We start from the raw sequence: 144,179 nt of genomic DNA, 5'->3' as shown, positions 1-144,179 counted from the left end.
TTCTCATTCTATATTTCTACAAGGTTTTATTAATTTCCCCCCAAAAAAACAACATAATCACACAACACACACAAAACATAAAAAAAATCTTTTTGGAAAGTAACTTGGACCCAGGTATCTCTCTTTTCATGGACTTCAATTATATTCAGGCTCATCTTACATATCATTACTTATTTTATTTACCATTCTAAGTCTTCTATATTAACTTCTCCACATATTTCACTCTTCTTAATTCTATCTTAATTAATCATCTTAATTTGAGTCATTATATTTATATCTTTTGTCCATTCTCTATTATACCTTTGTCTCATTCCTTTTAAAAGAAAGAAATTTCTCCTGAAATCACTAATCAGAGTATGATGCCTTTCTACCTCCCCACTAAATTAATCAAATTAATCTTTAAACTACCCAATCCGATTTTGCTTGGTACATTCTAACTGAATAATACATCTAAAACAATTAAATACATAGTTAAGCAATAGATTTAAATATTAAAAACAAAATACTATAATGAAAGTTTTATAATAACATCAATACCATAATCTTAATAAACTCTTTAATTAAAGTTTAATATTCTAAATCTCCCCTCATATTATATTTTCAAACCAATCATTATTAACATTCCAACATTTTAATCTCTTATCAACTCTCAAGCCATTTAAATTTTCTATTTCTGATACAATACTACAATATCATCTTATGTACCTTGCAAAATCTTTTTGAAGAAATTATACTTATCCTTTATCCCTAAAAAATTTCTTTTTTCTCATTTAATTTCAAAACTTTGTAGCTTTTCTCCACCTTTTCCCTTTCTTTCTTCCCCCAACAAACCTTTCTAGCCCCCTTCTTCTAGCCTCTGCCTTACTGGCTTCCCTTCTCTGTCGTATTCCTCTTCCCTTTTGTTTACCATCCTTATATTGATTTTGCACCTTGTTTTTCCCTTTCTCAAATGTTTTTTAAATCTTAAGTCCTTTATTTCTCTTCTTTTTCCTCTTCCTTCCCTCTTGGTCGAGTTCTGAGATTTATTAAAGATGGCTTCCTCTCTTTGTTCTTCTTCTGCTGTCTTCATCTGTTGCAATGTTTGTTGATAATTAATAAGCGCCATTTCTAAAAAAAAGAAAGGCTTCTTTCAAACCATCTTTACCATTTTGTTTTGCTTGCTCATAATCTTTTCTCAGTTCCTCGATAGAAGAAGCCATTATAAATCTTTTCTTTTCTTTTCTCTTACAACAGCCAAAATATTCCAAAGGAAAAATAAGACAATCCCAAAAGTTCTCAGTCAGTCCAAACCAAGACAGAGTTCCCACCCTCTCCTCCTGGGGTAGTATCAATTAAAGAAAAAGAAAGTCCAAATCTGTTTCTTAAAATCTTATTGCAATATATTTTAGTCTTTCAATCCTTAAGGCATCTCCTCCAACAAGGTCTTAGCATACAAATTTTTTTTTTTTTAGTCCTCTCTTTTCCCACTCACCGCTTAGAGCCAGTTTTCACCTAAAAAAAATAGGTTTCTTAATGTTCACTTTTTATTCCGTAAAAAAAGAGGGTAAGCTATCCCTTCAGCACCATTAAACTGCCGCTTTTTTCCTCTTCTCGAAGGTATCATTCAGAAAGTCATACTTTTCAGGAATTTTGTTAAATATGTCTTAGAGTCCTAGGAACCAAGAAAGACTTTCTCCTCTCAAGCACTTTCTCCACTTCCTCCTGTGCATTCTTACCCGGCTGCCAGCTTCTTTGTGGCGGCCATTACGGACCGCCGCTGCACCGTCCTGGGAAAAGGGGGTTCTGCCGGCCGGGGAGGGGGTCTGCAACACTCCCAAACCCTTCTCCGGATCCCCCCTACCTTCAGCTGCCCCTGCAGGGCAGCCTAGGTCCGTACCCGTCTGGGTCGGAGCCCCAAAACGGCTACGCGGCAGGGATTGCGCAGCTTCGCAAATCCCTGCCGCTCGCGAAGCCGACAAACCGGAAGAGTGTGTGTGGTGGCTCTTGATGCACTGACTCCAGCCTCAGTCCACTCCTTCTGAAAGTCCCCAACACTTTTGATTGGCCTTTTCCTGACATTCCTCTCCAGGCTGCGGCCATCCCTGCTGCTTGTGCACCTTTTTCTTCCACACTTTTCCCTTCCACATAACTTTCTATTAATGTGCTTTGATACAGCACTTTGGGAACATCCAACTTTTTTTGCAATTACCTTTTGAGGCTTTCCCTCCTTATGGAGGGTGTCAATGATGGTTTTCTGCACAACTGTCAGGTCAGCAGTCTTTCCCATGATTGTGATTCCTACTGAACCAGACTGAGAGACCATTTAAAGGCTCAGGAACCCTTTGCAGGTGTTGTGGCTTAATTAGCTGATTAGAGTGGGACATTTTGAGTCTAGAATATTGAACCTTTTCACAATATTCTAATTTTCTGAGATTGTGGATTTGGGGTTTTCATGAGCTGTAAGCCATAATCATCTCAATTTTGACACATCATGGCTTGAACTATCTTGCTTTGCATGTAATGAGTCTATCTCATATATTAGTTTCACCTTTTAAGTTGCATTCCTGAAATAAATGAACTTTTGCATGATATTCTAATTTTTTGAGTTTCACTTGTGTATTCATTTAATGATCAATAAGGTGTGTATATTCTTTGGACATATTTCACAATATGGTACTTTGAAAAGTAATCCACAATTTAAAAAATTTAAAATCTTAATTAAGAGACAGAGAAGGAATGTCTTAGAGGGATAATTATTAACATTTTCATTAGTTCATTATTTATCATGATGTAAGCAATCCAAGTTTAACTCAAAAAATTATATATTATTTCATATCTGCTTTAAAAGCCAGAGCTAGATATGCTCTTTATCTGTAAAGATTTTGGACTGCACAAACCTCCCAAACCAGGATGAACTGAGCATGAAATGATGATATGCTGGAGATGGTGTATGACTATGAGACTTGTAGGCTTGGTATATTCTGTCTATTAACCTATCCAATGCACAATGGTTGAAAAAATAAATGGGGAAGAGCTTATTACATTTGACCCATTGACCAGATTAGAGGCATGGTTCATCTGGTCAAGGAATTAATATATTTTGCCTTTGTGGACTATGATAATAAATACTGTTCTGCCACCAGTACTGAAGCAAGAGAAAATGGCCAATTGGACTCTTCAGATAGAACTAATTTCATGTTACTTTATACCTACAAATGTTTAATTATAGCATTCCTGTCCTGGTATCTGATAATGCTTATATTACCAACAAGAGTAGAGCAATAGATGTGGGCCCCAAAAGCCTTTCTATGTTTCCCAGTGGTCTTCTAAATTTTTAATTAGGAGATAGGTACAACCTTCTGCCACAAATTCATTTGTAAAGAAAGAAACAAAGAAATACTGGGACCAGATTTCTATTCCAATTCAGAAGACTCTTGAAATAAATATAAAATTAAAATCAGAAATTTTCTCTTTTAGGTTTGATGGACAAAGTAGTTGAAAGAAAATTTGGGGCTTTATTATTATATATGTTGACAGCAGCCAGAATTGTATATGCACAAAGATGGAAAGACACGTTAATTCCCACAATGAAAAAGTAGATGGTAAAGGTTGGTGGTAAAGGCGTTATGGTGGGACTGTTTTAATTAAAGAGAAAATTTTGTTTAGTTTTGTTTCTACTTGGGAACTTCTTCTGGACATTTTGTTTAAAACTAAAAAAATGAAATGTTGATTTTAAATTTTGATAATTAGAATGATTTTGTTATTATAAAAATGGCTTGAAATGTTATGAAGCAGCTTGGGATTTATTCTTATTTTTTTACTGCACTGAAAAAAGTCAGAAGTCTCCACTTTTTTCTCTCTGCACTTCTTTCTTTTAGTTTACTAACTTGTCTTTTCTGTATTTTTATCTTATACTGAAACTTAATTTTTAAAACGTTATAAAAAGAAAGAGAGAAAAGGGGGGAGTCATATCACATGTTGTACATATAGAAAAAAGTCCACAGTAAAATGCTATAATTCCTTTTTCTTTTCTTTTTTTTTCTTTTTGTATACAAAAATCAGATTCAGTAACATAACATTACAGTGTAGGGAATTTTGATTCAAGTGCCAGTAGAAATCCCATCTTCTTTGACAACTAGTATGATAGAGTAGTGAACATGTTGGATAAGACAATAGGATCCATGTTCAAGCCCATCTTCAGTCATGGAAGTTCACTAAATGACAGGAATTCTCAACCAACTTGCCCTATAAGATTGGTGGAGAAGAGGAATGGAGGAAAATATTTTACTTATGGGTCCTGAAAGCTTCTGGAAAAAAATGTGGTACGTAAGTCTAATAAATGGCAACCATCTTTTCCAGTGCTCAGTCTTGGTCTGTACTGAATGGTCATTGAGCATGTTCACTCCTCAACTTTAGGAAGGATTTTGTCCCTTTCTTTTTCTCTGCTTTGTTCTTTATTTTTCCATTTCTGTTTCTTCCATTGAGTAGATTCTCCTGACGATACACGTTCCTCCCTTCTTTGCATGAGCAATGCTATTTTAGTCACCCAGGTATTCAGACAGATGGTAAATACACTGTAAGTTTATAAGATGCTGCACGTCAGTCCGAACAAAAGTATTCCGTAACGGCAGAATATTTTCCACTAGATCATAGATGGGTAACCTATTTATCCATGACAGCTATATGGGAAGTTACTTTGGGAATTGAGGGTGTAATATGGGCATTTAACTCTCATCCTCTCCCTCTCTGATTCTTTCCCACCAAGCTACCCACTGTTTTTTTTTTCTAGTTGTCATATGAGAGAACCAGATTAGCAAAACTAAATTCAATAATCCTGCCCCATTGGATGCTATTAATGGGTTACTAGGAAGAGTATTTTGAGCTATCCACCTTCATCCGAAAGGCATGCCAAAAACGTGTTCCTGTGCCAGAAAACAAATGATTTGGAAGCACGATCTGATACACATCTAAAATTTCATCTTCCAATGATTTTCTCTGGCTATTCAGAATGATAGAATGCATTGCAATGGACATTTGATGTTCTTTTTGGTACATTCATATCCCTGAAATCAGCCTACATCCCACCCATGAGAGAGGAAAATAATTGAGGTTGTGCTGGTACAATTCCTAGCATCCAAGTGTCTCATTAGCATGAAAAATTGGCAAAGGGTTAATAATACCACTTTAAAAGCCACCCCTCATCTCTGCTTTACCAAAAAACACCGTTAACCTTTCTTCTGTGATTAGAACTTGAGGATCACTTGATTCCACTTCTCAATCTGTGTAGCTTCTTTTAAAGATCAAGTATGTGATTCAATCAGCCTGAAACAGTCTAAATCACCAAATCATTTCCAAAACTTTCAAAGCTTGATTTTGGTGCTTCATAGAGATTCTGTGTCATGTATTTAGTCTAAATCAGCCTGCTTAAAATCTTTAATGAGAATTTAGTTGAACATGATGCAAAACCCTAGGATCTAAGGATCCTCCAAGAAAATATTTCTTGTCACAAAACAGTTAATTCATGCCAAAATATTGGATTATGCAAGTGACTTAAACGTATTTCACTATTTTTTTTCCCCAGCTTTTAGACTATTTTCCCATACACTGAGCAATGCATAAATATCCAGCTACTATAACACCTTCAAAACTTCTTCTTTTGTCCTGGCAGGATTCATAATGGCAGCCATTTGCTTTTCAAACAAGCTCCAAGAAGGAAAACACATTAAAACGGTCACAATGAAGCTGCTGGAGTAATATTGTTAGCATTGGAATATCAAAGAACTTTGCAAGCAGCAAGGATTTATTATCATGTGAAAACATTCAAATGTTAATGATACAAAACTGCACTAGGATACTCTCCCTTTGATTAGATGCCATGCATCAATCTGACACCCTTAATACTTTTCAGTTAAACTGAGAAATGAAATCAATCTTAAATTACATTGCACAGTATGCCTGCTGCTTAATTTAGAAATAAAATTATTTCCTTATAAATCTTACGATTATCAGCTAGGCAAGTGTAAATAGCCTAAAGGAAAGTTTCTCTGGAGGACTGTACTTTTCGAGTTTGCTTTCTCTAGAAACCCCATGAGTTTAGACAGGATTGTAGAATATGGCTACAACTGAATTAAATGTTCAAGATCTTGTCTCCCTCTTTCCATATACCACCTAGCAACATACTGTACAATATGTAGCATGAGATAACTTAAACATGAATGAAGGCAAATGTATGTGTCCCAAGATAATGTTGCAGGATCCAATCTGGGTCAGTCACTGGGACCGACTTAAGCTGGAGCCCAATCTCAGGGAACTTGTCTTTACTGGAATTTAGAGAGAGAAGTTCCCAGAGGATGGGCTCCACTGTGAGTCCAAAAGCTCGGAAGACTAAAACTCTAGTCCCAGTGACTAACACAGATTATATATATATTTTTCTGACATTACTTATTTTATTGGTCATTATGACAAAAAATGGAGGACTCTCTGCATATTTTGCATTAGTAGGTATGAATGGAGAGAGAGAAAAAATGAGAAAATTGGCTGTGACTTTGATGATGTCGATGCACCTGTGTTGCTGTTACTTATTGGCTGGAATTACATCAAGATGTTCCTCTCCCCTTTGGCAATTCTACCTACAGAACCTTTACATATCCATGCTGGAGCAACATAGTCAGAATGGGTTTATATCCATTGTCCATACATCTCAGTTCCAAGACATCCAAGAACAACAAAACAAGCAGTGTGAAGTGAGCTTCATTCCTTCAGTATATAGACATATACAGAAAGGGATAGAGTTGCATCATGATACTAATTTCATTGTTTGTTGACTCTACTTTCCTCCCTCCTCCCCCAATTTGGATACCATGCCTTAATTGACACTCCCCTGAATATGATTACCTGACAAATCTTTGGCTTCTGGAATTAGCATGTATAGGTCACTTTTGGATCTGCCATCCTATTTCAAGTGTTATAATTGCCATAATTCGTATGGAGAACCTCTGGCCTGCTATGTTGACCAAGTCAGATCATAGAGTCTTCAATAAACTCCTTCCACAATCAAATCCATTCTATAAGTTATCTCTGCCATCAAACAAAATTGTTCTAAGTTTGCTTTCTGTTTCTTATAGCTTATAAGTGATAAATATGGAGAAACTATTCTTTTATCCCTGGATAGCAATTTTAAGAATAATTAGGCCATCTTCCCAACTTTAATACTTTAAAAAATAAGAAAAAAATGAATGATAATTAAGTCTCTTGCCCCCACCTGCAAAACAGGAAGTGACATTGTGACAATTAAAAAAGGTTGCCCAGAGAGCAATTAAGACAGTCCATCACTGACTTAATTTTTTTGGTAACGATACAGATGAAATCTACAAGGGGAATGCTACTTGCTAAGTGAGATTTGCATATTGCAAAGATTATAGGAGAATCTTGACTGTAAAAAAGGAGAGGGCTGGATAATATTTAATATTTATAGCAAAAAATGTCCATTCATTTCTGCTTTGAGATCACTAGGGAAAAATAAATGGCTCAGCAGTGGTAAATGATTCTAATATGGAAGCATCTATTATCTGCAGAGTCCCCATCTAGATATTGGGAAGAAGGGAGCAGCATATGCTTTAAATGTACTAAAGTGAGCTTAAAGATTGGCCCATGACCAACTTCAATTAGTTGGAGCAATAACCCAAATGGGTAACTGTCATTCTTCATCATCTTCCTAAACATTTGTTACATAGTTAATCAAATGCCACACACTGTGCTGATTCATATAAAATCCTAATATAATTCAAGAACCTATCTATGAACTAATAAATCACAGCTCCAAATTGAAGGTTAAAAAAGGAATTCCAGGGCCTGCAGGTATATATGCTGTCTGTCTGTCTGTCTTCTGTCTGTCTGTCTGTCTGTCTCTGTCTGTCTGTCTGTCTGTCTAGCTAGCTAGCTGTCATCTGTCTATCATCTATCATCTACCTATTCCAAGAAGATTTGAAAATAATTTATTTCTGAAATATTGTAGTGATCTTAGAAATATACACTCTTGCCCTAGCATTTTTTTCTTTTGTCCCAATGGTCATACTGTTGTGAATCAATAAAAGTGAATAACCTAAATGCAAATTAGGGGTTGAAAACCTGCACACTTGATTGGTCCTTATACAACAACTTGGGATTGGGCCAGAACTAGTCCCTGATTGGCCACTTTTGGGACTATTTTTATTGGTTAGTAGTTTGAACTTGTTGCACATTTTCATTGGTTAATAAGGCAGCAGCTAACCCTATAAAAGGGTTACTGCTGCCCATAGCGTTGCTCTGTTATGTTCTATTACTTTATTAAAGAGTTGAAGTCACTGGTCAGATGTCTGGTCTCCGTTACTCTCCATACTTAACAGTGGCGCGAAGGTGGGATCCGGAGACCGAAGAGCTGACTAACCTACAGAGCAACTAACAGAGCACGTGGTCGAACACGCACCATCAACGGCAACATGGCCAGCGGTGCCGCACCACCCGCTCCATTCAACCCAGAAACCGAAGACTGGGAGGCCTACATGGATCGGTTCCAGATGTTTCTGGAGACCAACAATTTGAAAGATGCGACAACCGGCAAAAAAGAGCTATCTTTCTAACTCATTGTGGGCCAACCGTGTTTAAAATGGCAAAGTCGCTTGCCAAGCCAGTAGAGGTAAAAGAAATGGACTGGGACGTCCTCGAGCCGTTACTACGGGCTCACTATGCGCCCACCGTGCCAACCCTAGTAAAAAGACACGAATATTACCAGAGGGACCAACGGAAGGGCGAAAGCCTCGCCAATTACATCGCGGACCTCCGGAACCTAGGAGGCCTCTGCGGGTTCGCAGACTTAGAAGAAGCCCTCCGGGACCGCCTGGTTCTGGGCCTAGAAGACGGCGCGATACAGAGCAAAATTATGGCTAAGGGGGACATCAGCCTCACCGATGCCCTTAAAGAAGCCTCGGCAGCGGAGGCGACCAAGAAGTCGGCAGCCCAAATGCGCCGCACCAACGCACCGCTACGTAAACTCACCACTGATACCTCGCCTCGCTCGGAGAGACACCTGGTATCAACTCACCACGAAGACCTAGAGTCCCCGTCCGACAGCGATGAGGAAGAGGTCAACCGACTTCGAACGGAGAGAGACCAGTCCACACAACACTCATTGCGACCGTGTGCCGGCTGTGGAGCCAATCACCCACGATCCGGCTGCAAATTCCTCGACGCACTCTGCCGCCATTGCGGAGACGAGGTCATCGCAAAGGTTTGCAGAAGCAAACAGAACTCCAAACCCCGACAGGCCGAATACCAGTCTTCAGGATTCTTCGGCACACACCGAGAAAAATTGAACCACTCCTACAGAAACAAACCGTCCACCACTTCCACCAGGCGTGAAGAAACCCGGCGGGAAGAGACCCACCAAACAATCACCATAGGCCACGCTACATTCCTTGATGCCGGGAAAATCCGAGTAAAGGTCGCCATCGAAAACAAACCTTGCGTGATGGAGGTAGACTCGGATCTTCCTTCGATGGTATCGTGGAAAACGCTCCAACAGCTCATTCCCACGATCCGCCGCCAAGACCTTAACCCTCAAAGGGTTATACTCAAAGACTATCAGGGTAACAGAATTCCCGTTGTCAGGTCCCGCAAATTCCAGGTCTCATTCAAAGACCGCACTGTCGCACTACCACTAACGGTCGTGGATCGAGACAGGCCTAGTCTTCTAGGCCTTCAATGGTTCAGGCCGCCGGGATCACTGTAGCCGGAGTCCACAAGGCCGAGAGCGTCGATCGGGAGGAAGCACTCGTGCAAGAATTCCAAGACGTTTTCGTGAACGGACTAGGCAAGTATAAGGGGACCCCAATCTCGCTTAACTTGAACCCTGAAATAGCACCCATCCGCCTTAAGCGCGTCGGTGCCGTTCGCCTTTGAAGCCTAAAATCGACGAACAACTCGATAAACTAATAGCGCAGGGCGTACTGGAACCCACCGACCACGCCCGTTGGGAAGCCCCGATAGTGACGCCTATCAAGCCTGATGGGTCCCTAAGAATTTGCGGAGACTACCGGCCACATTAAACCACGCACTGCAGCAAAGTGCTTATCCAGTACCGGTAGTGCAACATTTACTCCATTCCCTGGGCGGCGGAAAGTTTTCGCCAAACTAGATCTAGCCCAGGCGTATCAACAATTGCCTGTAGACCCAACCACAGCCGAGGCGCAAACGATCGTAACACATAGGGGCACATTTAAATGTAACCGGCTCCAATTCGGTAAGTCGCCCTGGAATCTTCCAGAGTTTAATGGAAAGGTTGTTACAAGGGATAAAAGGCGTTGTCCCCTATTTTGACGATGTACTCATCGCCGCACCTAACAAAGACATCCTAGAAAAACAACTCAGAGAGGTTTTACAAAGATTCCAAAATGCAGGCCTCCGAGTAAAAAAGATAAATGCCAGTTATGTACCGAAAAGTAGAATTTTTGGGATATCTCCTGGACAGCCAAGGAATTCATCCCATCGAAGACAAATTACGAGCAATTAAAAAGGCACCCACTCCAAGGAACAAGGCAGACCTACAGGCGTTCCTTGGACTTATCAATTTCTATAATGTGTTTTTACCCCACAAAGCAACAGTAGCTGAACCATTGCATAGACTATTAGACAAAAAAGCAACATGGGTTTGGGGCAACGGGAACAACATGCTTTCCAACAAGTAAAGAAATTGCTAACTTCTGATTCAGTACTTATGCAGTACAACGAGACTCTGCCGCTCACTATCACATGTGATGCATCACCTTTTGGGGTTGGGGCAATTCTGGCCCACGTGTTACCAAACGGAGCGGAGGCCCCCATCGCGTTTTTTCGCGAACCTTAGCTAAAGCTGAACGAAATAATAGTCAGCTGGACAAAGAAGCTTTAGCTATTGTGGCTGCAGTTAAAAGATTTCATGAATATGTTTATGGTCGTGCGTTTACAATAATCACTGATCATAAACCGCTACTGGGGATCATTGCGGGTAATAAACCAACCCGGATATATTGTCCCCCAGAATGACCCGTTGGTCTGAATTCCTGGTGGCCTACAACTACACCTTGCAACACCGCCCGGGAAATCGATTCTCCACGCCGATGCATTGAGCAGAACACCGCTCCCAGACGCTGTTGTGGATCCAGCCCCAACCCTCTCAACACTACAGATCAAAGCTCTACATGCACCACCCTTGACGGCTAGAGACATTGCTTTTGAAACGAAACGTGACCCAGTTCTGCAACACATACTACGCTGGGTTGAACGGGGGTGGCCGACAGACCAAATAGCACCTGAATGGGCGCCCTTCAAAGCCCGCCAAACCGAGCTGTTTTCCCAAAAAGGCTGTATCTTGTGGGGCGATCGAGTCGTAATCCCTGGCAAATTGCAACAGACTGTTTTGGCGGTATTGCATGAGGGACATCCGGTATTGTGCGGATGAAATCACTCGCACGCAGCTATGCTTGGTGGCCGGGAATCGACAAAAGAATTGAGACCTGGGTCGCTACGTGCCAACGCGTTGCCAGGACGTCAGCAACGCCTCACCTAAAGCAAGCCCAACCGAATGGGAAACGCCGAGGGGACCGTGGTCCCGTATTCATATTGACTTTGCGGGGCCTACCAAAGGTCACACTTTCCTGATTACTGTCGACGCCTATTCTAACTGGCTCGAGATTCATCGAATGCACACAACCACAACAGACTCAGTTATTAATAAATTAAACAGACTATTTGCCACACACGGGTTTCCGGACGTGTTGGTCTCGGACAACGCCCACAGTTCACTGCATTGCCCTTGAACAATATCTTGCTGATTGGGGCATCCGCCATGTGTTAAGCCTGGATTCCCCAACGGTGTTAAGGAAAACAAACTAAACAGAATGTACAGCGAAGTCAGATAGGAAGACAGGTAAATGTGTGAGATAAGTTTTCTCGTTAACACGCAGTAAAAATACAGATACGCTTGTGCTATCAAAAGTATAGTTTATTCCATTTAAGAATTATAGCATAGTCATTATAAACAGTCCATTAGTCAAATACTAAATTCAGTCAAGTCTTGTCGAGGATACTCTAATTGCAAAGTCTGTGTGGAATAGCCAGTGTCAGTACACATATAATAAATCTGTCCAAAACTTATCTTCTCTCCGTTGAGAAATATCTTCAAAGTAATCCAACACTTCTTCTCCTCCCCATCCAGCAAGAATGCAGTCTTCAATAAGCCAGCCAGTAAGAGCCAGAGAGTGCCTTGCTGCTTATATAGTACTTTTACAGCTGCACCCTTAATTACATTCCTTTAGCTTAAAGTCATATACACTTTATCTGACAAACCATGATTCATCATTTTATTATCTTTACCCAAAACAGTTAGGGTAAAACAATGTTATCCCTAACACCATGGCTAACCTCGCCCGTGCACCCTGCGGCGAATGGACGTGCAGAACGCATGGTACAATTTGTAAAAAGACCCTTCACAAATGGAATTTGGCAACATCGACGAGAAAATCAATCGAATTCTCTTGTTGCAGCACATCACGCCCCACAGCGTGACCAACAAAACACCCGCTGAACTTCATATGGGGCGGAAAATACGATCGCATCTTGACCGGCTCCACCCGCGCCGCACCGGAAAAACCTTTCGGCTCCAGCAGCAAATGCCGGGAATTTAAGGTAGGCGATTTAATCTTTGCCAAAAACTTTTCCGGCGACCGTTATGGATACCCGCAACCGTTACCCACCTCACGGGCCTAGATCTTACCGCCTGCTAACAGATGATGGGAGGGTGTGGAAACGCCACATAGACCAGCTCCGATCGAGATTACCACCCAGCGGCCATGACTTCCCGGTTCACCAACTCAAGGGGAGGAAGTATTGAGGGAATTGACTTTGATACAACTAATAGCAGGTCAACAGGAGCCCTACAGCCCAGCGAAGCACCGGAACGTGAAGCGGGGAGGAGTTGACGTTTTCAGGAACTTTAATACGGGGAAAACGAACTGCAAAACCCGAAGAAACACGGAGTAGCAGAGACAACCACAGTGAATGCAGCACGGAATCGCCGTGCAGCGAAATAGAATTTAACAAAGGTCATCCAAACGCTCCACCGAACCGGACATTAGACAAAACCCGTGGAGCCTCGAAATCATCCAGGCAGACCAAACGGACTGCCTATCTTGAGGATTTTATTACAGCTCCCCTCAAACGGAACCCAAGGGGAGGGGTGTTGTGAATCAATAAAAGTGAATAACCTAAATGCAAATTAGGGGTTGAAAACCTGCACACTTGATTGGTCCTTATACAGTAACTTGGGATTGGGCCAGAACTAGTCCCTGATTGGCCACTTTGGGACTATTCTTATTGGTTAGTAGTTTGAACTTGTTGCACATTTTCATTGGTTAATAAGGCAGCAGCTAACCCTATAAAAGGGTTACTGCTGCCCATAGCGTTGCTCTGTTATGTTCTATTACTTTATTAAAGAGTTGAAGTCACTGGTCAGATGTCTGGTCTCCGTTACTCTCCATACTTAACACATACATTATCCAATATGATAATCTTGTGTTCCTGACCAATATGCTCCATTAAAGATGTCTTAACAATATCGTAAGAGACCAAGGATTAAAAAAGAAAAAGTGGAAACAAACAAGGCTGCCTACATCCCATGGACGGAGTTTCACTTGTTTGCAAGGCCCAGTTTCTGGCATCCCACGGACCAGTACAAGTTCGTAAACCGGTAAACTGGGGACCCCTGTCATATACCAATGATACATCATTTTATAAAACTTATTTCTTAAATTATAACATAATATGAATTTTAATCCTTTTAACCATGTTCTTTCTCATTGATGTACATCGTAACCAAAATTCTTAGCACATTTTATCCTGAATTCTTAACATGTTCTTCCATTTCAAGACTCAGCAAAAGTTTATACATTTTAGCAATTACATGTTCATGATCTGTATATAATTTCATTTCAAATTTCATTTTATGTTGTTCAATTTCAGTTATCATCAATTTCAATTACATTTTTTCTTTTAATCGTGCCTAGTAAAATTATTAGAAACTAAATCCCTCTGCAGTCAATTGATCTCTTGACTTTAACTTAAGTTCTGCATTTGTTCCTGCTCTAACAAATGTTGATATATTAACTATTTTCTTTCCCTGTTGTTTATTTTTTATAAAATGCTTCTTGTGCTGAAATAAATAACGGCGTTTCCTGGTGCAGCCTGGGTTTATATCTATTTCATATTCTTAATATGGCACTTCTAGCATAGTGATTTTTAAAATCTTCAACCTGGGTTCGAAACCCTGGCACAGCATGATGAGGTGAGCTCCTGTTACTTGCCCCAGCTCCCACCCACCTGGAAGTTCAAAAGCATGCAAATGCAACAAGATAAATAGGTACCACTTTGGTGGGAAGGTAACAGCGTTCTGTGCACTTGGCATATAGCCATGCTGGCCCTATGATCATGGAAGTGTTATTTATTGGGCAATGCTGGCTCCCTTGACTAAGAAATGGAGATGAGCTCTGCCCCCTAGAGCTGGACAAGGGAAATCTTTATCTTTACATTAATTTTATCATATCATAAAAACCATGCCATTCAAATCTCAGGTCATTCCCTTCTAGATTTCTTTTATTTGTCAACATCACCCATTCTTTCATTCAAATCAAAAGCAGGTTTCAAAGTACAATTTAAAATCAGGTAATCTTAATCCTCCTCTTTTGTTTGTATCCTGGAGAATTTTATATTTAATCCTTATTTTTTTTCTTTGTCATATAAATCTAGATACATCTTTTGCCATTGTTTAAAAGGTGCGTCATTTGTAAAATAGGCATTGTTTAAAACAAAGAATCATTCTAGATAGTACAATCACTATACCTCAGAAAATCTGCCCAACAATGATAATTTTATCTTTTCCCATCTTAGTGCATACTAATTTAATTCTAAACCTTTAAATATTTACTTTTAAGTTACATACAATTCTTATTATATTTAAGCTATTTAAATTGCATTTTAATACGCAGATATTTTGAGAGCAATTTGGTGTAGTGGTTGAGGCATCAGACTAGAAACCAGAAGATCTAGTCCCATCTTAAGCACAAAGCGAGTGGGGTGGTCTTGGGCCAGTCATTCACTCTCAGCCCTAGGAAGGAGGCAATGGCAAACCATTGCTGAGAAATCTTGAAAAGATAATTGCAGAAATTTGTCCAAGAAGTATCTGAGAATCAAAGACAAGTGAGCAAATAGCCAAAAAGATTTTTTTTTAATTTTCTAAATCTGAAAACAATTTTGAACAATTACTTCTTTTTGGTCTACCATATTCTTTTATATCTGCAAATTTTTTGCTCTTGTCCATTAACATCTATATTTTTTTAATAAGGCTTTTCAGAATTAAAGCCAAATCATCTGCAAATGTCCTTTGGTTATATACTTTTTAAAAATCTTCACCCCAGCAATTCTCTCATCCTGTCTTACATCTCTATTCAAAATTTCAAGAGCTACGATGAATAATAATAGTGAAAGCAGGCATTGTCCCATTTGTATATATCACTAGGTTTTATCAATTCTCCAAGGACTAATATTTCTCAATAAATGAAATATATTTTTCCATTCAACATACAAGCTTCAGTTAAAATATTTCAATATTAATGTATTCTTTGGTTTTTGAAATAAAAAGAATTAAAATTAAATTCTGAAACATTGTGTTGCTACTTGGAGCAGATGTCGACTGCCATCTGCTGTTAACCTTGAAAACCTCTACATGTCCAGCCAGCTCCAATAAAGTTTTTTCAGCCTAATAAAATGCAGGATGGAATATCAATCAATGCAGGAATATCATGTGATGTCAGATTTCAGGTGGAAGATAGGCTGAATGTTCTGTCATTCCCACTGCCATCATGTAAATTAGGACATCTAAAAGACATATTTAGTTCTTATGTGTACATAATCATTCATTTCATACAAAAAGTAAAGTCTGTCACAAGTCAAGCTCAATTTCTGATAACTCCATGGATATAACTGTTGCCTGAGTCTTTCTCTTGTGGGTATTTGTTTCTTATTCTTCTTTTCTTCAAAATTAATGTATGTATGTATGTATGAACATAGAATGGATTCTATCTCAAAAAATCCATTCTCAGCCTGGGAATTACTATTCAAATTATCTATCATTTAAATCAGGAAAGTTGTGTAACCCACTTCCATAAGTTTAGTTGGCTATCAAGCAGAAACTACATGAATTATCATTCAGGGATTCACAGTTATGTTTAGAATGTGACATAATTGAAGAAATGATGCTAAGCAAGTTTTATGAAAAAAGCAGGACAGTCTAAAGGCATGCAGAATCTCATATAAATGCACTAACATTAGAATAATTAGAAAACCAGAGTCCTGTATCAGCGGGCTTTCCCCTGGTGTGAATGTTCTCATATCTACTTTTAGTTATACAGTGGTACCTTGGAACTCAACTGCTTTGAAACTCATCAAATTTGGTATGCAATGCTTTTTTACAGACACAAAATTGTCTGGTATTCATTGTTGTTTCATACTCAATACACAAACTAGAACTTGTCGCTGGTAGCTGCCATGTGACTTGCTACGTTATTCTTTATGGGTAAAATTTGTTTGGTACTCATTATTTTTGGTACTCATCATGCCTCCAGGAAACAATTCATGATAAGTACCAATGTACCAATATATTGTATTTTTAAAAATATTTTGTATTGTCTTATTTTTTAAAAAAATCATGGATGTTTTAACTTGAACTTTTTAAGTAATAATTTTGGTTGCAACAAAATAGGTTTAATAAGCAAATACACTCCATCCTAACTTAGACCCTTATAGGAAGAGCCACTTCTTCCATGGCTCCTGCTCTTTAGAATTTCTCCCTACCTGAGGTGAAGTCTGCTGGCCTTCTGGAAGGTTATTAAAACCTGTCTCTGCCAGTTAGTCTGGGGTCTTGACAGGGGCATTCGTTGGAGGTGATTGGTGGATTAACTGGGAAGAGGCTGCTCCAGTCCTGATCTGATCTTTTATCCCTCTTGTCTTTGTATTTTATGTTTTAAATATTTTCTGTACTAATGATTTTAATTGCAAACCACCCAGTGTCACTTTGCAGAGTGAATTGGGGAGCATATAAATAAAATAAATCAATAAAACAAATCTATCAGTAAAATCCATTACAGTCAGAGACAAAATGACCCAGATTAGAGACTACTTGCAAAAAGATTTAGGCTTGATGCATAGTTCTACCTGTAGCCCTTTTACTGTGTTAAATTTAAATAGTTTGTGGAAAGGGAACTTCATGAGGACAGTGGTGACACCCAAGCAGGAAAAGCCCAAAGGGAACATCAGGCCAGCCATAAAACAAACTTGCATAGGAAAAGAGATTTAATAAAAGGTATTGAAAGAAGCCCCCTAGACAAAAGCCAAGTAATTAAGAAAACTAGGGAAACAATAAAAAGAAATCCCTTACAAACAACAGGTCATGCCAAATCAGCAAAACAAATAGAAAAAAACACGAAATAAATTCCATAGCAGACAGGAGATTGCCACAAAACAAATATAAGAAAACATTAGGACGAAACTGATAATCCAATCAAACCACCCCGCGGAGTTTACCCTCCGGCGGGAATGAAGACAACCACTGACAGGATTTAAAACATTAAGAAATACAAACACAAGCACTCACACACAAAAGGAGAAAAAAAGTATAAAAATCAGGGGCTTATCATACAAAGCTAGCTAGCCCCAGGAACGCAGACTTCTTGCTATCTCTCGCCTTCCTGAAAAAATAAAAAGACCCAGCTTTCAAGCAGTTGTCTGTATCCTTGCACCGGAGCTCTCCCAGCAGGAAAATCGAATCCTCAGAAGAAAGGCATTTTGCCAGCCTTTCAACAAGTTTTAATAAGTTTTTATGTTACCGGTACTTTAATGTTTAATGGGGAGCCTACCCAGAGTTCTTTGTAAGACGAGAAGCTATATAAATGTTTTAAATAAATAAACATAGAAAAGGGAGAATATTCGTAGCTGCTAATTTGAGTAGGTGGAAGCTTGAATGTGTCTATCTTTACAATCAAGTTCTTTTACAGGTTGAGGAGGGAAGAAACTGATGTGCAACTCTGATTCCCATACAAAAAAATTGATCCGATAATGAGTCTTGTGGTTTGCATCTTACTGAATCCAGAATCTTCATAACATTTTTGAATAAGGAAGAACAGCTGTGTCAACATCAGTAATCTCTCATCTTTTCCCTAAAAAAAGAGATCAATAAAATACAGAGCTTGGGAGGGGGGGAGAGACAAGAAATGACACAGTGCTACTTCAAAGAAAAGTATTTAAATGTATAAGCCAACATTTCAACACCATTACAGTTCTGATTAGCATACAAAACAATTAAAATAAAACAATTTACATGAAGTACGAAAAAGAACCACCAATACTTTACAGTTCAGATAAGCTATAAGATGGGGTCTATCTCCCATTCTAGCCTAAAGCCTGAGAAGAGCCAGGTCTTAAGGACTTGACTAAATAAAGTCAAGTTGGAGCATGTAAGTCTCTGGAGGAATCTCATTCCAGTGGACAAACACCAGAAAAACACCAGAAAAAACACCAGAAAAAACATCAGTTCCATCACGCTGGCATTGCTTAATGGATCCTTATCCCAGAGCCTGTTTATCATGAACAGAAATGACAGAAGGCAGGCAAGTATTAGCCAAGCCCTAATACACATTATATTTACTGAAGCCCACAGGATTTGGGTTGTTGTATCATTAAACAATCTTTGTTGCTACAGTAAGTTTTTGTAAGAAAGCCAAACATGTTCCTACATCAGTTTTACTAAGCAAAAATGGGAAACAAATAATGAGTCAGGAGCAGAGTTCAAAATTTGTAGAGCCAAAATATCCTCCCACTGGCATAAGTATCTTGTCTGAATTCCAAAAGCAGAAGTATCTAAAATACAAATGGGATGAGAACTCAGACCTTTTACAGCTCAATCAAGCTTTTGAGTTTATCTTTCAAAACCACCAAACCCCTGGCCAACATTCTTATAATTGCGTCTCGAGGGAAATCTTTACGAAGGAAAGTTCATGAAGCCTCTGGTGTAATATAGGCATACCGTATTTGCCGGCATATAAGATGACTTTTTTGCCCTGAAAAACATGCCTCCAAGTGGGGGGGTCGTCTTATACGCCGGCAAATACGGTATATCCACTGCCGGCTTTCGGATGCTTGTGGGACGCAGCGAAGGCGCCTCTGGCTTCCCGGATCCCCCGCGTCGCTTCCGCCAAGAGCCTCCCCGCGTCTCTGAATCAGGTTCGAATCCGCCGCCTCGCTCCGCCCGAGGCTGCAGCGACTGGGGGGAGCGAGAGCGTGGGTCGCTCCTGTCGCCCCAGGCAGGGCCATGTGAAGGCTGCCCGCCTTCCTGCTCCTCCCACGGCCCCTGGCACTCCGCCCTGCCGCTGCAGCCCCGGGGATTTCTGGAGGGCGTTTCCGGTGACCCCGCCGGGATCATTTGGCTGACCTAGCGGACGCATTGCAAGAGGACTCTGTTGCGGGAAAGCCCGAGGGACTCCGCCGGGAAGGGCCAGGGTTCTGGAGTAACGCCTGCCTACTCCGAGACACGCTCCTTTAGACAGTCCATCTAAGAGAGTTCAAACATCCTTCACTCCCAACACAGAATAACATACACACGGTGTAAATATTGGATGATTAGTTAATTATCCACATTTTAAATAAATGTAATTGTTGTGTCCCATATTTTGTATTTCATTTTCTATACTTCTACATTTAGTTGTATATTTTGTTTATACATGATAGAGGTCTAAGGGGCTGCCACAGGGAGGAGGGGGTCAAGCTATTTTCTAAAGCGCCTGTAGGCCAGACAAGGAATAAGGGATGGAAACTGAACAAGGAGAGATTTAACCTGGAAATAAGGAGAAACTTTTTGACAGTGAGAACAATCAACCAATGGAACAGCTTTCTCTCGGAAGTTGTGGGAGTACCATCACTTGAGACCTTCAAGAAGAGATTGGACTGCCATTTGTCAGAAATGATGTAGGGTCTCCCACTTGGGAGGGGGTGGGTGGGTTGGACTAGATGACCTACAAGGTCCCTTCCAACTCTGAATATCTGTTATCTGTTTACTTTTTTTAATTTAAATGAAATTTACCCTGGATGTTTGAATTGGTCATAGAGTTTTACTCAATTTTTTTACTCAATTTAGTTTTACTGCTGTAAAGCAGAGTAAGTATGTTGCTTACAGTGTCTTAGTGGTAAATGATAGACAGACACATGTAAATACGGATTTATATGTATAATATCAAAATAACTACCGTATTTGCCGGCATATAAGACGACTTTTTTGCCCTGAAAAACATGCCTCCAAGTCTTATACCGCGAGTATATAACAAACTATATTTTGAGTGGAAATGTTGGGGGGTCGTCTTATACGCCCAGTCGTCTTATACGCTGGCAAATACGGTATATCTGATTGCTGCCTCCCATATACACGACATATGGATGGAAGGACATACGGTAGACACGTAAATAAGGTTTAATTGATGATTTGCCAATTTTGAAATGCTAAGCAAATTTGAACCTAACTAGGATTTGGACAGAAAGTCACCAGAGATGTGTTTACCGGGTTAGAGTCAGAAGTTTAAAAAAAAATAATAATTCAGAAAACATTAATAAAGGAGAGTATTTGTAGCTCAGGGTTGACATAAAGGGTCTTTGGGTGCTCTCTGAGCTTGCTTGTTTTCTTGCAGACGTTTCATTACCCAAACCAGGTAACATCATCGGCGCTGATGATGTTACCTGTTTTGCGTAATGAAACGCCTGCAAAAAAAAAAAAAAAAAAACAAGCAAGCTCAGAGAGGAGATTGAATTAGAGGACCATTCAATGCAGAAGGCAATAGCAAATCCCTTTCCGAGGACCCAGCTACGAACGTCGTAGGTATAGAGACCGACTTGAGCAGAAAACGTGGATTCGGCACACGTCGCCCTTTCGATCTGGCCCTAATCGCACCTCCTTCTATTCCCTCCCCTCGCCCGATTTCGCAATCATAAGAATTCCGTGACGTAATACACGAAGAGCGAAATGCATTGTGGGCGTTATACTAGGAATCCATTCCACTTCTGCGCAGCCGCACTTCCGTCTGGCGTTTTCGCCGCTTTCTTCACTGACGGCCTGTCGCAAAACTGGGGCATTTCTTCCGGCCGTGCTCCCTCCCTCCCGGTCATTTCGTCACTCGCTCGTCGGTCGCTCCTCCGCTTTTCACTTGCCGTTAAGCCAAAGCGAGCGGCTGCTTTTCCCTCAGGGCCCTTTTGTCCCCCCCCCTCTCTTTCCCCCTCCCCTCCGCCCCGAAATGCCCCCGAAGAAACCGCCCCCGGCAGCGGCGGCGGGGAATAAAAAAGCGGATCAGAAGAAGAAGGAGAAGATAATTGAGGTGAGTCCTCTTCAGCGTTGCTCCCGGTGGTTTCTCCCTCCCTCCCTGCCTGTGGCAAAGGAAACGGGGCTTCTCTTCTCCCCGACATGCCAATTTTCCGCCTGGAGGAGTATAAATGGAGGGTTGGGACCCAAAGGGCCTTGCCGCCTCCTTGGGTTTTTATATCACTTTTAGTAGGGGGAAAAAAGGTGTAGAGGAAGTTGCCCCCTTTTTTGTGCGCGTTTGGCCTTGCTTAGACAACCCTTGAGAGGAGGCAGTTTTAGAAAGCTGACAGTGTACAAGTAGCCTCGACTTACGGCCACAGTTGACCCCAGGATGTATGTTGCTAAGTGATAAATTTGTTCGGTGAATTTTGTCCCATTTTACGGCTTTTCTTACTACGGTTGTTAAGTGAATCACAGCAGATTAGAATTTAACATTGCTAAAAGACGTTTTGCATGCGAATCTCCATCTTCAAAGCACCTTTATTTTAGATATGTTGGACTCTCTCATTTTAAGTAACATTTCAACCACTCTGAGCAAACTGCTGTGGCAGCAACCTTAACGCATGCTATTCTTGGTCACTGCAGCAGATGAACTGTACCTCGACTTAGGACCACAATTGAGCCCAGAATGTATGTTGCTAACTGAGAAATTTGTTAAGTGAGTTTTGCCCCATTTTATGGCTTTTCTTGCCACAGTTGTTAAACGAGTCACTGCAGTTGTTAAGTGACTAACACGGTTGTTAAAGTGAATCTGGCTTCCCCATTGAATTTGCTTGTCAGAAGGCCACATAAGGGGATCACGTGACTCTGGGACACAGCAACCATCATAAATATGTCCAGCATCTGAGTTTTGTTCACATGACCATGGGGATCATGTCGTAAGTGTGAAAAATGGTCATAAGTCACTTTTTTCAGTGCTGTTGTAACTTTGATTGGTCACTAAATGAATTGTGAGTTAAGGACTACCTGTATATGTTGAAACTGAAATTAGAGCCTAACATCTTTATTGTCATGCCATTAGCTAGTGAGGTGTCAAGACTTTTGTGGGTTCTATTAAGATCAAGAAAGTGTATGTAGGTAACTTTAACAGTATATTTAGAGAAATGCAACAGACTTTATATTACTCATTAAAGAAACTTTTAGAGGCCTTGTTTTCTTATCTCAGTCTTAGTTTGAAGCTGGGATGATGATGATGGGGGGAAAAGATATGTAAAGAAGCCAAGACATCTGTTGACATTTGTAACTGATGCTGGAATTAATTTTTGACTGTATGAAAATGTTCCTAATTGTAGGTAGCTTTCTCAGAATCATTCTATATCCGGCTATTATTATGGATTTATTACCCATATATCTCATATTTTGTTCTAAGTACTAAAAAGGATGACATATATGGTAATCTCTCCTAATTTAATTCTTATAATGACAGTCCTGTGTGGCCAGTGTGGCTGAGAGAGAGAAGGAATGGTGCAAAGTTGCCCAGTGAACTTTGTGAGTGAATATTTGAGCCAAGGCGTCTCTGGTTCTCCATATTGGCTGGCTGAAATTACAGTGATTTATGAAAAACGGTGGTTTACAAGCCCCAGTGAAACCTTTCATTGAAGTTACAAACCAAAAAATAATAATTAAAAAAAAAGATTTTTTTACATGCAGAGGCTAAAAATTTCAACTGTTAATAGGAAGAATTATTGAGCACAGCTGGAGTGCTGCTACAAACACATGGATGTAATTTCAAGGAATTAACACCATCAATTAAAGTAACAGGCTTAAAGTTCTGTTTTGTACCAATATACAACAGAATGTACATTGGAGTTGGCTATAAAAGTATATTAATTAAGCCTATGTGGAGTAACAGTTTTCCTTCCATGAATAGATTTGTACTATGGGGGTTCACGGGATTCTTTCTCAGAGTTAATGCAATTTATTTCTGTGAAGTAATTTGCATTGGATTTATAAATAGTTGGGACCAGTGCTGCAGGATATGCACTGAAGCAACCTTCCCTGGAAGATTTTTGGCAGGTGCCTAAGAGGCTCCAGGCCTTATGGCTCTATTGCTCAGTGCACAGAGTTCCGCTCAGACCACCTCAATCCAGAAATACTTTGGTGAATGGTGAAGGTCTACAGTCTTCTCCTGTAGAACTTGTGCTGGAGCAGTTTGCTTTGAAGGGGCTGCAGAGCAGCTTCTACAGAAGCTTTGGCTAAGTCTTTGAAACAAGACATCTTTTTAAAGCTTTGGGCAGTCTTTATATAACAATCGCATGAAGCTAAATTTATTTTGAACTATTTTATGAGTTACACTGCTAATTTATGATGTTATGAGAGGGAATAATGTATCGGGCCTCTACAACAGTTCAGATCATCTTGAATCTTGGGATAAAACTGATAGGATTGGATTTTGTGCAAAAACAAATTCTGTTAATGTTTGCTGGAATAGTAATCAAGGATATCACTGTTCATCCACAAGACCAATATTCTATTATAGCCTACCAAAATGAATACATTAATAAATATTTTTAGACTTGGGGTTATTAATATAGGCTATTAAAACAACCGATGGACATGGATATATTAAATTATGTGTAAGTGAATGATACTTAACTAATAAAAATATCTCAGGTCCATTTTTCAAATAATTTAAAATCTAAAATGGATACAGTGAAACTACTGAGGACAAGAAGTGGAGGCATGAGAAGTATATAGGATTATTTAAATTATGTATCCTTTGTTTTAGTTTAAGTAAGGTTTGAAAGAGACTAGTTTTACAGGACTCAAGAAAGAAAAGGTTAGCTGTGACTATTATCTCTAAGAGAGAGTAGTAGAGCAAGGGTAATACTGTGAAAAGGAATGAAACATTGGAAGAAAGTGTGGTTTGATTCTGTAATATTTAAAATCATAATTGGGCTTTGTGGGAATAATTTACACATTGCTGTAATTCTTTAGATATTATAAAAACACTCTTGAATCACTTTATATCTGATAAAATAATTTCCTACTTTGAAGATGGTAGTGCTGGACATGAAAGACAAATGGTCATGCTGCTAATTTGTTAAAACTGATGTACAATTTCAAATTAATTTGCTAAGGAGAAAGCGTTCCTCTTACTCAAATTTTAATTAGTCTCCAGTGAAATCTAAGGTATCATTTTTGCTTTTGTCTCTCCTGTTAAGTTCTTTATAAGATATTATACAAAATATTGCAAAATTTATAAACTTCAGAATAAGGCAAAGATAAGGTAATTAGACTACACAGTGCTATCAATATAATATCAATTGAGCTCATTTTTAAAAAACAAAGATTTAATTGAACTCATTTTTAAAAAAGAGAGAGGTTTATCTTACTATCTTCTAACAGGCTTTGAGAAGTTTGAATAACTTGCTAAAAATAGAAATTGGATAACTTTGTTGTTGTCAAAGAAAGGTAACACAATTTCAAGATTTGTTGAAGCATTTGGAGTGAAAAATACATTGTGGGATTTAACTGGTTAGAGGTATTCAGAGCTATATTTAAGGCTGTTTGTATATTATGAGGGGAAAATAAAAATGCTTAAAAGCTTCCACCCTAATTATGTTCAAATAAATAATTGTATAATGGTCCATCTACTTTAATAGCCTGATATTGTTGTTGATAGAATTTTAGAATATATGCACACAGTTCTATTTCATATATTTACTTTTTAGCTTCCTTTATATGCAGAATATTTTACTTCAGTTCTACTGTCACCTAAGCATGTTTATCATAATCATGAGTCCACAGGCTTTGAGAAATTAAAATCTTTCTGTTAGTTAAATAACCAATTTAAAATCTCCAAATTTTATTTATAATCCAAGACCAAATACAATAACAACTGTATATGGATACAATCACCAGACATTGTGTCTGGGAAGAAACGTAATATATATTGCAAGAAATTGGACTGATGGATAAGGAAGAAATAAGTTTGCATATTTCCTTTTGATTGGCATTTCTCATAAAAATGATGTTTTATTATTCAAGAGGACATACGCTTGAATGTTAATTATATTCTAATAAAGCAAAAATGTTTTTAATTAGTTCTTTTAGTTCTTACTAAGGATAAATTTCAAAAACTGGTTTGCTTTATATAAATTTTGTATAATATAATGCTAACACTCATACAAATATTTCAAATTTAGGATAAAACATTTGGCTTAAAGAACAAGAAAGGAGCAAAACAACAAAAGTTTATCAAGGCAGTGACCCACCAAGTTAAATTTGGTCAACAAAACCCACGGCAGGTAAGTAAATATTTTCTAGGCTTTCCTCTTTTCCCTTTGATTTGATTGCTTTTTTATTATATCTATGGTTGTAGCCAGCTATGGGTAGTATAATTATATACTAAATTAAAAACTAAAACATAACTTATGTATATTAATGATGAAATGCTTTACTAGGCTGCTCAAGTAGATGCTGACAAAAAATTAAAGAAAGATGATAAGAAGAAAGAATTGCAAGAACTGAATGAACTTTTCAAACCTGTAGTTGCAGCCCAAAAAATAAGTAAAGGTAATTTTCTTAATAGATCTACATTTTTTAATGTTGCATTTCAGGTTTATTTGTTTAATGTGAAAAAATTACTAAACTCTGTGCAAAATTTACAGGAGCAGATCCAAAATCAGTAGTCTGTGCCTTCTTCAAGCAAGGGCAGTGCACAAAAGGAGACAAGTGCAAATTCTCTCATGACTTGACTTTAGAAAGGAAGTGTGAAAAGAGAAGTGTCTACATTGATGCACGAGATGAGGAGCTTGAAAAAGGTAGGTTAGAGTTTGATATTTCCTTTTGTTTATATTACCCCTTACATCCTAAATATTCATAAACATACAGACGAAATCTTTCTCTTTGTCCTGGTGTGTAGTGGAGAGGTTGTTAATGATGATTAAAGGCACTTTCTTAAAACATTTCTTTTCATGAAACATTTTGCTGTTCTGTCTAGACACAATGGATAACTGGGATGAAAAAAAGCTGGAAGAGGTAGTGAACAAGAAGCATGGGGAGGCTGAAAAGAAAAAACCTAAAACACAAATCGTATGTATTTTTGGTTCTTAGTTAAATAACTTGTACTAGTTTATTTATGTAGATTTTATATATGATTTCATTGTGTATTCTCTCCGTCTAGGAGAGAAAGCTGCTGATAAAATGAACTGAAATACTCACTGTATGATATGGAAGGCTAGTGTAATAATAGCTGAAGCTTTTCAAAACTTCCATGATTCAAAAGTATAGTTTGTTTTCACCTGGACAAATTAACCTTAGTAATAGCATATGAACATAATACATTGCAGGGAAATATGGAATCCATAGAATAAGAACTATTTCAGGCATATAATTATTTTGCCATAGATTATTTAATGTTTTCTGGATGTAATTCCAACTTTGTTTTTACTACTTCTATTTTATTTTAGACATGAAAGGCATGAAGGTGGGCTTGAGATTTATATAGAGAAAACAAATCCTATTTCAAGGAATGTGTCAGTATAAAGGAATAATTTTGGAAATATAGGTACTGTATAAACTACCTTTTCCCAGTCATAAAGAGCTACTTCAGATGTATTCAGGATTATATAGTTACTAAGTAACTATGATAATGCTAATATGAATAGAGAATGAGATAACAAATGTAATATCATCTGAAGGGATTCGTGTCAAATAGAAAAATAACTAAGAGCATTTTAACTAAAACAATTACATGGGGGAGAGAATGAATGTGGACACATTATTCTGTGCAAATAAAGCAAACATTGCCATATTACCTTCTCAAGCTGTTTTGATATTGTTCCAGGTGAATTTATATGTTTGCATTTTGTCCCCAGGAATAAGAAGCATTCTGTGGTGGGTATAAAATAGAAAACAGAGTTTGATACTAAATGTTTAATGCAGGTGTGCAAGTATTTCCTCGATGCTATTGAAAACAATAAATACGGCTGGTTTTGGGTCTGTCCCGGTGGAGGTGACAATTGTATGTACCGCCATGCACTTCCTCCTGGTTTTGTGCTCAAAAAGGACAAAAAGAAAGAAGAAAAAGAAGAAGAAATTTCTTTAGAAGATCTAATAGAAAAAGAGGTAATGTAGCCACTTACCCTAAAAGAGAGTGGGGGATGGAATGCAGTTATTTGGACAATGAGAGTATCCCATTAATTGAATATAGCTAAGGATGTTAAATTTAAAGATATTATCAAATTGAAATGATAACTTTTTAATTATTGGGAAAGATTTATAGAGCTACAGTATTCTATTAGCTTACTTTAAAAATTAAGCTTTTTAATTTCTACATTAGACATTATGAAAATAAATACTAGTATTTGCCTCCAGGGGGCACCTATTTATCTTAACTGAATATCTTTATGATAATGAATTTGTCTTGTATCTGTCATTGGATAGTAATAAGTAATATGAAATTAATATAGATGGAGGTTTTTTTAACCTTAATTTTAATTTATATTTTATATTTCCAACTCCTTGTAGATTCTGGAATGCACAATTTAAAAACATAAAATCCTGTCTTTGGTTCCAAATAAGCTAGGAATTCAAAGGATCTAAGCCATATATACTCACAGATTATCTTGCTGAAGAGATTTATGATAGATTTTAATGTACTAGGGAGAGAGAAAGGAGAAGGGGAAAGAAGTCTTTTAAGATCCCGCTAAGTGATTACTTTTTATTTTGCAGCGTTCTGCCTTAGGACCAAATGTTACTAAAATTACTTTAGAGTCTTTTCTTGCATGGAAGAAAAGAAAAAGACAAGAAAAAATCGATAAGGCTGAGCAAGATATGGAAAGAAGGAAAGCGGACTTTAAAGCTGGTAAAGCATTGGTGGTATGTTCTGCTTTTTTATATAGCAAAATTAAGCCATAGTATTATTAATGCACGTTGTTTTGAGATTCATCTGTAATTGTTACATTTCTGCTTAATGTTGGTCCTTTTCTCCATGGCTAGATCAGCGGGCGTGAAGTGTTTGAGTTCCGTCCAGAACTAGTTGATGCAGATGATGAAGAAGCAGATGACACCCATTATATTCAAGGGACAGGAGAAGATGAGGTAAAGCAGCTGCAAGAGCAATGAGTATTTGAGAAAAAAAGCTCTCCACAATTCAAGAATCCTGTAGTTAAATGCACATACTAAATTTCTCCATCAGTACTTGTTTTAAGGTTGAAGTCCAGTGCACAAGCAATTGAACATAAACATTATTAAATACGGGGATGATTAACTTTGAAATATTTTTTTTGTTATAAGAAACAATAATTAGAAAGCCTAATTATGTGAAACCATATTTCTTCCACTTCAGGTTGATGAACTTGTCCGTGTAAATGATATCGACTTGAATCTTTATGTTCCAAAAGATGTGGATGAGACTGGAATTACTGTAGCTAGTCTGGAACGATTTAGCACATATGCTTCCACTGAGAAAGATGGTAAGACATTTAAGAACCTGTTTTATGCTAATTGGGAAGATTTTGGTAATTTTTAGATTCTGAATATTATCCTATATTTAATAGTGAATCCCAAAATATGACTCCTATTGCATGTGTGATTTGTTTTGATAATTGAGTTCTTCAGACAGAATACTTTGTAAATCCTAATAATCTTATAAAATATTCTTTATTTAAATTACATCTTTAATCTCCCAACTGTTTTCCACTAAAAATAAAAAATAGTGTTTGAAATGGCAGAAAATAAAATACGAGTTAACTGACAAAATTATAATAAACAGCTATCTGAAATTCATTTGAGAAAAAAAGTAGTGCATTCAATAATAATTTTTTTATATTTTTATATTTTATATTTATATTTTTTAAATAATTAAAAATACTTGCAGAATAAAAGAAGCTGGAGATGGCTCGGTCTCCCTAGATTCCAATCTTAGACACCAATTAAATGGCATTATTTTAAAATAACAAATTGAAATATGCAATCCTATTTAAAGAACATATGCACGGAAAAATATAAATACAAGATTTTTTTTTCAAAAAATGCATAATGTTTCTTAAGTTATCCTGAACAACATAAAAATGGGTGCAAAAACATAACATTGTTTCCAAGTGGAAGAGTCAAAACCTTCTTGAAAATAAAGCTAAAGTTCTAAATGCCTGCACAGAAGGAATGTTTTGCATCATTTGAAATATATACAATTGTCTAGAAGGTGAAGTAGTGAACTCCTGATTTCTGAAAAGTTTATTTTTAAGTATAATGCTTTGATAGTTTTACCTGTAGTTCCTTAGCTTTGATACATTTTTCAGGTACATCAGTCTTGATTAATAATATTAAATATGATGCGTAAATAGAGACAAGTTGTGTAGTGAGATCAAGGAAGTGACCTAGAAATTTTGAGACCTTGAATTTGAATCCCGTCTTACACAGCCAGTTTGGGGACATTGGGACAGTCGCAATCTCTCAGCCTAGGAAGCAAACAAGGGGAAACCATTGCCAAAATTTAGCCAAGGAAATTGCAGGGACTATTTTGGGCAGTGGCCAGAGGTTTACAGGGACTGAAAGACACATACATACACAAATGATAATAAGAATTATTTTATTTTTCAGACAACAAGTTAAGTGAAGCTTCAGGGGGTGGACTTGAAAATGGAGAGCAAAGTGATTTAGATCCTGACAGTGACATGGAAGACAACCCAGAAAATGGTGTAATTGATGCTGTACCTGTTGATGAAAATCTGTTTACTGGCGAGGACTTGGAAGAACTAGAAGAAGAACTAAACACACTTGATTTAGAAGAATGAACAAATCCAACATTGTCTCCATCTGGTTTATCTAAAATTCTTAAACGGAGTGTTCTTGGTTCCTCATGTGATTCTGGAAAGAACATTAAACAGAAATATTTCAGCATTTTTTCTGATTCAGTCTTAACCAGTTTCATAATAAACTATTCATGTAATACACCGAAAAGATTCTTTTAATATACAGGGATATTGAAATGAAATCTCAAAAGTAGAAGACTAGCTAATTTTCCACAGAATATAAAGTTGAATGTTGCTGTCAGGTCCTTAAAGAGATCAAAGCACAACTGCATCTAAGTTAAGTGTGCTTGAACGATTTAAGTTTAAGATATATATATATTGTATAATGATAACAGATTGAAGTGGCTGTTCTCTGTGCTGAAATTGATCAGAAATTTTAAAGCAAACATGCTCATGATGGAGACTCAAAGTGACACTCTAGTATGGGGCTCTGTTTTCCATATTAAACATAACTGACTGACAAAATTGTAAAATAAAGGCTATATGATTGAAAATATCGATCCCAGTATACATGCATGTTTTGCAGGCAACGGTAGACTTGAACAAAAGCAGTTTTGCAGATGGATGCCATTTATGCTATAATCTTGAGGTAGTGATTCTGAATGCAAATGCATATCCTTTCCTTTTGTTGATTAACCAAACCAAAAATCCAGAATGAGCCATGATTTCCACATTCTTGTATCGATATCTACTGTAAATTTTGTGATAGTTTAGATTTCTGCTTTGAGTCACTTGTCTTAGTGGGGGATTCTAGCATTCTTTCTTATCTAGAAGTAAAGTAAAAACAAGTTGCATATAATTGAAAAATGAGTTTCTGTATTATAGTGGCATTTTAGATAAAATGTATGAGCCAGGTGGATTAACATTAAATATTTGCTTTGCATTTTTTATCACATTCAGAAGCTATCCTAACATTTTATTGCAAAGCAATGATGTTAGAAGGGCTGTCTGATGTGAACTTTGATGTGTCTTAGAAATTGGGCTTTTGTATTCATTTCAAAAGTGTCTCTTGTGTCTAGCTTGAAATCAACAGCCTATGTACAAATCCAAAAACTTATTATTTGGAAAGAGGATTATGAACATTGGGAATTAAAAGTAATTTCACTGCTTTATCTAGCTGGTAAAAGGCAACTCCTTGCCCCATATCTAGAGAAGTGTGTACTATCTTTTTTTATTGTAAGTTGATATTTGAATGTAAAATAGAAGGTTGTAGACTAGTAAATGAAATCTTCCTGGAATTCTACTGGCTTCCAACTGGATTAAGGAAGGAAACAAAGCTAATATAATGTATAGTGAAGTGGCTCTTCAAGATTGCCATTATTTTTATACTTCATGTATAAATTATACATAAATGAAAATCCAGTTTCTTTGTCAATCCTTTTCTCTTTCCAGCCCTTTTTTAGATTGTTTCTCTCTCTCTCTTTTTTTTTTTTGCTTTAACTTCCCAACTCTGTAGAGACTTATGGATTTAAGCTTATGTTTGTTTTTTAAGTACCACAACATATCATAGCATACTTGTTTGCAAAGGGAATATTAATATAATTGGACATCTTAATATTGCTCCTTTAAAAAAAGTCTTCATAACAAAAGTAAACATTCAATAAGCCTATTAATGTTATTTATAGAGAATGAATTGCGAAGGCTGTATTTATTTTTCCAGTGTTGTTCATTTTTACTACATCACACAAACTAATGAAATATAAATACATTGATTTTTTTTCTGAAAGTGATTTAATTTTTTGACTAATAGATAAAGATGCTTTTTTCAGGAATCTAAATATTCAGTTCTGTTTCTGCATATAGTAACTTATTAAGAAGCAGGCTTTCATAGATTACTAAACAGTGATTGCCTCTAAAATTTCGGAAGGAATATATCAAAATTGGTAAATCACAGTATCTTGCTAAATTTGATAATGTCCTAAATCTGAAAAATAAGCTCTTGAATTAAGGATAAGAGAATTCTGGGTTGTAGCTAAAATCACGTCATATTTGTTGTTTTCATGAACAAAACTCTTCCAATGAACCTTAGGATTCCTTGAAATATTGCTTGACAAGTGTTTAATAGAACTATTAAAACTTCTATTGAAATAGATCTAGATTATCAAGATAGAAACTATGTAAATGGTTTAGTGAAGTGGTTTATATTTCTAGTAAAGGAATTTACTGGAATTGACCAAGCAATTTGGTATGTTTATTACTATGAGATGGTCCTGCGGCAATGACATATGTCTTAAATTAAGAGTACCTTTCAGAGTCACATAGCCTGAAACAGAGTATAATAAAAAGAGGCTATAGTTTTGGAAGGCTCCAAGTAATTCTTCTGAATCATTTTTGAATCATGCACAAATACTACAAATACTTCTGGTGCACTCGGAGAACCTTGATTTGGATATGATTTGTTGACTTGTTTATAATTAGTTTTTGTGGCATTTCCATGTGATTTCAAAAGAGGTTTTCAAATCCTAACTTTTAAGGTCAACACAGAATTGGAATTCCATCAATAAAACTTTCCTTACTACAGCAACCTTCAGTTTCTATAAAATTATGTGGATTTGATGTTTCACCAGGATTGGCTTACAGCAATATAGGAGACAGATGGACGGGTTAAACTGGAAAAGGTTGAAAAGTTCTTCAAAAGTCAAAACAATTTTGGAAAGGTAAGTGTATACACCCTTTATACATTTTGTATGATGTCAACGTTGTAAATAATGTATTGCCTGATATAATTATTTTAGAATGCTAGAAGAAATATTAGTAAGCTCATGTTTATTATTCAAGGTGACTGAAAATGTGTCCCTGAAAATGCAAAACATCTTCACTTTAATTATTGCTTATTAGTCATTACACTGGAATCTAAGAAATCTAAGTCTGAGGATTTATCCCATAGATATTTGTTGCTGTTGTAACAAATGTAAATAAATAATGGGACACTGGAATATGTGGCTTTGGATATTGAATACCTCCCCTACTTCCATGTTATTTAAAAAAATTAGAAGGAGGAAACTTAGTGTTGCTCTTTTGTAGGGCTTCATTCCCCACTGCAAGGTTTCAAAATCTAAGCATGCTAATTGGTATCTTTTTTTTTTTTTTTTAAAAAAAGCAAGTTTCATGCTCAGTGAAAAATCTTAATACAAGCCTATGGGCCTATTACTGTCTACTTAAGGAAGCAATGCTCGTCCCCTTGCTTCCCAAATACTACTTTGTGATTGGTAGGACTTTTGTTAAAACAATTTAGAACAGCTGCAAACATTTCATTAGAAACTTCTAATTATTATGGGCATTCCATTATGTAAATCTACAATATTTGAGGTATGTTGTGCTATTCTATGTATAAAGATACATGAAATCCAGGTCAATTGTAGCTTTCAAGTCATTAGCTTCACTTTCACAGTGAACTGTATTGAACAAGACTTCATTATAAAAATAATGTTTCAGAAGGGAGTTCTGAATTCATAGGAAGCTGACTTGTATCAAATCAGAGCATAATTCAAATTTGTTTAATATAAGCTAACTATTTGCCAGCAGCCCTCCAGGATTTACAAACAGGTATATTTCCTATCCATAATGCCATAGTGGACATTTAAAGCTGCTTTAAAAAAAACCCAAAAATGGATTCAAAATGGATGCCAATAAATTCATCATAATACATTATTTGAATGTAGCAAATGGATTGAACCAGGGATTTTAGCATATGATCCATGATCTGCTTAGAAAGGGCTTTATTTTACCCACTTTTACCAAATTGGTATGCAGTAATTGTGGAAGGGAGGGAAAATAAAGAAGAAATTGAAAATAGTGAAGTCTGTATGTGCTACTATGTATGCAAATTAGATTTAAATATATGGCACATTGGAGAATTTCTAAGGTATTGATTGCAGTGATGTAGCATGTCCAAACTCAGACAGAAGGTTTATTGATCATTTTGGATGCAAACCTAGAATAGATTTTAACAGGGATATTATAGTTTGAATAAATATTTTTTGCTCTAATATGTAATATATTTATTTTGATGCCTTTTTGTATGAGAATACATAGAAAAAGAAGTCTTAATCTATGATATTAAAATGACTGGTAACTTGAGAATTTGCAAATCTGGATAAGCATTATATGTGTATTATGAATCTGTCACTATATTCTCCTAGTTTCAGAAAAACCAAAAACTTATTTGTAAGATAAATTGTTATGCAGGAATACAGTAAGCCACATTCTGCAAAATATATTAATTTGATAACTCTCCTGATAAAACAGCATTAATGATGGAAAGACCACCTATGGGATATTCTTAGGCATGTTAGGTAGCTTTTTTGACAAAAAAAAATTGAAATCTACTTCAGGTTAAAAGTGAAGCCAACTCACATATCATTTTCTATTCATGTGAAAGTCCACATTTGGACTTGATCTCAGAGTTATCTATACTTTTTCATATTGATTATACTGTATTAACTGCTTTCTTCAGGAAAAACTAAAAATAGCAAATGGGAGTATTTAATTCAGGTTCATTACTGAATCATATGCATACACATTAATGAAGATTTTTTTCTGTAAATAATCAAAGGTTCTGTATAACAAATATGTTAAGCATCTGTCAGTGTTTTCCCCTCCTAACACGCTGGCTATTAATTTATATTACTTTACATACTATTTTTAGACAATTGCAGGAAAACACCTAAATGTATCTTGTAGACATTTGGACATTTCCTGAGGGAAAATAAGCTTAAGAGTCATGAGTTCTGATACAGATCTAACACAGCAGAGTCACTGTTCCATTTAGAAGACGATGGAATTGCATGTGAGTCTGATTTCTGATTCTTGTCTTTGGTGAAATTTTGATGAATCATTTATTCCTGTAATTAGAAGGAAAGAAAGCAGGCAATACACAATTGTTTCTTCTCAGTCCAGTAAATGAATATGAATCAAAGCAGGTGTCGCAATGCAAGACAGAGCAGAAATGTGTGGTGCTTAGATTGATGTTGTTATAGAAGGGGCTATATTTGAATGATTTGCAGAAACCACAATCCTCTTCTCCCTCGAGCCGCTCGGAGCATCCAGAGACTGGGATGTGCTTCCGAGTCCTCTTCTTGCAGGCTGAGCTTTAGATGAGGAAACGCTCCGCCCCTCACGTGACATCGCGGAGCGCCTCCCCAGTCTTTTGCTCAGCCTCAAGAGTCAGGCTGTGTGTTAGAGAGCTCCTTGGCTGATCGCAGATTTCCTTCCTATTTCACTTTCTGATAAGGTTTGCCTTCTTTCTCCTCCTGCGCAAAGGGTCTGGACTTAAGGGAAAATTTTCCCTCGTCCCTGAGAGGGCATGCGGGCTCGCAGCGCTTAGCGCTACCCCCATCCTTATCAGATCGCATCGCTGCTCTCCGCGTTGCCTCGTGGCACGCGTTGTTTTTCTTTCATTTACTGCTGGATTCCCCCCCACCCCAAACGCCGACCGGGAGGGTTATTGCCCCTAAGGCCCTAGGCGTGCCGAGCTGACCGGCAAAGCCCTCCTTTTCCGTCCCGAAGGCGTCCCCGACGGTTCAGCTCATGTCGCCATTTTGGCTCCGCCCGTGGTCGGGCGCCTTTTTTTCTGATTCTAGCTGCGGTGAATTAGAGCCCCAGGCCTTGGGTCAGAGCTTTGCTGCCCATTTCTTTCTACCTGGCTCGCTCTTTATTTTAGTTGGCCTCCCGCAGTCCGCTTCGAGGCGAAGTTGCAGCCCCCTCCGGTTTTGTTTTCCCTTGTCTGGAGGCCTGCTGCCAGAGGCCCCCTCTCTTCTACCATAGGCCTCAGGCGTTTATTTGACTGATCCGGCCTGTACTGAGATACCAGTTACTGTTACTGTTCGAGAATAAAAGGAATATATTTGCAAAATAATAATAATAATAATTTCTGTTTTTTTGTACAGTAATAATTTTTTTCATAGATATATAGACACTCACGGATAACCTGTATATATATTGCGTAAAAAAAAAAAAAAAAGAGAAAAAGATAAAAAGAACAAACAAAAAGAAATCAAAGGAATTACAAATAGAGTATCTATTTTTTCCTGTACATACTATATTATTCAGATACCTCACTGTTATCTCTGTACACTACAAATTCCAAAAAGGGGAGAGGGCCAGCTTCATCTTCACCCGGCCTCATCCAGGCCTATTCTGGGCGAGCCAACCGCCTTTGCTAGTATTGTACCCAACATGGCAGACGACAATCCATCTAAACGTCCTTCTTGAAGGCTAAAGCAAAGTCCCACTACTTGCGCAGGCAGGACAAGGAACCTAAGGGCTCCAGACAGGACAAGAACCTTCCAAGGTCGCACAACGTGACGCCTTGAGGCGCCACAAAGCGTTAGAAAAAGAGTTCGACCGGCGTTCAAGGGAGTCCCGCTCGGAGACGCCTATACCTCCTCCTCCAACCCCTTCTACCTCTGCTCTACCTCTCCCTCAGACCCTTCTTCCCTACCTAGGCGCAGTTCGCCCAGGGTCTTCCGACCCCCGGACCTCCGACCAGACGGACCCCGAAGCCACCTTACACCCACAGCCGCTGGTCTGCGCCAGGATGAACCCTCTACCTCCGAGGTTCCACCTCACATCAAGGCTTGGATGGAATCAGCCATCCGCCAGGGCATAGCAGAGGCACTACAACACGTGTCCAGATCAGGTTTCTCTCCGCGAGCCTCTGAACACGATTCGTTATCACTCAGATCCTTCCACAACCGGTCCCCCCAACTGATCAGGTACTCTCTCAGAGGGATAGCCCTCCACCGGTTGGGGCCCAGATGGAGGAGGAAGGGACTTTGGGGATTTCAGGGAGGAGGAAGAGGATTCCCGGATGGGATCCTCCCGCTATAGTGAACCCCTCTTAGAGGCTGACATCATGGAGGGGGAGATGTCGGAGGACGAGGGTCCTTCCTCGACCAACCCACCTTTGGGGGCTGTTCAAACCACATATGTTCAAGTCCCTCCTCCTTAAGGCCAAGAATGTATCTGGCCTTCTTCCCCAGTCCCCTGCTGAACCCCCCAGTCCAAGAGGGCCCAGAAGACTCCATTTTCACCCAACCAGTGGTGGAAGCCGAGGTCATCCCATCCCCTCCCATCTTCGTAGATCTGGGTTGCAAAGCAACTTACCTCCTCAGGGACACCTCCTGCTCCATCTAGCCAAGACAAGAGATTCTTCAATCTCGATGCGGCTCTGTCTAACCTTCTGAATATCCCGGAGGTTGATGACCCCATTGTGGGTCTAGCTTCTTCCTCTTCCCCTAGTGAGGCCCTAGAGGCCTTAAAGCCTGAGGACAGGCGGGCGGAGCTGGCGCTGCGTAGGGCCCACCTATCTGACGCCTGGGCCATTAAATCGGCTACGGCCGCCTCATTTTTCACCAGGTCTTCCATCCGCTGGCTACGTCAGCTCAAGGACCACATCCCTGCTTCCAATCTGAGAGCTCACCAGGATATAGCGGTTAGTGGCTGCAGCCGAGTTCTCGGCTGACGCCACTTACCAGTCGGTAAAATTTTCTTCCAGAGCCATCACGTCATGACGTTTCGGCTCGCCGCATGCTATGGCTCAAACACTGGCAGACGGACGTAAAGAATAAGGTCAAGCTGGCCACTGCTCCCATTACGGAGACAAACTGTTTGGCCCAGCTTTGGAACCACTGCTGGTCGAGGGCCGCAGTAAGAGAAAGTATTTGCCCTCCCTTTTTCGAAGATCGGAGACCAGGGGCCCCCAGCCCTTTCGGAGGAGCTTCCCCGCCCTTCTACCAGCCCCCTTCCCGCCCAGATACCCTAGACCTCCTTCCTTCCGGTCCCAGGACCGCTCGGACCCGGTGACAGAACCAGACGCGGTGGCGGCTACAAGAGACCATTCCGGGGATCGGGAGGAAGGCCCACCGTAGAAGGTAGATCCTCTTCCTCCTCCCCATTGGCGGCCGCCTCAGCCACTTCGCCGCCCAATGGGACATATCCACCTCCGATGCATGGGTTAGGGACACAATCAGGTTTGGTCTCGCCCTGGAGTTCAGGTCCCCCCTGATTGTTTTATCCCATCCCCCTCCTCAAGGGATCCCTCCAACGGGCTCTAATGGATGCAGCCATCCATCATCTTCTTGACATCCAGGCCATTCAACCTGTCCCTCCGGCCCAGAAGGGAAAGGGTTTTTACTCCCATCTCTTTGTGGTGCCCAAACACTCTGGGGGTTGGAGAGCCATCCTAGACTTGAAACGGCTCAACCGTCACCTCATCCAGCGTAGATTCAAGATGCACACCTTGCAATCAATTCTCTTAGGCACCAGGCGGGGAGACTGGTTATCTTCCATAGATCTGTCGGAGGCATACCTCCACATTCCAATCAGGCCTCCCATTACAAATTCCTCAGGTTCTGCCATAATAACCTTCATTATCAATACGTGGCCCTACCCTTCGGGTCTGGCTTCGCCCCCGGACCTTCACCAAGGTCCTGGCGGCCCTGGCGGCCCATCTCAGGACCGTTCCCGTCCGCTCCACTGCTACTTGACGATATTCTTATTCTCTCCCCGTCCAAATCCCAGGCAGTCAGGGATACCAGGGTCACCCTCTCCGCCCACGGGCACACGGTTTTCTAGTCAATTGGCAAAAGAGCCAACTTACCCTTCTACTCGAATTAACCACTTGGGGGCCATAATTGATTCGGTGTCACAGAGAGTTTCCTCTCTCCGGAGAGGTTCCTTAGCATTCAAGCCCTGGTCAATCAGATCAGGCGTTCAAGGAGGGTGGCCTTGTTGGACCTCTCTAAATTGTTGGGCAAAATGGTATCATGCATCTCCATTATTCCCTGGGCTCGCTCTACACAGCAGATCCCTCCAATGGTTCCTGCTCCCGCTCCAACGATCCGGAAGAAGCAACTCGAGGGTCAAGGTCAGGGTCCCTCCAAAGGTCCTCACGTCTCTTCTCTGGTGGACCAATCCCGCCATCAACAGAGGCCACCTATTCGCGGAACCTCAACGACTCACCGTCACTCGGACGCAAGCCTATCCGGTTGGGGCGCCATCTCGACTCGATCTCTGCACAGGGCAAATGGTGGCTGACCGAGCAGGGGTGCAGCATCAATTGGCTAGAGCTTCACGCCGTCCTTCTGGCCCTGCGCAGCTTTCCTCAGATCCGCAATCATCACGTTCGTGCTCACGGACAACGTCACGGCCAAGGCCCATATCAACAAGCAAGGGGCACCCAGTCCATCCAGCTAATGAGGGAAGCCGAGCGCCTTTGCCGCTGGGCAGAATCCAACCTCCTATCTTTAAAAGCCGAACACATCTCCGGAGTAGACAATACTCAGGCGGACTGGCTGAGCAGGGCCACTGTGGACCAGGCGGAATGGCGTGCCCATCCATCCTTTTCGAGGAAGCGTCCAGAATATTCGGCCTTCCGGTGGTGGACCTCTTCGCTTCCCCCCGACCAACACTCAGCTTCCACGGTTCTTCTCCCGGTATCCGTCTCACAGGTCGGAGAATCACAATGCTCATGCGCTGCCCATGGCCCCAGGGCTCCTATATGCCTTCCCTCCGCTCCCGTTAGTTCCCAGAGTAGTTCAAAAACTCATTCAGGAGAGGGGCAGAACTTCTCCTGGTGGCTCCCTATTGGCCCAGGCGACCGTGGTTTGCAGATCTCCGCATCTTATCAGTAGCGCCCCCATGGAGGATCCCCCGGACAAGGTCTCCTCTCTCAGGGGCCCTTCTGCATCCGGAGCCTCAATGGCTCCAGTTAGCCGCCTGGAGGTTGAGCGGATCCGTCTGACTTCTGAGAATCTTTCAACTCAAGTCATCGACACTATTTTACGCCAGGCGCCCTTCCACCACACGAATTTATGATGCCACTTGGAAAGGGTTCTGCAAGTGGTGTAGCGGGTCTCAGGTTAATCCCCTCTCTCCTCGGTGGCACAGATCCTGGAATTTCTTCAGGAGGGTCTTCGCAAGGCTCGCACCTAACACCCTGAGACGGCAAGTTTCTGCTCTCTCAACCGTGGTCTCCTGTGATAACTACGGTTCCCTTTCTCACCACCCCAGGGTTAGATCTTTCCTTGGGCGCCACCAACCTGTGCCCTCCTACCGTTCACAGGTTCCCCACATGGGACCTCAACAAGGTCCTCGCTTTCTTCACACGTCCCCGTTCGAGCCTTTGAGGGAGTCATCCCTGCAGTTTCTCACCTTCAAGGTAGTTTTCTAGTAGCTATTACTTCTGCTCGCCGAGTTTCGGAATTAGCAGCTCTGTCAGTCAGAAGCGATCTATGCGTGTTCCACGCAGACCGGGTGGTCCTTCGTCCTGACCCTACCTTTCTACCCAAAGTTAACTCTCCCTTCCATAGGTCACAGGAACTGATTTTACCAAATTTCTGCCCCAGGCCCTCCAGGGGCAGGGAGGTCCTCTGGCACACCCTAGATGTTAGAAGGGCCTTGCGTATTTATATTAAGCGCACTCAATCCATGCGAAGGTCGGAATCCCTCTTCCTATCCTTTCAACCCAGGTCAATGGGGCTTAAGGTTTCCCCTTCCACCATCAGTCGCTGGATCAGGGCTACTATTGCGAGGTGCTACCTTTCCCATTCTCTGCCCGCTCCGGTGGGATAACCGCCCATTCCACCAGAAGTGCAGCCACCTCGGCGGCCTGGGCCACACAAGCCCCCATCGCTGACATTTGTCGGGCAGCCACCTGGACCTCTCCGTCCCCGTTTATCAGACATTATAAAATAGATACGTACGCCTCAGCGGAGGCCTCTTTTGGCCGACGGGTCTTACAGAGGGTCATCAGTGATCCGGAGGGGGCCTTTGGGCCAGACGGAGTCCCACCCGTGGACAGCCCAGCTTTGGTATGTCCCAGTCTCTGGATGCTCCGAGCGGCTCGAGGAGAATGGGCGTTGGTTCTTACCTGATACGCCCCTTCGGCGAGCCGCAAGGAGCATCCAGCCCCACCCTAATTTCTCCGTCTGGTGGGGGCTCTTTCTTCAGCCAAGGAGCCAATAGTAGATTAGAAAGAATCAATAACCTCTCTTCTCGTTATCGCAAAAACTGGGAGGCGCCCGCGATGTCACGTGAGGGGCGGATGCGTTTCCTCATCTAAAGCTCAGCCTGCAAGAAGAGGACTCGGAAGCACATCCCAGTCTCTGGATGCTCCTTGCGGCTCGCCGAGAAGGGGCGTATCAGGTAAGAACCAACGCCCATTTTCCTGTACTGTTCAGAAATGCCACAACCCATCTACACTATATGGGCCTTTTCATTCTTGTGCCTAATTGCAGCATGAACATGCCCAGGTGACATCTTTTTTTCTGCCACACCCTCATTATCTTGCCTTCATATTGTTCCCAATCCATATCTGGAATAGCAGTTTTTTCATGGGCATAATCTGACATATCACTAGCCATTCCGGGAGGGTCACAGTCAGATGATCCTAAGGAGGAAGCAGCCCCTTAGGCTTATTAAGAGCATGCTTTCCTGTTTGGTCTTTGGGCACTGTTTTGTTGGAGCCATTCTACTTTAAGTGTTGGAGAAGTTTGGATCTTTCAAGTCAGATGTGAGAGATTGAAGAGACTGAAAGAAAGTGGTAGGAGATCTGGACATAAACAATCAACAGATGGCAGAGTTTGTTAGTGGCTTTTCCAAGAAGTAGCAGCTTTAGAAGAAATTCTAAACTTTCTAATAAGAGTTTACCTTAATGAACTCAGTAGTAAAACTGAGATAAACTAGTTTCTAAGATTTGATGTGTTTCCAATCTTTGCATTAAAACTTTTTAAATCAAAATCTGTGGTTCTTGCTTTGATGATTCCCTGATGAAAGGGACTCGAGATTGGGCTGACTCATACTGTAAGAATGCTGAGTTGATCCTTGGTTCAGAAATCCAGGTCATTTGGAGCAGCAGCTGACCAGTGATTGGGAGGTGTACCTGATGGTGAGCCTCTTTTCTATGTGTTTTATCACTGTTGCTTTAGTCTAGAACATGGGTGTCAAAACTCGCTATGTCATGTTGATGTCAGGTGATGTATTGCAACGGTTTTTGCCTTTGTGGAGCTGGAGTTGGCATGACTTGCCCGTGACACATCCGGCCTGCAGGCCTCCAAATTTGACACCTCTGCTCTAGACTTTTTAACATGGATTTACTGTCTTCTGGTAGAGTGTTAAATCCCTGATCAAAAGAGCATCATCTGATAATTCAGACTATTTGAATGCACCCACAAACAAGTTTTGATAGATAGCTTAAATCTGCTAGCCTGGTCATCTGTCAAAGCTCTCATTGAGTGATTGTAGCCCTCATCTTACCTAGTCCTTGTTGAGTGATTGTAGGTGGTTTGCCTGCTGGCTGATAATGCTTGGTAGGAGAGGAGGGAAAGCCTTGATGAAATACATTGGGTATGGGGTTTAATTTCCTGCACAGGTTCCTAAAGACTTGGATTAGCAATCCTATCACCAAAATATACTTAGACAGGCTTGGAGTGACCATCACTAGTGTTTTTGCCTGCTCCCTTTCTTTGCCTTTACTGGGTCTTGAATAATAGGGAATTATTGAGTTCATTTTCAGTACTAACTAAGCAGTCCTTGTCAGCTCTACTGATCTGATACTGCTCATAATTTAAACTACTGGAGAAAAATGTCTTCTACAGAAGTATGATTAGTCACAATTAAATATCCTGCCAAAGAAATGACATTCAACATAAAGGTTGGCAGATAATTCTGCCACTTCCATTTTTTTCCTTTTAAGGGCAGCTTGGCTGAGCATAATGGAAATGCTAATTTACAGCTATTTGGATGCCCACATATATTTCGGGGAAATAAAAATGGTTGTCCACCCAACTGGAGGGTTTCCCCCACAAATCATAATTTAAGGAGGGGTGGACATCCCAGAGGGAAACATCTAGGAATGCTTGTATGCTCACAGGCAAAACTTTGAGACTATATCGATACTTCGGGGGAGGAGGAGCGTTAATTCCCAACTTTTAGGACATGAAACTGAATTTGTATCTATTTGCCTTATGTTATCTCCACAACAACTTTGTGAGGTGCATTGTGTTGAGAGTGGCTGGCCCAAAGGCACCCAGTCAGCTTTCATGCCTAAAAGGGCTAGAATTTAGTCTTCGGTTTCTGGTCCCGCACCTTAACAACAGAAACTGGTTTTGTTTCTCAGTACTGGAACCAGTACTTTGTTTCCAAATTGTTTCCAATCTATTCTCTCATTTAAATGTACCTGCTGGTCTTCAGAAGAAACAAACAGCTATGGTCTATAGTTAATACATTTTCATCTGTTACTTAAACATGAAATCATCTAATAAACACATTTGAGGTTTCCGCCAATCTTGCTTCCTACTCTTTTATACTGCTTTCTCTTTTTCCTCCCACATATTAAAAACAGAAATGGCATTATTAAAAAAAATAAAGAGAAAATGGCAGTAACCACCAAGAGTTCTTGTCAGGGTTTTTAATGTATTTCAACAGTATTGAAACGTCAGTTTATACAGTAGTATAAAGAGTCATGTAATGATTATGTGCCATCAGTGGTGTTGACTCTTATCAACCATGTAGATTTTCTTCATGTTTTGTCGCTAATCTGGTTGATCAGGTCTTCTAATGTTGCACTCATTGCCAGTGTAATTTATAAGTATAAACACATCATGGCATCTGAAATTCTTTTCCAAGGCCTTCAGGACTGCTCTGCTTTATTAAATGCTAGTCTGCAACATATTTCTTGACTGCTTGTTCCTTTATTGATAATTGATCCTAAAAGCCAGAAGCTATCTACCATGTTGATATCTTCATTGACAATTTTAAGGATGGTTGTTCTACCGATTGCCATATATATGAGGACAATTACATGTTCCTGCTACAACTGTTCCTAACTATAAAAGCAACACCACTTCTGTGGTATCTTCTGAGTGAAAATATCAAATCCTAACTCATGTGAATTCATTGATGCCTTAAGTGACTGATGGACCCATTGGAGTTCCAACGGGAATTGGAAATTGTTCTTTAAGTGTTGCTATACAACCCTACTGAGGCCTTGGCTACTGCATAGAATAAGGGTTAGGGTTAGGCAACAGAGACCTTGGATAATGTTGTGCCTATGCAACCTGTCTTGGCCTATCTCCCTTGACATTCCCTGTGGTTTAGAGAAGTTGAGGGAGTGAGAATGATCAAGAGATGTCTAGACCATCACTGGAAGAAGACTGGGCTAATCTGATCAATTACCAGTTGCAGCTGCTATTAAGCCTACCTCGTGTCCAGTAAGAGTGACAAAACATCAAATAGCTCTGTTTAGAATTATCCAATCTTTTCTGGATAAAGGGACTTTGAAGTTCACCTTCAGGGTTATGCTGAGAAATTTTCTGTATACCTGGTGAATAAAATTGCTTGGATCTTTTCTCAGTTGGAGACCAAGCCTGCAAGTCCTTTGGAGATGCCTGGGGAATAGATAACTGGGAACAGTTTGATCTGGTTGGACCATAGAAAGTAGACAGGATCCTCAGGACTAAGCATGTTCAATTATAATTTAGATCCATGCCACCTGGGAGGTGATGTAGATAAGTCTTAGTAATGATTAATTCATCCTTGAGATGGGATATTTCGAGCACCATTTAAAGAGATCCTGGTGCACCCTCCTCTCAAGCCACTGCTAGATGTTTCCATCCAGTCTCCCATCTTCCCATTTTAAGCAAAGTGGTTGCACTGCAGCTTCAGAGGATCCTTGATAAGGTTTATCTGGACCCTTTCTCCCATGAGCTGTTCAGAACATCCAGAAATGGGAGGTGCTTCAGTCTCTTCTGGAAACACTGGGCTTAAAACTCCGGGATGCTCCTCCTCCTCCACGGGACACCTCCCCAGCGTCCCCCAGTTTTAGCTCAGCCTTCGTGGTAAGAGGTTATGCACTCCCTGACTGGAACGGTTTTCTGATTCAGCTAGTCAAAATTCAGGTTTGCTCTTGGGTTAATTCGGCTTGTAAATTTTCCCCCAATTAATTTGGCAATTTCAAGGCTTGTGGCTCTATTAGGTCATCCCCCCGATCAGTTTGAGAGCAGTTCTTTGTGGCCGCTTCAGGCAATTACCTTATCTAATCTCCCGATCGTCTTATCTCTGCGATCTTGGCGGAGCGCTCGCAGCCGCGGCTCACTTCTTGCCGTTTCGACTGACAGGATCATTTATCTGACAATTTAGAGAGTCAGTAGCAGTGGCTTGTTAAACTGCTCAGGCAATTAACATCGGAGATTCTGCCTTCCCGCCCTTTTCAACGGATGGCTTCAAGTTCGTGCCTAAATATCACAGGCGCCATTCCCCGCTGGTTTCCCTTCTTGGGGACCGGGGCAGGTATCTTCCCACTCCACTTCCCTGGCATTATTTCTCTTTTATCTTGCTGGCGTTGGATAGGCAGGCTAGTCCTTAAACAGGATTTTTTTTTCTTTTTGCAATTGCTTTTGGATCATTACATTGGAGTGAAGCCACAAGTGCCATTTCAAACAGCGGGACGTTTTTGATAGGAAAGGACCCATCCAGGCCCTGTTTAGCTGGTTTCCCTTGTTGGGGACCAGGGATCCAGAATATTTCTTGCTTGGAGCGCTTGGGGGTTTCCCTTGTTGGGGACCCTTAGATACTGTTTCCCATATACACACTTTTACATGTAGATATAGGCACGTGTATACACACACACACACACACACACACACACACACACAAACACACACTTACACTCCTGGAGAAGCGTTCTACTTTCAACTACAGGGGTAGGCATCAGCCCTAAGTACAAATAATAACAACAGCAACAACAATAATAATTAAAAAAAAATTAAAGATAGAAGCACAAGAATCAGTCCTCCACAATGGAAGGTGACGTCTTCCGCTCCAAGACAAATAAGTCCCGAGATAAGTCAGTGGGCCCCCAAAAAGGCCTCTAAGGCGGCAGATAAGGATGCCCATAGACGGCACCAAGACTTGGAAAGGCAGTTGCAGAAATTGGCCAGGGAGGCAGACAAGATGGCTATGACAAAACAATCGGATCAGGGTCCAAGTACATTGTTGGGGCCCTTGGACTTATCCACCCAGCCCACACAGGCTATTTCTGGACAGCCTCCCATAGGCATATCTCCTCCAGTGAGCACTGCCCGGCGAATCCCAGAGGCAACCTTCACCCCTACGGCCACCAGTTTAAGACAGGAGGAGGGATTACCTGAGACTATTCCCATCAAAATGAGGCAATGGATGGAGATGGCCATACAAAAGGGCATTGTGGCTGGAGTTCAGCAATCCATCCGGACCAGACACTTTTCGGCTACTTTGGAAGCGGGATCCCTGTCTGCTCAATCCTTTGCGCATATGGGGCATCATCAAACTCAGGTATTCCCCAATATTCCTGACATACCAGTCCAAGGTCTTCGGGAGGAGGTGGCATTAGATGACCAGGATGTTCCCATGGAGGTGGGGTCAATCCATCAGATGGACTTGGGGTTGTCAGAGGCTGACCCACTAGAACGAGGAATGTCGGGTGACGAAGGTCTCCTTTTCTGGCCTTTTTCATCCGCACCCCTTTAAATCTTTACTGTTCAAAGAACACCGCTAAACTAGGCACATCAAGCCCTCATCCATTGTCAACAGGGTCTCAGGACGAATCCGAGGATCTAATATTCTCACAACCGGCTAATGAGGCAGAAAATATTCCTGTCCCTCGTATGTTTGCTGAGTTTCAGCAGCATCCTACCCAGCCCCAACAGGGTATGATAAACGATATTATAATTTGGCACCAGAGTTTTCAAATTTTCTCAAAACGCCAGAGGTGGATGAGCCCATTGTGGCACTGGCTTCTTCTTCAACCTTTCCCAATGAGGCCAAGAAAGCCTTGAGACCGGAGGAAAAGAGAGCAGAGTTGGCACTCAGTAGGGCGCATGTTTCTGACACCTGGGCCATTAGTGCAGCTACAGCTGCGTCCTTTTTTACATGGTCCTCCCTATGATGGCTCTTCCACTTGAGGGATATATTGCCGGCATCAAATGTCAGAGCCCACCAGGACATTGCTAAGATTATTGCAGTGGCAGAATTCTCCGCCGACGCCACATTTAATGCAGTCAAATTCTCGTCTAGAGCCATAGCATCTCACATATCAGCACGGAGACTGCTATGGCTCAGACATTGGCAGGCAGATACCAAGCATAAATGCAAGCTGGCATCAGCCCCAATATCGGGGGATAAATTATTTGGCAGTGTCTTGGAGCCCCTGCTTATTGAGAATAGAAACAAGAAAAAAGTGCTTCCCCCTCTTTTTTGGAGGTCTGAAAACAGAACGCCCCAGTCGTTTCGAAGGGGCTCCTCTCAGCCCTACTATCAAGGCCCGTACATTCCCAGATCGCAGAGAACTACAGGCCCAGTTTTAGACAGGATAGGTCGGAATCTTATGATAGAGGTCAGCGGGGAGGCCAAAACAGAAGAAACCCCAGAGGTACTGGAGGCCAATTTTTTCGTCGCCCCAAGTGAGTCCTTGACAGCAGCTCCCATTGGAGGGCGGCTAAAATTGTTTGCTGATCAATGGGACAGCTCCACCTCTATTGCGTGGGTCAGGGACTCTATTAGGTTTGGTTTGGTGCTAGAGTTTCAATCCTCCCCCCCGAATTTTTTCATTAGGAGCCCTAGGTCCACGGACCCCATTAAGAGAGCGTTGATGCAGGAGGCTATCAATCATCTTCTGCATATTCGGGCCATTAGTGAGGTCCCATCTCAACAACAGGGTCAAGGCTGTTACTTTCTATTGTTTGTGGTCCCAAAGAGTTCGGGGGGCTGGAGGGCAATTCTGGACCTCAAACGTCTGAACAGATCATTGGTTTATCGAAAATTGGACTACTCTCCAGTCCATTCTGCTCAGCATCAGAGAGAACGATGTCCTGACCTCTGATCAAATCTATTCATTTACAATGTTATTTGGATGATATTTTAATTTTGTCATCTTCCACACATCAAGCAAATCTGGATACCAAGATTACTCTGGAGACCCTTCAAGGTCACGGCTTTTACATAAATTGGGATAAAAGCCATTTGATCCCTTCAACTAGGTTAGTTCATTTAGGGGCAGTGATAGATACCGTGGAGGGCAAGGTTTTTCTCTCTCAGGACAGGTTGAATAGTATCCAGTCTTTGGCCAGAGAGCCCAGAGCCTTAAAGAGGGTTTCCCTGGCAGTTCTGTCTCAACTGTTAGGGAAACTGATTTCTTGTATTTCCATTGTGCCTTGGGCTTGATTCCATTCTAGAGATCTGCAATGGTTCCTGCTACCTTTCCAGCGATCCAGAAGAGCCACTTCCAACGTCCGGATAAAGGTACCGCACAATGTTCTCCGATCGCTCCGCTGGTGGTCGGAAAACACGATAAACAAGGGGTGTCCTTTCAAGGAAACTTGCAGGGCAATGATCACAACCGATGCCAGCCTGGTAGGATGGGGAGCTCACTTCCAATCCCACACTGCACAGGGAAGTTGGACTATTTCTGAACAATCACAACGCATCAACCTGTTGGAGCTGCGAGCAGTTCATCTGGCGTTATGCAGTTTTCTACCCCTTTTCCAATCACGCCACGTTCTGGTCTTGACAGACAATATCACAACCAAGGCCCACGTAAACAGACAGGGGGGTATCCACTCCAAACTTCTGATGCTGGAGACGGCCAGGTTGCTCAAGTGGGCCGAGGCCAATCTGTTTTTGCTCAAGGCAGAGCAACATAGCAGGGGCCTTAAACACACAAGCGGACTGGCTCAGCAGGGCCACGATAGATCAGACAGAGTGGCTCCTACACCCGTCTTTCTTCCAGGAAGCAGTGCGGAGGTTTGGGCAACCAGTGATCGATCTATTTGCCTCTCCCCTCAACGCCCAATTGCCCCGGTATATTTCAAGATACCCGACTCAGGGGGCGGAGGCTGTCAATGCCCTGCGATATCAGTGGCCTCCCGGACTTCTATATGCGTTTCCTCCACTCCCTGTAATACCCAGGTTGATCCAGAAGTTATTGGAGGAACGAGCAGAATTGCTCACCCCTTACTGGCCCAGGTGAACAAGGTTCGCGGACTTACAGGACCTGTTGAGAGAACAACCTTGCAAAATTCCACCATCAAGGGTTTCCCTCTCGCAAGGGCCAGTACTTCACCCAGACCCACAATGGCTCAGCCTAGCCGTATGGAGGTTGAGCGGAGCCGTTTAAGGACCCAACAGATTTCAGAGGATGCCATTGCCACCATACAAGCATCCAGACAGTCCTCAACAAATCGTATATACGAGGCCACGTGGTCCGCTTTCTGTCGCTGGTGCCAGGGGTCTAAGATCGACCCAACCGCCCCATCAATAGGAAAATTATTGGACTTTTTACAGGAGGGGTTGACCAAGGGCCTATCTCCAAATACTTTATGCAGACAGGTGGCGGCCTTAGCCTCGGTGATATCCTGGGGTGACCTTTGTTCCATAGCGCACCGTCCACATGTCCGCAGCTTTCTTAAGGGTGCTGCAAACTTATGACCTCCTGTAATTCACTGCTATCCCACTTGGGAGCTCAACAAGGTTAACTGCACTTACAACTGGCCCGTTCGAGCCTTTAAGAACCGCTAGTCTCAAATTCCTGACATATAAGGTGGTCTTCTTAATTGCGATCACATCAGCAAAGAGGATTTCTGAATTGGCAGCATTGTCGATGAGAAAGGACCTGTGCGTGTTTCATGCGGACAGAGTGGTTCTCAGATTGGATCCATCGTTCACCCCTAAAGTAAATTCAGTTTTCCACAGAGCGCAGGAGTTGGTGCTTCCAAATTTTTGTCCGAAACCATCTCATAGACTGGAGCATCAATGGCATCGACTTGACGTTTGAAGGGCGTTAAGCATCTATCTAGACCTCACGGCAGCATTTCAAAAATCTGAGGCTCTATTCCTATCCTTCAACCCATCCACTTTAGGACACAAGGTGTCGTTGACGACCATTGGTAGAGGATTGAGAGCCAGCATAGCTAAAAGTTACGAATGCCAGTCCATCTCAGTTCCTAAGGGCATTACAGCCCACTTGACAAGGAGTGTGGCAACATCAGCAGCATGGGCCACACGGGCTTCCATAGACGAAATTTGCAGAGCGGCAACTTGGGCTTCACCGTCGCCCTTTGTCAGAAATTATAAAATTGATGTCTATGCCTCAGCGGACACTTCATTTGGCAGAAGAGTCCTGCAGAGGGTCGAGTTTAGGAGTGGATTTCGATCCAGACAGAGTCCCTCCCTAAGGACAGGCCAAGCTTTGGTATGTCCCACTTCTGGATGCTCTGAACAGCTCATGGGAGAAAAAGGCATTGGTACTTACCTGATACACCCGTTCTCTGTGAGCTGTGAAGAGCATCCAGCCCCACCCATTTCTTTCCGTCTGGTGGGGTTCCGTTCCGGTCAGGGATCTAGATTAGGTGATGAGTTCAAGACTTTGGCACTCAGTCTTCGCAAAACTGGGAGATGCTGGGGAGGTGTCCCGTGGAGGAGGAGCGTCCTGGAGTTTTAAGCCCAGCCTTTCCAGAAGAGACTGAAGCATCTCCCACTTTTGGATGCTCTTCACAGCTCACAGAGAATGGTCGTATCAGGTAAGTACCAACGCACGCCCTTTCCAGTCAGGTTTACGTCTCAGATAAGGGACAGAAAAAGCATCAGTCATGCTTTTGGATATTACTTCTGGTGGCCTCTGTCGAGTGGGAAACAGAACAAAGAACAAATATAAGTATCTCAGCACATTTTATTGTCAGGAAGGAGATTTCAACCATATTGACTCATTTTTTAGCCTTAGAGCAAATTGCACTAAAAATGTGATTTTACAACTATGGTTCTTTGATATAAAATTGGTTGCTTACAAGAGCTGTATTTAACCACATTGTTTTTCTCTGTCCAGACTGAAACAGGTATTACTAATATTTTGTTAGTCACTTACCTGTCAAATTTAGGTAATCACTCCCCAAACTCAGGGAGCATAACTAGTGTTAATTTAGACACAGGAGCAAAGGACTAGAAATAAATCGTGTCCTGTTTGTCTAGACAGGTATGTGCAATTTCCCTCAATTTGAGCGACACACCAGGCTTGGCATGTTTTGGCAGGGACTATATTCTAAAAATGACTATGGAAGGAATGGAAGGGGTGCTTTACACATCTGGTGCTTTATACATCTTTAAAGGCTGAAGGCAACATGTTTGCTTCTTATCCACCATCACCCAAACTCACTAAATGAAATAACATACTGTAGCCAAAAACCTCTGGTTTCTCACAATGTAGGGGTTTTTTAGGAATAGCAAGAGAAGGTTGGTGAACTGCATAAACTCCAACCAATCCCGAATTTTTTCACTCCAGGCTTGGGATCACTCTTTGTTAAGACACAAATTCTCATCAATGTGTATAGTGGCAAAAATAAAGGGATCCCTGACCCCAATAGGGTAATTCAGGTGACTGCCAGTAATATCTACCAATTCCTTCGCCAAAAGCCTATTTAGCATTTACTTTTTTAGAAACAAAACCTCTTCACTTAGGTTATGTCCCATTAGGATACACCAGCAGTGTTTGCCATACTTAAATGTAGTAACTTTTAAGACCTGATTCAAACAATTCACTAAGCTATTATGAAAGATTTGGGACTTATGGTTAGAGATCAGTTTTGGTAGTTTCAAATGCAGAAAAAATATAAAATATGAGGAAAAAATAAACTCTTCTGAGATTTTCAACAGATTTCTTATTACTGTGATTATTTTCACACATTGTGTCAAGTCAAAATGTCTTCACCTGGTTATTTAACCTATGAACCCCACTAAATGTAATTTGGTCAATAAAAACATGATTTAAACAAGTGATTGCTTAGCATGAGCAGGGAATATAGACTAAGAGTTTTAAAATATTAGGCTGGACAGACATACCCACACATGAATGGCTGGCTCAAACCCAAACAGATGGCTAGAATATTTTTAATGTGTAAGGAGTCCATACGGTAACAGTTCTATTAATTCTTTTCCAGGATAATGGTGACTAAATTGGGTGGGAAATGAGTAGGCAGTGGTTTCACTGACTCAGCAAACAACTGCTTCAATGAAATCAGCTGCTTGTGACAAGTATCAATAGATAAGTAACATAGGGGAAATAATGTTTGGAAAGAAAACCCAATAAGAAAAAAACAAATTTCTCTGGGAGAGTTGAAGAAGTCTAATCTTCAGTACTTAAAATCTTTTCAAATCTAGTATCTTTCTGTTCAGAAGAGACACAGTGTTGAACAAATTGTACAAATAAGCAGCTGCTTGACAAAGAACTACAGTAGTTCAAACTGAAAGTAAACTCAAAACACAGCCTTCTCACAAAGTCTTATGCAGATTTAAGCAGATGCAAGACCATTTAACAACATTGTTGGCCAGAGATTTTTCTTTTAGGCTTAATGGAAACAAATAAATGGAAACAACTTATGGAACTTTGCTTTTATGTATAATAGAAGTAAGACTTTTATACGAACAGAGAAGGATCTACAAATACTTATAATGGAAGAATGGATAATGAAGTTGATGGAATTGGCATAGATGGCGAAGTTGACAGTTTTAATAAGGAAAAAACCTTGAATAATTTTATGTCTACTGGGAAACCATTTTAGAGTTTGATTTAGGAGTATATGAGACTATAGAAATAATATAGACAAATGTTAACCTTTGTGTAAGAGTCTGATGTATTTTTATTAATATCTACCTAAGAAAGTCAAGAGTTGTTTTTTCTTGTTTTTTTCTTTTTACACCTCTAATTTCTTTCTTTCTTGATCTTTTTTCTTTCATAAAAAATTCTTTCTTGTCAGTTTATATTTTAATCTTGTTTTTGAAGATCAAAAAAGTGTAAAAGAAGATTACTGTGGCATAGATCTCAATTAACTGATTCAAATTTTTTAAACATTTTATTTTTCATTCTGTTGCAAGCATGTAATTCCTCCTTTTCTAAATTTACTGTCATCTGGGACACCTTTTCCTGAAGCTACTGAACATGCTCCAGTGTGCATACATACCCTTAAATAAAAGGACTCCTAGTAGCCAACACTTCTGCGATTTCCTAGCATTGAATCTGCTGCAAGGATGACAGCATTTGCTTTTATTCAAATTCCTAATATCGCCACAAGAGCTGAAAAAAAAAATTCAGCTGCCATTGCTTTGCACAGGAAAACCCACTCTTAATTTTAGGATTTTCTAAGTACATAACATTTTCTTATATTTACAAAAGCAATATACATACATACTTCACTTAGTAGTCTAGTGATTTAGTCTCCTTCCCCCTATTTTCTGCACAACCCTATGAGGTGAATTGGGCTGAGGGAGAGTGACTGGCTCAAGGTCACTCAGCTGGCTTTCATGATGCCAGGCATAGGGCCATCTAGCCATTGTTAGCACACGTCTAGCAAAGGAAGCCAAGCACTCCACTCAGTAATTGGGTTCCAACAATACATTGCATTGATTGCTAGGAGTATTTTTTCTAGAATTCAACAGAAATCAACACTTGCTTTCCTGTGATTCAATTTCTTTATTCCTTGTTCTGAACTCTGAAATGAGAAACAAAAAAAATGATATGTTTTCTTTATGAAAACTTCTAAGTAATTTGAAGAATACTGTCATATGTCCCCAACCCCCAGTCCATGGACTGGCACTCGTCCACGGCATGCCAGCAACCAGTCCGCACAAACAAGTCCCATTTGCAGGATTCAGGCAGCATGCGAAACCATGCCCACTCCAGTCCACAGAAAAACCTCTCTCCATAGAACTAGTCCCTGGTGCCCAAAAGGTTGGGGACTGCTGCCCCAAGTCATATTTTTCCAGATTAAACAATGCTCATCTCTCTCTGCCTTTCTTCACATGACTCTAGTTCTCTAATCACTATTCTTGCCCTTCTCTAAACCTTTCCAATTTCTCTGAATCTTCTTAAAAGTGTAGTGCACAATACTTCAGATGGAGTGTATCCAAAGGAGGATAAAGTGATTTGGAAAGAGGCCATCTATGTCAAAATTGAACAGCCCTCTTTCAACAGACTTATGACATAATCTATCTCCAATCTACACACAATCAACAGTTCCAAGAAGGCTCCACACCAATTTGCACCACTCAGGTGATCCTGATGACACAGATAAACCTCCAGATGACCTCAATGACTCTAAAAGAATGCAAATGACCAGCTGTCTGCAAGGAGTATAAATCCTTCCATTCTCCACCATCTAGTCAGAGCTGAAGAAGCTTCTTGGATGAGAAGGAAAACTTCTTCAAAGAAAAACCAGGAAGTCCAGTTGCCTCTTGGAAAAAAAAAAAAAAAAAGCACCTTTGGAACAACCCTGACCTGGATGACTGAGAATCTCCATAGATTATTTGGAAAGCATACTTTTGTTGATGCAGCCTAAAATTGCATCTTCCTTTTGTTTTTTTTGCAACCCCATCACACTACTGATTTATATTGTTTGAAAACTCAACTGAGTACCCATCACTCAAGTGCTGAAAAGCATCAATAATTTCATTTGTTATATTCTCTTGTTCCTCTGAGGAGCTCAGAGCTCTCCCCCTCACTTTACCTTTACCACTGATAGTTGTCATGGTGCTAAAGGAGTTTATAGTTAATCCAATAAAATCACATAAGTAACTTGATGTGTGAACTAGCCAGTGACTAGCTCAAAGATTTATAGGGCTAAATAATAATCTGCAATAGCAAAATCCCACCCCAGACCATTTCACTACAAACCCTATTTCCAAACACTGTATTCCTGTATTGTATCTCCAAAATTACTTTACTGGGTATTATTGGAAGTACAATCCAAAACATATAGAAGATGCCAAGTTGGGTAAGTGTATTTAAATTGAAATGGTCCTATTGAAATGAAACTTATGGCCAAGTACTAAATAAGTTAATTGGGAGGTATATAGTCTAGACTAGAGGTCAAGCAAAGCATTCTCAGCAAGTAGAAAATCCCTGGCATTTCCAATTAAAATAATTTTATGTAATTGATAGGGGAAAAAAAGACCTTTGCATATTTTATCCAAACTGTTGAAATAGGCAATATTGAAAGGAATGACTGGCCTGCGCTACAGCAGTTTCCCATGTTGAGTGAGAAGTAAATTCCATTGAACTGCATTGGATTTATTTAAGTTAGTTCTCAGGAAAGTATGATTAAAACAATCCCTATGTTCTCACTTATCCCAAAGATAGGAAGCACATGAAACGGTAGTTGCATGGCCTTGGATTGGAGATAGTAGGATGGCCTTTCTGACTCTTGGTACATATTATCACATTTCCTAGCAAACAATGTGTGAAAGAGTGCTTTGTTAATAATTGTATTTTCAGTTTCAACTGACTTCAGCAAATATAAAAAGAACCTCATCAAACTACAAGAATAATTTGCTGTGGAGATTCATGCACAACAGGGAGCTCATCAGAATAAAACTAATTACCAAAAAGTCTAAGCACCTGGAAAAAACACTTTTGGGGCTCCATAGACGTCTAAGCAACTTTCTTCTTTAAAAAAAAAAAAAACAACGATACCTTTTTGGCCCCACTTACTGGCCTCTTTAAATATTTAAGCCACCGAGAAAGTGTCTCCACTCTTATGACTCACCCTTTCATTGTAGACGTTTGGCGGGGGGGGGTCCCAGCCCTGAATAATTTACCAAAGATCTGGATTTAAACCCGACTTGTCGGGTGGCGAAAAGGAACTCCCCACGTTGAACGGTAGGAAGGCAGAAGTGACTATATATCTTTGCGAATTTTGCAATTCGCGTTCCCGCGTATGCCTTTGCGCACGTAGAGGTCGCATGAAAGGGCAGGGTTGGAGAAATAAGCAAACCCCTGGAGAAGACTCCTTGTCCCCAAGGCGCTTCCTAGGACGACGAGACGTCCACCAACTATCCCCACCGGTGGCCTGGCTGATGATCGAGCGCACAATGTCCCCTCACCTCCACCCGCACCCCCCCACCACCACCTTTACGCCGACCACCCTGGGACTCTACATCACAGCCAATTCGGCATGTCCGCTTTCCAGGCCCGCGCCTGCCTAGATCGCGCTCATAATCTTGCTCTTCCAAGGTCCTGCAACGCTCCATCCACCCCCACCACCCCCGAATTATTAATAGCATTGTTTAAAAGCGCGCAGCTCTTCGGCCAAGCCATCCTGGAGACTTGCTTCACACCAACGTCAAAGCCTAGTCCAAGAGCACCTATTCCCGGAGTGTATATATCGTATTTTTTTTTTTAAAAGCACCTCAGAGTGACCCCAGCCAGCTCTCCCCTCCCCCTCACCCCACCCCTGTCCGGCACCAGCGGGCGCCCGTCCCCTTTCGGCGGCCGCGACGCCTCTCGTTCCTTCGCTTTCTTTTCCCCTCCTCCTCCTCCTCCTCCTCTCTTTGGGAAAAAAAAAACAACGAAGGGGGCGGATCGAGCGCGCTAGGCTGGCGGTTGCTGATTTCTCCGCCCACGTCCTCGTACCCGTCCGGGGGAAAACAGGGAAGAAAACAAAAAAGGAAGTGCTTGAACCCGGCTGGCTGGGAGTATTTTGCAGTCTGTCTGAGGACGCCTTCTTGTGGGTTTCCACCCCTCCCCTCCAACGCCACTGCTCGGCATTGCCACGGCCACTTTTCTCCTCCACTGCTGTGGGCATCGGATAGACGGAGGGGGGGGGCCGGCAATCAAATCGGGGAAAATCTCTCTCTCTCTCTCTCTCTCTCACACACACACACACACACACACACACACCCTCCCTCCCTCCCTGTGGCATCAGCTGGGCATTCCTGGGCTCACCATGGTCGCGCTCTATCTGTTATTCTTCGCCGGTCGCCTTGTAGCGCCGGGGTACGCCTTCAACCTGGACGCGGAGAGCCCGACTGTATACGCGGGCTCCGACGGCAGTTACTTCGGCTTCGCGGTGGATTTCTTCGCCCCCGACCGTTCTTCGTAAGTCTCTTTCTTGCCAGGCGCGTCCTTCCAAAGCGCCGCTGCAAACGCTAAAATATCTCCGCCGGTTCCCAGAGCTCGTTCTTTTTAGTATATTATATAGAGTCAGACGGTGGGCGCCAGAAAACTTTTGGGTGAAATCCCAAGGAAAGTTGTTCTGAGGAACTAAACTGGGTCCGCTTCGGTCCTTCTTTTGAGCGCGGCTGCCCTTGGATAGGATCCACCTTTGAAAAGAATTGCCGGGCAATTTAGGTTAGCAAAATCGGCAAGAGAGATATAGATTTTTTACGATTTGCCATTATGACCCCCATTGACCCAAAATGTATGTCATTGCATGAGAAATAGGTTAAGGTGGATTTGCTCCATGTTACGACTTTTCTCGCCACATTTGTTAAGTGAATCGGTTCAGTTTTTAAACATTAATCACATGGTCGTTAAGTGAATCGGGCTTCCCCATGGACTTTCCTTTTCAGAAGGGCTCAAAAGAGGATCACATGATTCAAGGGTGCTGCAAGGGTCATAATTGGGAGTCAGTTTCAAACATCTGAATGTAAATCACATGACCATGGGGATGCTGGGACGGTCGTAAGTGTGAAAAATGCTCATAAGCGCTTTTTTTCAACAGCACTTTTTTTCAGTGCTGTTGTAACTTTGAATGGTCAGTAGATGAATTGTTGTAAGTCGAGCACTACCTGGATTCCCCTGAAATCAAGTGCCTTCCTTGCCAAACCAGATTAACCTTTCCTTACCTTTCATTAAGATCCTTGCCTACATTTTGAGTGGAACTGTATTTCAGCCTTAAGGATGAGCACTGCTCTGTTTGGGATGGAGGCTAAAGTACTGTAATCCCACTGATTTCAATTGAGTTTTCTCCCAGGTAAATGGTATGGGGATGCAGCCTTCCCTTCCCCTTATTGGAGAAGCACAAATAAAAGGATTTGGTAAAATCCAAATACTCTTCTTTGTAGATTGAAATCTTCTTATCCAGTTGGTAGAACAAACAGTCTTTGTAGTTGAAAAAGATAGCTGTGCTTCGGTGAAGAGTGATTGGATGCTGTAAAACTCGTAGAAGAAAAGTAGAGTAGCTCATGTTTTGCTCTACTGCCTTTAGGACTTACATTCAAAAGCTCTTTTTCTTCATAATAATTTGTATACAATTTACTGTATGCTTTGAGATGTGACAACAAACCCTAAAGGACCAGATGCTTAGTTTTGAAAAAGAAAACAAGAATGTGGGTATCTGAGGCTAGGACAGGGTTGCAATTCCTGTAGATTGGATGATTCACCTACTTATATTGATGAAATAATAATACATTTTGTGCTTCATTGTAAACTGAAAACAAGCAATAAGCTCTTAAACAAGGAAAAATAAAAAGGCCTTTGAAAATAAAAAAGAATACTTCATGAATAGAACTGGTTTTCAGTAATGCTTCTTTGAACAGCTGACCTTTGACAGGAATCATGTAAATTCTGTATACATATATCAAAAAACCTATTTCAGTTTATAAAGCTGGTGTCTCCCTGAACATTGTTTTCACTCAAAGCACTGTCATCCAGTAAATTCTAATTTATTTGACAGTGCTTCATTTTGATTATGGCAAAAGGTTCAAAGTGATGGGGAAGTAGAGAAGAGGATGTCCCAGGAATAAATGAGATATTTTCCTTAGGCTTCTGTTTCCATAATTACTGCTAACTTCTTGTGCCCCTTGGAGTATTCTTTTGATTTGAATAGAACTTTCTTTCTAGTTCAGTGTTTGAAGTGGAGACTTTAACTCTGAGTAATACTTTGAGTGTAATTATGTTTATGTGTGCAATGACTCCACTTACTGGTGTGGTCATACAATATGATTTGCTGTCCAATATCCCCTCCAAAGTATCCTAGGAGTAACTTTTAGCCTAGAGCTGCATTTCTAAGAGTTTTGCCTGGTTGTTGAGTCCAAATACAGTCTTTGAGTCAGCAAAGAACAAAACAAAACACAGCAGCAGCCCAACAATGATTGTCTCCATTGCTGAGTACCTGTGCTCATGCAGTCACCTGATTTCTCTCCAAGGCAATAAGTGACAATGCCTATACCTTAAAGCTTCTCTAGGATCTTGACAGAATAAGAAGAAGCTACTATTTATACAGCTGAAGACCTTACTCATGGGTTGGGAATGGGATGTATGCATCCTCATAGAGATAGGGCAGAAAAAAAATATGTTACCAATCGTGTTTGTGCCATTATTAGATGGAAGTGGGGAAAAGTCCTAAGTGTAATATTATATTTAAATCTTACTGATCCTAGGGGATTTTCCTTTGTTTTATATGTTTTCAGAAAATACCGTTGAGCATTAAAAAGGAAAACACTGAAATACATAAATGTCCCTGTCTATGGAGACTCTCAGTCATCCAAAGCCCAAAGTTGCTTTTTCCCCAAAAGGCAACTGACTTTCTTGGGATTTTCTTTGATTGATAAAAGCAAAATTTTATTGCCTCTCAATAACTGGGCCTCTGTCCAAACATGCATTGATACCAGAAATAGGTCCAGACATATTAAGCTGTGATTCATAGAATCAAACACAAGTAGTCTGGCTCATCAAGCAATAAACCATAAACAGTTGGTTGATAAACCAAAATGGCTTGGTTCAGACAACCCAGTGAACTACTATGTTGCTGGTCTTTTATTAAGTATTATTATACCTTTATTCAGGTAGCATACCAGAAGAAATAATAAATGTATTAGGGAACTAAGCTCACCCCATTAAAAAACCTTTCCCAAGTTGTTTTAAGTTAGCCTATCACCACCTTAAAATACTCTCATATTGCCAGTTTTTAATGTTCAATCTCTTTAAGGAAACTGAGCCAAAATATTCTGCTCCCTAAGATATAGGAAAGCGCTGTCCCCATATACATAATTTAAAAGATCTGGAGGCTGACTATTTGGTGCTGACCAAAAAATACCTCCCCTTTATATCTGGATAAATAGTGAGGGCCCTGAAAGAGAAATACTAGCTAGCTACCATTTCTGTGGTAATGTTACTGAGCCTGATGAGATGACTTTTGTCACAGATCCAATGGGCTTATTTATGTAAAGTGGGGTCAAAGGAAGGTATCAGCTTTTTCCTCCAGAAGCAGAAAATGTCTGACCCAGCTCTTGTTCCTGGGAAATATAATTATAAATGAAGTAAATAACCAGTGCCTTCACTGGTTCAGAGGTGCTCTCAGATGAGCTGTCCAATCAATTTCACTGGTCATGTTGGAATGTCTTTGCTTCTTTCCCAATCCCAATGGAGTCTAGAGAGCTCAAAAGCTTGTGTGTTGTTTGTGACCTTTTGGCTTGTTCTAACAAAGGCATGCCTAACCAAAAAAAAAAAAAATAATCTCTGAAGGTTTTGCTGTTTCATTTCAGGGTAATATTTTTGCCATTTTAAAAAAATTTGGTAGCCAAATTCACTGAGGTAATCTGGTCAATATTTTCTCCCTAACTTTTGACATGATACCTTTAAACAAAGGGATTCTGTGCATGGTGATTATTGTAGATTATTGTAGAAACACTGTATTGTGCAAGGATTTAAAACAACCCAAAAAGCATGAGCCAATTCTTCAGTAAAATCTATAAAAGCCATCATCCCCATTGTGTGGATATGGGGCCATATCTATATATCACACAGATTCATATTTCTGTGAGATGGGAAGCATATAAACGAACAAATGAACAAATAAAATATCTAGCCCTTGAATGCACTTTCTTTGGTCTCAGAAATTGTATTTTGAAATCAAAAGACTAGAATTCCTTATTATTTGCAGCAGGAAATGGAAAAGATAAGTGTGTAAATGTCCACATAAGTTAGCCAAACCTTTAAAAAAACATTGAAAAATCCATAAAACTATAGAAAATGATAGCTGGAAATTTCTGCCTCCATCCAGTAGTGATGTGACATCATGTTGATTGTTACAACATTTGGCCTCTTAAACATTAAGTACTGTAATTTATCCCCTAACTATTAAATAGCTAACTGCTTCTGCTCTATTCTGATTGTTTCTCATTTTATTTATCAAAGTAGTTTTACTACTGACTACCCAAGAATTCCTGGCAGCATAACTACAATATATGTAAAATATATAGAAATATGATGATCTGGAATGTTATATACCGTGTTTCTCCAACAATACGCCCTCCACCAATAGGAAGACCCAGCATGTTTTCTAGGCATAAAATCAAATTAAGCCCCTCCCCCCCAAATTTAGGCCTAGTTTAAAACATGCAAAATGGGGGGAAGGGTGGGGGGACTTGCTGTTAGGAGCGCCCCGCGGGCAGCAATTCCTCGCCACCAGTTGCTCCTAATGGGTGATCATGGCGAAGCACAGAGAGCTCCCTACTCCCACCAAACACCTTTGCTGCAGACCCAAGACCTTTGGCACCTGCTGCTGTTGCTTTCCCTTCTGCCCATTCTGCCGCCACGTTTGGAGCTGCCACTTCCGTGTTTGGAGCTGCCACCATGTTTGGAGTGCCGCCGCCATTTGGAGCACCGCCGCCACGTTTGGAGCTGCCGCTTCCGTGTTTGGAGCTGCCGCCATGTTTGGAGTGCCACCGCCACGTTTGGAGCTGCCGCCGTGTTTGGAGTGCCACCGCCACGTTTGGAGCTGCCGCTTCCGTGTTTGGAGCTGCCGCCATGTTTGGAGTGCCGCCACCATTTGGAGCACCGCTGCCACGTTTGGAGCTGCCGCTTCTGTGTTTGGAGCTGCCGCCGTGTTTGGAGTGCCGCCGCCATTCGGAGCACCGCCCCACGTTTGGAGCTGCTGCTTCCGTGTTTGGAGCTGCTGCCATGTTTGGAGTGCCGCCGCCACGTTTGGAGCTGCCGCTCCGTGTTTGGAGCTGCCGCCGTATTTGGAGTGCTCCAAATGCAGAAGCGGCAGCTCCAAACATGGCGGCGGTGCTCCAAGTGGTGGCGGCACTCCAAACACGGCAGCTCCAAACACGGAAGCGGCAGCTCCAAACATGGCGGCGGCACTCCAAACACGGTGGCAGCTCCAAACACGGAAGCGGCAGCTCCAAACGTGGCGGCGGTGCTCCAAATGGCGGCGACACTCCAAATGGCAGCGGCACTCCAAACACGGAAGCGGCAGCTCCAAACATGGCGGCGGAATGGGCAGAAGGGAAAGCAACAGCGGCAGGTGCCAAAGGTCTTGGGTCTGCAGCAAAGGTGTTTGGTGGGAGTAGGGAGCTCTCTGCGCTTAGCCATGATCACCCGTTAGGAGCGGCTGGTGGCGAGGCTGCCCGTGGGGCGCTCTAGATGCGGATGAAAGGGGGGGAATTAAGTCACCCCCAAAAAGACGGCCTAGCCGTTTTTTCGGGGCTCAAAAAAAAAAAAAAGGCCCGGCCTTATTTTATGAGAAACACGGTAATTAAATAAGTATTTACTTATAGTTATATGAAAATCCTTGTTTCATTTTTCTGAAACATATTTATTTGAAATGGCTTACAAAGCATCACAGTGCATAATTAAATTGTTTAAAATAAACTGCAACTATATAATAAACCTAGTGAAAACATTATTTCGGTATAATATATCTCATTAAAGTCAATTAAGGCTATAGTCCTCTTTGAGGTGAATCTCAGTTACTATATTCAAGATTATAAACCAGTAATGGATTACACCTTAATCTAAACATGACTAAATACAATGGATTTATCTTCTCAGTTTTTCATTGGTTTATGTTAGAAAATTGTGTATACAGGTAGTCCTCAACTTGTAACACTCCATATAGTGATTGTTCGAAGTTACAGAGGCATTGAAAAAGTGACTTATGACCATTTTTCACATAACCATTGCAACATCCCCCATGGTCGTGTGTTCAAAATTCAGATGTTTGGCAACTCTTTCATATTTATGATGGTTGCAGTGTCCCAAGTTCATGTGATCGACTTTCTGACAAGCAAAGTCAATGGGGAAACCAGATTCACTTAACAACCATGTTACTAACTTAACAATTGCAGTGATTCACTTACCAAGTGTGACAAGAAAGTTTGTAAAACAGGCATAATTTACTTAACAAACATCTTACTTAGCAACAGAAATTTTGGGTTCAATGGTGGTTGTAAGTCAAAGCTACCTGTACATTTATGTATATTCCAATATTAACATTCTCTGGATAGTATACTATTCATTTATGTTTTTATTCCTTATAAAAACCTCAAAAATACAAATATAAACATTATAGCATAGATTGGGCTTTATTTATCTTGAGTGCTTTTTAGATGTTTTAATCATGTCTCTATCGCAACTACTATTTTTGTTATATGTGTATGAGGAAAGTTACTTTTTGTGTATTTTAATGCTCTTATACTGACCACTGTGTACATTGTTATACCTTATTTGTTCCCCATCCAAAAGTTATGGTCTTGTTCGATACATACAGTTCCTGCTGTTGTAATCCTGTTTTCATATATCTGTAATTCAATGAACTTTCACATGAATGAACATATATAGGATTGTACTCTTAGAATACACCCATATATTTCCATTTCATTTAATCGATTTAGAAACTTGGTATAACGTTTGCTTATTCTATAAACTATAGTAAATTAGACTTAATTCTGTTTGATGCCAGTAACAATTTTGGCAAGTTTAAGGATTGGGGTTTTGGATCTTGTTCAGGTTCCTTTGTCTATCCTAGTATGAAGACTTATACAAATGTTCTCACTGTATAAATTTGAACTTGTGTTCAAAGGAAATGAACAAAAGAAAGAAAATGGTCCAGATCTTCTTTTAGCATATTTTTTTGAGTAAGATAAAGATAATATAATTTTTTTACTCTGAGGCTGATTTATATAAGAAACTTTGCCATTTTATTCTTTCACATTATTTTATGCACACTTTTATATAATATTACATGTATTTCACAGGTACATTTTTAAGGGTTTACTGTTAATACCTGCACTTAATAGTTCATGTTTTCACTGGAAAATATGGGATTGTATATACAATGTTGATCGTAAATTTACATTACGGGATAATCTTAGTTTTGAAACAGCTAGTGTAGAGGCATGACTGAGCCAGTAATATGGAAATAAATAAAACAGTATGGAACACTAAACCTCTCATACTACCTCTTCAAGAAACTTTTCTGCCCCTGGGGTGGGACCTTCATATTACCTGCTCCCATCATTGCTTTCAAGAAGGCACCTTACCTGGCATTTCCCCCTAAACCCAGTGTATAAGAGAAATAAGATTCCCCAAACCTGGGCTGCCAGACTGGCAGTTGAAATGGTCTAACAGCAAAACATTAATTCCTATAACACCATTTCTTAGGCCTATAACATCAAGGGATGCAGCAAGTGAAATCAGCCATTCTTCCATCTTTATGAGAGCGATCACACCAGAGATAAATAAAATTAAATCTTAAAAAAGATAAATGTAATAACTCCTTTTATCTTTAATGAAAATGCAAGCAACAACTGTTAAGAGTAAAAGATAGAGCTGCCCCAATAAAGCTTTAAAGTAAAATTAAAGATATTTTTGTAAGTAATTTAAATACAATTGACATTAATAGTCTTCTTTTAATAATGGAGGCAACCTGCTAGCATAAAAGTGAAGATCTCAATAGTGCATGTTTTAAAATATACCATAAAGCTTTTTTTTTTTTTTAAAAAAAAAATCTAGGTCAAGTCCCTGCAATTTTGGGGGCAAGATTTCAGAAGCGGTTTGCCTTTTCGTCTTTTTAGGGCTAAAAGAAAGTAACCGACTCAAAATTGCCCATTTGGCTGATGTCTAAGACAGGACTAGAACTTATGGTTTCCTGGTTTCTAGTCTGAAGCCTTAAGCACTACGCCATACTCAATCATGCCATAAAGTATGCATGAACATATTGTAAAGAGATGCAACAAACTTATGATTAATAAAGAAGAAAGCACATAAAATAACTTGTACCATGATAGCTCTGAGCAAATTCCATGAAACAATTTTCCAGGACTTAACAGTAAAAGGAATTTAATGGAATTCCACAAAATCTTAGTTGTTTGGTTATTAACTTCTGGACCCCCCATCCTGCATCAGCATAGACATGGGTTACATGAAAGCCATTGCAAACACAAAAAATCTTTTTCTGGAAACTTCATTTAAATGATATGTGTGGGAAGTGCTTATTTGGAGCCATCTCATGATGTGCACTTCTGATTTAATGTTGTTCAAACAGGATTTTATTTACATTAAAATTCCTTTTTAGTTTAGTCCTGTAAAGTGTCAGAGTTGTGTGTAATAAATGTAATCCTACTTGTAGTTTGTATACATAGTTGTAGGATTGCTAACTGTGCAGTTTTAAATGTTATGTAATACATTTGATTTGAATTGGCCTTTAATTGAATGAAATAGAATATACTAAGAACTTATGTAAATAATTGCTGAAGCATTCTCAGTTCTTTTACTATCTTTGAAAAATCCTGGGAAATAGGTGAACTTTTCACAACTACAGAAAACTTAAGTTTTAAAATGTACTGATGAGTAAATATCATAGATTTGTGAAAAAATAAATAGTGCCATATTAAATTATTTTTTAAAATGTATTTATGGTTTATGGCAATTCTGTAACAATTTATCTACTGAAAAGTGAAGTATGCATTATATTTTGGACAACATGTTTATGATTAACTTTAATGGCTGGGTCAGCTTTTAGGTGAGTTTTTATGGGTAGCAGTAGCTTTTCTGCCACATTAAGAAAGGATTGCCTGACTAATTTTAGAGTTAAAATTTCTTTAGGATTTCATGTAAAGTCATTTTATCAAAATCAAACATGTTTAATAAGGTGTTCTTTTTCTGAAAATACAAGGTCACTGGAGAAAAAGCAGCACCAGTTGCTGTGTTTAGCAGTGGAATTGTAAATTTTGATAGCATGTTGAGAGGCTTTTCATTTTCTTGATTTTGATTTACTGAAGACTTTTGCATAGATGTTGGGAGAGAGCTTCAGTTTAGCAGGCCTTATGGTGGTGGACATGTGACAAACTATTGTTTACCAAACCTTAGTGGGCTGGGTTTCATATATAATACTATGCCTTAAATAATAGCTTATGAAATCACAGTAACTAGATTGAGATATAAACCAATGAAACCTCATTATATAACAGTATATGATTTATTTGCATGATCCTGGTTTCACCAGGGTTGGGGTAAAATTTCTTTTTCCCTTATCTCATGCTGTTGTTCAACATTTTATCCTGTCCTTAACATGTATAAGATGAACGTGGCTCACCAGCATGGTTTAATAATATATAAACAAGGGCTTGTGAGAATTTTTGTTTTTTCCATTTTGCATTTGAGACAGCAAAGCCAGGGGAGTGGCCAATACCTGGCACATCGTTGTAGAATACTTTTGGCTTGGCAGATTGCAAATTATGTTGGCTTAGTTTTAATCAACACACATAACCATATTTGTACCAATTCTGTAGTGTACCAATACCTTTGCTGTATCCGTGACCCATTTTTTTTAAATTTGATGAACCATTCACAATTTTTTAGAAGACCTCTGCAATTTTTGCATAATTTTGTTTCAGTCTGCTGGCTGGATTGTATTGCTTCCCTGTATTATTAGAAGATCTCACTTTAACTGTATTGCTTAGATTAATTATGCTCCAGACACATCAAATCTCTTAGAACTCTTTCTTCTATAATTACTTTTAATAGTAAAAGTTACTTTTTAGGTACGTCCTTCCTGGATCTTGAGGCCAGGAAGTGAAGTCTTGTTCAAATAACTCGTAGCCATTTGAAAAGACCTATTAAAACATTGGACAGATTTTATATGCTGAGACCAAGCAATTTATATCAGCAAAAAGAGTTTTTGAAAGATGATCAGAGAGTAATAGTGGATAAGTTGAAAATTCAATAGGCAAACCATTTATTCATGTTTAACATCTGGAGTTGAGATTTCAAAGAGCAGTGCCGGCATTGGATTACACAGTTTTTTTGCATTTTCTTCAACACGGTTTATGCAGTGGAATTGACTGGTGGATTTTGTCTTGCGGTTCACTCCTACAGTGACAGCAAAGCTTTATTGTCTGAGGCATCGCAGCCACTGCTCATTGCTTTATGATAACAACATGGTTGTTTGGATTGAAAGAAGTTCTTTAGTTATGAAATATTTGGCAGTAGCCCAAGCACTTAGTTTCATTTACTTTTACTTGCTATGGGCATTTTCTTTGGCTTTTAGCCTTTGCTGATTAATTAGTGAAAGTTACAGAGAGATGAGAATAATAATACTAAAACAAGATGTGGCTTGTTTTGGCTTTTTCCAGCATTAGGAATTCTGTGTTGATGTTGCTTAAAAATTATGGGACAATAGGTAGGCTAGGAACAGCTAAGTATCTGAAGATTGTCCGTGATCTCCAGCCATTCATCATGCAGAACATTTAGGATAGCTCTCAAGCTCATTAAAGTCAGCAAAGGCTGGTCCTTCCTATAAGTCTAACCATCATCCTGCAAGAGATTGCTTCGACTGAAAATTGCAATTTAAATCCACTGTACTCTTTTTTTAATGGTTAGATGAGTTACACTGTACCACGAGAATAAATAATGGAAGCAAATATGGTTCAGGATTTTATTTATGCAAATACTGGATTTATACAGCAGCCCATCTCAAATTCATGATTTTTATCTTCCTTTAGTTTTTGCTGGTGCTTTGTAACACCCTCTTCCCACATTCAGTCAGCATTTCATAACACCAGACAATATGAAGTCTGTACTATATCGTCCCACTCCCAACTGACACAGTCTTTCCTAAAATACATGGGAGATACTTAAAATATATGAAGTTCACCAGGACATTATCCCTTTTCATATCTGATCATGTTACAAATCATAATTAACAACTTTGTTTTCTTTTCTTTTCTTTTTAAGGAATTGGTTTGTCTTCAGCGGGTAGCTCATAATATTCCCTCAGTGATACCAGCAAATTCTCCCATGAGCTGTTCAGAGCATCCAGAAGTGGGAGGTGCTTCAGTCTCTTCTGGAAAGGCTGGGCTTAAAACTTTGGGACGCTCCTCCTCCTCCACGGGACACCTCCTCAGCGTCCCCCAGTTTTAGCTCAGCCTTCGTGGTAAGAGGTTGTGCACTCCCTGACTGGAACGGTTTCTGATTCAGCTAGTCAAGATTCAGGTTTGCTCTTGGGTTAATTCGGCTTGCAAATTCCCCCCTATTAATCTGGCGATTTCAAGGCTTGTGGCTCTATTAGGTTATCACCCCGATCAGTTGAGAGCAGCTCTTTGTAACTGGCGGAGCCTGCCACTTCTCAGGCAGCCTGAGACAGCCGCTTCAGGCAATTAGCCTATCTAATTCCCCGATTGTCTTATCTTTGCGATCTTGCCGGAACGCTCGCAGCCGCGGCTCACTTCTCCTTACAGGATCATTTGTCTGACTTTTTGGAGAGTCAGCAGCAGCGGCTCGTTAAACTGCTCAGGCATTTAACATCAGAGTTTCTGCCTTCCCGCCTTTTTAAATGGCTGGCTTCAAGTTCACGCCTAAATATCACAGGCGCCATTCCCCGCTGGTTTCCCTTCTTGGGGACTGGGGCAAGTGCTTTCCCATTCCACTTTCCTGGGATTATTTCTCTCTTAGCCTGCTGGCGTTGGATAAGCAGGCTAGTCCTTAAACAGGAATTGCTTTTGGATCGTTACATTGGAGCGAAGCCTCAAGTGCCATTTCAAACCGCGGGACGTTTTTGATAGGAAAGGATCCATCCAGGACCTGTATAGCTGATTTCCCTTGTTGGGGACCAGGGGTCCAGAATATTTCTTGCTTGGAGCGATTGGGGGTTTCCCTTGTTGGGAACCCTTAGATACTGTTTCCCATATACACAGTTTTACATGTAGATATAGGCAGGTATATGTGTGTATATGTATGTATACACACACACACACACACACACATATATATATATATATATATATATATATATAGACTTACACTCCTGGAGAAGCGTTCTACTTTCAACCACAGCGGTAGGCATCAGCCCTATGTACAAATAATAATAATAACAACAATAATAATAACAATAACAAAACAATAATAATAATAATAATAATAATAATAATGATAATAATAATAATAATAATAATAATTTTTTAAAAAATTAAAGTTAGAGGCATGAGAATCAGTCCTCCACAATGGAAGGTGACAACGTCTTCCGCTCCAAGACAAATAAGTCCCGAGATAAGTCAGTGGGCCCCCAAAAGGCCTCTAAGGCGGCGGATAAGGATGCCCATAGACGGCACCAAGCCTTGGAAAGGCAGTTGCAGAAACGGGCCAGGGAGGTGGACAAGATGGCTATGACACAACAATTGGATCAGGTCCCAAGTACATTGTTGGGGCCCTTGGACTTATCCACCCAGTCCAGACAGGCTATTTCTGGACAGCCTCCCATAGGCATATCTCCTCCAGTGAGCACTGCCCGGCGAATCCCAGAGGCAACCTTCACCCCTACGGCCGCCGGTTTAGGACAGGAGGAGGGATTACCTGAGACTATTCCCATCGAAATGAGGCAATGGATGGAGATGGCCATACAAAAGGGCATTGCAGCTGGAGTTCAGCAATCCATCCGGACCAGATACTTTTCGGCTACTTCGGAAGCGGGATACCTGTCTGTTCGCTCGTTTGCACATATGGGACAACATCAAACTCAGGTATTCCCCAATATTCCTGACATACCAGTCCAGGGTCTTCGGGAGGAGGTGGAATTAGATGACCATGATGTTCCCATGGAGGTGGGGTCGATCCATCAGATGGACTTGGGGTTGTCAGAGAACGAGGAATGTCGGGTGACGAAGGCCTCATTCTGGACCAACCTACCTTTTCTGGCCTTTTTCGTCCGCACCCCTTTAAATCTTTACTGTTCAAAGCAAAGAACAGGCACATTGAAGTAGGCACATCAAGCCCTCATCCATTGTCAACAGGGTCTCAGGACGAATCCGAGGATCTAATATTCTCACAACCGGCTAATGAGGCAGAAAATATTCCTGTCCCTCGTATGTTTGCTGAATTAGTACAAAATCAGTGGGCATCAGCAGCATCCTACCCAGCCCCAACAGGGTATGATAAACGATATTATAATTTGGCACCAGAGTTTTCAAATTTTCTCAAAACACCGGAGGTGGATGAGCCCATTGTGGCACTGGCCTCTTCTTCAACCTTTCCCAACGAGGCCGAGGAAGCCCTGAGACCGGAGGAAAAGAGAGCAGAGTTGGCACTCCGTAGGGCGCATGTTTCTGATGCCTGGGCCATTTGGGCAGCTACAGCTGCGTCCTTTTTTACATGGTCCTCCCTACGATAGCTCTTCCACTTGAGGGATATATTGCCCGTGTCAAATGTCAGAGCCCACCAGGACATAGCTAAGATTATTGCAGTGGCAGAATTCTCCGCCGACGCCACATTTAATGCAGTCAAATTCTCGTCTAGAGCCATAGCATCTCACGTATCAGCACGGAGACTGCTATAGCTCAGACATTGGCAGGTGGATACCAAGCATAAATGCAAGCTGGAATCAGCCCCAATATCGGAGGATAAATTATTTGGCAGTGTCTTGGAGCCCCTGCTTATTGAGAATAGAAACAACAAAAAAGTGCTTCCCCCTCTTTTTGGAGGTCTGAAAACAGAACACCCCAGTCGTTTTGAAGGGGTTCCTTTCGGCCCTACTATCAAGGCCCATACGTTCCCAGATCGCAAAGAACCTCAGGCTACAGACCCAGTTTTAGACAGGATAGGTCGGAATCTTCCGACAGAGGTCAGCGGGGAGGCCAAAACAGAAGAAACCCCAGAGGTACCGGAGGCCGATTTTTTCGTCGCTCCAAGTGAGTCCTTGACAGCAGCTCCCATTGGAGGGTGGCTAAAATTGTTTGCTGATCAATGGGACAGCTCCACCTCTGATGCGTGGGTCAGGGACTCTGTTAGGTTTGGTTTGGCACTAGAGTTTCAATCCTCCCCCCCGAAGTTTTTCATTAGGAGCCCTAGGTCCACAGACCCCATTAAGAGAGCGTTGATGCAGGAGGTTATCAATCATCTGCATATTTGGGCCATTAGAGAGGTTCCATCTGAACAATGGGGTCAAGGCTGTTACTCTCTATTGTTTGTGGTCCCAAAGAGTTCGGGGGACTGGAGGGCAATTCTGCACCTCAAACGTCTGAACAGATCATTGGTTTATCGAAAATTCAAGATGACTACTCTCCAGTCCATTCTGCTCAGCATCAGAGAGAACGATGTCCTGACCTCTATAGATCTGACAGAGGCTTATCTACATATACCAATTAGACCTGCTCACTACAAATATCTTAGATTTTGCTATTGTGATCAGCACTACGAATATATCGCCCTACCATTCGGTCTGGCTTCGGCCCCTAGGACTTTTACCAAGGTCCTAGCGGCGTTGGCTGCCTCCCTCAGGATCAAATCTATTCGTTTACAATGTTATCTGGATGATATTTTAATTTTGTCATCTTCCAGACATCAAGCAAATTTGGATACCAAGATTACTCTGGAGACCCTTCAAGGTCACGGCTTTTCCATAAATTGGGATAAAAGCCATTTGATCCCTTCAACTAGGTTAGTTCATTTAGGGGCAGTGATAGATACCGTGGAGGGCAGGGTTTTTCTCTCTCAGGACAGGCTGAATAGTATCCAGTCTGGCCAGAGAGATCAGAGCCTTAAAGAGGGTTTCCCTGGCAGTTCTGTCTCAACTGTTAGGGAAACTGATTTCTTGTATTTCCATTGTGCCTTGGGCTCGATTCCATTCTAGAGATCTGCAATGGTTCCTGCTACCTTTCCAGCGATCCGGAAGAGCCACTTCCAACGTCCGGATAAAGGTACCGCACAATGTTCTCCGATCACTCCGCTGGCGGTTGGAAAACATGATAAACAAGGGGTGTCCTTTCAAGGAACCTTGCAGGGCAACAATCACAACCAATGCCAGCCTGGTAGGATGGGGAGCTCACTTCCAATCCCACACATAGCAGGGGCCTTAAACACACAAGCGGACTGGCTCAGCAGGGCCTCGATAGATCAGGCAGAGTGGCGCCTACACCCGTCTGTCTTCCAGGAAGCAGTGCGGAGGTTTGGGCAACCGGTGATCAATCTATTTGTCTTCTCCTCAACGCCCAATTGCCCCGGTATATTTCAAGGTACTCGACATGGGGTGGAGGCCGTCAACGCTCTGCGTCCCGGACTTCTATATGCGTTTCCTCCACTCCCTGTAATACCCAGGTTGATCCAGAAGTTATTGGAGGAACGAACGGAACTGATATTGGTCGGCCCTTACCGGCCCAGGTGAACATAGTTCGCAGACTTACAGGATCTGTTGAGAGAACAACCTTGGAAAATTCCACCGTCGAGAGTTTCCCTCTCGCAAGGGCCGGTACTTCACCCGGACCCACAATAGCTCAGCCTAGCCATATGGAGGTTGAGCGGAACCGTTTAAGGACCCAAACAGATTTCAGAGGATGCCATTGCCACCATACAAGCATCCAGACGGTCCTCTACAAATCGTATATACAAGGCCACGTGGTCCGCTTTCTGTCGCTGGTGCCGGGGGCCTAAGATCGATCCAACTGCCCCATCAATAGGACAATTATTGGACTTTTTACAGGAGGGGTTGACCAAGGGCCTATCTCCAAATACTTTATGCAGACAGGTGGCGACCTTAGCCTCGGTGATATCCTGGGGTGACCTTCATTCCATAGCGCACCGTCCACATGTCCGCAGCTTTCTTAAGGGTGCTGCAAACTTACGACCTCCTGTAATTCACCGCTATCCCACTTGGGAGCTCAACAAGGTGTTAACCGCACTTACAACTGGCCCGTTCGAGCCTTTAAGAACCGCTAGTCTCAAATTCCTGACATATAAGGTGGTCTTCTTAATTGCGATCACATCAGCAAGGAGGATTTCTGAATTGGCAGCATTGTCGATGAGAAAGGACCTGTTTGTGTTTCATGCGGACAGAGTGGTTCTCAGATTGGATCCATCGTTCACCCCTAAAGTAAATTCAGTCTTCCACAGAGCGCAGGAGTTGGTGCTTCCAAATTTTTGTCCGAAACCATCTCATAGACTGGAGCATCAATGGTATCGACTTGGCGTTTGAAGGGCGTTAAGCATCTATCTAGACCGCACGGCGGCATTTTGAAAATCTGAGGCTCTATTCCTATCCTTCAACCCATCCACTTTAGGACACAAGGTGTCGTTGACGACCATTGGTAGATGGTTGAGAGCCAGCATAGCTAAAAGTTACGAATGCCAGTCCATCTCAGTTCCTAAGGGCATTACAGCCCACTCAACAAGGAGTGCGGCAACATCAGCAGCATGGGCCACATGGGCTTCCATAGACGAAATTTGCAGAGCGGCAACTTGGGCTTCACCATCTCTCTTTGTCAGAAATTATAAAATTGATGTCTACACCTCAGTGGACGCTTCATTTGGCAGAAGAGTCCTGCAGAGGGTCCATAGAATTTAAGAGTGGATTTCGATCCAGATGGAGTCCCTCCCTAAGGACAGGCCAAGCTTTGGTATGTCCCACTTCTGGATGCTCTGAACAGCTCATGGGAGAAAGGGCATTGGTACTTACCTGATACACCCGTTCTCTGTGAGCTGTGAAGAGCATCCAGCCCCACCCATTTCTTTCCATCTGGTGGGGTTCCGTTCCAGTCAGGGATCTAGATTAGGTGATGAGTCCCGGACTTTGGCACTCAGTCTTCGCAAAACTGGGGGACGCTGAGGAGGTGTCCCATGGAGGAGGAGGAGCGTCCCGGAGTTTTAAGCCCAGCCTTTCCAGAAGAGACTGAAGCACCTCCCACTTCTGGATGCTCTTCACAGCTCACAGAGAACAGGCGTATCAGGTAAGTACCAACGCCCTTTTTCAACCAAGACATTTTAAAAATGCAGTAATCAAGATTTAAGATAAGGCAGCAATCCAAAGAAGCAAGATGCACATATCACTGAAATTCTTCTGCTAGTTGCACACATAGAAGCCAAGTTTTCAGTTTTTTATATTCATCATTTTTAGGACATTGTTTCTTAAAGTATGATCCTACGACCCTGGAGATTTCCCAAGACTCTCTTGCTGTTCCTCAAAATCAAAATTACGTTGCACCCTATGTTGAGAAATAATGCAATATTAAAATCCTATCAAACAATAGTGAGAAATGGTAGCAGCAGCCAATGCATTAGTTTTAATTTATAATATGAAAAATATAATGCATAAGCTCTTTGGGGGTTCTACAGTGGAAAGTAGTCCTGAGACAAAAACATTTAAGAAACACTAATTTATAATATCATTATTCCAAGTTTACAGAAGAAGAAACTTAGCTTTTCAAAAACTCTTTAAAAATTCATTCTGAAATAGTGAGGAATAGACATATATTTAAACCTACTCTGTGTTCCTAAGGAATGAATAAACATGCCTTAAAGTAAAATATAGTAAAGAAAAAAATAGTACTATTGAGCATTTGGTAGCAGCATAGATGTGGATGCAATTTTCAAAAACAGTAACAGAAATTATATCCGTGAAATATCTTTCTCAGATTCTTGAAAAAAGGCAAGAAAAAAGAACCCTTATTCTTGTTGGATATATAGTCCTCTTATATTGATATACACACAATCTCTTAATTTATCCCACAGCATCAGCATGCAGCCGTCCAGTCCATACATTAAGAGTCCTAAATATTAAAATTATATATGAGTTAATGGCTGGAATATTTCTATGGAATATTGTGGACAATAGCATTGTGAATTAAGGAAAATATACCTAATGTTTTACAATATTTGAGAGGGGAAATACCAGATAAGCTTTACATTAGCATAAAGAGCATGGTTTAAGCTAATAGTTGCTAGTAATTTTATTTTTGTTCAAGTTTAAGTGTAATTTTCTGGATGGGCTAGACAACTTTAATATGTCAAATTCAATAAAATTTAGTTTTCATGAGGCTACAAAACTACTTAAGATAATACCAGTAGCTTACTCAAGTATGTCTGATGGAAATATTTTGTTTTTCCAAATGGCCTAACAAGGTAAAATTCTCCTTGGTGCCTCTTTTCTTTCACAGTCTTGTAGCTCAATTTTATTTTATTAAATTGCTGTCTTCAGGAACATAGAGCCAATTTGAGCTGCTAATATTTCCTAGCTAGCCTGGCTAGTACTAAGACTTTTGGGAATTAATTTCTATTTGTTTGGAAGACATATAAGTACTGAATAAGTCACAACTGAGCCAAAAGTTATAGCAGAAAGATCAATCACTTAGGATTTTAATGTATCATGTAAAAGGAAGAGGGGCTTTATACTATACCTGTTTATACTTACATCTCAACCTTTAGCATGTGGTCAATAAACAAAGCAGACATACCTCCCAGATCCTAGCCATTTATTACTTAGTAAGGTATTAAGGTCAGATGCAGTTAATTAGGTATTCTAGCATTCCAGTTTAAAGGTTTAAATCTGCATTCCAGTTTAAATCTGCATACTTTTTTTTAAAAAAAAAATTGCATGTAGCATCTGAAATGGTTGACAAGTATTCTTTGTCCTATGCATTGGATATTTAAAGCCTACAATTCTCGTTTCATCTTTTGTTCTCTTTTTGGGGGGTGATGTATTTCACAGGTAGGGGGAAGGCGTAGTATAAATGGCAAGCTTATGTTTTCCAACAACTACTAATTCCTACTTCTTGATGTCATACTTATGGTGGCATGGAAAGTCTTTTGGGGTAAAAGTGAAGTTCTAGTATATCCAAAATCCTCAGGAGAAGAAAATAAAAGCAGGAGGCTAAAAAGCCAATCAGAGCCTCCTTCCCTGCCCATGAGGGTCCCAATCAAACGAATATCACAAGCCTTTTCCCAAGAAAATCAAGGAAAATAGTGATATGTAATTTATCTGAGCATCTAGTTTAACCCTCGGTCAAGCAGCAAAACAGGATACTTAACAAATCTCTATTGGGCTGGGTTTTCAGATGCAGCTGGTGAATTACAGTGACATGCTAGAAATACATCAACTGGAGGTGAAGTCATGCAGGCAGCAGATCTGCTTAAATGGAGGAAAATAGGTAGTCAGAAATGCTAAGTCCTTCTTTATTTCCTCTTATAAAATGTTCTTTAGTGTTTTGGCCTTTTCATTACATTTGCTTTCCTCCTCTTTTTACTATTATTATTGCATTTACATGAGGTACCTATTAGGCAGGGATGTCAAACTCATGTCACGGCGGCGTCATGTGATGTATCGGGACTTTCCCCCCCTTTGCTAAACCAGGTGTGTGGCCAGCGCATGATGCATCCGGCCTGTGGGCCGGGAGGTTAACAGCCCTATACTAATTCATACCTCAGATTAGCCTACTTCAAGTTAAAATATTCAGATTTCTCATTCATTGTTTCTCCCTGCAGGATGTTTCTCCTTGTGGGTGCTCCAAAGGCCAACACTACTCAGCCTGAAATTGTAGAAGGAGGCCAGGTGCTGAAGTGTAACTGGAATTCCAATCAAAACTGTCAGCCAATCATATTTGATGCTAGAGGTACTCTTTAATCTTTAAAGATATGTTTTTATCCATTGAGATCTGAATAAATTGCAGAGATGAAAGCAATGTATCACTCGTTAAATATTTGGTACTGATGAGAAACACTTCAAACAAGATTCGTTGTTATGACCATTTAATGGCATTGACATCAAATAATGGCATCTTTGCTGGCTAGAGGCTTCACTTTGAAACTGAAGAATACTGTGGCATATTTTGTTTGAAAACACACAGAGATTAGATTTTTGTGATAGGCAGCCAAGAGGCTGTGGACTGCACAAGGCCATGAATCTGTTGGGTGGCATCTAGACCTGGTCTGATCATTCTTGCATTCCTCTGATCTAGGATATTTTCTGGCAGCCATTAAAGAATCCTATAATCCCAGAAGATAGAATTTCTCTTAGAAGAAATAAAGGGAATGTGTGTTATGTAAAGAAACAAGTTCAGGCCTGTGATGAAAAATTACACCGTATATAAGCCATGTTAAAAGAGATCTCCAAACCCAACTACTTATTATAACTCTTATGAACTGATGTTTCCTGTCTGCTTGGGCTAAAGTTTCTGACAATAAATATATAACATGTATAAGACATGTTCACTAATTATGCATTGAATATTTAAAGACATGTATAATTTTATGTGCTTGTGTGGGAACATTTCATGTCCCTATGTGGGAAAATAACAGCATAACCCAGTGCATTCAGTTGCCACTATCTTATTTATGATAAATTGTCCTTTGGTTTGCATTAGTTTTCATGTGCTTTACAAAAATTAAATATAGATATTCAGAATAAAAAGAAAGAGTAATAAACAGAAAACAGACATAAGACGAAATAACTATGCTTACAATGTCTAAGAGAAGCAGGTAAGGGATTTAGCCTAATTTAGAAACCAAGGATACTTGTACTAGGTGTTACTCCCTGAATGTCCAAACCCTGTAGTTGGAAGGACCAGCTAGGTCACTATGTCCAATACTGTGCTCAAGGCAGCAATCAGAGAAAAAGCATCCTTAAAAGAGGGCCTTGTAGTTTTTATTTGGATACAGCCAGTTTAAGGTGACGATCCCTCTGAATGATTGGTTCCACTTTTCTTACTGTTTGGAAGATTTTTCTATCTGTCAATCAGAATCTGACTTCTTGGAATTGTTCCACAGCACTTATATAATGAAATCTCCAAATTCTCTTAACCCTCCCTACCAACCTTATGTTAGGCAGTTTTCAGAGTCCCCCACCACTTAGAAATGGGTATGAATAGAGAAAGACTCATATCGAGTTCAGGAAAAGGTACAAGGATATTTCTGCTTCTCCTTAAAGAATCTAAGCTAGACTTCCCCCGCCCCCCCTACAAATAAAGATCTGTTTTTACTTATTTTTGTTCAAATGGTTGTTCTGTTTTGGATACAGTGTTTTCCAAGCCTTCCAAGCAAAAATATTTTTAACTGGAAAAGGAAGAAATCCTAACCCCTAGTTACTGAGTCAGAGAGATTAATGTTTTTAATGCTCAAATCCTTCATGAGCAGAAAAGGGGAGGGTGAGAATGTACTTTTCCTCCAATTCTAGTGCTGATGTTGCTTGTTGGAAAAGGAGCAGTGCAAATTTGGAGCAAAATGTCCTGCTGTAAATGGTTACCAACCAACAGCATCTTTGGGAAGGGATCAAAATCTATAAAAATGTGGGCACAATATCACAATCAAAGTCCTGTCCTTTTTTGTATGTGCAGCAACACTGTCACACCTTCTGTCTTGCAGATTTTAACACATAAGGATACACACCCTGTGAGACCCATGTTACAAAGATATATAATATTGTATCTTATTCCTGACTTAAATTAACACAAATACAGCATAATTATGGAATGCTGAAGGAATAAGATCAGGGGTGTCAAACTCATGGCCTGTTGGTCGGACGCATCCAGGAGTGGGATGCTACTGGTTTGGCCCGGTTCTATAGAACCGGTAGCTCTGAAAAATTCGGTGTCTGCTGCTCTGTTTGGCCACCCGCTGGGGCTCTTGGATGTCCTTTATTTCCTGCTTTTTCAACCTCAGCTGCTTTGCGTAGCACAGCTGAGGTTGAAAAAGCAGGAAAGACGAGTTTGAAATGCTGCGCACCTGCATGCAGCGCTTATCAGCTATCTGGGAGGCACAGCTGAGGCTTTTGGAAATGATCTACACATGCGCCTAAAATATATTCTCACCAGAGGTGGGATTCTATCTGCTGGAGAATCGGCAAATCGTGCCACTGGCTGGCTCCTCCCACTCCTTACCTGGCATGTGCGCCATCAAACTTGCCTGCTAAATTGCTATTTTTCCTCCCCCGACCATCAGCTGCTGTGCCGGGAGATTTAGATTAGCTAGAAAGCTGGAAATTGTTGAATTTCTTGCTTTCTAGCTAATCTAAAAGCAGAGTTGAACCTTCCTTAGGACTGAAGTTTCTGTTTTTCAGGTAGCTGATTGCAGAAAGATAGATCTCTGAATGAATCTGTGATTCTGTGAGCAACTCAATCTGCCTGCCTGCTTTGCCTGATTTTGGGTAAAAGTTGCTCTTTTTTAATAAAAAATTCAATATTTACATACATAGTGTGTTGTGAGTTAATTTTGTGAGTTTGCTTGCTCCCAAATTTTATGAGTTTGCTTGCTCCCAAATTTTATGTGACAGACTCAGGTAGCTGATTGCGGAAAGATAGATCTCTGAATGAATCTGTGATTCTGTGAGCAACTTAATCTGCCTGCCTGCTTTGCTTGATTTTGGGTAAAAGTTGCTCTTTTTTATAAAAAATTTAATATTTACATAAATATTTATAATATTTACATACAAGCCATGCCCAGCCAGTCACATGACCACCAAGACACACCCACAAATTAGGACACACCCACAAACTAGGCCACACAGAACCGGTTGTTAAGAAAGTTGAATCCTACCCCGGATGCATCATGTGCTGGCCACCCCCACCCCCAGTTTAAAAAGTCATGATTGACGCTAAACCACATGGCAAGGTCAGAACAAAAATTCACTTTGTTTAGCATTAATTTTAAAATAAATAATACATAAAACAACAACATTATGACTGCTCCCTGTGTATAGAATAAAGTTCTCTTCCTACATAAAACAGAACACTTCTAGGTGGTCTGCAGCCTTGGAATCTTTGGTTCTGTAGCTCTTCTTTTCTGGATTCCGTCATTCAGCCCATCCTCATGCTTTCTTCCACCTTTTCCAAATCTGTATCTGTCCACAAATATTGGGATTGACTATTTGGAGGTTACCTGGTTGGATAAGGTTGCTTTATTTCAGGATCAGGAAACATTTGAGGGGCCATGTACTTCAATTCAACTTTCAGGTGAAGCAGTGATAATACTACAAGAACAGTGATACTACTTTTTGGCTTTTGGGATAGGTTAAAGATTATTGAAGGTAAGATGCTCTTATTTCCGTATGAATCCCTCCAAATTCAGCATCATGATTGAATTTCCCTGGTGCAGTTTTGGAAGGGATTGGACGTTTCAAAGATGGAAATAACTTGATTCCAAGAAATGACTTTATCCCATTTCCATTCTTGTTGGCCATCCCAACAAAATCAGCTTGCTGAAAGTTGATCATTTTGCCACTGAATTTCAGTGTCACAATCTTGGGTGCTGGGTAGCCATAAATGGAGTGTTGGAAGGTACTTGTGGCCTGCAGAACACCCTCTCCTACTATGTTTATCCTGTGTGGTATTATTCTGTTGAACACAATTTCTGTTTTTGACACCTGCAATGATGGACTTGTTTGTGCTGAAGCCTGATTCTTGCAGCTTGTTTTAAGCCAGCATGTGGAATGGCCTTTACAAATCATGTGGGGATGATTAGTAGGATTTTTTATGAGGACAGCCCTTTGTTTTATTTCATTTTGCTTTAAGCTGTTGTGACGTGATACAGGTATTCTTAGTTGTTGGCTGAATTTCCTATGGCTTGCTTAGCTAATGTGTCTAATCTGAGGACTTAGGTTATTTTTAAACAGGCTTGCTAGTTAGAGCACAGTTGTATGTTGAAGATGTATTGTTGCTCTCATATACCAGCACTTGATATCTTTTAAATAAGAATAGTATGCTGTTAAAAGGAATAAAATCTCTCCTTATTTTGATATCCCTCCCTTAGGTTTTTGGATTCTCCATCTTCTACTTCATGTCTATAAGACTAATGCTGGGTCTTTGGCTGAAGCAGTTCATGCCAGCCTCCTCCCACACACTGGAGAATATGCATTTATTGTTGAACCCAGGCTCCCATCTCATCTCATGACATAGAAACAGGTCCAGCAGGCCTTTCATCCAGTCTCAACTTACGGAGTTGTCAGACAGTGAGTAATATCCTGGACTAGTCAAGCTGTAGCTTGTTTTATAGGTGAATGGGAAGAGATTGGTTAGGACTAGGAGTGACATGATAGCAGTGTTCCAATACCTAAGGGACTGCCACAAAGAAGGGGTCAACCTATTCTTCAAAGCACCCAAAGGCAGGACAAGAAGCAGAGGATGGAAACTAATCAAAGGAAGAACCAGTTTAAAACTAAGGAGAAATGTTCTGACAGAACAATTAATCAGTGGAACAACTTGCCTCCAGAACTTATGGGTGCTCCAACACTTCTTAAGAAGAGATTGGATAACCATTTGTCTGAAATGGTATAGGGTTTCCTTCTTGATCAAGGGGTTGGATTAGAAGACCTCCAAGGTTTCTTCCAACCCCGTTATTCTGTTCTGTTCTATTATACTACTCTGGAGATCAGTAAAAGGAGTGGCTTTCATATTTCTTGAGCAGTTTTAGGTGGCTAACACTTCCTTGAGACCTAAAGACATAGAAATGCTAGGCATCATTCAGAATTCAACTTGGAACTAATACATATCTTTAGTACCAAGTCTTCCTTATCTTCCTAACTGAGTGCACCTCTTAATGGTGCCGCCACCACAATTTGGGAACCAGATGGTTATTTTTGGAGGTATTTTTGTTTGCCACTTGTACTAAAAGTGTGGCTAGTAGGGTATACTTTAAGCTTTTTCAAGGTGAAGTATCTATTTTACCCATTAACACAGAGGTGGGCAACTATGGCCCCTTTATGACTTGTGGACTTCAACTCCCAAAATTCCTGAGCTAGCATGGCTTGCTCAGGAATTCTGGGAGTTGAAGTCCATAATTCATAAAAGGGTCATAGTTGCCCACCCCTGCATTAACATCTACCTTCCCCTAATCTGGATGATCCTAGATGCTGTTGGCATCGCCTAAATAGCAATAGCACTTAGACTTCTATGCTAACTTATAGTGCTTTACAGCCCTCTCTAAGCGGTTTACAGAGTCAGCCTATTGCCCCCAACAATCTGGGTCCTCCTCTGACCCACTTTGGAAGGAGGGAAGGCTGAGTCAACCTTGAGCCTGGTGAGATTTGAACTGCCAAATTGCAGGCAGCCGGTAGTCAGCAGAAGTGGCCTTCCTCGTTTTCCTTCCTTCCTCATTTTTCCGACCTCGGAAGGATGGCTGAGTTAACCTTGAGCCATCATAATGAGCCATCCTGTCAGGCAGAGTTAGCCTGCAATATTGCATTCTAACCACTGTGCCACCACGGTATTATATACTGTATATACAAAATGGAATACTTATATAACTTAGCTAAAAAGTATCTAGAGAAGAAATTAAAATCTAAATATGGATTACTTTTTATTTTTTTAAACAAATGAAATTACTCTTTTAAAAAAAAGAGAGAGACAGACATTTCCCTTGACAGAAAGAGAGCGAGAGAAATTTCTATTGTTTTAAATACTATTTTCTTTGCTTTCAATCCTCCACACTTCTACAAAATAGCTGTAACTGTTCCTGTATCTCAGTCATAAGTCCACTCTGCCTGCGTTAGTCCTCAGTGCAGCCTAAGGCTGGGTGTGGTGACCAGATGTCCAGAATTATGTCAGATAAAATCTGAAGCTTTTATGCTTTTCCACCACCATCAGTGCCCTGCTCTTCCTTTCTTGCCTACTTGTTTTTGTGCATTCAGGCAGTGCATGGAAGGAGTCAGAGCATCTCTGGGAACAGTAAATGGCACAGGAGATTGGTGGCAGCAACAGACAGACCACAAGGAAAAAGATATGTAGGGAGTGATGAGGCAGCCTGTTTTTAGAAGGCCCCACATTTCTGCGGCCTAATGAAGATGCATACTTGTAATCCCCTTACATTAATTCTACGGTAACATGAACCCAATTTTTGCAAATTGTACAATTGTTTATTTCCCCCTGTTTATTTCGTAGAACCCTGTTTATTTTTTAGAATCATAGTGTCAGAAGTGGTGCTTAAAGTATTGTGTAAAACTTCTTAATGCTGTGCCCAGTCCCCTAAAACTATGGCTAAGTACACTGTGGCTGGGTGTATAGTTTGAATCCTGTCACTAAGTGGTCAGAGGTTGAGTAGATGCCCATGTAATATAAATTCTCTCCTTTTCTTAAATACCTTGGCTGGATATATTCAGAACAAATAACTAGTGCTCAAATTCCAATTTAATAAGCTTTCAAAATAAGGGTTTCCTTTATGGGGCAACACAGCTCAGTTCTCACTGAACTGTTGAGAGCATTGTTGATCACAGTGATATAATGCCGACAATAGACAGCTTTGTCGGAGAGATGACACCGGCAAGCAGGCAGGCTTAGATATTTCTGTGACCCATTTTGTGGGCGGCAAATTTTAAAGGGGATCTTTTCAACTTTCTCCATCTCAGGAATTGTGCTGATGCTTTTAAGAAGTCATGCAGGAAATGTGTGCTAGAAGTCTGGAGAAGGAAATTGGTGAAGAGCTGCTTCCCTTTCCCCCATCATGAAGTAGATTAAGTTAACAGAAATGTGGTTGAACTAATGCGAAGTGGGTGGTTTGGTTTGGTTTAGTTCTGTTTTGGGAGCAGAGGGAAAAGGAAGTCAGAGGAACTATTTTTTATAGCTCATCATAAAAATGTTTTCCTACCAACATGATCCTCGCATCATGTTCTTGTGGGGATAATCAGTAAATTAAAATAGAAAATATAATGACTCAGAGAAGACATTTCTAACATAAAAACCACAAAAAGCTGATGTCTTTTTTTAATACAACTGTGTCTAACATGCATATTGTTTTTAAACTTTTTTTTTTTTTTTGCTGTACCCTGCCCAGGTCACTTCTTGTAAGATGGGTAGCCATATAAATTAGATAAAAAAATAAAATAAAAAGATTATCTATGATTTAGATAATTTTGCTAAACTATTATTAGGAACAGTTATTCAGCTGAAAATCTTCCTCTATTGATCTATCAATTTGTTTGTGGCCTTCCCCAAAGCTGCCCCTGAAGTAGACAAACTTTTCCAGATTGCATATCCATTCTAGAGAAGAGAAAAGGCTTCAGCTCTTCAGAACGATTCAGAATTCTCAATTATGCTCTCCTCAACTTGAACGTTGATACTACTCAAAGCAGAATAGTGTGTAAATCTCTGAAAGATTCCAAGGGATCAGAATTTAACGAATAAAAAGAGGACAGAATGGCAAAATTCAAAAACAGCTTCGTCCCACCCTCACCTTTTAAATTAAAAGAACTGGGGCAGTCAGAAAAGTTTCAATTCCCCCTAAATTAGATTTTTTGTTAATTTATTTGTTCATCAAAAAAAAAAAAAAAAACATTTGTATAGTCTCCTCATTCAAGAAGGGGTTCCCAAAAATTCTAATGCCCTGACACTTTCAAATAATAAATTAACTTCTGTCAATCTCTCCTCAAATAAAATGTGATTATTGAAATGTTGGGCAAGAAATGATTGTACCATATTTAAAAATCACTTTTTAATTTCAACTGTCTAACCCAACAATGGTAGAACCTTGCATGTTTATAAAATAAAACATTTTCATTGGAAATAAATAATTAAATCATACAATTTTAACCATTGTTTTTAACAGAAAGATGAACTTGTTTCATTATGTATAATTCCTGAAGTCTGAGTTTTCTTTTTGAAACAGCTGCTCCAAAATCCAGCCAGCGTGGGTGCAAGTCCAGTTAGCAATGCAGCTTCCCAAGTGCAAGCCATGTGACTTGCAGGGCAAAATTGGAGGCCTTCAGACTGTGCTTGGAACTTTTGTCTCTGCTTCGCTTAGACAAGCTGACAGCCGACTTGTCTAGGCAGAGTAAGAACAAGTTCTGAGAACCATCATGGTGTTTATATGCAAACCCCTCAAATTTCCAACCCTTTCATGTTTGCTGATGCCTCCTAGGAGGTCACAATCTATCAGAACTCCATGCAATCATATGCATGGTTTTTCAGAAACGTATTGTTCTATGTTCAGTAGTGCTGTCTGGCATGTTCTGTTAATATTTCATTAAAAAGGAAAAAAAATGCTTAAAAAAGAGTTAAGGTTAAGATCAGAGTTGCTTGACATTTGAATAGCCATTTATAGCAAAAGACATAGGTATAAAATGTATACAGAGACAATTTTTTTCCTAAACCTCAAACACAAAAATTAGGAACTAGGATAGAGTTCAAAAGTATTACAAGTTTATTTCATACTATACCTACATACAACAATCTGAACTACTAACGGTCAACATGAATTGGTGCCAGATAAGAGTCAACGGACTTCAAGGGGGACTGGACTTAGGACTCTTACGGGAGCATAGAAATTCCAAACTGATTATGCATTTGACCCCACCCTCGGGATCAGCCTGGTCATTTCTTATACAAATATTTTGAAAGTTCTATTAATATTTAACATACGAAATTGACTTGAATTTTCAGGATGTTTTAGACAAAATTTCTCCCCCAAAATAAAAAACCGTGTGGTCAATTAAAGATTGGTTAAAATGATAAATTGATAGATTTGAAATACTGGTTCATTTTTTTGAATTGTTTTTTGAATTGTTTGTATAGGACGTTAATAAGAATGCATCTTGTGTCTTAAACTACCTAGATTTATTTATCCTCCACGTTCTGTTGAGAATGTTTTTTTATTTTAAAAAAAAATTATTTATTTGTCAATTGCTTACAAGATAATAGGTATAAATAAAAACATAGTTATGAATACATGGATACATATAAGAAATATATATATATATATATATATATATATATATATATATATATATATATATATATATATATATATATATATATATATATATATAAAAATATATAACAGAAACAATAGGACAGGGATGGTAGGCACAGACCGCTTAGGAAAGGGATGAGGTCAATAGTAGACAGTATAAGGTTACAGTTTTTGGGGTTTGGGGGAAAAACTATTAAGATCTATTAATAATGTTCTATTAAGATGTTCTACTGTTCATCTTCAGTTATATTTCCAAAGCAGAAATAAATACTGTTTAGAAAAAATACAAAAGGTTGGAAATATATTGGGGAGCAATTTATATCTCAACATACTCTAGAGCTGTGTGAAGACCTCAAATCTTGTGATGATGCCATTAGAAAGCATAAAGCTGATTTAGAGGAAGGTCACTTTGTCTAGCTTTGTTTTGTTTTGTTTTAAGAGAGGGTATAGGAACAGAACATCTAGCTGAATTTTAGCATCGGAGGAACTTAAATAAAATTTTGCCCATTCTTAAGCCGAAAGATCAGGTCATTTTTTGAAAATAAAAACATCAACATCTCAGCAAGATAAAAATAATTAAAGAGAACATTGCAACTGTAACTCATTTAAAAGTAATTTCTATGTAGTCTCTGTGTTTTTAGTTTCTACAATGTTAGTTCCTGTGATTTTAGTTTCTACACTCTCCCCATATTGGTTGTTGGTGATAGTCCACTGTTGTACATCTAGTGGGCACTAACTTAACAGTGGCTACTTTATAAGATATGGTTCACCAGATGCTACGTTTATCTTGTGAGGTAAGCAGTTGCAGTATTCTGCTTACATATTTCAATAATTACTTGAAAGCAATCCTTGCCAAAGTTGGATATGTATAGGTAGCAAACCAAGGAAAATAATTGATCTGGCTCAATAAAAGCTTTTTTTTTAATGTACTTTTGCTTCATTTTTTTTGTCTTCTGTATGCTGAAGCCAGCAATGGCATTCTTGCTAAGAGGCAATGATGTTATAAAAAGGAAGTAGTTACGGGTGTCTCTCATTGACTTGCAATAACATAGTAAGAATATTTACTATTCTTTAGTAAAGCACTTTATTTTGTTTTGGTTCAGCTATGCCCAAACATAGGGATGCATTTTTTAATTTAATTTGGTATTGATTAAAATATTACAATCCAGCTCTAATTGAATCCAAAATTTATCAGGCAAACTTGCAAAGGCATAATGGTTATCTTTCTTTCATCCCCACCATGGCGTATAACATTTGATATTGTTTTATTAGTCACTGTGCACACATTAGATAATTTATTGTCTAGAATTATTTTAACGGCTTAATGGAGTCATTATTAAATGTGGCACAGTTTCTGAAATGTCAATACCTTGCTCAGTGTTCACCTTATTAAATCAGAAGCTTTCTTTCTTTTTTTTTTCCAGTAAAGGCTAATTCATATTTAGCAGTCAGCTTATGCTGCAGAAAAAATAGTGTCATGTCATACCATGAAATGCCGTCTTCTCAATTCTGGTTTTATATGTATTTGCTCCTAAGGCTTGGTCTCGTGTAACCAGAATTAGCTCCTCTGTGTCTTTCTTCAATTTTCTTGCTCTTAGAGATTGCCAGGTCTTGAAATTACCTGCTTTGCCTGTTAATTTTTTATGTTCTAGCCATGTAATGCTTTGCTGTGCCATGTCTCTTTTCTATTCTTAATTTCATCTTTTTTTGTAGGCCAGTTTGATCTTTCTGGCATTCAATAAGCCTTCATTAGTGCTAATTTCAGTGCATTTTCTTCACTGTCCATCCTTCAAATATTCTTCCAATTCCCATTTTTCTTCTTCAGTTGTCTGATGCATTTGCACACCTAACTATTTTCCTTGGTAAGTAGAGTATCAACAGCGCTGCAAGGCATGATTCATTATCATTAATTTTCTGGTCTTCCTATCCATGGCTTTTAGTTCTGCTTGGATCCAGCCCACTATTCCAGCTGTGATTTAATGACAGGAATTCCCCAGTTGTTACTTGCTCTGATGGTATTTCCTGAGTTTGGACTTTTAAGATATTTGTTCTCATGATGTCTTCACCACTAAACTACTTCTTGACTTGTGTTTGATGTTGTCACCTTGAAGAATGCCCAGGTATTTGTAATTATAAGTCTTCATCCAACTCTTGTTATTTTTATAGGGCATCTTAATTCCTTCAGTTTTCACTATTTGTCCCCTGTTGGTAGTGAGGATGCCACATTTGTGCAATCCAACATACATTGCATTATCTTTCCTGTATATACAAATGGTGTTTTGTATTAATTTTATTTTAAATGGAGTTCTTCCATACAGCTTCAGAATATCCATGTAAAGGAGGCAGAATAGCCTGGCAAATGTTCTTAATGTTTAATAGCCATGGCCTGACTTGTTTAGTATTATTGATAGAGGAATCTATTATTATAGTTTTGTGCTGAGCTGGGGGGTGGGCATGGCCTGTGTGTGATTCATCTGGTCAGCAGGCCGCCAGTTTGACACCCCTGCTATAGATAAACATCTGGTCTGAAATAGTGGGACTGTTCTTATTGTTTCCTTAACATTTGTCCTAGAAAAGGATTAGGCAGCCTTTGCTGCCTTAAATATTTCTGAGTTGCAACTCCCAGTGTCCCTTGGAAACATAACTGATAACGAGGAAGCCTGGGTATTTTAATTGGGAATATAGTACAACCCTTGCCCTACAGCATATTTTTTTGCATTCCGGAATGGGGATGACAGGGGAAGTGCATTTTCAAAGTTTTATCAGAAAGTTAACTGATTTTGAAAAGCACTTCCTGAAGCTGTAAAATTTAAATATTACTCTAATAGACGGTTTCCCTCATCTTTAGTTTATGGTAAGGATCTGCTGTGGCTGTGATGAATTGATGGCTTTCTGTACTGAGATTTATGCAGTGTTGTATTGAGATTTATGTAATGAAATGTTACTATATTTGGGGATAAATGAAAGCCAATTTTTGAAGTTCTGTTTTAAATACAGGTAGTCCTCGACCTACAACCACAATTGAACCCAAAAATTTTGTTGCTAAGTGAAACATTTGTTAAATGAATTTTGCCCCATTTTACAACTTTTTGTGCCACAGTTGTTAAGTGAATCACTACAATTGTTAAGTTAATAACACTGTTGTTAAATGAATCTCGCTTCCCCATTGACTTTGCCTGTCAGAAGGTCACAAAAGGGGCTCACATGACCCCAGCACACTACAACCGTCATCACAAGTATGAATCAGTTGCCAAGCATCTGAATTTTGGTCACGTGACCATGGGCAGGCTACAATGATTGTAAATGTGAAAATGGTCATAAGTCACTTTTTAAAGTGCCATTGTAACTTTGAACAGTCACTAAATGAACTGTTATAAGTTGAGGACTACCTGTTCTTACACTTATGGGGAAATGAGCCTTAAGAAAAGCATGGAATCTCGAAAATTAACTGATATGGCAATGACAGCATATGAATTTGTAACTGTCTGCAACTGGTTGTGGATCTAGCAGAGAGCCACATATTAGCAGAATATAAGAACACACTAAGTCAGAATGAGTTTCTGGAATCCCTCTGATTAAGTTGCCAAAATTCTGTGTGTGACTTCCTGTTGTGGAAGTCTTAAAATGCAGTAGGTTTAGAGTGTAGTATTTTTGTTTGTGTTTCAAACCCAGACCATTATGGTAACCCACAATAAGAATGCAATTGTGTTTCTTACCAGAAATTTTGTACAATTGACAAGGCAGAAAATTAAGTGGTAGAATTTCAACTATCCTATAGTACATGAGTATTATAAGATTTTATAAGATTTTAAGATTTAAGATTTTATAAGATTTTAAATCAGCTGTTTTGCTTTCTGGCAGAAACAGCCGTTTCTTTGGGATTTCCCCAACAGGAAGCAATAATATGCCTAAAGAGGCAGAGATTTCCTTACAAGGTGGATAGAATACAAAGAAGTTTAGATTCATTGCCAGCAGTCTACCAAGTTAACAGAGGAGCTGCTTACTCACAGGAGAGAGGATTTTTAATCATTACCAGCTATGCTTAATGAGAGCATTATTTAGCTCTGCTGGTTTTGTCTTCGGAGGTATAGTCTGAGTTGCTTTCTAAAGAAAGTTAGTGGATAGATAATAAAAAAACCTGGGGATATTTTGGTGAACTCATTGGATTGAAGAGATGAGTGAGCAAAGCTTGAATCATGCACTATTAACAAATTGACCATGTTTAGTAAGGTTAAAGATTGGGTGGTAATGTCTCTGAGCAATCTTGAATGACCTTGACTATTTTAATCAGTTTCCTGAGGGATAACTTTTAGAATTTTGGGCTTTTCCATAGTTTGGAATAGCATGTACTATGATCTCCTTCTGGCTTGTTTCTGATTGGATGATTATGAAATGCCTTAAGGTTCCGTCTTGGGCTTTTTTTCCTTTTAGCATCAACATGAAGCCACAGAAGACCCTCTTACAAATGGGGCTGGAATACCATCAGCATGGGGAGAGGAAGTAAGGGGTGGGTGGGGGGTTGAAATACCGGTTCAGTGAACCAAATGTAACTTTAACATCCGGTTCACTTGAACCGGTCCAAATCGGTAGAATCCCACCCCTGAGAATACTGTAAAATTATAGAGGTTAAGCAAGTATGGGGTAAAGCAGAGAGTGTCTTTCCCATGACATCAGACTACATAATCTGGACTCAAGGGTCTATTGGATACCATATACGGTATATTAAAAAGTGTGTCAATATTTGGTATGAATACAAGCAATTTTATCCATAGTGTTTTGCATATTTTTGCATAGCTTTTCTGAGGGGTCCAAAATTGTTTTTTCTAGGTCAAGCGACAATAAACAAGAGCACATAGGCCTTCGCAATTTAAGGATTAAGATTACATTATAGCTTAAGTCGTGTTCTTGTTTATGTGCAATTGACAGGCTGTCAAATTATGACTTCAACATAAATTGTATTTGTTATTATTTTATTCTAGAAATTTTATCTTTAATGTTAAGCTTTAATTGTACTGGTCTTTGTAATAATAAATATTTGAAATAAACAACAGTCCTTGCATGACAATTGCAGAATCGATTTCTGTATTCATTTGTAAAATTTATACCTTACTTAGCAGTCCTCAGTGGTTGAAGGTGCGCTGAAATGTAGATTACCCATTCACAGTTAAATATCTTAAATACTGGCCTCTTATTTTCTAATTAAATATGGGGACCCTCTCTAGTTGGAAGGCATGATTTTTCTATCCTGGCATTCCTTTACTAACATTTTGCTGTATGGTCTTAAAAAACAGTTAGGTTTTTATGTACCAGTCCTAACTTGCCTTGTATGTAATTTAAATATTAGACTTCTGATTTTCTGCACAATTTTTCTTTCCATGAGAAGGAAGGGAAGGGAAGGGAGGAAGGAAGGAAGGAAGGAAAAAAATTCCAATTCAGTTTATTGACATAGTGAACATATTACATATCGGTAGTCACATTCTTTTAAATTTATGAGGAGAATATTTGTACTTTAGTCATTTTCTAATGGACTTTGACCCTTTATCACGTCTCAGAGAAATGTATCTCAGAGTCTGTGATGAAACAGCATTCAGGCCTTTGCAGGCAAGAAGGCTGAATATGGCTGATATTGTGTTTGAAGAATATGTGCTCTTTGCTCATGAATCATTCTAGATTGGTCTCTTCAGATACACCTTTACAACCTCACATTATCTCAGTTGCAGGATGGCATCAGTTCACAAGCTTAGCTCTGAAGTTATAAATTTGTCAAGTGATGAAACAACTAGTTATATTTGTGTGTACTTCTGTTATCACTTCAGATAGTTTGATATTCATTAAAAGTTAGGATGTTGTCACATTCCAAGGTCATGTTCACAGAATTCTGTCTAAATATTTTGTCTTCTAGGCAACAGAGAATTTGCTCCAGATGATCTTTTGGAATTCAAATCACATCAGTGGTTTGGGGCGTCTGTGAGATCTAAAGAAAATAAAATTTTGGTAAGTCTTCATTTTAAAGCTTGTCACACATCACTACCATGACTACCTAATATGAGATACAGAATACAAGCAATAAAACATTTTTGGAATTATGACCATATGTTTTAAAGGCTAAAACATATGATAAAATAAATATGGATCTAGCAGCAAAAAAAAAAAAAACCCACAGCCCATTATATAAAAAAGAACCACAACAAAATAAACCAGTGTCTAATTTAAAAGTATTGCAATCATAACAGGCTTAAGGGACTAAATAAATATTCAGTTTCTGTGCCAAACTGAATTACTTTACAATATCCAAATATAAATTCTGAAAAGTATATGAAAAGTTCTTCCTTATAGGTCACTTCTTTGATCAGAGCCATAGATGGCTTTAACATCCAGTAGATAAATATAGCTTTGTCAATTAATCAGGGCCAAAATCAATTAGAGGTTTAAAAGTAGTATTTTAAATTGGGTCCAGGGATTGATTGGGTGTCAGTGGAGATAGAAAAACTCTGACATTATGTAACTAGTTCACTGAATACTATGGCAATCATATTTAAGACTTTGAAAACAGAAAAGGAAATGTCTAAATCAGTGTTTCTCAACTTCAGCAGCTTTAAGATTTGTGGACTTCAAGTTCCAGAATTTTCCAGTCAGTGTGCATAAAGGGATGACCTGGTTTGTATTGAAATCTTAGGTCTGTCAACTGTAACTCAATTGCATGGGCTCAAGATCATACTCAAGACTAAGTCATACCTTATAGAGATTCTCTCAGCTTCATTGCACATTAGCATAAAATTGATATACAAGCTCTTCCCCTTAAATTTTCTTGGCTCATTTGAACACATGCATGAAGCCACTACTTAACTGAATTGTAAAATACAGCACATTGATTCCTCCCACTTCATAGTTTAGCAATATCAGCAAACTCACAGCAGGGCTCGTTGCAAATTTAATGTACTTTTTTGTGGGGGAGGGAGAGGAATCTTCAACCCGGTTATTTTAAAACGCACATAATATATCTTATTTGAAAAGTACATCCAGTAGGTAAACAGTATTCAGTTGAATAGACTTATCATCAGCGCATTGGTGTTTTTCTTTGTTTTCCATAGCTGTTTGTTCAGAGACTGCTTGTTGCTCATAACCATTCTTTTCCCTTGATATTTCCCATGGCCATTGCCCTTTTTAAAGAGCTTTCTAAATACTTCCATCTGCAGGCATGTGCTCCTTTATATCACTGGAGAACTGAGCAGAAAGCACAGAGGGAACCTGTGGGAACTTGTTATCTTCACGATGGGTCTAAAGCTGTTGAATATGCTCCTTGCAGGTCAAGTATGTAGAAAATGTCTTGTTACAATTACAGCACAAATTCTGTTTTCTATGTACCATCATATTGCATGCATCGTTGGAAGGAATGTGTCTTAAACATCCATATTTCCCATATTGTTCCTTCATCTCTCTGCAGTCATTTGGGTGGATCCTTAACAGAGAAAACAATTGAGAGAGGGCAAATCTATCTTTTTAGCACTTTCTCTAGAGTTGGATTTCATAGAAAATACTATGAAGATTTGAATCTGGAAATGAATGGAGTATGATTTGGATTTGCTTGTTCTGCTTCCCGCCCCCCACACCCGCCACAATCTCTATGATTTCACAAGCCTGTATCTAACCATGATGATACCAGAATGATAAAGACACAGATTGTGACATCATAAAGGGAGCTTTATCCTTTCGTACTCACTCCTGAATTGATCCTTTTTCCCAACTGAGTGGAATAAGCTGGTCTGTTAGGAGATTTGGGGAAAATAATGCAGCAAATCCAAATTATGTAGGAACTGGAGTGTGTGTGGCCCATTTCGAGTAGGATTCAAAAGAATTCAGGAAATCATTTTGGGTTGGCTTAACATCTCTTCCAGCCAATCATCTATTTAAAGTACTATACTGAAAGAAAGGCCAAGATCAAAAGAATATACAAATGAAAAGATTGTTAGCATTTCTTTTCTGAAGCTCTATAGTCAGAGGATTAAACATGTCATAAAAAGCTTCTTGGACTCTCTCCTAGCCTGCAAGAGATCTGCAGAGGAATGCCTTTTCCTGTTTTAATGCAAACTGCATTTCATTGCTATGTCTGGTCATAACTGCGTTGTAAATGTAGAAGAAAAGAGCATGCTTATCTTTCACATTTATATTTTGAAACAGGCAGTATTTTAAGCCAATGTTGTTAGTAATAGTTCAGAACAAACCCTTCTCTCATAAGTTCAGTATGTCGGTAGATCATACCTGCACAATGTCGGATTGACAAAGCCCTATGAAGTCAGAAGGATAGTGTCTAACAATTTTGCTTTCAGTGCCTAGTTCAATCTCAGAAATGTGTCTGTCAAGCAGAATACATGGTTGGCTGTGCTTCTCCTAGCAGGTTGCCAACTATGCAGTTTTGTCCGAGTTGTAGGAAGTGCAAGGTTACTTATCACTGAAATGCATTCCCAAAAGCAGCTGGTGAGGTGATCACCTTGTAACTGGCCTGTATCACCTAAAAATGTAAGTGAGGAATTTGCAGGACCGAATACTGCCTCTCGTCACCTTTTACCCCCTAAGAAGTACTTGTGGACTAAAAAATAGGGAGGAGGTAAGAATGAATGAATTATGAGCTATTCACAGTGATGTGGGGAAATGGAATGGAAAAACAAAGAGGTTTCTAAGAAGGTAGAGTAACAACTTTTAATATAAGGCTATTCAGAAGAGCCAGAGCCTCCAAGGATATTTCCTATAAGAACTGAATTTTCCTACAATAAATTACAGCATAGTGTTATTTTGAAACAAAAGATATTAGAATTAGCGCTGTCCCCCTGTTCCTCTTCTCTTCTGGAGACTTTGACACTCCATAAGGGATCCAGATTGCAAAACACTGTTTACTTCCTCCATATTTTCCCCCTTCAAGCTATCCTTCCCAGATGTAAGAACTTTTTTGCATTATCCTTGCCCTCAAAGCATCTGTCACAGACTCCTCAGTTTGCACACCAGCTTTGCTAATGTTGTGTAGAAACTTTGTATTACACAACTTTACAAACATTTCCATTGTTTCTTGTTGCCATTAGCAAGCACTGATGCTGAAGGACAGGGCTTTTGTCAAGGTGGATTCAGCATTGATTTTACCCAGGTATGGAAATTATTTCTGCATGTTTCCTTCTATCTCAGAACTCCACAGTAGAGGGCAAAGTATCTAAAAAGCCCAACCCTGGGCAGGGAAATTGACCAGAGGAACTTTACACGGAACATCTTATTGTTTCATTCCTGTGGCCTTAAATATATACTTTTGTAAAGTTGCTGTGAAGTATTGGCGTGTTCAGGAGGTGGGGGAAGGGTATTAAAAAAGACAAAATGCAGTTGTGACTATGCCATCAAAGCCCCACCCTTTTTGTATCTTATATCAAAATTGCATGCATGTGTAAAAGGTGGAGCTTTAATGGCACAGCCATGGCCCCCATCTTGCCTGTTTTGATGAAATTGTGCTAAATGAAATTATTTATTTTGTCCAGGATTGCATGGGAGGAAATCCTCAAAGAAAATAAATGGCTAAAAAATGAGATACGTTAATTCTTTACCGGATCTTGTTCCTTTACACTTAGATGAGAACTTGGTTTAAAAAATTATGTTTGCATTCATATTTTAAACCTATTTTAATTCTGAAATTTTAATTTAAAATGCTGTGATACATAAAAGATATGTACATAAATATACATATACATGGAGACAGTGTACATATATTCTTCTGTATGTACATACATTTGTCATTATATAGTAACAGAAAATGTGTCCAACATGAACAGAAGCAGTGAATTTCAATAACCAAATATTGGAAATAAAAGAGAAGAAAGAGCAGGATGTCATTTCTATCATCTCAGTTTGCCTTGTCCAAGGCAAAGGACTGTACTTGATACGTAGAACAGAAAACGTATTTACTCCCTTGTAGGAGCTTCTTCGACGACAGACCGAAATCTGCGATCGTGCGCAGTTTCAATCTGTGCTTGCTGGAGCGCCCCAAGCTGGCTGGTTTCGGTGCTAAGTCACCCCGTAGAGGTGGTGAAGAGTGGGGAGACCAGTGGTGGCAAACCCTTTTTGGCTGCCGTGTCAATAATTGCACGCATGCTTGCGTGCCAGCACCCAGAAGGCAATGAGTGCTGCCCCCACCCCCTGCACCTGCGCGCACGATCTCACAGTGCGCGGCGCATCTGCACATGCATGTGCGATTCCCCTTGCCGTGCCTCTGCACATGCACATGTGATCACTCCTGCACGCTGCGCATCTCTGCGCATGCGTGCACGATCCCTCCATATGCCACGTGTCTCTGCATATGCGCCTGCGACCCCCAGCGCACACTGCACATCTCTGCGCATGCGCACGTGTCTCCCACGCACGCACCCACGCATGCACACCAGATACCCAACAATCAGCTGTTGGATGGCGGCAGCACGCGCACATGTGTAGTGGGGCTCTTCCGGGCGAGCTCTCACATGCTGGAGGGAATGGTTCTGCATGCCAGTTCCAGCACGCCTGGCATAGGTTCGCCTCGGCCCTAGACATAAGGCTTGTTCAAGTCATAACTTACTTATCACAGCATCCGAATAAGAATGCAATGTTCAAACCAGAAATTAAATGTAGTAAAAATGTAGCCTGATAAAATAAACCAGTATCAGAAACCAATGAGATCTAGATTTCTTTATTTAAACTTTTATCATCCTCAAGGATAGGGTTAGGGTGCTTTTATTAAAACGAAGTAAGTAATGTTACACCATAAACTCCATTCCTTTCAAATGTGTGTGCATCATGACACATGCACGTAAGGAGCCGTCTTTGCATCCTAACACTGCTTTTTCTCTTTGAAATAATAGAAAATACTTGTAGCTCGGGTTTCAAATTTTGGCAGTAGTTTGCTCTCCGAGCTTGTTTCAATTTAGTTTCTGAACATTTCGTTACCAGACCAGGTAACATCATCAGCAGGTTTTTCTTGTACTATTCTCCTTAGCTTATAGATGTCTTGTGTGCCAGTTTGGTCAGTTGGTCATGTAGATTAGTTGTTCATTTGGAGCCATATTTAAATTCTGAGCAGCTGATTGGTTCGCTTGTTGATTGGTGGTTCGAATGGTCTGTTTTTCTCTTTCTGCCTGCTATCATTCCACAGCTGCCATAGACCACAGTTGGTGTAAACCTAGAAGGTGATGCTTCCGATCTTTTCTACCTCCTAATATTTCCTGGAAGAGGTTAGAAAAGAGAGGACACTCATTTCTGAGCTTCAGCAAACTCATGTTCACACCCCTAAATTATGTCTTAGCTTTGCAACTAATATACACCATTAGTGTCTTAACCATTCTATATGATTGGTGAGAATTATTATTTTTTTCAGTAAGATTGAGAGGGAAAAATACATTTGCCTAACTGTGCCCATTCAATCAATGGGTAGCAATGAGATTTAAATGAGATGTGTTATGCAACATTTCCTAGAGATTTTTTTTAACAGTCACAGAACATTACAGAAATGTGAAACAGGGAAGTTGAAATACCACAAAATATGAATGCACTTAACAATATGCTGGAAAATAAACGGAAATACTAGTATTAGACTGGCCAGGATTCTCTGTGAAGGAAATTATACGAAGTTTGAGACATGTCTGAAAAAGCAAAAAAAATATTTGATCAGACACAGTGGAGCAATCTTTAGTCACTGAATGTTGTAACAAGTTCAGCTTAGTCTGAGTATTTATTTTTAGATATTACAATAAAGAAATCTCTTTTTCTCTGTCTTTCCTCTCTAGAAAGACAGAGTTCTACTTGGAGGACCTGGAAGTTTTTATTGGCAAGGTAAAACAAGGGATTTGATGAATAAAATGACAGTTACTTAATTTGTTTACTTTTGGCCTGATGTAAAACAAAATGATTATTTTTTTCATTCCACAAATACTGTGAATTAGAAGTAGCTGAAATAGACATGTTATGGGAATGCTTAGTCTTTTACTTATTGATCTTTCTTAGCTGTTATGAGGTGCCTGATCCTCATAAGGCTATAAGCAGCTGTAGGAAGGGAAATGCATTTAACTTTAGTGGATTTCCTTTTGTAGAGCAAAAATATCTTTTTAGGGCACCTGAATATTACAGAAATCCCAATGTAAAATAACATTTCCTGGTGACAGGCAGAGGCCTAACCATAGAATATGTAAACAATGATTATATTATTTACACATTCCTGAAACAGCTCAATTTTCAAATAGTAATGACCATTTACATTTAATCAAATTACATATTTATATAAAATGTAATTTAATCAAATTACACTATCTGGGCTACTAGATAGTTATCAGGAGGCAGCAAACTCTTTACTTCCATTAAATTTGTCATCTGTTTTTTTGCAGTCCAGAGATATATTTTTTTTTTGCCACAGTTAACTATGAAATAAGCTGTTGCTCTGCTCAAAATTTGAAAATGACTTTTCTGAGTAAGAGAAGTTGTGGAGATTTGGTTATGCACATCTGCACATTAGGCTTTGATGCCTCATGCTTCTGGTAAATTAGGATCCTGGATACAAAGATAGCAATGAATATGATCCGTCTTTATAATGCTGCAAGATTGCTGTTTTTCTACCACAGAATACTGTTGTGGAGATTAATCTGAGTAGGTTTTTCCTGCTAATTGCTATCAATTGTGGATTTAGCCAGAAACTCCAGCTTAGGAATTAGATGTAAGTGCATTTGCTGAATTTTGAGCCACTCAACCAGATAATTAAATAATGGATACAGGTCACTCTTGTTAAATCTATGCTATAGTATACTTGTATAAACTATAGAAAAACTTCTGCTAAGGGCTTATAGATCATATCCTAATTGTGAGTATGTCACATGGGATCATGTTGTCTTTACCCCTTTTGTCAGGCCAAAGATACACTTGGTTAAATTCTTTATACCTCTTTACTGAAATTAACCAAAAACTTGTTAATTTATTTCCAGACTTAGTTTGGCTTTCCTCTATAGTCCTATTCACAATTACCTAGTAATAGCAATAGCACTTAAACTTATATACTGCTTCACAGTGCTTTACAGCCCTCTCTAAGTGGTTTACAGAGTCAGCATCTTGTTCCCAACAATATGACTGGTTTCTAAGCTGACATTATAGAATTGCGTTTTATGACGAAGCAACAAATATCTGCTCAGAACTGTATTATTTCAAGATATTCCCTTTTGCTTTTCTCCAGGCCAGCTAATCTCTGATCAAGTGGCTGAGATTGTGTCAAAATACAGCGCTAAAGTCTACACAACTAAATACAGTCACCAGTTAGCAACACGGTCAGCTAGTGCTACTTTCGATGACAGTTATTTGGGTGGGTACTTAAATGTGAAACAGGAAATATTTTAAATGTGTGATAAAACCAATCTTGGCATTCTCTTCATCATAACATTCACTGGGATGAAGCTTCCCAATGCGATCAGCAAAAGTATGTCTGTTTTTGATGTTTCTGAAAGAAGAACTGTCCAAAATATAGCCAAAATAAAAATGACTAGTACTTATTTACTGGAGAGTTTTCACTTTCCCTCTTCAAGTAATAATTTTTAAAAATGTAGTCTATACTTAAGCTGTATTGGATAATGAATTCCAATTCTGCAATTGTGTACAAGTAGTTCTTGACTTAACAACAGTTCATTTAGTGACCATTTAAAGTTACAAAGGCACTGAAAAAAATGACATGACCATTTTTCACAGTTATGACCTTTGCAGTTTTCCTATGGCCATGTGATCAAAATTCAGACACTTGGCAACTGACTCATATTTATGACGGTTGCCCTGTCCCGTGGTCATGTGATCCCCTTTTGCGACCTGACAAGCAAAGTCAATGGGGAAGCCAGATTCATTTAAGAACTGTGTTACTAACTTAACAACTGCAGTGATTCACTTAACAACTGAGGCAAGGAAGATTGTAAAATGGGGCAAAACTCACTTAACAAATGTCTCGCTTAACAATAGAAATTTTGGCCTCAATTATGGTCGCAAGTCGAGGATTACCTGTATTCAGTTTTTTCCAATTTTGAAAGAGAAATAGCACCCCCTATTAGTCAACAGTGAGAATGATTTCAGGAGCTCCATGAACCAGGTTTATTTTTAAAAAGATGTCTAAAAATGTTTTTGGGTACATCTCAAAATAGAATATCTCCTTGAATTATTGAATGATTAATATTAATTCTTGAGTTCTCATTTTCTCATTTTCATGCTTGACAGGTTATTCAGTTGCTGTAGGGGATTTCAATGGTGATGGCATAGAAGGTATGTCTTGTTCATATTTGCATAAACTGTCCAGAAACTAATGGATTTTGAACACCTGGGGGGGGGGGTTGAAGTAGTGCTAGGAAATAAATAATCCAGGTGACCTGTTGAAATCTGTATTAATTTTTGCATGTCTGAGTCTATTTATTTCAGCTACTGTATTTTTCCTTGAGGCTATGAAAGAATAAAGATCAGAGAAAATTCCTTCTGCTTTCATTGCAGATATAGTAAGAGGTTTCTGAGCCACATTAGGGATTGTGAAAATAGAAGATTGTTGTTGCCTGTTAATGTTGTTTCAATATATTCTTCCTCTCAGAAGTATCCTCATTGATGACAAAATGTAACCTCACAATGAAATCCGTGTTTTTCTACCGTGTTTCTCCAACAATACGGCCTCCACCAATAGGAAGGCCCAGCATGTTTTATTGGCATAAAATCAAATTAAGCCCCTCCCCCCAAATTAAGGCCTATATTAAACATGTGAAATGGGGAATGGTGGGGGGGGGGCTTGCCGTTAGGAAGTACTTTTGTTGCATGCCCGGATATGGTGCTGCCTGCGTTGGTGGGACACTTTGTATCGGGAGACCTTCCGCCACCGTTGCTTTCCCTTCTGCCTTGCTGCCGCAGCATTTAGAGCAACGCTGCGGTGTTTGGCGCAGCCATGCACAGCCAGCCAGGGCTCCTCCCTGCAACCAGAGCCCTGCTGAGATACTTGACTTCAGGCACTCCTGTCGCCGCCTTTCCTTTGCCTTCGAAGGTAAAGCCAATTCTTTTAAAAATGACACCTTACTACAACAAAGCCTCCCCTGCCCGAGAGGGCAGCCCAACCCCACGTGGGGAGGCGAATCTCCTGGGGCCGCAGCGAAGAATCGGCCCACCCCGGGAGAAGCACCCAGCCGCCATCCCTGCCTGGTGCCGAGCAGAGCGCGAAGAGCTTCGCCTGGGGCGCCCAGCACAGCTGACAGGCGGGCCCTCCTTCCCGGCGGCAGAGCTCTCTCCAAGGCAGCAAGCGCCTCCCTGCCGGGCCCTCCACTCATCCCACCAGGACCGCGCTGGAGCTGTGCAGGCTGGGCAGTGCTGGGAAAGTGAGCCGCGGGTGAACGCCCGCCTGCCAAGCGAAAGAGCCGGGCCAACCCAAGCTTGGCTTCCTTCCCAAGTCCCTCCAGCCCAAACCCGAAGGGGCCACCAGGAGAGGCCGCCCGAGGCAGTGATAGCGCCCACCCATCCGTAGACAGGGAGGCAAGGTGACGGCCTGCGCCGCGTCTTCCTCCGAGCTGAGCCCCGCCGAGTCAGCGCCTCTGCCTGATGCCCGTTCCGCTACAGCGTTTGGAGCTGCCGGCGCATTTGGAGATGCATGGGGACGGGCTGGGCGAGGGGTGGAAAGGACGGGGGCTTCAGGCTCTCTCTGACGGCCAGGGAAGCAGCGCTGCTATCACCCCACCTCCCTGTCCGCGGATGGGTGGGCGCTATCACTGCCTCGGGCAGCCTCTCCCGGTGGCACCTTCGGGTTCACGCTGGAGGGACTTGGGAAGGAAGCCAAGCTCAGGTCGGCCCGGCTCTTTTGCTTGGCAGGCAGGCGCGCACCCGCGGCTCACTTTCCTGGCTCTGCCCAGCCCACACGGCTCTGGAGCGGCCCTGGTGGGATGAGCAGAGGGTCCGGCGGGAAGGCGCTCGCTGCCTTGGCGAGAGCCCTGCTGCCAGGAAGGAGGGCCCGCCTGTCAGCTGTGCTGGGCACCCCAGGCGAAGCTCTTCACGCTCTGCCCGGCACCAGGCAGGGATGGCAGCTGGGCGCTTCTCCCGAGGTGGGCCGATCCTGCACTGCGGCCCCGGGAGATTCGCCTCCCCACATGGGGTTGGGCTGCCCTCTCGGGCAGGGGAGGCTTTGTTGTAGTAGGGCGTCGTTTTTAAAATAATTGGCTTTACCTTCGAAGGCAAAGGGAAGGCGGTGACAGGAGCGCTTAAAGCCAAGTGTCTCCGCCGGACTCCGGTTGCAGGGAGGAGCCCTAGCTGGCTGCACGTGGCTGCGCCAAACACCGTGGCGTTGCTCTAAACGCCACGGCAGCAAGGGAGAAGAAAAAGCAACGGTGACAGAAGGTGTCCCAATACGAAGTGCCCCACCAACGCTGAGGTCAACATCCAAGCTGTTGCCGCCCGCCCACGGGGGGATGCAAGGGGGGGGGAATTAAGTTACCCCCGAAAAGACGGCCTAGCCGTTTTTTCGGGGGTCAAAAAAAAATAAGGCCCAGCCTTATTTTGTGAGAAACACGGTATGTTTTTTTTACAACAACCCATGTAAGTACATGAGGGACAGAATTTGTGCTCCAATGAAAACACATGTTTTATCATTCCTCTCCCTCCTTTCCCCATGGATGCTCATAATCTGGATGCACATAATTTTAAGAGCCATGGTGGTGCAGTGGTTAGAATGCAATATTGCAGGCTAACTCCACCTACTGCCAGCAGTTCGATTCTGACTGTTAACTATTGCTATTAAGGAAGCACAATTGATGCTTACTTTTGAAAGCTGCCTTGGAGCTCTGCAGGAGAATGATGCCAATATAAGATAATTTTCCCCATGATGTAATAACAATAGCAATAGCACTTAGACTTATAAAGCGCTTCATAATATTTTATAGCATTTACAGAGTCAGCATATTGCCTCCAACAATCTGGGTCCTCATTTTAGCAACCTCAGAAGGATGGAAGGCTGAGTCAATCTTGAGCAGTTCAGAATTGAACTCCGGGAGTGAGCAGTGAGTTAGCTTGCAGTATTGCATTCTAACCACTACGCCATCACAGCTCTATAATTCTACAGTTCAACTTTGAACAAAATGGAATAAAGTCACTCCAAAAAGGCAGTTGTATCCCGGGAGTCAATTGGACCTGAGGAAATATGCATCCAACTCTGTTCCTCCATTTTTGGAACAGGTATCATGGGTGAAGTGAACTCACAGTCTCTTTCCTCCTTCATACCTCATACCTTGAAGACTGGGAATGTTCCAGAAAAAAAAAAGAGTAGATCGCAGGAATGAAAAAGAAACAGCATATCTATCCAGAAATGACCTATGTCCTATGCCATTGTATCAAACCCTGTGAAATAAAAACAAAGGAAAAGGAGACAGCATTTGTAAAAGGAATTTCTTTTCCTAAAATTAGTTATACATCTTGTTCCCCCAGTCTTACATGATTCTCCCACTCTTATTACCATTACCTTATGGCCAGTATATCATATATTTTGTCTTTATTGTTTTATATATCTTTGCCAATTTATAAGGAATCTGTTCTAGTTGCAATAGTTCTCTTTTAACTAATGGATAGAGAACCAATTTGGTGTAGTGGTTAAGATACCAGCCTAATAACCAGGAGATCATGAATTCTAGCCCCATCTTAGGCACAAAGCCAGCTGGGTGGTCTTGGGCCAGTCACTGTCTCTCAGCCCTAGGCAAGCCACTTTTCAAACCCTTGCCAAGAAAATTGCAAGGATTTGGTCAGGCATATTCTGAGAATCAGATACGATTGAACAGGTAGAAAAAACTATTAGATAAATTAATAAGATAAGCCTCTGTGAAAATAAGAATAGTCTTGTGAACTAGATGGGAAAACTTTCTGAAGGGCATTGATTCTACCTGCACAGATGATGGAAAATTCCTTTTATGTTTTCAGATTTTGTGTCGGGTGTCCCAAGAGCAGCAAAAACTTTGGGCATGGTAAGGAATTTAAATAAGACAGTATTGAATAATTGATTTATTCTTTTTAGCAGCCCTTCAAATATGCAATGGTACAGAACTTTATATATATTGTGCAGGTATCCATTTACAATGGGGAAACGATGGCATCCATGTATAACTTCACTGGAGAACAGGTATGATTTGATTTCTATAACAGGAAAATGTTATAATTATGTTCATCTTTTACCAGGATAGGAATATTGGTGAGATAATACACAAAATAAGTGTGGAAAAAAATAGGAAAGAAAAATACTTTAGAAAGAAAATGTGGTCATAACCCAGCTATAGTAATCAAATTCAAACATCTTGGCTTCTGTGTATTACAATTCTGAGAGAAGATGTTTTTTCTGGTGATCTTGGGTAAGTTGATGGAAGACACCTTCCCAATTCAATGTTCCTTCTGATCCTAGCAAGTGAAATAACTGATGGAAGAAGAGACAATTAATAATTAGCCTGAACAGGCCAATAGCAAAAGCATTTGTTTTTTACCTCTTACAGATTTAAAAGCATATGCCATCTGATGTAATTACCTGCTCACTGCTAGATTTACACTATCGACATAACATATATCTTGGAGATAGTTGATTAGATGAGAGGTCCCCAACTTGTGGGTTATAGCCCAGTAATGGGCCGTGAGGGGTTTGCAACTGGGCCACAGAAATGGCTGGCGAGTGTGCACACATGCATTCTCACTTGCACAAGTAGTGGGCGAGCGTGTTACTCTCCATTTAAGTGAGAGGCAGGCAGGCATGCACATTATGCACATAAATGGAGTTGCACGCATACCTTCCAGCCACTCGCACAGTACCATCCCTTCTCCTTCCCATTAGAAATATGGCTTTAAATTTTATTTAACTTTTATTTGTAATTCCCAATGAAAATGTTTTATTTTTTTTTAAAAGCTGCAAAGTTATTTGTTTTCATTAAAATTTAATTACAGAAACAATACCCTATTTCTTTTCTTCTTTTTTTTTGTAAATTTTATTTGAGTTTTCACAAAAAAAAAAAATACAAATAAAACATCTTTTTTGAAAGTAGCATAATCCCGGGTTACATTTGTTCGTACAGACACAAATTCAATTCATGCTCATTTTTATGTTCTATTCCATATCTTATTACTGTTTTACATTTTCTGCATAGCTTCTCCTCTCTTTTAATTTTCTTAATTTTATTTTAATTATCTCGTCTCAATTCAAATCATTATATTTATATTTTTTGTCTGTCCTGTTTCAATTATCTATTATCTTTTCTCATTAAACAAAGTTTCTCCTGTAGTTACTAATTGGAGTATGATGCCTTTATATCTTTTAAGTTTATCCATTTAACTCTTATTTAGGCTTCAATATATACCCTAAAGTTATAACATTCAATATAATACATAACTTCCCTTCGGATTCTGCTTGGTACATTCTTAAAATACATACTATATTCTTTTAAAAAAGAAAAAAATTATAAATATATGTAATTAAAACAACACATTCCATTCCAATTCAATTCTATCATTAATATTAATATTCATTAAAATCTTAACTTCTTTAACATTACTTTTCAATTAAATATCATACTTCTATGGGAACAATTATAAGCTTTCCATAATTAATTCCCCCCTTCACTTATATTTTATAAAACATTAACTAATTAAAATGTTCCCGTCCCTTCCTAATTCAATTTTCTCATTTATTTTATTTCACTTATTTTATTAACAAACATTTCACTAAATTACACTAACTATTTTATCCCTCATTTTAATCATACGTTGTTTCCAATTTTCTAAAGTTATTTCTATTACTAATATAACAATACCATCTTATGTACCTTTACAGAATCCCTTTTTCAGTTAAATTTTCACCCATTATCTCTAAATAGGTCCTGTTTCTCTATATCTTGTTCTGGTCCTTTGTAACTTCTTTTCCTTTCCTTCTTCCCTCTTCATCTTCTCTCTTCCCTCCTTGTCTCTCTACCTCTGTTTCTCTCTTCTGTATTCCCCACTTCTGTTGCTTTCCAGTATTATACTTATTTTTCGAATTATTTTTCTTTTCTTTGGTTGTTTTTTTAAGTCTTAAATTCTCCATTCTCTTTCCCCCCTTTCCTTTTTCTTCCCCACATAGAATTACTTGTTCATTAAAGATGGCTTCTTCTTTGTCCCAGTCTCCTTGTTTTGCAGACGTTCCTTGTTGTTTCTCATAGTTCCAAATCTCCATTTCTAAGAATTGAAAAACGAAGCCAAAACTCCCTTCTTGTGCATCTTCTTTATACTTTTTAAGTTCCATTTTCAATTCATCCAGAAGTAGTGCTTTAAATTTTTTTAAATTTTAAATAAATTTTTAAACAACCACCCGATTAATTTTAGTCATTCAAATGCAATAACCAAGAATCCAAAGATCACCAAGTAATCCAAATACATGCAAGCTCTTTCTTTTTGCTCTTTTTTTCACGTTCTCTTCCTGGGGTTCTACTGTTTAGTTACAAAGTTTCAGTTAAAATGTATCTTTTAGAAGTCTTGTTGAAGTTTTACTGTAGATTCTTTTTAATTCCAAGCAGTCTCCTCCCTCTTTCCAGATCCTGCCCTTTTATTCTTTTTCCTCTCCCTTCCTGCTTATGAAAAAAAAAATTTAGTGTCCAGAAATCTTTATTATCCCTTTGAAATTTTGTTTTATTTTCAGCTTAATTGCCTGTTGATGTCAAAGCGGATTTTTCCGATTTCTTATTTAAGTCTCTTAGTTGTCAGTATAGGGAAAGGGAGAGAAGGAGAAAAAAAACCCAAACCTTTCCCTTGTCACTTTCCTTCGCTGCTTCCGACTCTTCTTTGGGAGCGATGTTATTTTTTTGTAAGTTTAAATTCCAGGGTACCTTAGTTGTTGCTTTTGCAATTTAACCCAGTCAGCCAAAACTTTCACTTCTTATCTTCCCCCTGCACATTCTTTTCCGGTCGAGTTCTTCTTTGAGGTGGCCATTTCTGACCACCGCTGCAACCGCCTTCAGGAAGGAATACCCTATTTCTTATCTATTTCTAACCTCTGTTAAATTATTATCCAAGGGGAAGATAGAATCACAGCCATTCATTTATCGTTTGAAGAGGTCACAAGTCCACAGAGTTGAAAAACCCTGCTTGAAGGCATCCACATTCAACTTCAGTCCCACTGGAGTAGCCTTACCATTTATAAATATTCCTTATTCCTCTTAAAATTGAAATTCTATGAGTAGTTATATGGGTGGAGAATATCCAGTGATATGCTTCCCTTCATATTACTATTAATAAAATAAAAAGGGTAAAATGTGATTTGTGTGCTCTCTATAACAAGGGAAAACATTCTATTTTCTGTTCTGACAATAAAGTAACAAATATGCAGAAATAAGGAGATTGAAATATGCATGGCAAGAAAGCTTTTAGCAAGTGTAAAATACCTCTAACTCCTAGTTATTTCTGTTTAATGCAGCATTTCTTTTGTTCAACTTTGTTACCCAGATAGCTGCTTATTTTGGATATTCTGTAGCTGCCACAGATATCAATGGAGATCAGTAAGTTATGGTTTTGTTTCATAATTCTTGAAAAGGAAAAAAATCTGTTTCTGTAAAATCTTGCCTAAGGTAAAAATAAAATGTTTGAAAGAACAATGGAAATCTGTTAACATGCATATTTAACTCTCTTCCCCTCTCCCTTTTGGGAGTTTCTTCTGTTAAGATTACTTGATATAGTTTTCCAAACATTTCACAAATAGCATATTTAATCACAGATAAGCTTGTCCACAGATTAAGCCAACCCTCAAAATATCAGCCAAAATACCATGAAAAATGTATCACTTGCGAATAAGCCAACACTTGAATTTTTAACTGCAGCAATAAGTGGAAAACTGCAAAGTGTTACATTGTCATTTGTATAATCACATGATTTTAAACCCAAGATAAATAGATCCTAATTTTTCAGGTGCATTTTGGAATCTAACATTCTTGGCTTATTCACAAGTATATACAGTATGTTGTCTTTTTGAATCCTCCCTGGTAAAGCTTCAAATCCTGTGAGTGGAGAAGTTGTTCTTTTTGATTGTATTGACTTCCTCAATTCATAGTTATGATGGTGATGAAAAAGAGTAACTTTATAATCAATCCTTACATTAATGACCTTCGCAGGTTTGTAAAGCAAAGGAAAACTGAAGAAAGATCATAAGCATAGTCACAGTTTCACCGCTTAGCAACCAAGTGATTGATCCCAGTTGTGGTAGCTAAACAACACAATCTGTACTTCTATCCAGCACTCCTTTCTCTAGTTCTCCTATTCCTCAACTTCCTTTCTTCCCTTTTTCTTTCTCCACTCCAGGCTGCTGAATTTTACAACTAACCAATATCTGTGGGTTTTTTTTTTTTGTCCTAATGAATTATACCCCCAGTGTAATCCTAAGCAATCCTAAATTGATTTTTCTAGTCAGCCTGTTATGATTGTGACCTTGTCTGTTTTATAATTCTTTTGACTGCAAAAGATATGACCTGGGATTCAATTCCAATCATTCATAGCTCCTTGCATTCTTGGTATCTCCATCCTCTCCTCCTTCCTCCAACCGTTGTGTACTTCACGAAGCATAATGGGCTACAGCAGAGGTCTCCAAACTTGGCAACTTTAAGACTTGTTGACTTCAATTCCCAGATTTCCTATGCTGGCTGAGGAATTCTGGGAGTTAAAGTCCACAAGACTTAAAGTTGCCAAGTTTGAGGACCCCTGGGCTACATATGACAGAGGCAATCTTTGTACTGAATGAACAACTTTCTCTCCGTCTCTCTCTCTCTCTCTCTCTGCCTCTGCCCTCAACTTTAGCTATACAGATTTGCTTGTAGGTGCCCCACTCTTTATGGATCGTGGCTCAGATGGCAAGCTCCTGGAAGTGGGCCAAGTATCTCTTTATCTTCAACAACCCTCTGGAGGGTTTCAAAGTTCAGCCATTAAATTGAATGGCTTTGAAATCTTTGCAAGATTCAGCAGTTCAATTGCCCCTTTGGGAGACCTTGATCAGGATGGCTTCAATGGTAATGCATTTAGTCATTATTATTGTTGTTGTTGCTATTATGTTGATTAAACTTTTTCGCACCACAAGGATTTTAAACTTTTTAGTTATAACTTGATTAAACCCTGTGGTTTGGTTCAAAATGGTTGTGTTTGTTGTTATTTTAATGCTTTGATAGGCCTTGCTCTAATCTAGCAAGCAAATGTTGTTTAATGCATCTTTCTAAAATATGAAGCTTTGAAAAAGTACTGCAGAAATAAAAAATAATACACTGATTTATTTTAACGGTAGAATGACCTGCAGTTCTGCATCAAGTACTACCTTACATAAAATTATCTCTAATGAATAGGATTAGTTAGCTAAATTATTTACACTTGAATTTGAAAATATATCTTTAAACTAGGTAGTTCTCAACTTACAATGACAATTGGAACTAGAAATTCTGTTGCTAAGCAATGTGGTTGTAAAGCATGACAACAGTACTTAGTGACAGCAATCCCTATCGTCCCTGTTGCTGTAGATAACCAAATCCCACAGTTGTTAGGCAAGGTACCTTCCGGCTACTTTCCCAAGAGCTAGGCTGACAAGCAGGTAAATGGCTGCTACCAGCTGGGAGAGGGAATGAGGGGATGTGCAGGTTGGGGAAGAGGCAAGAGGTGTATGAGAGGCACGGGTCAGGAAGAGTGTGATGGAGAGAGTGAGGGGTGCTTGAGGATACAAGGGGGCCATGACAAGGGTCAGGGAATGTGCGCATGTAACTGGCATGGCACAGGCACAAGTGGTGTATGCAGATGGGAGAGACTTACTCCAGCAACTTGCAACTTTTCCTTCCAGCTTCCCCACTGATTTTCTGGAGAAGCCAGTAGGGAAGGTCACAAATGCAGCCATGTGATTATGGGCCAATGCAACTGATTGTAAGTCCAGACTGCCAAATGCCCAAATTGCAATTGAAGGATGGTGGAGATGCTGGGACAGATGGAACTCAGAGGAGCAGTTGTAACCACCATTTTTTCAGGGCCATCATAACTTCAAACAGTCACTGAACAAAGGAGCACCCCTTTACGCTACTAATTTGAAAATATAAGTCTACCTTTACACTACTAATTTGAAAATATATCTATCAGATTGAATTGGCTGTTATCTATATTTAAGATGAAGTCCACTGTTCTTGCTGATTTAAATGTGTTATGGCAGAACCCCTTGAAATGTACATTGGTTAGTCCAACTTAAACCATGGCCCTTTATTCCATAGCCCTGTGCTTGTTCATATCTAGAGATGCTAAAGATTTTTCACTTTGCTTGTAGACATAGCAGTTGCAGCACCTTATGGTGGAGAAAACAAGAAAGGACTGGTTTATATCTACAATGGGAGAGCCACAGGATTGAATGGAATGCCATCTCAGATCCTTGAAGGACAATGGGCCTCTGAAGCAATGCCACCAAGTTTTGGATATGCCCTGAAAGGAGCTATTGATGTAGACAAAAATGGCTACCCAGGTGATGTTTCTATAGTGATAATAGCTTATGTTCAGTGAATTGCAAATTTATTAGCATTTATGCGATGTATCTTTCTCTCCTTTCTATTCCCAACTCATCCTCTTGTACCCACCAACCCCTAATCTTCTCTAGAATGTTCTCTGCTGTGTAGAACAAAGCTGAGGAATGTACAGACTCTATTTTGCATTCCATTATAGCTAGTGGACACAACTGAATATAATTTAATGCATTTAACCTTATTTTAATTTATTTAGTTGTGATATATGAATAATCACGGTGATAAGTTTTCAACTGTAGACAAATAACCAATCTAAAAATCTGCATATGTTTTTTCTACTTCCAGACTTGATTATAGGAGCTTTTGGTGTTGACCGAGTTGCGTTATACAGGTAAGTTTTCAGAAGAATATTAGTAGAGAAGTCCAGTTCGTATCAGCAATTATAAAAGAAATAGCTCTTATCAAATGGGAGGCATGCTTGAAACCAGGCCTTAGTCACAACCATTTGTCTCTGGAAAGCTTATAAGTAGAATGTGAGGATATTAATATCTTCTGACATGCAATTATTTAGCCATCTTTATTGAGAAACATGCTGTCTCTGATTTAGAAGCCATTGTGACTTGAAAATGTATCTGTCATGAATTTGATTCTTTCTCTTTAAAGCCATTCAAGTTGCAAGCTATTTCTGTATCTTATTGGAATGAATTCACCAATTCTGATTATGTGCTGGAAGGAAAATATTAAAAATACTAATTTCTCTGGAATCTCTCCCTTTTCAATTTCATTAGCTGATTTTAAGTTCCTTTACTATGAAATGTCTTCATTCTCTTTCTATGTTGCATGCATAATTTTCTACAGCTTTGTGGACACCTAAGCAAAAAAGCCCCCAATTCACCTAGCAGAGTTGTCCAAAATATTTTCCATCTTGCTATTTTCTACTTTCTTCTTCAAATCCTTTGTATATATAACTTCACCTTTCATTATCTAGGGATGCAGGCAGGTGCCCCTTTCTAGTTTTCTTTGTTTCTTTTCAAAGGGCCCGGCCAGTCATTACTGTGAATGCTGGATTAGAAGTTACGCCAACAATTTTAAATCCAGAGAACAAAATCTGTGAAGAAAATGGTCAAAAGGTTTCTTGGTAAGTTCAATAGATTCTCCATTTGCAGTTAACATTGTAAGTCAAATTAAGGAACCAGGAACATCTGTAGCTAATGAAAGTGAATAATGCAAGGGCGAGTGTCTTTCCTTTCACCATGCTCTTCCTAGTCTTATCACAGGATTTAAGTGCATTATTTTAATTACAGAAGGTTGCTTCCTTACATCTGATTCTGAGTTCCCCTTCTTCGAAAGCAGCGAACTATGTTGAAACCCTTCTTCATGTTTATAACACTGTAAAAGGTTGCTCCAAATGGGAAAGGAATTTGATTCATTGTATAGGATGTAAAGCCCCATTTGAATCCTGGTGAATTTCCATGTATCTGAATTTTAAGCTTTTTCTTGAATGATAAACAACAAAACTGAGGATTAACTCAACCCAGAAAAGTAGTTCTCAGTTGAATGGTGTAAATTTGCCCATGCCTTTGTTTACTCCTTCCCACCCCAACGTTTTCAATTAGACTTACAACTATGTGAAAAGTTTCTTGAGCTTCCTCTTTCTATCTCAAATATACAACACACCTTAGATTCCTCAAAGTTGATTGAAATTAAGCATCTAAAATTGCACTCTACATGCATAACAGATCAGTTAATCTAGTAAAAACATATATTTAATAATTGCAAAATTGAAGAAGTGGTAAAGAATTATTTTAAAACTAAATTTAATGACTCTTGGGATCAGGAATCTTGCACTGGAGTTGGATTCTAGTCCCAGTTCGGAAATTCTGATATTGGAGCACATGAGAATGCATACCCTTTCAATATTCATAGACTTAAATCTTGCATTTGGCGTATCTCTTCCCAAAAAATTATTCTCTCAATAGTTTTTTTTAATTATTCTCTCAATAGTTTTAGAGTGAAGTTCTGCTTAAAAGCTGATGGCAAAGGGAATCTCCCCACGGAACTCAGTAAGTTCTGTAGATTTTTTTTTATTGCACATGTAAAATAATAGTTTAATATACTGTACTTGTGTGTTCATACTATAAACTGAAGCTTTTAAACTTTGGGAGCTGGTCCAAGCTCCACCAGTATTAAAACATAAATAAAGCCACTCAGTACTACCTAGAATATGGGTGATGGATTTGTGCTGATTGCTGACCAGAAACAGATTTACTTTAGAAGCAGCTTGAGCTTTCTGGCAGGCAACATCCATCTGGCCTCTGATATTGAAAGCTCAGGATTAATTATTTACCAGATCATGAACATAGGGATTGAGGGCACACAAAATACCTCAGTGCTCTGGTCAACCACAGTTGCTACAAATATCTGCCAAGAGTGATTACATTTGTATATGAAGTTTACGATAGAACATAGTTCTCAAACTCACAGGTAACATAGGGTCCTTTAACACATTTTCGGGGCTTAATCCATCCCAGTTTATATATCATATAAAATATTTAGCATCTATAGTTAAAACATTTAGCTATAGATGGAACTGCTGGAATTGGGTATGTCTAGTGTAATGAAAAGAAGGACTAGGGATGACATGATAGCCGTCTTCCAATATCTGAGGGGCCGCCACAAGGAAGAGAGAGAGTCCAGTTATTCTCCAAAGTACCTGAAGGCAGGACAAGAAGCCATGGATGGAAACTAATCAAGTAGAGAAGCAACCTAGAACTAAGGAGAAATTTCCTGACCGTTAGAACAGTTAAGCAATGGAACAACTTGCCTGCAGAAGTTATGAATGCTCCAACACTGGAAGTTTTTAAGAAGAGATCGGTCTTTGTCTGGAATGGTATAGGGCTTCCTGCCTATGCAGGGGGTTGGACTAGAAGACCTCCAAAGTCCCTTCCAACTTTGTCATTCTGTTATTCTGTTACAGCATGTGTTTGTTTGCTTGACCTGAGAGGGTTATTCTTAGCCTTTCCATCCAAAAAAGCTTGGGGGCTTTCTATGGGAGGGGTTGGGCATATGGGTAAGATCACAAACATGAAGGCAAGCAAGTACTGCCCCACTTCTCCCTAAGTCAAATTTTACGAGTCCAGCTAGGACATGTCAGTAGGGCAGAATAGGTGAGGGAGGATCTGGAGGGTCAGACAAGATGCCCAGCATCAATAGCTGCAACCCTTTGTGGCTGCCATCCTTATAATGTTGGTTAAATGTTATACCTGCCATCCCTCATCTTTAGCTGGAACTGCTGTGGATGGTGGAAATTGTGATTCGGCATAAGTAGCATGTGTATAAATGGATAGAAAGTCTGTTGCAGCCTTTAGGCTAATGAACAACTCCACATGGAGTCCTTATAATAATTTGAAACCACTAGAGTGTACACCTCCTATTTCACTTTGAGAACAAGGCGTCAAAGTAGGCATCTAAAAAAACTGTTCTAAGATATCTGGTATAAAGGGCAAGAGCAATTGCCAACATATTTGCTTTCTGCAACCCCTGTTAACTCATGTTATGAATGGTGTTGGTTCTCCCTTGAATGCTTCTCAGCGACAGCCTTTCTAACTACTGAGTAAAATACCTTACCAATGATTGCTGTAGCAACACACAAATCTAAAGGCTGTATTACTAAAATGTTTTTGTGTTTGGTGATAGCTTTCCATGTGGAGCTCCTGTTGGACAAACTTAAACAAAAAGGTGCCATACGGCGAGCTCTGTTTCTCCACAACAGACAACCGAGTCACTCAAAGAACATGACAGTCTCCAAAGGAGGTCGAAAGAGTTGTGAAGAACTTGATGCTTTTTTAAGGGTAAAAATACACACAACTGTACTTTGCCCTGACTCACTTTTCCTTTTGTATGATATGGTTTATCTTAGCAGCTTCCAGTGTCAAGGGCCAGCTTAATGATTTGTACATTATCTAGTTTGACCACATATATTTTCTCCATATATTTTTAAATGGAATAGCTATGTCCATGCAAAAGGTCCATATGTGTCCAGCTGTAAATAAAATGGAACATGAACATGGTTACACTTCTTGATCCAGTGTTTGGATATTTTCTTTGAAATTGCCTCGATTCCGCACAACGATGGAGAAAACTAAACAAAGAAACAAGAGACAGTTTACCCATTGATCTCAGTGGTGCTTTGACTCATTAATCTCTCTGGAACTTGCCAGGCTTCTATAGCTGGTGATTTTTCTCCTTACCACTAGGCTAATGCAATTCTTATAGATAATCGTAAATATTTGTGTTAGACCCTTCTAGAGAATAATAGAAATGATTGTGGAGAAACCAGACAGAAATAACAACTGCAAAAACATGCTTTCAGCACAGGAAACAGAAAGTGTGATGAGGAAATACAGATCCTCTCTAATTCACCAGAGTATAAGAGGGAGATAGGGAGGAGGAAGAAGAAAAATCAGTCAGGCTTCAGGATTCTATTACTAATTTTATTTCAATAAAGTAAAGTACAGTCAGATATGTGACATCTGTTTCCTGATCTGGTCCCCGTCAAAGGGCAGACAACATTTGATCGAAGTTATATCCATCAAATTCTGCAGTTAGGATTTTTGTTTTGTTTTAAAACATAACCCTCATTTTGTCTCTTCTAGGATGAATCTGAATTTCGAGATAAGCTTACTCCAATTACTATATTCATGGAATATCAACTGGATTACAAAACTGCTTTGGATTCTACTGGTTTACAGCCCATCCTCAACCAGTTCACTCCTGCTAATATTAGCAGACAGGTATAAAGCTGGGAAGTATAATACACAATTTTTGCAACTAGCAACGTGTTTTTTTAAATGTTAATGAATATTAATGTTTTTAAGAAATTGTATTAGAGAAAGAAAGGTTATTAACTTTTCCACCCCTTTGGATTAGTTTTTCTGACCTATTGTACAGTTTTCTTTTATAAAAGAAATAGTAGTTCTTTGATGTCATTTTTCTGAGCTGAACAATAACACGGTTTCTTGAACCAAGCATGCAAGCACCAAGTATTTTGCTAATCTTCCCTATTATAAAATTCATTCCCAAAGGAAAAGTTTTCCTATTACTACTTAGCTTAGCACCAAACTAAAATGAAGGTGAGTTACATCAGTCTTCAGTAACTGAACAAAACAAGAATAAAGAGTCAAATATTTGGGATTTAATTTTAATTTTTCTCAAACTTAGGCTCATATTCTTTTGGATTGTGGGGAAGATAATATCTGCCGTCCAGATTTAAAAGTGACTGTTGACAGGTAAATTCTGGTTGATTTTTTTTTATTCTAAAGGTATATAAATACAATTAATAAAGGAGTAAATAAGCACAAATGTAAAGATGAGGGCATAAAACCTGAAATTGGCAAGGAAGGGCCTAGTGATTCTCAAGCTAGAGAGACCTATTAGGTTCACATGTCTCGGCAATTGAACATCAAGCAACCAGCCAAGTATCTATTTGGAAGCATGGAAGGAGGAAACCCAGCGAACAGATTCTAAGGTCTCCAACTTATCCATGCTGCAGTAGGCAATCAGTTGCACTGAGAGGTTGGTTACATTCTTGTCTGCAATATTTATTCTGATCTAGCTAAATCATATCAGGGTAACTTCTGACAAGTTAGCTGAAGGCTGTATTAATAATGAAATGTTTGGAGTTCTGTGATTTTATGCCCATCTTGATTTGCTGACATTCACTCAATTCAGCATATTGTACCTTACTTTTTAAAGTAAGAAATGAAAGACTCCTTAGTCCATGCCTGCAGCCCTTTCACTTTTGTTGGAAGATAGGAAGTACTTATTTAAATCTGATTGTTTTGTTTACACCCAAGAAACTCTGCTGACTGCCTTGCTCATTGCCTTGTTAACAAACAAGACAGTATATCATTTTCAGAACAATTCATGATGCGAAATCAAAGTTTGCTTGTTAACTATAGTTTTGTGCTTTAGCTATCCTGGAAACTGTGATTAGAGACTTTATAGTTTAAATTATACTAAAAGAAATTAAATGAATTTCAACATATTTGTATATTAGGTTTTTTTTTAAGACAGAGTTCAGTCCTCCAAATGTACAACTGTTGTAATGTTTATAAACTACACCTGTTGGGATACAGAAGATCAAATCACCTTCAGTTTGAGACTGAACTCCAGAGGAGCAACAAAATACATTGTCCCATTTTAAAGAAAAATCAATTTGCCAAAGGTGGGGAAATGAGCAACAGAGACAAGTTCTCTTGGAACCTTCTTTTTTCACCCTCTTATGTGACCTGTCATGTAGCTTTAATGTGTCTATATAAAACATAAGTTTATCTTCACAAACAGAAATCTTGAATCTACAGGAAGAAGATACAATGAAGAGGCAACATTTGGGATATGATAAGCACTCATATAGTTAATCTCTATCTTCCTCCTATAATTTCTTTAATTTACATTCATTCATCCCAGACTGTCTTAGCTTATAAAAGCAGTGAAAGAGGGAAAATGTGTTGGGATTCAAACATGAACTTGTGTGTAATTTAAAAGTAGTTCCCATAACTTCATTAATTGCTCCTAAACATAAAGTATTGTTTGTATGGGTAATGCTTGGTAGAACAGCCATGAAGGCTTTGGACAAGATATTTAGATGCTGGAAAGCTTCTAGACCTAAAAAGATTAAAACAGTGCAGGCAATAGTATTCCTTGGGAGACTGGACGGAAGTGAAGAACTTGGACTTGAAGAAGTCAGACAAAAAAAAATACCATTGATACCTTTGAACTTTGGTGTTTGAGAAGATTCCTGAAAATATTATGGTCAGAAAAGAAAACAAATGTATAATTGAACAAATCCATAGTTCTCACTCAAGACACACATGACCAGGTACAAATTATCTTACTTCGGATACATTGCAAAGACCTAGCTCTCTTAAGACAGCTCTAATGCTGGGAAAGGTGTAAAGAAAGAGAAAAGGACAACCTGAACAAGATGGAAGGACTTAATTACCATGGTGATGGATGGACTGGAGGACTTCAAAGACCAGGTTAAGTACAGATCTTCATGGAGAATCCATGTTTTTCACTAAGGTGGAACTGGATAATCAATCAGTCATGCCTAGGATCATAAACATTAAAACTTAGGATGACTTAAGGCAGCAGAATTCAGGGGATTCAGATTCCGCCTTCTATAACAAAGTACTTTTACTTTTTTGGAAGCTTTCAGAAAATCCTAATTGCCATAAGGGTAATAGAAACATAAAGAAAAGAAAAAAGAAAACCTCTCATTTTTACTGTTACCAAAGTATGGGAACCTACTATATAGCTGCCTGTAATTTTTGCATTTATATTTGATGACAATCTAATCTGCTTCTGTGCTTCAGAATACTTCTGAAAAGAACTCTATGGAGGTAGAAATAGCAGTTTCCCAATCTGACTTTGGACTACAGGTCTTACTTATTTGGAAAAATATTGTGATCAAGGGAGATCACTTTTATTTTGCTTTGGTCTTTCACAGTGATCAGAAGCAAATCTACATTGGAGATGACAATCCATTAACCCTAATTGTCAACACTCAGAATTTAGGCGAGGGAGCCTATGAAGCTGAACTCTTTGTAACCATCCCACCACAAGCAGACTTCATTGGTATAGTTCGTAACAATGAGGTAAGTCTTGTGGACCTACATGAATGATCTTATTATTTCTACTCATTGGAATAGTAGCTCAAAACTTGAATTTATGCTTTCTGTGTAAAGTCTCAGTATCAGTTTCCGATCCAGCTATTCTTCTGCATCTTGTGTGAGAACTGATAACAAATCAGTCCCTCATTCAAATACAAATAGAAACCAGGCCTCCTTCCCCAAAAAGAGGATCATGCAGCTTATTACATTGTTTGGGAAAAATAAAGATACATCTTTTAATCTTGATTTCACTAAACATTAGTCTCACGTTTGATGTACCACAGTTGCTGGAATTGTTCTGTAATGGTTTCTTACCACAAACCTATTTATTTCAGCTTTTCTGCCTTTGAAAAGCTGTCACTGGGTTTTGTTTAGTTTTGGTTAGTTTTACATTGTCAACCAAGGAAAATGTAACACATTGGAATTTCAGTAAGTTTTTGATATTAGGAGTCTGGATGGCCACAAAAAGAATATAATGCAGCAAAACTTAAATATATTGTGGGGTTTTTAAGGGAAGAGATATGTCAGCTAGTGCTCCATTCAAAATCCAAGAAAGAAATATTTAAATTCCATTAATTAGAGAAAAGATATCTTTTACTGGAAATCAAGTGATAGCAACAAAAGAATTCTGAATCTGAGAAAATGGGCGCGTAAATCACAAATACAAAGTGATGGCAATGTTCCCACCCCCAATAGTTCAATTGGCTCATCCAATTAAAAGTTGTGTATATCATCATGTGGGCATCTCCGGGTGGGATGAGTCCTCTGTCCGTTGACCTTGACATATTTTGATAGAGTTGCGGCTGCGCATAGCATAGGATAGAAGCCTAAGCAAGAATCTCCCCCCCCCCAGCTTATACAGTTCTGTTTTGTAACACCTCCAGCTCACTTCCCATAACCATATCCCCCCTCCTCCCCCCGTTACTTATGACAGCCGAAAGATGCAAAGCAAGGGAGAAAATCTTGAAGACTGACATTCGGCCCTCCTGCAAAAGAGGCGTTAGTCCTATAAAAGATAAAAATAGAAGGTAACAGAAAATATACTTGTAACACCATAATACTATTTTTTAGGGTTTATCAGGATATTTAGTATGAAATGCATTGATAAGCTTAGGAGATCTAACGTCCTTCTCATTCACCCATTCAGACTGGGAAGGAGGAAAATGTTTCCAAACAATCAAATATTGGAGTCGACCCCTTTGTTTTTGAGAATCCAAAATTTCTTTAACTTCAAAACGTTGTTCACCTTCAATTAACAATGGCACGGGGGGATCAACCTGAGTTGGTCTCAAATCGGAGGTATGTTCAGGTTTTAATAAACTAACATGGAAAACAGGGTGGATCCGTCGGAGGGTTTTAGGTAATTTCAGTTGGACTGCCACAGGGTTCACAATTCGTTCAATTGAGAAAGGTGCAACCATACTTAGATCCAAGCTTTTTTTTTTACTTTTGTGTGGTCTGCAAATATCTGGTGGATAAAAAGACCTTGTCACCAACTTGATATGGTTTTTGTGGACTTCTCTTTTTATCTGAAAAATTTTTATGGGCTTGATGAGCATCATTTAATGCTTTACGGGTAACCAGCCAGGTAAGCTGGAGCTGTGTTATCCATTAATCTAATGACTGAATGTTAGGTTTCTCCTGTGGAAGCTCGGGTATGGGTACAAAGTCTTGTCCCGAAGCCACTTTAAATGGAGTAAACCCAGTACTACTATGTACCAAATTGTTATATGCCACCTCAGCGAATAGCAATAGGTCAGCCCAATCATCTTGCTGATAACATCGAAGATACTGTTCCAATACCGAGTTAGTCCTCTTACAAGCCCCATTGGTTTGTGGGTGGTGGGCAGAGCCCTGGGCGGAGCCCAATAACTTCAGGAACTCCTTCCAAAAGTTTGAGGTAAACTGGACACCCCTGTCTGAGATTATGCGTTCAGGAACCCCATGTAACCTGTAGATAATGTAAAATAAACAGTTTAGCCAACGTTTTCGCAGATGGGATTTTCAGACAAGGTATGAAATGTATCTGTTTGGAAAACAAATCGGTTACCACCCAAATAACTGTATTCCCCCCCCCCCACTTTCAGGTAATTCCACTATAAAATCCATAGAGATTTCCTTCCGTGGAGCAGTTGATCTGGCCACATTTTATAATAAGCCTGCTGGTTTACCAGGAGGCCGTTTGGCTGAGGCACAGGTAGGACAGCTAGCCACATAAGTCTCAATGTCCTTTTTCAAGGTAGGCCACCAAAATTGCCTTTTAACCAAGTGTAAGGTCTTCATGAATCCAAAATATCCAGCAGCTTTAGAGTCATGAGCTTGCTGTAATATTTGGTTTCTCAGCTTTGCTGGCACATATAATTTGGCCTCCACCCATGCCAATCCATCTCTAACTGTACAGTTATTTGAGTGAGCAAGGAACCAATCATCAAGTTTTAGAGCTTCTTTTAATTGTGCAGTTAAATCATTTGATAAATCAACTTCCTTCTTTTTCTGGGCTTTGGTAACCACTGGAGCTGCCAACTGTTTAGTTGGGACAATAGGCCGTACTACTTCTTGGTGAGCACTATTATATTGAGGTAATCTAGATAAAGCATCCGCCATGAAGTTCTTCCCCCTGGAATGTACTTCAATGAAAAATTAAAGCACTTAAAGTACTGCGCCCAGCGAACTTGCTTGGGAGTCAGCTTCCAAGGCGTTTTCAAAGCCTCAAAATTTTTATGATCCGTCCACACCTCAAATGGGTGTTTTGCTCCTAAGAAATGCCTCCAGGTTAACAGAGCCCAGCGAACTGCAAAAGCTTTTTCCCAGATGGCCCATCATCTTTCGGTTTCAGTTAGTTTACGGGAAGTATATGCACATGGTTGCAGAGTCCCCGTCTTGTTTGCTTGTAGTAACACTGCCCTGACTGCTATGTCACTTGCATCTGCTTGGATTACAAAAGGAGCATCCATGTCCGGGTGCTTGAGCAAACAGTCGTTTCAGCTTCTCATAAGTGGCTTGACACTCCATGGACCACTCCAATGGTTTACTAGGCTTCGGTTTCACCTCCCCTTTGGTTTTTAGGAGATTTGTGATAGGCATTGCAATTTTCGTAAAAGCAGGGATAAATTGATGGTAAAAATTAGCAAATCCCAAGAAACTTTGAAGTTGTTTCCTGGTGCGACGAGGGGCCCATTCCAACACGGCATGAACTTTCCTCGGATCCATTTCTATGCCATCATGTGATATGCGATAGCCTAAATAGTCAATTTTTTCCTGGTGGAATTCACACTTGGGCAACTTTGCGTACAGCTCAGCAGCTCGAAGTTTTTCCAGGATTGACTGCACTAGTTTCACATATTCATCACAACTCTCCGTGTAGATAAGAATATCATCAAGATAAACCAACACCCCTTTGTATAAATGTTCATGCAACACCTGATTGATCATTTGCATGAATACTGTAGGGGCCCCCTGTAGGCCAAATGGAAGAACATTGAATTGGAAACAGCCCATTGGACAGTTAAAAACAGTTTTCCATTCATCCCCTTCCTTAATTCAAACTCAGTAGCATGCTTCTCTCAGGTCAAGTTTTGTAAAAAATTTCCTTTGGCCAAGTGGGCCAACATATCCTTCATCAAGGGGAGGGAGTACACGTTCTCCACCGAAATAGCATTGAGGTTTCTATAGTCCACCCATAAACAAAAAGAGCCATCTTCTCACGGAACAATACTGGGGCTGCTACTCAGGGTCTAGCAGGTTGGATGAAACCATGTTCCAAATTTTTATTGATACATGACTGCAGCTCTTCTAGCTCCCGTGGTGTCATCGAGTACAGTTTCGGTTTTGGGAGTTTCACTCCTGGCAAAATTTCAATGCTGCAATCTGTTGAGCGATGTGGGGGGAGCTCGACCGAGTCCTTTTCACTGAATACCTCCTTTAAGTCCCAATATTCCTCTGGAATTTTGTCCTCCCCCCTCAGATTCTTCGTGCCAGTGAGGCCAGCTCAGTGGGATTCTTGGGTTTCGGTTGAGATTGCCCCTCCCCTTCTGGGGGTTGGTCAGTACGTATGCACAATGATCCCCTCCTCCCTTGTTTGGACTTACCAGTGAGTAGTCTTCCGATTCGGATTCACTCTCTGAAGAAGAGGTTGGAGTTCTCAGCTCCTCTCCTTTTGGAGGGGCAATCTCTACAACCTCCTCCACTTTAAGTGCCATTTTGCAAGGCTTTGCTGGGCTTTTTCAGGTTTTCTTCCTCCTCCTAGTGCCCCCTTTGGCTCTAGCTTGGCACGGCAGTCTGCAGCCCGGTGACCTTCCTTCCCACATCGGAAGCAAGCAGTAGTCTTGGGTTTTGCCGCCATTCCTCCCTTTTGAGGTTTTAAGGCTTCTCGAAGGCTGGTGAGGGAGGACTTGCTCCAACCAAGCCCTCCCCCGACGTCTGTTTTGGGTCAGATCAATTTCCATTTCTGCTGCCAGCACGTACCGCAGCTGCAGCTCACTGGGGTCTTTTCTGGCAATACAGCTTTGATATACATCTTCATTCAACCCATCTTTAAAAGCTTTTATCAGGGCTCCCTGGAACCAGCCTCGAATATGACACTCCAGTTCTCTAAATTCCTGGGTGTAGTCGGCCACTGATCTCCGCCCCTGATTTATGGTCTTCATCCTAATTCTGGCCTTACGTTCAGCAAGTGGGTCTTCATACCTGGCCCGCAGTGCAGTCATGAACAGGTCATAATTCATCAGCTGGAGGGCATTATCATTATGCAAAGTCACCATCCACTTTGCAGCTGTTCCCTCCAGAGCCCTTGTAACACATCTAACTTTGGCTGCTTTCAAGGAAAAATCCCCTCCATATTCCTCCATATGGCTCCAGACTTGTGCCAGGAAAAATCCTAACTCATTGGGATCCCCCCCATATTTTACTTCCAACTGAGGCACCTTTGGAGTTCTATGCCTTCTGGCAATTACTCCTCCCGCCGGGGGCCCCTGGGCTGCTGCTGCCTGTTGCGCCAGCCCAGGTTGATTTATGGGGGTGGCTGCTCTGATTCTTCTGGCTGGAGCTGCCTCCCCCTCCTCTCCCTCATACCTTTGATCAGTTTGAAGTTCTTGATCAGTTTTAAGATATTTGTTATTTCTGAATGTCTGTTAAATCCAGAATTATGACATGATATATTTTTACAGAATTTTGCATCATATGCCTAATTGTGTAATTATAATTATGACTGAAAGTTGTTTGAAAAAATGTAAGTATAAATGAATAATTTAGACTACGGACTTAATTCTCTCTTTCAGGAGAAAATGCAGATGCATATTTTTTTTCTGTTGCATCTGACTACCAGTAAATTAAGCCAGTTTATTATTTTATGTATCATGATTATTTTATGATGTATATGAGCATTTTACCTGGTGTACCAAATGAACAATTGTACCATGGCTATTTAATTTTGAAAAAAATAATATTTGCATTTATTGCAGGCTCTGGCAAGACTTTCATGTGCATTTAAGACCGAGAATCAAACTCGGGTGGTTGTCTGTGACCTTGGAAATCCTATGAAAGCAGGAACAAAGGTAAGAATGAATTCAACTCTTTGTTTGCTGTCTTGGGAAAAAAGAAGGGGAACCCATCCATGGAATAGGGATTGCTGGAATGGGATAGAGAGACAGCATCATACTTTAATTCAGAGCTACTGGTAGTATCCAAGCTTTAGTCTCTTTCTGGATGTTGCCTATTAAAACCTACATATTTTCTCTTGTGTTAAAGCTCTCAGCTGGTCTTGATTTTAGTGTTCATCAACAATCTGAAATGGATACCTCTGTCAAGTTTGATCTACAGATCCGTAGGTAAGGAATACTTACAGCATGTGTTTTTGCTATGATTAAATATGATTATCTGGTACTAATTATTGATACTTTTAATACTTTAAAATATTGAAAACCTTGAGTGAGAGATTAAAAAAAAAAGAAAGGGACAGGAAAACATTACTGAATAGTATTCAGTACTACATATTTGGTATAGGCAAACTTCTGAATCTGATGGCATATCATAACTTGAGTGTTACCGGGTCATTATTTTACAGCTCCAATTTGTTCAACAATCTAAGCCCAGTGAGCTCGTATCAAGTGGACCTGGCCATTTCAGCTGCTGTAGAAATCAGAGGGTGAGTCCTGATCCCTTCCCAACCTCAGTCTTGATTTGAGGGTTCTGCTCCTTGTACCATGTCCATTAATCTCTGTTTGTTCCTCACCCAATTTAGGGTTTCTTCTCCTGATCATATTTTCCTCCCAATTCCCAACTGGCAACCAAAAGAAAATCCAGAAACAGAGGATGACATAGGGCCTTTAGTTCAACACATCTATGAGGTAAGTTGACACTCAGAACGATAAATAATAATCATAGATTTGAAAATGCAGAAACTTTTTTTTCATCTTTATCTCTTGTACCAGTAAGCTGACCAGATGACTCTGTGGGTGGTCTACTGATTTCCAAAGGAAAAGTCAAGTGCCTTCTTCTGGCACTCCTTTACTCCTGCTTTCTTTAACCTTTTGCCCTCTGGAAGTACTGGATTTCAACCCCAGCATGCTCCAACCAGCGTAGCCATTTCAATACATATGTGCAATATTACAGCCTTCTGTAACTATGTGTTTACTATTATCAAGGTCATCTTTCTAACCTTCTCTATCCCAGGCTGATTTTGGCCCTATTAAGCTAAATGCAGCCCATACATTGCCATATTCAATGTGTTGATCTGCATGATCAACCATGTATAATATGTGGCAATTATCATTTCTCAGGGGGAGGACTGTATCATGTCATCTTCTATCCATCCTTAGCCTACTAGGGATCAACCTTTGTCCATTGTTTTATATTATGCATTAATTATTTGCTTACTTATTTATCAGATTACTAAAACCAGTCAACTCCATAGTAACCCCATGATCAGTGTTTGTTAATTTGCACTGCCACAAATAGTGCAATCCAGTTCTCCTTCTGTATTTCATTTCAAAAGAAGGGAAATGAAATTTTGTCTTAAGTGGTTACTGTGCCTTGTATCAAGAACATTCTGTCTCCCTTGTCACTGGTTACTGCCCTGCCCAGTTATTTTGTCCCAAGGTTCAAACTGTCGGCTTCCTTCTGAAAAATCCTCTCACTCTGTTTGATTGTTTTTCCCTTCATTTCCCCATTGGATCATTAAGCTATTTTTCTGTGACCATTTCTCCCTGTTACTTCTGCCCCATTCAGCCACCTGGTCATGATGTGATTAAATGGTTAGAAAAAGAGCCAAAAACAGAAGGAAAAAGATGGTCAGAATATGAAATTCTCAAGTGTTTTCATTATACAGTTCATTGGTGAAATAGTACCAGGCTAGGCTTTTTTTTAGTTCACCAATAGTGAAACATATACCTTTTAAATGTTTTTAACTAAATGAAATTGACAAGAGTTATCCCACAAATTGTAAAATATTGGTATTTCTTTTGCCAGTCCACTGGTAGATACATCCAACTGTCAAGTACATGAAGGAATCAACAGAGATGGGCTCATGCAAAAGGTTTATCGATGGAAACCACATGTTCTGAAAGATTATGTTTGGTGGCTGCTTTCATGGTATGGTTGGGAGGGATCAAAATCAAGGGAATCTACCAATCAGAACCATGATCATTTTGCCTGGCAATCATCCTGGCAAAAGAGGAGGGAAAGAGTTGAAATCCCGAAAGGGTTTCTTAAGCTAGCTCCATTCATAGTCAGTTTATGCACTTCTAAACAGCATAGAAAAGTCTTGAGATTTGCTTGTTGCTGACCAGCTTCAAGGAGTAAAATGAAATATTTCATGGAGTCATATGCAGAGGCTGGTTGTTTTTTACTAACTGGGTCACAATCTGCAAGCCTGCTTTGGAAACTGGTTCATTGAACGTGGTTCCTGTTAAACTGATTCATTTTCTACTTCTTTGTTAGCTCAGAAACAACGGTCCAAGTACCTTCAGCAAGCTGATGCTCAATCTTCAGTGGCCATATAAATACAACAACAATACCCTTTTATATATCATCAAATATGAAATTGAAGGACCCATGAACTGTACATCTGATATGGAGATTAACCCACTAAAAATTAAGGTAAAAGGAAAGCCTGTTCCGATTGTCTAAATACCAAGCCTGTCCATCTGTCTACGTGTTAAACTATAAGGATTATTGTCACTAATTGTACCAATAAAGCATGTTTGGCATCAACAGAGGAGGGAAAATATTTTAATGAGATAGCAGAGCCACCTGTACTAAGTTGATAAATAGAAGTGATCACATTGGTGTGACGTATGAAAATGGCTGGAAGAAGCAGCTTCAATCCATAGTTTAAAAGATTGTGGCAGCCTTTTGTTTCCATAAGGAAATCTGCAACCAGTTGGTTTCGATATTGTAGGGTTAATGCATGAAATATTATGTGACTTTGTAGATATTCCTCAACATTGTCTATGTTGTTTATCATTTTGGGGTTATAGCAATGGCAATAGCAATAGTACATAGATTTATATACCGCTTTACAATGCTTTACAGCCCTCTAAGCGGTTTACAGAGTCAACATATTGCCCCCAACAATCTGGGTCCTCATTTTACCCACTTTGGAAGGATGGAAGGCTGAGGTAATCTTGAGCTTGGTGAGATTCGAACTGCCAAATTCCAGGCAGCTGGCAGTCACCAGAGGTAGCGTGCAGTACTGCATTCTAACCACTGTGCCACTGCATGCATTGATTTCATTCATCCCAGTGAATGGCTTCCTCATTGACATTGAGTCTTTGATGTTGTACGTGGGTAAGAGAACAAGGCACACATCATGTTCCAGTGGATCACACATGATTATATAAAAAATTAATGTGGATTAACAGCATTGGGAGTTTGTTCAGAAAATGTGCTAGTAGTAAAACCTATCTTGATTATAACAGGTATCAACTTCGCAGCAAGATGAAAGGAATGAAACACTTACTGGAGAAGATATCCGCAATCATCAAATCCACCGGAGAGATCTAAGTGTTCCAGAGGAAGATGTACAAACTTTGGTAAAATCTTTGTGCTAACTGCTTTGCAAACAGTTCCTTGTCAATATTTTAGAAGAAGGACCAGATGTTTAGAAGTATTCTGTGAAGCAAATGCTGGAATCAATTTATTGCCCTAATTTGTAAGAGTATGGGCTATGGGTAAAAGTAAGACAAAAATAAGGGCTACTTGCTGAGGAACTTGATAGTATAGTTGCTTCTTCTTTAGTTTTCTCTTTTTCTCTGAGCCCTAGACTTTACTGATTGAACAGCTTATTTTTTCTGTCAAAAGCCATAGGGAATCTTATCTGCCTCCTCGCTTACCTCTCTGCCTGCCTGTCTCTCTGTTTTGTCTCTGTCTCTGTCTTCAACTCCATCTTTTTCTCTATCTCTGTAGAATGTTAAACTATTTCAATCTTTTCAGACTCCCAAGTGGAATTGAAATTGTCTGGATGTTTTTCAATGAATATTCAAAATGTCAATATTGATGAGAGATTAATAAAATGTGGTATGTTCAAAACACTTCACATCTTCAACAGACATTTCCCTTTAGTTTAGAGATGTTTCAGGTATGAACAGAGTAGAACAGAGTGTCTCTGAATAATTAAATTAAATCCAATGACTTAAGAATCTTGCAAATTTAGTTGGTAGAAATATAAATTAGAATCATAATAAATTAGAAATATAAATTAGAATATACCTGAAATATACCTGAAAGCAATACATGGAATATATGCAGGCATCTCTAAACAGTAGAAAAACTGAATCAGAAAGCAAACCTTTGTCGTCACTCTGTTATTCACTCTTTCAAGCAATACATTTTGAATTTTAAGTTGTTCAAACCAATTTCAACTTTAGTGTATGTATTTTTTGATGTTATAGTATCATTAACCCAATGGAAAATCAGTCTCTGAATTGTTAATCCTTGAATCAAGATTGAAATAGAAAAGTTCAGGAGCTGCAGCTAGGAATGGTTGTTTGAAAACTTTCTTAATGTGTGACTCCTAATGGAAGAAAAGTGGCTTGAAGGAACTCCTTTTTCTGTTGCATCCAGCTCATCATTTCTCCTTATGGTATATTCTCCAGCAGGGGCAGGTTGAAGTATAGCCTGCATAAGGAGAAGTTCTTTTTTGTTTTTTTTTGTAAAAAAAATTATTTGGGTTTTCACAAAACATAATACAAATAAAATATCTTTTTTTGAGAATAGCTTGATAGGTTGTCACTTTTCCATACAGACACAAACTCCATTTCATATTCATCTTTGTATTCTATTCCATATCTTATTACTATTTTAGCATTTTCTCAGTGATTTTTCCCTTCCCTTAGTTTTCTCAACCTTGGTTTTAGTTCTCATTCCTTTCTAAGTTCAATTACATCTTTTTCTAAGTTTCAATATCTTTCTAATCATTATGTTTATACTTTTGTCTGTCCTGTTTCAATTTCTTATTTTCTTTTCTCAATAAACAAGTTTTCCCCCATAGTTACTGATTGGAGTATGACACCTTTGTATCTTTTAATTTTTGTCCATTCAGATCTTATTTAAACTTCAGTTTACGCCCTTACAGTTATAACATTCAATATCTAACTTCTATTTTATAACACATAACTTTCGCCAATCGAATTCTGCTTGGTACATTGTTAAAATACACACTAAGTTCTTAAAGATAATATATATATGTTGTGCCTCCGAGGTTTGAACCAGGTCGGTCAGCAGATGTAGGCCTGAGTGAGGAGGAAGATCTGGCATTGAGATTCGAGCCTGCATTGCTGAGCGACGTTGAGAGGAGTCTGGGGGAAGAGGAGGAGTTGAATCTGAGAGATGAGCCTAATTTATTAGAAATTTCAGAGACGTTCTCTTCTGGAACTCCCTCCCTGATTGCACCTCAGGTGTTAACTGTTAATCAGGAAAGTGTATCAGAGGCTTCAAGCGGTGATGAAACTGCCGGATGCTGGCTGGATGCCAGAACTAGGAGAAGATTGAGACGTCAATCTCAATTAGAAAAGAGACGTCCAGCAAAGGATTAATTAATGAGACTGACACGCCCTCTCTCAGAGGATATAAGGGAGCGTACGAGTTCGTAATCTTTGCTGGAAACAAAGTGGATTTTGCCTTGGAAAGACGTGTGTCTGATTACAGCGTTGTGATTTACGAACTATACAGAATTGCCAGACAGATTCTAGGAGGATTGCCAAAGGACTGTGATAACAGAGCAATTGAATCTTCTGTCTCTGGTTTTGTTTGCGTAAAGTATTTGAACTCTGTAACTTGAGATTCTCACCTGTGGATACAGGTGGGACAGAACATATATATATATATAACAATAATACATAAAATACTCATTCTATTCCAATTTGGCTCAACCATTAATGTTAGTTACAATCTTCCATTAATATTAATTAACATCTTTAACATTTCTTTTCAATTAAATATCATACTTCCTTAGGAACACTTGTAATATTTCCATATTTTTCCCCATATTTCTTTCATATTTCTCTTCACTGAAATTTTTATAAATCATTAATAACAATTAAAATGTTCCCATCCTTTCCTAATTTCATTCTCTCATTCTCTTCATTTCATTTATTTATTAACAAACATTACATTACATTACAATAAATATTTTGTCTATCACTTTAATCACACTTGTTTCATATTTTCTAAATTCATTTCTATTTCTAATATAACAATGCTATCTTATGTACCCTTGCAGAATCCTCTCATTCAATTAAATTTTCACCCATTATATCTATGTCTTCTAAATAGGCTTATACCTTTAATCCTTGTATGTTTTCTCTGTTTCTCTATATCCTGTTTCTGTCCTTTATGACTGCTTTTCCTTTCCTTCTTCCCGCTCCTTTTCTCCATCCCCTTTTTGACCCCTTGTCTCTCTAATTCTAATTCTCTCTTCTGTAATGCTCTGTCCTGTTTCTTCCTAATATTGTAATTGCTTTTCAAACTATTCTTTTTTGTTGTTGTTTTTTCAAATCTTAAATTTTTCACTCTCTTTCCCCCTTTCCTTTTTTCCCCCACATAGAATTACTTGATCATTAAATATGGCTTCTTCATTGTCCCGCCCTTCTTGTTCTTCAAGCATTTCTTGTTGTTTCTCATAGTTCAAGATCTCCATTTCTAAAAATTGAAATACGAAGCCAAAAAAACCTCTTCCTTCTTGTGCATCTTCTTTCTGTTTTTTAAGTTCCATTTTCAGTTCTTCCAAGAGTAATGCCATTTTAAACACTTTTAAACAACCACCCAATTGATTTTAGTCATTAAAATCCAATAACCAAAAATCAAAAAATCACCAAGTAATCCAAGGCTGTTTCTTCTTGTTTCTTTTTTCCACTTTCTCTTCCTGCAGTTCTATTATCTTGTTACAAAGTTTCAGTTAGAATGTATTTTTTAGGAATCTTGTTAAGGTTTCACTGTTAATTCCTTTTACTTATAGGTGGTCTCCTCCATTTTTCCAGATCCCACCCTTTTGTTTTTTCCTTTTCTCTCCTTTCCTTCTTTTAAAAGTTTTTAAATATCCAATAAATCTTTATTATCCCTTTGACATTTTTTTTCAGCTTGAATGCCTATTAATGTCAAAGTGATTTTTTTTCAGTTTCTTATTTAAATCTCTTAGCTGTCTGTATGGGGAAAGAAAGAAAGAAAAAACCCAAATCTTTTCCCTTCTCTCTCTCCTTCGCCGCTTCAGAAATCTTCTTTGGGAACAATGTTATTCTTTATAGTTCAAATATCAGGGTACCTTATGTTGTTGCTTTTTCAGTTCAACCCGTCAGTCAAAGCTTTCTCTTCTTATCTTCCTCCTGCACAATCTTTTCCGGTCGGGTTCTACTTTGAGGTGGCCATTTCTGACCAGCTCTGCAACTGCCTTCAGGAAAGAGAGTAATGGCCAGCTGGGGAGGAGAGATGCAGCTCTCCTTGACCCTGCTGGTGGTCTCCCCCCCTCTTCACCACCTCAACGGGGTGGCTTAGCCCCGAATCCAGCCGGCTCAGGGTACTCCGGCAGCGAGCATGGATCGAAACCACGCATGATCGCGGATTTCGGTCTGTCGCCAAAGAAGCCCACCTGGAAGTCCATGAAGAAGTTCTTATTACAATACGCCAGTCAATGCAGCATCAGAAAAGTTGGGTCTCAATGGTCCTTAGTAGGGATGATTTAATGCTGCCTCCTCACTGCACTTCATGATGCTTTGATGTGTGATGTGCAAGCTGCTGCAACTGATTTGGCAGCTGAATAATTTTTTTTATCTAAAAACCATTTTTCCAGACATTCTTGGGAACACTAGAGTTCTTAAAAGGATGTACTAAGGGCTTCTTTATTTCAAGGGTAATGGCACCATATTTTTAAAAGTGCTTCATTATAAAGGTATGATGAAAGGAAGAGCAGTGAAAAGAGACATTTTTGTTCCCTTTTACTTGATTTTGCTTGAAGTAATACAGGCATAAGATCGCATCATATGGATATCAACTAAAATATAAAACATAATTTTTGGTATTACAATCCTGACTTACAAATCAAATAATACAGAGGTGTAGAAGCCAGAAAAGCCTATTTAAAATTCTGATATTTTCTTTCAATTATATCTCCATCTTTATTCCCACAGTAAATTTGTTAAGAAGGAAATGTACAATATGCTGTACAATATAATTTTATGAATATTACCAGAGCATCCATGGGTCAAAAAGTCATGATAGCAACCACAACCATGCAATTGAAATTCTGCTCCTTTTCTGCATGGAACTTTGTGTGGTTGTGTGGTTGTATTACCAACTCTTGGGCTAGAAAATAACAATCTGTAAATTAAATCTAACAAGTAGCTGAGTAATTAAATAAAACCAACTGTTCTTTTCATTCTCCTTCTTTTTAAATGCCAGGGTTGTGGAAATGCAGATTGTTTAAAAATATTTTGCCAAGTTGGTCGCCTAGAGAGGGGAAAAACTGCAATTCTCTATTTGAAATCTCGCCTTTGGGCTCAGACTTTCATGAGTGTAAGTATGTGGTACTATTCCTGCAGTTTCACTCTGCTCCTGAGTACAGATAATAACTAATTTTAATAGAACATTTCTCTGTAATTATTCCCATGACAGAAAGAAAACCAAAACCACTCCTATTCTCTCAAGTCATCAGCTTCTTTCAATGTCATTGAATTCCCCTACAAGAATCTTTCTTTTCCTGAAGATGTCCACAATTCTACAATAGTAAGCTGTTTGATAATCAAAAGTAGTTTTAACATTGTCAGTGTAATTAATATGAAATGAAACAATAATCTGATCAGCTTCTGCTGTTTTTGCTAGGCAGTATTACACAGTTGGTAGTCAGATTTATACCACCTGATTACATGCTGCTTAAGTGTTTATTAAATTTGAGCCTTTTAAAGAGCTTTGGACGTGATCTAAAGACTGCTGTCCAATTTGGACTCAATTTGGACTTGTTAGGGGTGGAGGGGAGCAGCTGTTTACACGCGCAATAACACTTGCTTAGGTTTCCTATTTATAAAAATAATCTAGTTGTGACTAGACAGTCTTATCTGATAGCACAGTTTAGAATGGTCTTCACTTGGCAAATATGGACTGGATTTAATTTAGTTCCATAGAAGCCAATAAAATTAAGCCAGAAAACATTGTGCTTTAAAGGCCTTCTGTTTTGACTTTTATAATACCATGCACAAACTTTTTAAGATACTCCTGTGTGTTTGACTTTCAGCTGGATGGAGTATCTCAAGCAGAAGGCATAGTAGGAGATAAGTAGCCCTGAGGCTCTGTCTCCATCCCTTTGTTCAAGTTGTGTCTCCCTACCTTCTGAATTCCATATCCTTGTCTTAAGGGCTAGAAACATACTTTTTTATTTCTATGAAATGTTTTAGAAAGTTTGACTTTACAGATTCTGTTGCAGCAGAGAGAACATCCATATTTAGGTTTTCAATCATAAGCCAATTAAACTTTCTTCTATGACCTTCATTGTGGAATATGTAGTTCAGCCTATCAGATGGTGGTAAAAATCTTGTACCATGTTATGAAGTTTCTATTTATATCCCTGACCTGGTTTATCTGACCTGGTTATCCCTGACCTGGTTTATCCGACCTGGTTATCATTTTTCAGTAAAATATGTTGACATTTCTTTCTTTTTTAGGTTACCACAAACATCTTGTGGGGTATTCAGCCAGCACCAATAACAGTGCAAGCATGGGTAATCATACTGGCTGTCTTAGCAGGATTATTACTTTTGGCCCTTCTAGTTTTTATAATGCACAAGGTAAGTGAGTATTACTGAAATCCTGTTCATTTTCATTAAAAATAAACTAAATGTTTGAAGTAATCTCTCATTTTAATCCAGCGTAGAGACCTGAAAGTTTTGTAACTATGAACTGGGGGAGTATTGGCTTTGTCAGATTGAAATAAATAGATGGGTTCTCCTTGTGATTGAGAAAACTCACTTTTTGGAAAGCCTCCGCAAAAGGTAATGGGTGCAGTTCAAGATGCTGTCTATTACCTATAAAGACCTTCATTGCATAAAGCCTGATTATTGAGGGGCAGCCTCTCTCTGACTTTTTGGCCCTTCTGGAAATATCAAGGGCAGTTGAGGTACTGTTCAATTACACTATGGAGCCTACAAAGCATGCTTTCTCCATGCCTGCCCCTGCCCTGTGGAGTTCCAGTAGGACCCTGCCTTTCTAGCTTTCCAAAAGGCCTGAAAGATCTGGCTCTTCCCCCAAGTTATGAGCTAAGGTGTGACTGGAGCTCAGTAAAGGTGAATGTTCAGGTTTGAGGGATTCATATTTGGGAGCAACTAGAGTTATTTTGATGCTGATGGTATGGTTCTTTTGTTGTGGTTTTGTGAGCCACTCAGAATGACTGTATGTAAGATAGGTAGTCCTATAAGACGTTTAAAATAAATAAATAACAGTGGGACTCTTTTCCTTTCCATTGCTTAAAAAGAGACGTGTGTGTGTGTGTGTGTGTGTGTGGAGAGAGAGAGAGAGAGAGAGAGAGAGAGAGAGAGAGAGAGAGAGAGAGGGAGGGGAGGGAGGGAGAAAAGGAATGTGTCTTCATCCCTATTTTTATCCTGCCAGCAAGGAGAGCAGTTCAGTGACTGCAAAGGTGGAACATTTCAACTTGCAGACAAGATTGAGATATTGTTAAAATATTGTCCATGGCCATTTGCCAGTTTTTCCTGGGAGGAAGAGAAAGCTGAAAATTAAATTGAAATCTCTTGGCTGAAACTATTGCTTGAAGGTTTCCTGTGGAAATGATAGAAATCGGCATGCATAAATTAATACAAATATGCATGTTCTGTGTGAGAGGATTGTACTTGTACGGTACTTCAGATCTTTCCAATTTATCTGATATAATACCATTAATCAACATGCTCACTAGCCTCAAGCTTTACATGGAAACAAAAGTTTGGTATTGTTATATCTCTGGTGGAATCATCAACTAAAGGAGAGGAAGGAATAAAAAGGTGTCCCAGCACAGTGTTGCTTCATGGGAGGAAATGGCAGAGGCCAGACTATTAAAGCTTTTATCTATAGGTTCTTGAGAGAATGCAGTCAGTCTGGTGAGATTCTTATAAATAGGCTTTATATGTATCAAAAACAAAAGTTCTTTATCAACAATAAAGAAACTGCTTTGGTCTATTCATGGAGTTATTCTGGTTGCTTGCACCTGACATTATCCCACTTCCTGTTATATAATGTCTTCTCTACATTATAGGTGGGTTTCTTCAAACGTGTGCGGCCACCTCAGGAAGAACAAGAAAGAGAACAGCTGCAACCTCATGAAAATGGAGAAGGGACCTCAGAAGCTTAAGCAGTATTTTAACTGTGCCTTTTACCAAAACATTTAGAATGATTGACAACTTCCTTTAGAAATATGCATTTTGATCCTTGAGGACTGCATAGCAAATGCCTTTTTTGCTATTGGCAAAATTAACTGGGAACTGAAAGTGACATGTTTGTTTCCCTCATATTAATCACGTTCACATTTGTGACTAATGCAGGTGCACTGACTAATGTATTTTAGTGTCACAATTTTGCTTACTATGTCCAAAAGGCAAAGTGAAGAGATAGGGGGTTGGTTTGTTTTTATTTTATTTTTTATTGGTACAACTTGAGCTCCTCCACTACTTGCAAACTTGTAACAACTACATCTGTCTAGAGAACATGAACATAAACTGAAGCCCTGCTCTTGAACTTCTTAACTGGACTTTCCCAAGGTACTCACCAGTTTCTGAAGAATTTTTTCACCTTTTCTAAGCTGGAGATATGAACAGCACGAAACATTAAGTGAAATACTGACAGTTCTACTTCAATTGACTATTTAGGGATAACTTCCGTAAAGAAGAGGAGCTCACTGTCGCCATGATGTGGTTCCTATTTAAGGACTTGCTGTCCATTTTATGGAAACTTTCATCTGGAAAGATGTACTTTGGTTGTATGGAAGATCATAGATCCCATTTACCAGATCCCATATATCCAGTTTTATGTAGCATCATGAAATTGATTCATGCAATCATTTTCTGATAACCTTTTTAATTTTCTGTGGTTTTTTTACATTAAAAAAAAATCAAAATCTATGCCAAGTAGTCCAAATTCTACATTTAGGATAAGTAATTCTAAGATGTTCCTGTATTATTTAATTCTGTTTTGAAGCCCCAGGTTTACAAATAATTTGGAATCATTTCTGGTTAAAAGAAGATTTTGAAAGACTTCAGGTATTATAAAACAATAAAACCCATACTGTAGTGATTTCAGTAAGCTGTCTGCTATTCCTTTAGAGCAGTGGTTCCCAAAGTGGGCGGTACCTCCCCCCTGGGGGGCAGTGGGATGCCTTAGGGGGGCTCTAAGAGGCAAGGGGCCAGCAGGGGGGCGCTAAGAGATGCCAGGGGGGCGCTGGAGGTGGGCCCCTCGCAATTCAGGGGTGGGATTCTACCGGTTCATTACCGTTCCGGTAATTGGAGAACTGGTAAAACGAGCCCCTGCCTGGGCCTGCTTCTCTCCTCCCACTCTTCCGTTCCCTGGCTAGTCAGTCCTTATTGCGCATACGTGACATCGCATGCATGCACAACAATCGCTGACGGCCACAGCGGAGCGTTGGAAAAGCAGAGCAAGCAAAGTCAGAGGTCGGTAATTTTTGCTCCAAAAAGCATCCAGACGCCGTGTGTTTTTTCGGTGCGGCTGGAGGTTTTTTGCAGGCACGGGATCAGCGCAGCGCTGCAGGCGGGATTCACCCTTCCCATCCCGGAAGCTCTGCCTGCACCGAGCCGCAACAGGTCCCCACCTGGGCCAGGTCAAGCTGGCTGCAAGGAAGTCTCCCAGCAGCTGACGGGATGGACCCACAGCGGGGCAGTTCTCCCGGCCCGGTCCGCTGCTGCCTCCGAGTCACCCAGAAAGCTCAACAAGTGACACCCAGAGCCACGGAACGAGAGAGATGGAAAACTGGACTTCTTCCCCGGTGCCACCCAGAGCCCTCTGGCAGCAGCCAGAGACAAAGCCTCTGCAGGCAGGCGAAGGGGGTTGTCTCAGGGGGCAGTGGTGGGGTGCAAGGAAGGCAAGACGTATGCGCACCCCTCATTATGCCAAGATTTCTAGCAAAAAGGCAGCCAGGTTTTGAAAAGCAAAGGAGAACCTCTGGCTTTCACGCTAAATCATGGTTAGCTGAAGCACAGCATTAGTTAACCTAATTATCTGGGTTAGGTAATCTATTAACCATCCTGATGGTTTAGGTTTGCATCGTAAAATTACACCAAATTTTAAGTCATTAGCCACATCTTCAGCACCTCCAGTTTACACCGGGCTAGATTTCAAGATGCATGGTAGAGTGGCATTGAGAGCTGGACAGCATTCAAAGTTCATAAATTATTATCGATCATAGAAAGAAAAGGGTATATAAGGGATATCTTCTAAGGATGATGACATTTGTACTGTACTGTATAGTATTTTCACGTACTCCTTCCATCTTTGTTTGATCTCCTTTGAACTGGTTACGATCTGTCCATTAGCATCCTTTACTACCCAATTTGTGGCTGTGACCTCCTTCTGAGTTCAGAGAACTTTTGGATAACTTTCCTTGGTTTTCCTTGTCTGTTTCTTCAGTATCTCTACAGGTATTGTTCTAATAGTGCTTGTCTCTGCTCTCTGGAATTCTGTGGTCTTTGTCCTTAATGTTGACTTAGAAACTGGGAAACCATGAATTGCTCAATCGGGGATTAAAGCTGCTTGGGTCACTCTCTCTTAGGCCAACCTACCTAACAAGATTGTTGTGGGGAAGAAAGGAGAGAGAACACAGCTTTCAGTAATAGACAAGTAAGGTGTGCTATAAATATAGGAAATAAATAAAACTGATTTCATTCCACAGTGTTTCTGGTTTTCTATCAATGAGGTTCAGCAATTGAACCAGTGTAAATACCCTTTCCTATTTGCTACAGCAAATAATATCACAGATAGCCCTCAATTTACGGCCACAATTGCTCCCAGAATTATGTTGCTAAACAAGATGATTAAACGAGTCTTGCCTAATTTATGCAGTCCAGCTGCACCGAAAAAAACGTGGCCGCTGCAGGCATTTGTGACAAGGGTGACATGGGCTGGCGGGAAGCCCAGCAACAACAATGGCTCAGCCCTGAATTGCCTTCCCTGGCAACCAGCTGGGAGGAAGGTAAAGTCATGGCCATGGGATGACGAAAGAGGTGGTCGTGGGTGAGGAAACAGGGAGATTAAGGGCCGGGACCTCTGAAAGGGGAAATGGGGTGATGCAGGATTAGCCTAGGCCTGCCTGGGCAGAAAATAAGTAGATAGGTTAAGGAAGGGATAGAGAGAGAGAGAGAAAGAGAGAGAGGGAACAAGAGAAAGAGAGAGAGAGAGAGAGACCTGATGCATCAGATTGAAATGAGGCCTAGTTTAGAGGCCCTTTTCCACATTGAAACATCTTTGCCAGCACACTGAAACATCTTTGGCTTCTAATTAAAGGTTTTGTGGACAAAACATGGTCATGACTATCAGGAAGCTCTCACATTTTTTTGAGGCTTTAAACTGGATCCATTGGACCAGACCTCCACCCTAAAAAATTACTTTTCCCTAATGTATTACAGTGCCAATTTTGAAGAAGGCAAAACCAAAATGTACTGGTAAATTACAAGGAGAACACACACACACACACGCACACTCCCTTCTAATCCTGATGGAGCAGGTGACGACTAGAATAGATATTATCTTTCTCCTCCCTCCCACCCTCCTTTATTTCTTTTCCTTCCATCCCCCCTTCTTTCTTTGTCCCGTTTTTGGAGCACCGCCACCACGTTTGGAGCTGCCATGTTTGGAGTGGCGGCGGCGCTCCAAATGGTGGTGCTCCAAACAGCGGCGGCACTCCAAACGGCGGCAGCAGTTCCAAACGTGGCAGCGGTGCTCCAAATGGCGGCAGCTCCAAATGGCGGCAGCTCCAAACACGGAAGCGGCAGCTCCAAATGTGGCGGCGGAATGGGCAGAAGGGAAAGCAACAGTGGCAGGTGCCAAAGGTCTTGGGTCTGCAGCAAAGGTGTTTGGTGGGAGTAGGGAGCTCTCTGTGCTTCGCCATGATCACCCGTTAGAAGCGGCTGGTGGCGAGGAATTGCTGCCCGTGGGGCGCTCCTAACGGCAAGTCCCCCCACCCTTCCCCCCATTTTGCATGTTTTAAACTAGGCCTAAATTTGGGGGGAGGGGCTTAATTTGATTTTATGCCTAGAAAACATGCTGGGTACTTCCTATTGGTGGAGGCCCTATTGTTGGAGAAACACGGTACTCAGTCATGTGACCACCAAACCACGCCTACCCGGTCATGTGACCAGCAAGCCACGCCCAGGCAGTCACGTGACCAGCAAGCCATGCCCACCCAGTCACGTGATCAGCAAGCCACGCCCTCAAATTAGGTCACACCCACAGAAATTTGAATCCCACCCCTGGGTTGGGGGCACCAAGCATGAGTTTGTAGCACTAAGGGGACGGTGGACTGAAAGAGTTTGGGAACCACTGCTGTAGAGACGCACATTACAGATTTCAACTCTACTTTTCACATGGAAATTTTTAAAATTCCTTTAAACGTTTTGTTTTAATAATAATTTTAAAGGAACATCATCCTCATCTCAGAAAGTAACATCATAATTGATTCTGGGTCCTATGTTCGTAGTTATTATAAAGTAAATTATAGATGGTCAACTTGAGACCTCCAGCTTACAACTGATCTTTAAACCACCTTTTCCAACCCTCTTTGAGAAACGATTGCTGAATACTAACAGTAGTTTCCTACCATTCTGGGATGGAAAGCCCATAGAAACTCTAGTTTAAGCCTTTACAAAGGGCTATCATGGTAAAAAAAAAAAATACCCCCAACGTTCTCTCAAGATCTACCCTGTTTACATGCAAGAGAAGACCCCAATGATCTGTGGCCTTCAGCTCCCCTAACTCAAATGTTAAATGCAAACTTGACCAACAAAAGTTCTTGTATTCCCAAACTAAATACACTCCCATCTATAAACCTAACAATAAATGTTACACTAGTTATTGTTTTAGTGGTCAAGCAGTATTGATGCTGAGGAACAACGTGGTTTTTAATGGAGCACACCTAGCCTTCCCCCAATGTTTTGCCCAGCTGTTATGCTCAATGTTATATCCATTTCAGTTTTTGCACTTGATTTGCTACATTCCCGCCAACAACATTGGAGTGTAGCATCAAACAAAATTGCTTGAATTTCAGGGTACAATTGTAAAAAAGAACTCTGTAACTGAAAGCTTGGGAATACTGGAGAGAGAGAAATATTTGTTCTTAATAAAGTACAAAAAACATGCTGCTGATTGGGAACCACCCAAACTTGATTATAAGAGGGAGGCTATATAAATATTATCAATAAATAAACATGCTGATGTTGGACAAAAAAACACCTCAACCCAGACATCTATCATTAGCCAGAACTGCACTAAAATGACAAACTATGTTAGAGTACAATGCACCATCCTTTGGTCCTGACATCACAAAATTGCACACAAGTACAGGGTTGTCAAACTTGATGTCATTGAGGGCTGCATCAGGGTTGTGTTTGATCTTGTGAAGGCTGGGTGGCCAGCTCAACATTGCTTGTGTTGGGGGCACCTGTGGGGGCATGAGTGCTCTGCCAGCAAAAATGGGCTCCCAAGCTCTGTTTTCAGCCATGACAGCTTCCTGCAACCCTCTACTGGCAAATATGTAGTTTGGGAGCGCCGCAAGTGGCCCTCACGAGCTCCATTTTCACTGGCAGAAGCACTGCGGGCTGGTACTTTGCTGCTTCCAGGGTGGCCCATGGGCCAGATCTAAGCACCCCATGGGCTGGATCTGGCCCAGGGGGCTTGAGTTTGACACCCCTGCACAATTACATAAGTAATTGAGTTTGTGTCACATATTTTGTTCCTTGTCTCCTCATCCACCCATTCCTTTCAAATACCTGTAAGCTTTAAAGATCTCTCTTAAGACCACTGGAGTGAATGGAACTTTTTGAGGTTTTCTGGGATCCTGGCAGGGATTTTCAGTACACAGGTAAGCATATACCTCAGTTCAGAGCGTTGATAAAAAATGAAAGGGCTTATATGAAGAGTTTGTTTATGGAGATCATTGAGGCCAAGTACATTAAGCAATTCTAAAATGAAATTCTTAAGGCTTCATTTTAGGCATTTTTTCTTGCTTCATTTTGGGGAAAATGTAAAGGTATTAGTTAGTTGAGAGATAAAAGAATGTGTTATTACTATATATCCTCTTACTATGATTTCTTTGGTTACTATAAAGATAAATGTGTCCCACATATAAGAGCTGTCAAGCTTATATGTTCAGCCATTGATAAAAATTATAAAGCTTTCAGTGTCTGAGAAATGTTATTACTAGTTTTCCTAAATATTTTTCTTCAGTTTTGCTGAACAGCAAAATCTAAATAGGCTGAACTGCAGTGTTTGATATATGGTCCAGTTCACATATACATGTATATTGATTTTTTTTTACTATCGATTACTTTATTCTTGCTGACCAGCAGTGGCATTTATGTACCAGTGAGAAACAGTGAGTCCGAAGCAATATCAGAGGAAAAAAGACATCTTGCAAAAATGAAAGGTGTGTGTGTGTGTGTGTGTGTGTGTTCTACTTGTGTGTTCTACTTCTGCTTGTATTAGTGAATGAACACTTATCTGAATAAATAAAGTTTTGAATGTAAGAAACTGCAAGCACATCAACCACCTTTCATTCATATTCTGTACGTACAAATTTTACTCCTTTCCAAATAGCTTCACTTGCATTGTTGAAATATACTTTTTAAACTATGAATGACTGGGCTATTTTGACAGTGCTCGGTGGAACATAAAGCTTTCTTATACACTTTTCTGCCCAGATGGCCAACCTGAAGGAACAGAATTAGTCCAAGATGTACTTCAGAATGAACAGAATTAGCATAGAGCTTTTTAGCCATAATTCCTGTGTTATGTATCCCAATCTCTGTGCAACAGAAATTACTCTACAGAGCCATTGAAGGTGGAGGGAAAACACAATGATGAAAACACCATGGCACTGGCGTGGTTTATGCTCTTGTAATGTATAATGATTATTACAAATTAGTTATTAAATTAAATTCTGCTTCTGTACTCTTCAACCTGTTGAATAATTCCTCATGCTCCACCAATTTTCTCCGCAATATTTCCTGTTACAACTTGGGACATTTGTATCTATGAGAGAGGCAGACTTTGCCCCTGGAGGCTTCTGACTCTTGCAAAATACTTTCTGCACCTCTGCAGGCCACCGTTGCCTGCAGGGAAAGCATTTTGCAAAGAGGACAGAAGCCTTCAGGAGCTTGATCTCAACTCCTGCATTTGAAATTCCTTGGTCATTGGGATCTGTAGAAGACCTCCTCTACTGGAGCAAGTAGGGTGGATTCATCCTGTAGGAGCAAGATGGTTCCTCGGATAACCAGGTTCCATGCCACGAAAGGCTAACTAACACCTTAAATTTGATCTGGAAGCAAACTGGCAACCAATGAGGCTGGCATAGCAGCAGTGTTCCATGTGCGAGCCTCCACTACTGTCTGTACTGTTGTGTTCCGAATCAGCTTACAAATACTCTTGTCATGTAGATGGCATTGCAGAAATCCAAACAAGATGACAAGGGCATGAGTGACTGAGCACAAGGTACAACTGGTACACAACACAAAGTTGCAAAAAGACTCTCCAAGCTATAACTACCACCCTCTCTTTGAGTATGAAGAGATTGAAAAACGATAGAATTATCATTTTTTTGACAATTTCTATAATATCCTGATTGATTTCCACTGGTAATAGATGGTAGAAATAACTCTCAAAATACTAACAAAAATAACCGGTAAAATGCTTGCTGTTTGATAGTGATCAAATCTGTATATATAAAAGCAAAATACCACTCACGCATAATGACAAAATCTCCAGAACCATAAAGCCTACAAACCTGAAATTTGGCACGTATGTTCCTCTTGGCTTCTAGGTGCTCACTAAGAAAGGATTTTTCGAAATGACCATCACAGCATTAGTATTTCATATATTATTAACACGCTCTGATACTAAGGAATTATACTCCCTCTCCCCACCTGAAAAGAAATCTGAAGCAGAGGAGAAGAGTTTCAGTTTCACAGCAGCAACCAGCTTTAGTACAGAACAGTTCAGCTAAGCCACGCCCAGGCTCCTTGCTGTCTCCTTGCTCACACAGCAAATACTGTTTCACTTTCCAAACAGCCCTCAACTCTGTCACACACTGACAGGAAGCTAGCCAGATGAATACCAATGGATGCTGGTAGGCACAGGGACAATTTTTTCCCCTTATTTTCCTCCAAAAAAACTAATCCTAATCACATAGTTTTGTAGAGAAGCACGGGTATCAAGCTAGTTTTTAATATGCTCATCATTCTATTCTGGGTATTTTTCTCCATTTTAGCAGGGGGGAAACAATCATCTTTTGCTACTTTGCAGAACAACAGGATTGGAAGGGACCTAGGAGATAATCTAGTCCAACCTCCTGCTCAAACAGGAAAAACCCTATAGCTGCATTTCAGACAGATGGTTGTCCAATCTCTTCTTAAAATCTGGGTAGCTATGTAGCCTTTTCCATAAAAAGATATGCCTTGGGCCAGTGGTGGGATTCAATTTTTTTTACTACTGGTTTGTGGCGTGGCTTGGTGGGGGTGGCTTGACTTGGTGGCGTGGCTTGGTGGGCGTAGCAGGGGAAGTATACTGCAAAATCCCCATTCCCTCCCCACCCCACTAACCTGCTTTCCAGCTCCGTTCTCCTTTACAGAGAACAAATGAAGACAGCTGGGACTTGGGAGGCAGAGAATAGATGGGGGCGGGGCCAGTCAGAGGTGGTATTCCGAACTACTCAAAATTTCCGCTACCAGTTATCTGAACTACTCAAAATTTCCACTACCGATTCTCCAGAACTGGTCAGAACCTGCTGAATGCCACCTCTGCCTTGGGTCATTTAAAGGACCAACAAAGTTATTGTGGTATATGGAGATTTATATACACGAACGGAATATACTACTCAGGACTGGATAAGACACTGAAGCTAGCAAGCTATTGTGAGTTTCCTGTCAGAAACATTTGATGTCCTTGTACACATTCACATCATCTCCAAGAGAGCTATTTTATGTCCAGCAATAACATCACACAGTCATTTTTGCTAAACAATCTCAGTGGAATATCTCTTGTATTTTCTTGGAAACAAAAATCAAATGCTTTCTATGGATAATAAAATACAGTATACCAAGCACCAGTTTTAAATTAATAGAAAATCTCTTTGGCAAACAATCACTAATTTTTCCCCACACTTTGGCTAATGGGAAGGTGAGAGATTTATTTTTTTAAAGTTGTCTTCTAATGCTTCCAGCAAAGCCAACTTGCAACAACAGCAGCTGCTGCTGCTGATTAGATTAGAAAAAGCCTGCTTGAGTTTGCTAGTGGGGGATCAGCCTGCTGTCCCATTAACCTAATTAATTATAACAGAGAGTAAGTTCCTCATGGTGTGCACTTCAGACAATGACAAAAGCAATCTTCCTCAACCCTTTACTTTCTAGAAGTACAGGCTTTCTAACCAGAAAAAAAAGAAATATTATTATTACACATATCTGTCATATTCAGAGAAAGCCCTATTTTTAACTACAGTAATGCACAAAAAATGCCTCAAAACACTCCTAAACTGGACTTCCAGTTTGCAAGGTTTCGGCGGCGGCAGGGATTCGCGACACCGCGCGATCCCTGCTGCGTTCGCCGCCAAGGTTCCCCCGATCCGTTTGGATCTGGGGGATATAGCTGCCCCGTAGAGGCAGCTAAAGACAGGGG

At 39.9% G+C, this 144,179-nt stretch overlaps 2 protein-coding genes across 2 annotated transcripts; both read left to right on the top strand.

The window, feature by feature from the left end:
- Positions 1-21,278: 21,278 nt before the first annotated feature.
- ZC3H15 (zinc finger CCCH-type containing 15) lies at positions 21,279-31,572 on the top strand. Its single transcript, XM_026668031.2, has 10 exons — positions 21,279-21,455; positions 25,588-25,689; positions 25,846-25,957; positions 26,053-26,205; positions 26,385-26,476; positions 27,329-27,511; positions 28,118-28,264; positions 28,385-28,486; positions 28,734-28,860; positions 29,987-31,572. Exons 1-10 carry the CDS (start codon positions 21,375-21,377, stop codon positions 30,178-30,180), a joined length of 1,293 nt encoding a protein of 430 aa, XP_026523816.1. The 5' UTR covers positions 21,279-21,374; the 3' UTR covers positions 30,181-31,572.
- Positions 31,573-56,566: 24,994 nt separating this feature from the next.
- On the top strand, positions 56,567-135,586 carry ITGAV (integrin subunit alpha V). Its single transcript, XM_026668029.2, has 30 exons — positions 56,567-57,094; positions 76,466-76,593; positions 91,554-91,645; positions 92,848-92,962; positions 94,726-94,787; positions 97,441-97,486; positions 98,871-98,996; positions 99,890-99,934; positions 103,598-103,641; positions 103,740-103,796; positions 107,129-107,181; positions 108,470-108,678; positions 109,962-110,153; positions 110,497-110,542; positions 111,188-111,289; positions 112,156-112,214; positions 113,848-114,002; positions 114,807-114,944; positions 115,372-115,439; positions 117,662-117,809; positions 123,284-123,376; positions 123,570-123,649; positions 123,886-123,966; positions 124,063-124,168; positions 125,760-125,918; positions 126,740-126,853; positions 131,712-131,825; positions 131,925-132,035; positions 132,968-133,090; positions 134,548-135,586. Exons 1-30 carry the CDS (start codon positions 56,943-56,945, stop codon positions 134,641-134,643), a joined length of 3,114 nt encoding a protein of 1,037 aa, XP_026523814.1. The 5' UTR covers positions 56,567-56,942; the 3' UTR covers positions 134,644-135,586.
- Positions 135,587-144,179: the final 8,593 nt, after the last annotated feature.

This window comes from Notechis scutatus, chromosome 1 (assembly GCF_049901735.1).
Source record: "Notechis scutatus isolate UNSWTSFEM ecotype Mainland chromosome 1, rNotScu1.2, whole genome shotgun sequence".
NCBI classification, from domain to species: Eukaryota; Metazoa; Chordata; class Lepidosauria; order Squamata; family Elapidae; genus Notechis; species Notechis scutatus.
The sequence above is the reverse complement of the archived record's forward strand: the minus strand, read 5'-3'. Positions and strand labels throughout refer to the sequence as shown.

Excerpts from the sequence above, each read along its gene's own strand:
- ITGAV (XM_026668029.2), top strand. The coding sequence starts at position 56,943 with ATGGTCGCGCTCTATCTGTTATTCTTCGCCGGTCGCCTTGTAGCGCCG. Across the intron at positions 98,997-99,889 it reads TTTCGATGACAGTTATTTGG|GTTATTCAGTTGCTGTAGGG; the intron begins GTGGGTACTTAA and ends CATGCTTGACAG. Across the intron at positions 103,797-107,128 it reads ATAACTTCACTGGAGAACAG|ATAGCTGCTTATTTTGGATA; the intron begins GTATGATTTGAT and ends TTTGTTACCCAG.
- ZC3H15 (XM_026668031.2), top strand. The coding sequence starts at position 21,375 with ATGCCCCCGAAGAAACCGCCCCCGGCAGCGGCGGCGGGGAATAAAAAA. Across the intron at positions 25,690-25,845 it reads GTCAACAAAACCCACGGCAG|GCTGCTCAAGTAGATGCTGA; the intron begins GTAAGTAAATAT and ends ATGCTTTACTAG. Across the intron at positions 27,512-28,117 it reads AAGATCTAATAGAAAAAGAG|CGTTCTGCCTTAGGACCAAA; the intron begins GTAATGTAGCCA and ends TTTATTTTGCAG.